The sequence below is a fragment of the Perissodus microlepis genome, chromosome 22, assembly GCF_051167445.1.
Source record: "Perissodus microlepis isolate ML-2025 ecotype Zambia chromosome 22, ASM5116744v1, whole genome shotgun sequence".
In the NCBI taxonomy this organism is placed as follows: Eukaryota; Metazoa; Chordata; class Actinopteri; order Cichliformes; family Cichlidae; genus Perissodus; species Perissodus microlepis.
Window position 1 is genome coordinate 18,856,546 of NC_140481.1, and position 144,179 is coordinate 19,000,724.

General features: G+C 40.0%; 3 protein-coding genes across 10 annotated transcripts; 2 read left to right on the plus strand and 1 right to left on the minus strand.

Moving 5' to 3' along the window:
* Nucleotides 1-279: 279 nt before the first annotated feature.
* On the plus strand, nucleotides 280-61,173 carry LOC146362946 (ras/Rap GTPase-activating protein SynGAP-like). Of its 4 annotated transcripts, none has more exons than XM_084920320.1 (20): nucleotides 280-1,629; nucleotides 6,857-6,963; nucleotides 17,652-17,740; nucleotides 17,900-18,021; nucleotides 22,725-22,878; nucleotides 24,475-24,573; nucleotides 24,693-24,953; nucleotides 25,050-25,385; nucleotides 29,213-29,357; nucleotides 30,167-30,311; nucleotides 30,698-30,934; nucleotides 34,238-34,439; nucleotides 35,270-35,460; nucleotides 37,594-37,798; nucleotides 38,205-38,783; nucleotides 42,045-42,563; nucleotides 42,658-42,819; nucleotides 46,194-46,405; nucleotides 53,120-53,192; nucleotides 56,058-61,173. In XM_084920320.1, the coding sequence occupies exons 2-20, from the start codon at nucleotides 6,861-6,863 to the stop codon at nucleotides 56,082-56,084; spliced, it is 3,861 nt and encodes a 1,286-aa protein (XP_084776446.1). In that variant the 5' UTR covers nucleotides 280-1,629; nucleotides 6,857-6,860; the 3' UTR covers nucleotides 56,085-61,173. The 4 variants fall into 4 exon arrangements, with proteins under 4 accessions (XP_084776446.1, XP_084776449.1, XP_084776447.1 ...); XM_084920321.1 differs by having other exon boundaries at nucleotides 281-1,629; nucleotides 24,714-24,953; XM_084920323.1 differs by lacking the exon at nucleotides 53,120-53,192.
* A 4,291-nt stretch (nucleotides 61,174-65,464) lies between these two features.
* LOC146362947 (relaxin-3 receptor 1-like) lies at nucleotides 65,465-67,626 on the minus strand. The gene has a single exon (XM_084919669.1). The coding sequence runs from the start codon at nucleotides 67,502-67,504 to the stop codon at nucleotides 66,299-66,301; it is 1,206 nt and encodes a 401-aa protein (XP_084775795.1). The 5' UTR covers nucleotides 67,505-67,626; the 3' UTR covers nucleotides 65,465-66,298.
* Nucleotides 67,627-75,819: 8,193 nt separating this feature from the next.
* On the plus strand, nucleotides 75,820-97,473 carry LOC146362948 (zinc finger protein 516-like). Of its 5 annotated transcripts, none has more exons than XM_084919413.1 (6): nucleotides 75,820-76,564; nucleotides 83,819-83,859; nucleotides 88,118-89,636; nucleotides 91,422-92,696; nucleotides 93,102-93,166; nucleotides 94,585-97,473. In XM_084919413.1, the coding sequence occupies exons 3-6, from the start codon at nucleotides 88,298-88,300 to the stop codon at nucleotides 94,633-94,635; spliced, it is 2,730 nt and encodes a 909-aa protein (XP_084775539.1). In that variant the 5' UTR covers nucleotides 75,820-76,564; nucleotides 83,819-83,859; nucleotides 88,118-88,297; the 3' UTR covers nucleotides 94,636-97,473. The 5 variants fall into 5 exon arrangements, with proteins under 5 accessions (XP_084775539.1, XP_084775540.1, XP_084775538.1 ...); XM_084919414.1 differs by having other exon boundaries at nucleotides 75,820-76,223; XM_084919412.1 differs by lacking the exon at nucleotides 83,819-83,859.
* The last annotated feature ends 46,706 nt before the right edge of the window (nucleotides 97,474-144,179 follow it).

Genomic DNA, 144,179 nt, shown 5'->3' on the forward strand with positions numbered 1-144,179 from the left:
TCTTTTTGCCTTCTGAGCTGCACCGATTCAGTAAAATGTTTTTTTACAGGACTCGTCACAGCAGTTATTAAAGCAAAAAAAAAAAAAAAGTTCACTGAAATATTTTCAGATGCAAAAACTTGAAGTGCAGCATCCCTACTCTCGTGTGAGCCCCACTGCAAACACTCACTCTGCATATTCAAGAAGTAACTCCGCTGAACTTTCCAACTCGTACCGTTTTCGTCGATAACAGGCGGAACAGTGGGCTGCCGACCGTCATCGTTTCGTTGCGTTTTGTGGCGATTGCAAACTCCAGAGATGGTGCAGCGCAGGGCGGACTCTGCTGCCTCTGGAGGCGGTGGTTTCGCTGTATGCCTATCTTACGCTCTATCTCCGCCCTCTGGGGAGAGACTCCTCCGTTTACCGAGCACCTTTTTACGCGCACTGGCGTTAAATTACAATTAGGGGCTGACGGACTGCAGGAGCGCAAAGGACACCGCGTCAATTTGGTACCGGATTCCCCCTCATTTTTTCCTCCTCCTCCTCCTCGTAATCAATTTCTGGATTATGGGGACGTCGCTGAGCCACGCAGGGTTAACTACAGACGCTTTCCAAGATTAGCTAGAAACATGGAGCACGCCAGAAACAATGTGCATGAATCAGATTTTGTTCCAGTGCTGCTACACATTTCAATGATCTCGCCTGTAAATACGCCAGGATATTTATTTTAATGCTTCTGTGCGTTTCTTTTTCTTTTAGTGCGCGCAATGTGCAGCACCGTGGTTGTTGCTGCTGCTTAGAGTTGGCATAGCCCCACAGAGATCAACCTTAATAATCATTCTTTTAAATGTAAGTGATGCGCAGACCTCCGTGGCTTTAACCGTAACCAATCCGCCGTTTTTAACGTAAATACAAGCGACAAATGATGAAATAATTGGCTGTGTTGATCGGTAGACACAAATGCGTTAACTGGAGTTCACGTTATCCACAGATTTGAAAAATAAATAAATAAATCAAAATTGAATAAAAGAAAAAACCGCGACGCAGGGGCTGTTTGGAGTCACATGCGCCCGGGACAAACAATTAAGATGACAAAAACGCTCCCCAGGAGAGATTGTCTTTATTGCCGAGGAAGCCGCATTCTTATCACATCACAGTTTCTGGATTGTAATAGAGTTGGAGGACAGGGAGCAGCAGAGGGAGAAGAGAGGGAGGAGAAGCAGATGAGAGCTGCCGAGCCGCACACCGGAGCCGCTGCTGAGGGGCAGGATTTGGCTTCAGTGGTGGACTGAGCTGAAGTTGAAGGGATCCCTATGACAGTCGGCTTCACGTTTCCCCCCGAAGCATTCGCTCTGGACAGAAGCACGTATGGACACATTGCAGCACAGGTGAGGGACAAGAGGAGCTCTGCCAGTTGGCCTCATGATTAAAACACAACTCTCTCTCAAAGAGGACAGCATCGGGCTTTCATTTGGAAACCGTCTCTCAGGTCTGCACAAACTGATTCTACCTTCATCCCAAAAAGAAAGTAAACCTGCAACCTCAGCCTCCCGCTCCCCCACTCCCAAGTGCCCTGGAAAGCCCACCGGATACAGTCTGCATCCACAGATGTAACTAAGATTTCTTCTTAAGGAAGTCCTATAATTTTGGGTAAGTGTTATTCTCAAGTGTGGACAGATGGAAAATGTCATGTTGTGGAACTTGCGTGCATCTGTGTGAATGCACAGTATTTCATTGATCTCCCTGTAAAGTATTCACCTAGTGTTAGTGACAGCTGGTATGGTGATGCTAGCCCACCTCACAGCCTGCATATCTACAGCAAAGACAGGAGGGTCTGCACCAGCTGTTCATACAGAAGTGAAACTCAGCAGACCTGCACACAGCAGGCAGGTGTCCTGGTTCAGCCTGTCTCACTGAACTCGTTTTTAAGGTCATGCTTTACAGGATGCGTGACCTGTGAAGGGTTCAGCCAAGGTGTGACATCAGCACACGCTGATGTAAAACAGTTTTACACAAAACCTGGTGCTGTATATGTGTGTATTTTTGCTTTTTCAGTTTATTGTTAGAAATTATTCTCAAAACATTGAAGCTGTTCAGGTGATTTTAGATCAAACAAAGTAAATGACTGTAAACTCCTCCCCCCCAAAAAACGTGCCACCCTCATCCTCTGGTTTGGATTAGTGAAAATTCACAGAAAATTTTCCTATTTGTGGATTTTTTTCATAGAGCATATCTAAAATATTTGCCAATTATTTTCATTAAGACAGTAGTTTAAGGTATGTTTGGTGTTTTTAAGTGTTTTTGAGGGGAGTCTCTAGTATTTGAGTATTTCAGGTATTCAAGGGCAGTTGTGGTCCCCAACCGCCGGTATTCGCAGCGGTTAGGGACCACTCAAAATATAAGCTAAGGCTAAAGCGCTACATGTAGTACACCACCTTCTAAATTAGCAACATGCTGTCAGTATCCCTAGTACCCACTTATTGTGCCACCACAGACTGTATATAAAAGCTCAGTGTTGCCTCCTGGTTGTTAGTGATCTGTCGCGATGCCTCAGGCTGAGCATTTTTGCCATCACTACCCTGGTGTTATGAACACGAGGAGTGAGCGGTGGATCTGGCTGAGAAATTGGAGAAACGTTCCATGCTAATTTGGTAGCAACTTGTCATTCACAAGCCCTAAAGCATGCGCTGCTTTATCCTCCATTCTAATAGAGGCATTGTTTGGAGCAGAAGAACATCATGTTTATTCATTAATAGGTAAAAGTGCTAACTGAGCCAGTGTGCTCATTGGAAAAATATTTACTGTAGTCAAAGATCAAGAGAGACAAAAGGTTCTATTCCCATTGACTTCTATATAACCAGATGTTCTTGCTGAGTCTCCCCCTGCTGGCTTCACTTCACAGACCCAGAGACTGTGTCCATCTTTTGTATACAGTCTATGGTTTGCACGTACAAACTTCTCAGTGTCTGCTATGTTGCTTGTAGGGAACAAGACTAAATATGACAGTAGTTTTGCCCAGGAAGCCTCCTGATTGGTAGAAAGAAAATCCTTCATAACATGTAATGTAGAAAAAAACCTATTCATAAGTGTTTAAATGTCATAGCTCATGTTTTTAGAGATTTTCCCCTGAGGCACTTTTTATTTTTGTACGTACTAATGCATCTCAGCTGCATTCAACACTTTGTGCCCCACGCTAAGAAAAACAAGATTCATTAATTTACTTTATTTTAAGGGGAACTTCCATCTTAATGAATGCACAAACCTGCTGCTCTCTCTTGGCAGTCAGCTACTTCAGAGTCAGCGAGACTTTGCTTGCACTAATTTCACTGACACCTGTAGTTTCTTAATGAGCTATCTGTGGGTATTGCACATTGAACACCTGCATGGACTGTGGAGAGGATGCAGGTTATCCATAATGATAGTTTAAAGAGCTCAGTCTTTATTTTTTTAAAAGATAGAAAAAAACAAAATCATTAAACTGGGTTATTTTAGCCCTGTCAGGTAGTCAGTTTACTATGACAACAAGAACTTTGGCAAGGTTTCGTTTCGTTACATAACAGCACTGGTGTTAGTGAATATCTATTATTAGGCCAAAATGGCTTTTGCCAGCAAGTGTCCCAGTTTCACTGGACTTTGTACTGGGTTCAGTATGTGTAGTTGGGAGCAATGGATGATTTGCCAAACTACGCATGAGTGATTTCATTTATTGCTGGTATTCCTCCATCTCTACTGGCAACGGATTGATGTTGGGACAGTGAATGACCACCATCTTCATGGTCCATTATGTCACACCATCTCTGCACTTAGTAGGCTCTTTTTAAACCGTTCCCCATCCTAACCAAAAAACATAATGTGGTGGAGACAGCAGTGCTTCAGTTAATGAAATGTCTAAGGCTGCACACTTGATGGAACAAGATAAGTTTGGCTCAGTCTGACTCATTGTCCCTCGCAGGATTTCCTCATCCTCCTCCATATGAAATGGGTATCTTCATAAGAAACGCCTATCTCCTACATCTCCTCCAGAAATTATTTTGTTAGTTTAGCTGAAATAGAAAGGCGTGAATCACGGACGTCTATTAATCTTTCTCAATTTCTCATGAACTGTTGAGAATCTGGACTCCTTGCCACTCTGTCACAGTTGTCAGCTGGGAGCCTGACAGCCGGCAAAGTGCTGATTCTGCTCCAGTACCAAGTTTCCGTCGTAATTCTGCTGTTCTTCAGCCATCTTCAATGCAATGCACAGAGGGGGCTTCTTCTTGCTGCCAAGGACAGCAAGGCTTTGACAGTCTAGCTGAATGTTCTCTGAAAAAAAAAAAGTTGGGAGTCTTGTCAATGAGATCCTGTCCTGCAATTTTCTCAAATTGTTTTCTTTTGCCTCAGGCCATGGATTTATTTCTCATCCTCTTCTTTTTTTCAGCCAGCTAACAGAAAAAAGTGGAGATATTTTTGTGGTTCTGGTAATTCTTTCCTATCCTGAGCCTCTCCTCCAACTTAACACAGTCTGACAACATAATACCTTATACTACTCATCAGTTTGCTCTCGCAGAACTGCCCCTCAACTCTGTCCCCACATTTTTCTCCTCTTAATCTCTTCTCTTACAGCCACTGGAGGCGGGCTATAGTCACACTAGGGGAAACAGTAGTTGGAAACTGCGACACGACAACTTATTGCGACCGTGTGCAATCGCTTGCAATATTGTTGCCTTTGCAATGGTTGCTCTGAAGACGTTGACCAGTCTGCGACCAGGCTTCAAAGTGACTTTGTTACATCAAGGGTGGGAATGAAATAGCAATGAGATGGACTCAGTCTGCTTTCAATTTGCAGTTGAATAAGGTCAAGTTGGCAATTAAATGCAATCTGTTTGTGATAATGGGGTAATTAACTTGGTGAAGATTTGAAACAGACATGTAGAAATTCATGTAGAAACACATAAAGTAGCTGTGAACTGATACAGGTGCTCAGCAACATTGTGTTCTGGATATATTCCTATATAAAAACAATCAGCTGGCAACCAGTTTTGTCCCCTATTGCACAGATGCTCATCGGCTCACACTAACTCACATTGATTGCAACACATTGCCAATCTATTCAAGTCATTTTTATTTATATAGCGCCAAATCACAACAACAGTTGCCCTTAAGTTGTTTTATATTGTGTGGTAGACCCTATAAATAGTACAGAGAAAACAGAGAACCCCAACAATCATATGATCCCCTATAAGCAAGCGCTTTGGCGACAGTGGGAAGGAAAAACTCCTTTTTAACAAGAAGAAAGCTCCAGCAGAACCAGGTTCAGGGAGGGGCGGGGCCATCTGCTGCGACCGGTTGGCGGTGAGGACGTGCTGTGGAAGAGAGCCAGAGATTAATAATAACTGATAATTAAATGCAGAGAGGTGTATAAACACAGTGAGTGAGAAAGGTCTGTGCTTATAGATTAGACGGTGATTATCTGCAAACGTCTGACAATCTGAGAGTGATTGCAGTCAGATCAAAATTATTCAGAAACAGGTTGCCTCACCTTGCAATCCAACGTGGTCACCCAGGGATCGAGGTTGTTGCACGGTGGTCCGTTAGTAACTGCAACTGCATGCAACTGGGTGCCGAATGTAGAAAAAATGCAACGCAATCACTAAAGAACCAGAGATTTATTTTTGGTTGCCATTCTATTTTTGCTCTAGTGTGACTAAAGCCATAACCCACCTCAGATTTCTGTGGGCAGTCTCCCTTGTTAGCATCTCATACAGCTGTATTTTAGGAATCAGTCAGATGCCCTGATTAGGACTCTCCTGATGTCATAGAATATTCATTTAAAACTTTCAAAATGACTGCAAAAATCTCACCTGTAATGTGAGTTTTATTTTAAGAACCAGGAATAAATTTAAAAAAAAAGAGAAAAAAAAAGTGTGCTAACCCCATCCACTCACTTTTTTTTATCTCTTGGATGACAAACTGTCACTGTACAGAAAAGTATAGCCTTCATTTGTTAAATACTGAAAATATGATGTGTTATATCCAGTATTTTTTAACCTTTTAAACAAAACAAAAAAGCACATTAGCATATTCATTGATACTTGATTTTTTTTTTAAGAGGCAGCTACCGTAAATGTCCTTTTAGGGAATTTAAAAGCAGGAAATTGAACTTTTTGTTGGAGAAATCATATCAGAAACAAATCATCATTCAAAGCAGGATATTTTTATACTTCTTCCACCACACCTGGAGGGGATCCATGTCTGTAGGAACGCTTATCAATTAATCATGGAAGCTGCTTGTGGCTCTGCAGCATCGTGACATTTAGCTTGCAGATCTAAAAAAAAAGGGCAGATCTGATGGGGTGGATGAAGAAGAAGCTCATGCCGTGCTTTGCAGCCCAAAAACGGATATCTTTTTAATGACATGGACAAGTTTGTGTGTTCGCATGCTCCACAGCAGCCCCAGATGGTACCTCTCATATTACTGCATTTGAGTCATACAGCTAAACATCTGTTTCTTTTCTTTTTTTCCTGAAAGATAATTTCCCGCTGCTGTTTGTCTACAGCAACATTTTATCTACAGAAACCTCAAAGACATTCATACCATGCAGATGAAGAACGATTCCACCTACTGCACAGTAAAAAGTCATTTCAACTCCACATTCAGCGCTGTTTACTACTATCTATAAAATTACATTTCTCTTTATTTGATTTGTACAGTTTGACACATTCTCTCTATTAACGTTGCTTTACCGTTATTTTCAGGCACAATAATGGGTTCACGTTTTTTCCTCTGGTTGTTTTTAAAACTTTTTGTCATTGTTGTGTTTTTTGGGGTTGGGGGATTGTTAGTTCACTGATGTCAAAAAACTAAAGGGAAAACTCTACTTGTGTCTGTGCCATATAGCTGCATGGACACATCTTCAAAGACGTGGCTGCCCCATCAGAGTCAGTTTGGGTTGGTTGGTCAAGCGGAGGCTTGCTGTGGTGGTGGACCTGGAGTTTTAACCCCAAGTGAGTCAGTTTAGCCGAGACCCAGTCAAAGTCTCCTTTTTTCTCCGTCGTCAGCTTTGCGTATTGTCATTTCTTAGCCTCTTCTCCAGTCTGTCATGGTCCAGTAAGGTTTTTATCTGTTATATATGTTTTTCTATGTCCCCCCTCCTCCCCCTTAGTCTTCTGTTCTTTCTGAAATGCATCAACACTGCTGTTGCTAGTGGTTAATGAAGGGTTTAACATGCACTAGCCTCAGATGTGCCGCCCTGCTTTTTTTTTTTTTTTTCCTTTTCCCTCCTCTGCCATGGTTTCCCAATCCTTTTCAGCATTATAAAGATTTACAAAAGTACCTCAGCACATTGATGATTTCATTTTTTATTTTTTTAACCCACTCGATCCTCCACTGGAGCGTCACTCACCGTCAGAGCCGCGCTCCGAGTTTTATTTTGACATCCTCTAGGTTTGATAGCGCCATTTGCCTTTTTACTCGGCTTTGATTCATTCCTCCTTCCTCCTCACTGTGCTCCCTTTACCTCCCCAGATGAAAGCAGTCATTTCTTCTCCCTTCAGGGACGGGGAGAGAAATAATTTTATTAGTCGGCGCAGTGTGTAAAGCTGTTGTCTTTGCTTTCGACATTAAGGCCTACAAAAAAACATGTTAGAAACAAAACAAACAAGGGGCGGTCAGAGGCGACTGTAGGGGGGATGGTTTTTGAGAATCGCCTCATTTTTGATGTGTGCTTTCACGAAATAATATAATATCTTAGCGGGGTCGATATCAAGAGCGGTATCCACATTGCTTCTTGATCTTCGTTCTCAGCTCTTTAATTTGGATCTGCTCATCTACAAGCATAGCATTAAAGCTTCTAAATACATTAGCAAAAACGGAGGTAGTTGGATAGAGAGCAGTGCACAAGCTGCGAAGATGTTCCTATGGTAACTAGGCCACACTTCCCCTGGCTAGTACACACACACACACACACACACACAGAGGGAGGAACAAGGCAGGAGAGAGACAGAAAACACACGTGATGGAGAGCAACTTTAGATTGTTTATTCGGGTTACTGTTCTTGTGTCTTCCTCCGCTCAGAGGCCATTTTTATACAGTACTGTCTTGGCCTTCAGAAGTAGTGGTTACACTGCAGAATACTCAGTGTTTCTCCAGAAATATCTGCCAGTTTTCAAGCCGAACGCAGGTTCTTCCCCGTGGCTCCCTCGCTCCCACACTGCCCCTGCTTCCTCAACCCCTCCACCCACCTCTCCTCTCTCATCCTGCACCTCTGCTGTGCGTTTTACTTCTCCTTGATTACAGTGCTGCTTCTAAACTTAGAAGCAGAGTGGCTCTGAAGAGTCAGAGGTGTCGCTTTTCTACTTAGAATAAAGCCAGCTGTCCACATTTTTGTGAGGCGTGTTGAATTTAAAGCATCTCGGTCTTTTGGGTGTACGTGCTGGGCTCATGAAACCGAGCTAGTAACACCGTCATCTTTGGGTCTTTGCTCGAAAGGGTTTTTAAGTCTCTTAAACAGCCCTAATGTTTTCTCACTTCAAATTTAAAAGCAGCGGGCACTTCAGGACTTTATACTTAAGTATCTGATTCTCTAAATGCCAGCAGTTTGTACCTCTCTGCGCTCGCCATCTCCCGTGTCATTCTGTGTTTGGTAAATCACTGCTCACACTTAAACCGTGTCAAACCTCCTGGGGCAAGGCTGCCGGGCTGTCAAAGAGCCACGGAGTTGATGCTGCGAGGTTTTGCTTCTGTCAGTCATGCAGGATGATTGTTTGGACAGCTTGCTGTAAATGAATGGCCTTAACTTTCTACACTCATTACACCGTCTGCGTTTGCTTTTCAGCACCTGTGACGCTGCTCAAATTCACAATGGTCGATGAACCATGGGTCGTACTTGGCGTTTAGATGTTAAACACTGGCTCTGAAGAGTCAGTTCATACAAATGAACACAAAATAAATTAAAATACATTAAAATACATTTCTCACTTGTTTCTTGTGTTAATGAGCCGTGCAAGCAGTTTACTTATATTTCTCTATTTCTTATATATTATAGTGAATGCCTTATAATGCCTTTATGCACGTAGCCTATTCAGTTGCCTATTTTTTCTGGAAAAAGCCATAAATACTACTGGAATAAACACTATAGTCTGACACTTGAAACAAGAGTGTAATGAAGTGATTAAAAAAAACAAAGTGAAGTTTTTCTGCCATCATGAACAAAGTTGCGTTTACTTTCATCATACGGGCGCAGAGAGAATCTCAGATACATCAACACTTTGACTCATTCTTAAATTACACACTTTAATGAGGCTGCATGTTTCAAATGTGATTTTAATCCTTTTTAGTTTATATTTTACCAGTTTACTAGTTTGAACAAACAAAAAAAAATTGACATAATTGTATTAGAATGTTGTTTTCTCACTAGAATCACAAACCTTTGCCCTAAACTGTGATGTAGAGGGAGATGCATTTCACCAGTTGAACATTTGAATACATTTTAAAATACAAGTTTGTATTTTTAAAAACATTTCTAAAATCTTTCATAACAAATTTCTAAGCGTTGTGGTATAAAAATTTCTCACGTTATATTTTTAGCATAATTGATGTAACGATATAAGATAATTTTTTAAAAAATGTATAATTTTTATTTATATTAGTGCTATCAGCGTTAATCTCGTTAATATGACGTTAATGCCCCGTGCAGCCCCATGCACGGGGCGATTCCGCGTGAACTCGCTAACGGAGATTTGCCGCGTTAATGCGTCATTTTAACGAGATTAACGCTGACAGCACTAATTTATATATCATACCACCAAAACTGAAATGGAAGAATTATTTTTTTGTGAAGTCAGGTTGGCGATGTTCTAGAGTGCTGTACAAGATCTTGAGCCAACCCTCATTTCTTTATATTTTGCATTTCTTTATTCTTCAACACAGCCTGAACTCTCTCAGGCAGCTTTCCTGTAATTTCTTCAAGTAGACTTCAGAAATAGTTCTTCATGCTTCTTGAAGGACATTCAAAGCTCTTCTTTGTGTGTTGGCTGCCTTTTGTTCTGTTCTTAATCAAGATGGTCCCACACTGCTTCAATAATCCTGAGGTTCAGGCTCTGGGGAGATTTTGATCTGCATGTTGGATCAAAATCTGACAGCACTTTTCTGGGTGCCATCAATTTTAATAAGATCCCCAACACCGCTGGCTTAAATGCAGTCCCAAACCATGACAGAGCCTCCACCTTTTTACACAGGACTGTAGACACTCATTGTTGCGCCTTTTCTGAGCTCTTCTGTTTGTATTGATGTAGATTTGAACCACTCCATCAGACCTGTTCTCGTGGATTTTCAATCCAGTTGTTGTAAAATTTGACACACCTCAGCCTTTTTTCCTGGTTTCCCTTCTTTAAGAATGGCTTCTTCACAGCCATCGTTTCACTGAGACCATGTCCAATGAGGCTTCGGTGAACAGTACATGGCTCAATTGGAAGGTCCAGATCTATGTCTCAGATCTGCTAGAGATTAGGGGTTTTTTTTTTTTAGGCCTGACAGTTCTTCTTTTGTCCTCTTTGTCCAGTTGTCTGAATTGATATATGGACACACTGCACACCATTCTGACACACACCAAGTTTTCAGATAATGGCTCTCTGAGAATCACCTTGTTGGTGAAAATTGATGCTTGTCAAACTTGACATTTTTCTTATATTCGCCTAAGACGTGTTTTTAAAAAAAAAAAAAAAAAAGGCTAATTGTAACAAAGTGCGTAAAGATACAATTTAAAATAGGTTCTTTTAAGTTTTCTTCAACACAACACTGGTTCATTTCTTGAGTTAGGTGCCTTTTTGTGCATGAGTGATTCATAGGTCAGCATTAAGTGGCTTAACAAACAAAAAAATAATTCATCTGAAAATGGTCAGGTGTCAAAAGAAAAACTTTAAAAAAACTACGACAAAGTTAAAATGTAAAGAAATGAGGGATGGCTCAAGACTTATGCACTGTACTGAATATGTTTGTATATGTGCAAATCTCACTGTAACCTGGATTAAAGACGGTTATCACTGATGTAGCTGGAAAATCCAATATGCATATAAATGTACGGGACATGCAACGACATCCAGACTGTTTCTTCCTTGGAGCCTGTCCCAGCTGTCATAGAGCCAGGATACTCCCTGAAGGGCTAACTCAGAATGACAGGCAAGCGCACGCTCTCACATCCCCACCTACGGCCAGTACAGAATCACAAGTTCACCTGTCATGCACGTCTTAGGGAGGAGGCACCCACACAGGCGCAGGGAGAAACGCCACACAGAAAGACCTCAGCCAATCAGCATGCTCACCCTGTAATAAAATACCAGCCAGCTGTTTCACTGAATTATGAAGTTGTGTATCATATTATAGACAATCTGAACCATTTCAGAGCTTATGATAGTGAAAGTCATGACCTGTCTAAAGGGTTAACTGTCAGACATTGTAAAACATATATTTGGTTATTATAAGTTATTAAATGTACAAAACTTCTATTCACTTGAACTTAATAGACAGTGATGAAATCTTAATCCATAGTTTGCTGAGCCTATTGTCACATTACCATTAGGGTAGGATTAACTGCCGCTACCTTGACAGTTTGGCTTACCTTATGGGTACTCGGAGCTGTCATAAAAAGAGCAACTTCCCATGGCATAATCACGGGTTGGTTGTTGACATGGCAGTATTTACTCATTGGAATATGGCAATTACGGAGACTTCCATATGACATGAAAACAACATCTGCCCCAGCAGGCCTGGTCTGTGAGTCACCGGAGCCTCCTTGTTGTCATATGCTTCAGACCACACATAACGAGATTTGGTGCGTGTGAACTGGAAACACTGTCACTCCGGGACAAACCGGACGCCGACATCGTGGAAAGACGTAGGCCTCAAACGCCGTCTAACATAGCAGCATGAATGTGGATTTTTATCCTGCTTGAAAATAGAGATGCAGTAACGAGAGAGAGAGCAACTCTCCCTGAAGGCCAAGAGCTATACTATTTTATGATGTTTTTATTGCAGCATGCTCACCGTGGCCTGTTATGCTGATATTATGACGTTGTAGGGCGTCATATTGAAAAAATAAAAAGTGTGTTGCACAGCTCTCTCCATGCCCTTCCATATGACATATTACTCGATATGGTTTCAAGAAATGCTTTTTTTCAAGGTGACCTTCATTGGGTGCTAACAATGAAGGTCAAGCTTAGCCAACCTAGGTACTCGTGTCCCCTAAGACCTGGTATATTGTTGTGAAGTTAAAAAATTGCGGGGACTGCTAACAAACAAACAAACAGAAGCGATTATGTACTGTACTATGTCAGAGGGAGAAACTATGGAAAGGTGTTAAAAGTAAAAGCACTTTAATTGTCTTAAACTGATTTTTAAAAACTTTTATAACAAAGGGGACGCCGTTTTATAAACCTATTGACTTTATTTAACCTACATAAATCGAGCACAATATGTTTTCTGCATTGTGTTTACATTCGACTAAATAACCCTGAAACCTACATTTTCCTCTGCTATGGTCTGTGGGAATTTGAGCCATACTTTTACTTGTTTATTTATTTCTTTTTGAGTCATAGTTGTGCGCTTCAGAGACACAAACTCTAAAATAACATTATGAACGAATGAAACTGCGAGGGGCTATTAACAGCTTTTATAATATGTGTGAAAACCTGCTCACGTTGAGTCTTAGGACTGTCTTTTTTTTTTCTTTTTTTGTTTGATTACAGCCAAAATCCAAGAACTAATTATGGTATTATTTTAGGTAAAGACTCAGTTTTTTGCTTGATACTGATTGAATACCTCATCTCAGGGTACCTGCAGATCTGATACCAGCCTTCAGCTAACATGCTAGCACTGTGCCTCTCATTACACTGATTGCTGTGAAGATTTGAGCTCCACAGACTGTAATTACTGCAGCTGCCTTTGGTGATCCTCTGAATTTTCTTTTTTCCTCATCTAAGAAAAGTGACTACTAAACTCTGACAGTCCCCTAACTTTTCATGCAGGTATCATCATCAGAAATAGAAAGGTTTATGATCAAATACCTTTAAAACTAACGAGCTTCACTGTATATTGGAGTTAGCTCTAATTAGCAGCGAGTAAGTTGTGTGTGTGTCTGTGTGTATCCCATCCTCTATTTAGGCTAAAAGCAAGAAAACAGATTAAGTGAGGGGAAAACAGTTGTCTAGTGTCTAATTAGAGTGCTCATTATAGCTAATATTATCATCCTAGGATGCAAACATCTGACAAGATAGCATTGTCATTATGAGTGAAAGCGTGCTAATGTTAGTGTGTACCTCAAATCACCTTCTGTGGAGAATTAGAGGCTCTGGCATGGCTGCAGCCCCTCAGTCTTGTTGAGCACCAGTAATGCTACGGTCCAGTGTTTTTTGAAGTGTCCTATTATGTAAGGTGGCATGAGACGCAGGATTAGTGAGGTTGCCTGTTGTGACGGCATCATTGTTTCAGCTAATGCTGATTTGGTAGATTTGGTGAACTGGTGGGTTATTAGTATTTTTTGTAGATTTCACAAGTGTGTTTTCTGGAATCAACAGAGTTTTGATCTTTTTTTTTTTTTTTTTTTTGTAGACATCTGCAGAAAAATCATAATTGTTAAATTGCTGTCGTGATCAGTCAGTTTCAAGGATAACTCATTATTATATACATCAGCTTTCACACCTGATTGAGGGTGGGGGGGGGATTATTACCTGAAAATGATTTTATTCAAATGATTCTATAAAAGCAAAGTTTCCAGATATGTATTAATAGAGATATACATGCTAAAGGTTGAGTATGTTTCTCCAACACCCACTCACAGTCTTCCTCTTTCTGTTTTCTCTCTCTGTATCACAGTTAGCTAGAGGCTGTTGCCACCCACACACTCAGTCCTGACAGCAATTTACATTCAGAATAGCCGATGCGAACGCATCCATGTGTTCTGATATGTCACGTTTCCTTAGATCACTGCATGCTGCAGGTGACTTTCTCAGTGGCAGGTGAAAATACAACCTAAATATTTGTCTGCTTGGTCATTTGATCCATTTGCTCTCGCGCTGAGACAGAGTTGGGATTCGGCCCCACAATGATCGAGGAAGATTTCCGCTCCCGCCCATCCCTCGTGGTCGGGCCGACGGGTCTGAGCATTTTTCTCACGCGTCTGTCGGGAGAAACAGATGCGTTGTGCTGCGTGTTGGTGTGTTTCATCATCTTTACTGTGCAGTTGTGTGCCCGTATCTTCTGCAGTTCAAGTAGAAGCCCTTGGAGTTGTTTCCATGGATACCAAACAATTAGTTGGGATTCAGAATAGAACCTGGAGAGTCGCCTATTTAGAGGCTTTGGGAGTGAGGAAATCATAGGATGACAGAGTGTCTTGATTCTGCATTGCAAAGGGAAGAAAAAAGGGCTCCCGTGGGTAATGGGTAACTTCTAAAGGAAAAATAAATAAATAAATAAATAAATAAAATGCTCCAGCAGATCAATCGGAGACAAAAATAGAACAGCAGAGCGACTGTGAACATGAAACACGATCACGTTTCCTTATGTGCTGTGAAACATATGGACGCTCTGAAGCTAGCTTAAAAGAATGCATGCATATAAAAAGGAATATGACCGTATTGTACAACCTGGGCTCACTTGAGGGCCGTATTGTAGCTTTTGACATGGCTCATTCCCACTCGTGAAAGGCTGAACAGTGTGTAGCTGAAAATGTGATTGCTTTAAAAAAAAAAAACTTTTTAAGAAAAACCTTCATTCTTGGGGACATGAGGAAAGGCTAAATATAGATTGTGCTCCCAAAGGTTTGCACATAAGATAAAGGTACACAAGCAGCCTATTATCTGAAGACTATATATATAAAGTGATATCATATGTATGATGTGATTGTTGCAATAGCCAGGAGGTGATTAGCATCTGCTTGACTCAGAGAGAGGGAAACATGCTAGCTTTATTCTGCCTTAAAATAGCTTTGGAGATGTTAGCAAAGTTGGGGAAGGTACATTTGGGATCAGATTAACAACATATAGATTAAGTAATTTGTTTAGATTTTAAAAACTGAATGTTGTGGTTTCTATTGAGGTTTATGTTCCAGAGTATTTGCTAGCTATGGCCTGTAACCTTTGAATAGAGCGACCTTGTTTTATTTCTTTTAGCTAAAGCTAACCAGTTATAGGCCATTGCCTGATATTTAACTTACAGATAGGGCAGTCAAGACATTAGATTTTCTATGTATGATTACAGTTGCCAATGGAATTAAAGATGGTGACATTATCATGTTAACTATAGAAAATGTGTTACAGGAACAGCTAGGTACTAGCTAGGTTACGCAGCACAGAAAAAGCCAGCTAAGGTCCAAACTGTTTGTTCCTTTACTGGCAAAGACTCTGGTATGCTTGAAGGCTTTGGAAAATGCAAAGAAGTGCATAGATTTTGAACTTTTAATTATTTTCATGTTTTACAGCTTTTTCTGTTGTTAAAGACTCCACCCACACACTAGTGTACTTAGTGCGATCAAAGTGGACTGTATGTGCCCACAATATAAATTGAGTTTGACAATCCTGATCTGGATTAACATGCAAAAAACAGATTTAAGTATTATTAACTCGTAGATGTCAGACTGTGTCCATTCCTTGAATTTTGGTTAGTAATGATGTAAATAGACAGCCACTTATAATACATGTATAAATGATTTGGCCTCTTATTTAAAACCTCTATCACAATCCACACACTGTTATCCTCACAGGCTAAAGATGCAAATTTCACTGGATTGTTGTTTATTTCCAGTTTATGTATCAGAAACTGTTTAATAACCCACTTTTTTCAGACTATAGATGTAATTTGATTGAGATTCTGCAGTCAGTAAAAGAAAGAGCAAATAGAGGAAATATTGGAAAGTCTGGTTGTTATTGATTGCCTCATTGCTTGGCTGTTTTTGTGCACAGCTGGGATTCTCGATCTGTGTCCTTGACTGGCTTTTTTTTAAATGCTGCGTCACATTTTATGGTGGGTGGTAAGGTGTTATATAATTAATTATAATCTCTGGAGAGAGTGCATTTATTTGTGGTGCTGAAACCAATATCATATAGTTCCATATAGTCCTAATGGTAAACTGGTATTAGTTGGACATAAGTAAAGGAAAAAGTTGACGCATCTTAATTTGACCAGTTTAATCTGACTGTGTCAGCAAACACAGAAACATTTTGGCCTTGCGGTCTGATGAAATCCAACAAACTGGTTAATGATTCTGTGTTATGTGAGTGTTATTGTGAGATCAGTGTTCCAGTTTTTCCCACAGTTACTATTTTAACTTGGTGTTTGAGGAAATTGAACAGTTAATGAATACCTCTCTTAGATTTCTGTCGTTCATATTTAAAGATGGGGATAATGTGGGATGGATATATTCGTACTCTGTGACCCTCACGCTCCTCTGCACTGGAATTGCCTTCCAGGTCACCACATAGACACACACACACTCGTGCAGAGAAAGTCTCAAAGATGGATGCATATACTTTTATAGATCCATCACCATGTTTCCTCAGTTGCTACTAGCCTAAAGTCAAACCAAGACCATGGGTTTCAAGATGACTCATCAGAGTGTGGGTCTTCCTCCGAATATAGTTCTCACATCAGGGTTTCTTTTTTTGCGTCATTTTCCACTGGCATTAGATATAAAAAGTTTTCCCTTCTGATGACGAATATCTGTTTGGGCATGCAGTTTTTTTTCAGACACTGTGTTGTTTTTTGTGTTTTTCTCGGGGGGCTGTAGATGTATGTTCTTGTTGCTGGTGTTCTTCAGCTTGAACTTCTCTGTGCTGGTATCTGGCCTGCTAATAATGTGTGTTCTGTCAGTGTTTTCTGATGATGTTTTCCTTTCTTGATGGGACTGAAGTGGCAGCTGCAAGGTAATGACGCAAGCTATGAGTAGGAAGTTTGTTGTGAAAGCAGTAAAACGTTTTTAACTAATGGAAAACTAACTGTATTGTGACCTCAGAGAGAATGAAACAAAATGTAACAATAAAAGGATAAAAATTAGTTTTAAAAAAGGACAAAAAAATCATTAAAATCATAACTGTTTGATTGATTCAAGCATTATGCAGGATTTTACTGATGTTTTGTTGCGTTTTGTTTCTTCTTTCTCATTATTACAGGATCAAAGTCATCATTCCTTTAGTTGCTTTCACGGCATCATGCTGATGCAGAATTTCACTATCGTGCTTGAGTACAGTAGTTTGCCAACACAGTTAATTTCCACTGAGATCTCTTAACTCTTAGCAAATTTCCTCTATTTTGGCAGAGTTGATACATAAAATATTTAAGCCTGGAAAAAAGTAAAAATGTGATAATCCAGCTCTTTATCTCAGAGCTGGCTGCCAGATTGTACTAGCTGGAGTTGCCTTAACATTGGTTGACATAAATATTGAACTGAATGTGTATGTAAATACAACCCAATTTAAAGACACGATAAGTGATACATTTAAATGGCTTGAACTAAGTAGATGTAAGTTTAAAATTACAAAATTCTTACTGGTTTCAATCCCTGATATCCCCACAAAGTCTCAGCGTTTAATAATTATTGTGTTCAAGTTATGCTCCTGCATTTTTTGAAGGTTTCAGTCTTTTCCATTTCTTATTTGTTTAACTCTGTTATTCTTGCTGCTTTTTTTTGGCACTTTTTCTTCATAGACCAATCTCGCAGGGCAAGTTTTGCCTCTGCAAGACAGTCAAGCATGGAAACTCCTCCCAATACGACCCCACAGCCTTTCAGACAGCCGGTAAGTACAATAAAACCATACAATGCACGCTCAAGTATGTGATGTAAGCTTTATGCTTGTGTAGAAAACCCCATAGGGTAGCTAGCTCCTCTGTAAACTTCCCACTTTAAAACCATAACTTATTTTCCTCCTGTTTTTGTTTTTGTTTTTAATCTTTAGAGCTTTCTCAATCGAAGGTTGAAGGGTTCCATCAAGAGGGCAAAAAGTCAGCCCAAACTTGACCGGACCAGCAGCTTCAGACAGATGATTTTGCCCCGGTTTCGTAGTGCTGACCAAGAAAGGTAAGTTATCATAATATATATTTCCAGTTTGTGATCTGTCCATTGCTCTCCATTCCAGATTTTAAATATTATTACCTCAGAGCGACGATGTGCTCACAGTTCATCCAATATTCATAATGAAAAGTCAGAGGAGGCCAAGCCTGCAGTTTGAAAGAGAATTTTTGATACGGTAATGGTCTGTAATCCAGAGACAAAAGGCACTTGCAGTACCTGGAAAGTTACTGCTTTGCCATTTCACTGATTTTATGACAAAAACAAAAGATAAAAAAAAAAAGATTAGAGCATGAATTTGAATGCTGAAGGAAGTTAAAGTATGCAGAAGATACACAGACAAACCACAACTGAATATAAAGAACCAGAGGCTGTAAACATTTACATTGTTTTCTGCTAGCTGATGTAAGCTGGAAAAAAATAGACTGCAGATATCGCCAGCAGGTGTGGAATTAGTAACGTCCTGGTTATAACGAGCTCAATTGTATCATAGCCATCACTAAGATAGTGGATACAGTCCATTTATGCACCGAGCTTGGGAGCTAAACCATCAGCAGTCAGAATCTGTTCTTTCTTGGGTGTCTGACAATCCTGTTTTTGTGCACTGTGTGTTATTTCAGTGGCTACTTTACATCACAATGGCAAAACCTCTTAACTTTTTTCCTGAAAGCTGTGGGGTTTTTTTTTCCCTTCTTTTCGTTGAGTTGCTAATGTCAGTAGAGTAGAGAGGCAATCAGTTAAGATTGCCTGTTACAAGCCGACTGACAAGCTGATTCATTTCAGTAAACTCAGGGATTTTGTTGTTACAGCCCTACTTACTCTGGTATGAATGACCAGTTGCCAAAATGTTAGCAAGCTCTAACCAACAGAAAATACATTTTATTGTCAGGCGCCTGGTCCGAACACTCATCCAGAACCATTCGTCTGTAAATGATTAATCTATACGGGCCTTTTTTGCAGCAAACATCTGACTTATCACAGCTGGAGAAGTCGGTGTTATTTCCAGTAAGATTAACTTTGACTCTCTTCTATTCAAGTGTGCCACTTATTAATTTTCATTTTTTTGTATTTGCACTTTTCCAGCTGTGATGTCTGCTGTGAAAAAGGCCTATGGAGGACAACAGATCAGTAAAAGAAAAAAGTAATGGGTCTGCACGCTGGCTTTAAAGCTTCCAAATATAGCTTAGGCAACATGGGTAAAAAAGGGACTGTTTTAACTTTAATGGTGACAAAAAGCGTATAAACACTGAACTGGCTACATCAATGCTGACATCATTATTTGGCTATTCTATGATAGCTCTCTATGCATGATAATATTAAATCCATTATCACTGATTGAAATGCTCTTTTCTTCTCTTAGGGCGTTTCTTTAAACGGTGTCTTTAAATCAGCCGTACCTGCGCTTTGGATTATTACTCACATGTCATGCTCACATGCAATCATTAAGATTTGTGTTACCCTGATTAGAGATATGCATTAATCCTTTCATCACAAATCTATTTTGTGCTTTTAAAGGGACACGTTTGTCCTCATGTGGCTCAAGCAGAATGTGTATGAATCTCCGAGGAGCTCATGACAGCCTTTGCTCCCACTGTAGCTCCTTATCAGCCACAAAAGCAGAGCCCCGTTGAAAGAAGGACGCTGCCTTTAGCGATACCTTCACAGATGGTTTCAGCCAGTGATGAAAGATCTTCATTTGAGTGATATTAATAGAAGAGCAGTCTATCCAATCATTGCAACGATGCTCTCTGAGCTGCGATTTATTACAGATGAACAGAAAATAAATAGGGGGTGAAGGCTTGTATTATCACAACACGGAAAAGGTTTGTTAGTTCAGTTTGTTTTATGTCTGCACAAAAAGATTAAACAATAGCAGCTTAATTAGATGCACATTTATTTAAATATGTACTCATACTCATGTATTTTTTATTGAGATGTCTCTATGAGAAGCCTGCTCATATATACGATTAGAATCACTGGTTTTCATCAGCACAAAGTCAGGAAAATAGAACTGAAATGAGTGTAGTGTTGAAATCCGTTGGGCATTGCAGTGGAGACACTAGTGTGATTTTTCTTGTCGGGATGCAATAGCTTGCAGCTCTAGAGGCTTTCACCGCAGCTTTTTCTTGTTTTGCATTCTGAACTGAGGTCACATCCCGATGGATTCTCGCTTGCATTGTGATCAAAATTTTATGCAGTCCTCACACAATTCAGTCACGATGCACATATGGGAAGTACAAAGATGTAGAGAGGGAGATGGTAAAAATCTAATGCTGACACTACACTTTGCTCTCACTACAGGAGATGCTGTAACAGACGCATTTAGGGCAGGTGTGGCTGACCGATCCTAGAAGTAATCAGTGTGTCGTTTTTGCAAAGCGCATAGAAATCCTCTGTTGTAAAATTCAGATTGCCGGTTCAGATGTTAAAGCAAGTTTTGCATTAACCCGAGGGTTTCTGTGGGGGCAGCAGTGAAGGAGGAGGTGGTGGAGGGAGCTAAACGGCGATGGGGTTAAAGTCTGCCTTGGTCGATCTGCCTTTCCCCTCTAACCACAGCCGTTCACCGCTGCCTCAGACAGCTGCCTTCACAGCCTGCTCCGCGTTCTGCCCACACACGCTTAATTCACTCAGTAGTGTTAAGTTGACTTTGCAATAAACCCACAGCATTCAACTTCACACTCTAGCTTTCCAACGCAGCTGCTCGGCCTTTGCTGCCAAGTCGGTTTACCATGTCCTGCGTTTTGCGATGGCACCGTCAGCTCCCTTAACATGATGATTCACTCCTCTTCTGATCAGCATTAAAATGCAGCCTTAAATTTCTCTTCTCCTTTTACTGCATCATTATCCATTCAGTCAGGACCAGGATAGTCAGAAGATTGTTACTTCCTGTTGCAATTTATATTTATAGCAGCGTGATTCTGCTCTGGGATCTTCCATAAGGGTATATAATGTGCAGCAAGACTCCTGTATGGACCAGTTACTGCTACTCCAGGCATCAGTTACTACAGATATGACATTGATTAGGCCAGATACAACATGAAAGGAAAAGCTGGGATGTAGGTGGGTTGTAAAGTGGCTTGCAGATGTGTAGTAACTGCAATAACAGCTATCAAATGAAATGTGTGTGACCTGCGTAACTAATGCTGCGCTACGTATGTGCATTCAAAGCACCACTACATGCTGAGTCATACTTTTGGTGCAATTAGACCCCATATTTTTTTGCTAATCGCATTTTAAAGTTAATTTTGAAAAGCTTCCATTGTGAGAAATTTGCTTGATCACTTTCTGAGTAAGGTTTGTTCACAAATACATTATTTTTCCCCATTCTTTTTTAAAAGATCCCTGTCGACATCAAAATGCAAATGCCACAACAACACACTTGATGTGGCGATATAACCTTAGCCGTACAGAAATGTTTATCAGTCAAAAGCCTACAAACAGTGACACAATACTACGATATGTAAGAGGAAAAAAAGGTGATAAAGGCACACACCTTTAAAAATCGCAAGACTAAATCTCAGTTTTCACTAGCTGGTTAACGTTGCTTTGGCCTGCAGCAACATCTAAAGCTCAAAAACATTCAAAATCACTGTATTTTTCTTATTTCTTGCATGGAGTATATAAAGGGTTAATGACCGAGCCTTCGAGGATTTTGTTGGTTAGGAGAGCAGCTAGGTGTTTGCTTAATAAGATTTTATAAACACTGTATTTTACTTTTTTTTTCTTTCACCAAAGCCAGTTTTGGAAAACATTACAGGAATAGACTGACATTTTGGGAAATCTATTTCCATATCTTTGGAATCAGCCGTTAATTCCAGTTCTCGTCAAACTAGAAAGCGAGGAGTGTTATTTTTAATTACAGAATTTAAAAATAAAATGTTTAACCATTCAGTCTAAACTGAGCCTCCAGTCGTGACTATAGAGCAGCCCATAGCCCTCTACATCTCTAATGTCTGTCTGCCAGCAAATCAATTTAATGGTTCTCATTCAGTCTCTGTTTGCTGCAGCCTGAAAAGCTACAGTTAAACCAAAAGGACAGGCGCCCACTCACTAGTTGAGATGGTAACACACACAGCAAGTTAAACAATAGTTTATATTTAGGTTTCCTCCTTTTCCCATTACTGTAAGCAACAAAATCCCTTTCCTTGCTCCATTTTTTTTCCCAGTTCTGTTGCCTGTTAAAGACCGCTTCTTTCACATTTCTGCGTTCAGTTCCACCACTTTTTCTGTTCTTTGACAGAGCTGCCCTCTTCAAAGGTTATTCCATGATCAAGCCATAATCCTCCCTGCGTTTTTATACCTGCACTAGAGTGCACACTGCTGAGCTGCTTCTCAGCACTTGAATTTACATTACTAGACGGTAATATCGACCTTTAAATTCAGTTTTTGTTACTGTAGTTTAGTTAAAGGTATATCTGCATTTTCAGACGACACCACGAGCTGGGCTGGTATAGGCCGTTTCCTAATACACATTATGAGTCACATGAGCAAAGTCAATACACCAAACTGAAAACGCAAGAACTGAAAATCTGGTGTGGTTTACTTTTTCCATAAACTCATTATAAAAGGATCACTTCTAAAATAATTGTGTTGAAATTGCAGGAGTGACACATGAGGATGTTTGAGCTACAGTGACTCATATTGTGTGAAAACACCACCATAATCACATCTGAATTCTGAAAGTAAGTCAATATCTTCCTCTTCTTCTCTAGGACTCGCTTGATGCAGAGCTTCAAAGAATCCCACTCCCATGAGTCCCTCCTTTCTCCTAGCAGTGCCGCAGAGGCTTTGGACCTAGTTTTGGATGAAGACGCCATAATCAAACCCGTCCATTCTAGCATTTTAGGACAAGAGTACTGCTTTGAGGTGCGTTGCGGTTGTTTAACCTTTTCCCTCTCCGTGGTTTCACCTCCCTGCTGCTGGATTTGTTTTATCTCACTGTATTTATGTCGCAATTCAGGTGTCACTACAAAGCCACTTCACACCTCACTTGAAAAATAAATGAGGTGGCCCAGTGGTTTATGGAATTAGTGCTTTAATAATTGAGTTAATTATATAAAATTGGAAACTGAGAATTGATAGAGTTTGGTCTGTTCGGAGTTCCCAAAAAGCACACAAACAAAGAAGTAATTTGAAGACACAGGACCAGATTTACTAACTGGACTAAGTACCTCGAGGCTGCAAAAATGTGTCAATGGAGTGTAAGGTTCTGCAAGTGATCTATAAGCATGGGCAGCAAATACTTTTCACAAGTGACTCGATGCAATATATGATGTAAGAGCAGCACAAATTAGTGAGTCAGAAATGATCAGATCTGCGCAAGTTTTTCTCTCCATCAACAGTATGCCAGTTCAGCTGCAGGAGAATCGATATGTTTTGATACGAGGGCTAATTTTACTATTAGAAACTGATGGAGACTGTGTAAGATGTAGCATCTGTTTATGGATAAATCAGACAGCCTAGATGTTAGACCTCAGCTTAGATAGCAGAACGTACTCAGAGAAAAGATTGCTTTATTATAGACGTATAAACCTGAAATCAGCATATAGCAGCTGACCTTCGTGTAGAACCTGAACACAAATCATTTACCTTATGGTCTTGGCCACTCTAGATGTTTATAAAGCTGCTAATAATGTGCAAGTAAGACCATGTGGGGGTGCAGCTATGTATTAAAAAGCCAAATATAGGCAGTTTTTGCAAAATCCCAAATTAGAATGAGTAAAACCTGATTGACATAGTTGTCTTTATTTCAGTTTGTTATGTAATAAAACTGTTACTAGAGAGAAGTAAAAAAAATAATATAAGAAAATGACACAAAAGTCCATTTGTGATGTTGCAGAGCTCAGTGTGTGCGCATGCAGAGACTTTTATGTACTTTGGGCTAATCTTAGTGTAGAAATGTGGCTAAAAACCTGAAACACTGAGAGGTAACTAGGCAGAATAACACAGCTGGCGTACTCAGGTGTCCCCTGTAGAGGTGGGATGCAGAGGAACTCTGGCCATGAGGTGAGCCACTTTCCTGAAGAGCATGAGGGGGATCAAGGACAGGCCTTCCAACAAGTTATCAAGTCACTCAGAGGCGACTGAGCAAAGCAGCAAAAGGCTTTGGAAGAAGAGGAAGGACTCTAACTGGGCTAAGAAATGTCTGCCATGGGGGGGTAAAAGCAGAACGGGCATATACCTGGGGTGCCAGGTATTGCAGTTGAGCTTTCTGGTGGTGTCATGGCGCTGTCAGTGGAACACCAGTGAAAGAGGGTGCCCAACTGGTGGCCTTGACAATGTTTTTTGCCCCTTTCTCGATGATAAGTACTGTTACAGATTCCAACAAAAAGTCCTATGAACTGAACTAAGTTAATTGAAAAACACTAAAGATGATCAAAAATAAAAATCATTGTTAACTATAGTTTTATAAGGAATCTTTCTTGATCATGAACGCAAAAAAGTGATATGTTTTATCCACAGGTAACGACTAGTTCAGGGACAAAATGTTTTGCCTGCCGTTCAGCTTCAGAAAGAGACAAATGGATCGAAAACCTGCAACGAGCTGTCAAGCCCAACAAGGTAGATTCAGTAGAACAGATTATATTTCATCCTAGTATTACACTCTCACTGAAAAGGATCGACTATATTGCAACATTATGAGACAGTTTTAAGTAAGGACTGTTATAATGCAGTAACAGAACTCCTCGTTTCACTTTCAGGATAACAGCAGACGGGTGGATAATGTCCTCAAGTTGTGGATCATCGAAGCGCGAGACCTTCCAGCTAAGAAACGCTATTATTGTGAGCTGTGTCTGGATGACATGCTGTATGCACGCACCACCAGCAAGCCCCGCACCGACACTGTCTTCTGGGGCGAGCATTTTGAATTTAACAATTTGCCTACCATTCGTAGCCTTCGTTTGCACCTCTACAAGGAAACGGACAAAAAAAGACGCAAGGTAACGGAAGTGTCTCGTGAAGTCATTTTTAATGCTTTTCGCCTAAACATTTGCAATAAATACGTGAAATACACATGTTTTTTCTTAAAAATCTAGGAAAAAAGCACATACATTGGCCTTGTTAGCATCCCCATATCCAGCATCACCGGCAGGCAGTTCGTTGAGCAGTGGTACCCGGTGATTCAGTCCAGCGTTCTGGCCAAAAGTGGCGGTGTTGGAAGTACCAAAGTTATCAACGCCTCACTACGTATCAAGTCTCGCTACCAGACAATGAACATCCTCCCGATGGAGCTGTACAAGGAGTTTGCGGAGTACATTACCAACAACTACCGAACACTGTGTGGGGTTCTGGAGCCTCTGTTGAGTGTGAAGAGCAAAGAGGAGGTGGCATTTGCACTGGTGCACATCCTTCAAAGCACGGGGAAGACAAAGGTAAAGAGAGGTCAAATTATGGCTTGTTGGTGTATCTTAAATAATTTATTTTCTTGTCTCCCTCTTTTCTGTTTGATTTGTATTTTTTAATTTGCAAGAATTTTACAGAAGTACAGTTAGGTCCAAAGGTTTCTGGACAGTGGCACATTTTATTGTGTTTTTTCCTCTTTACACCAGCTCAGTGGATTTTAAATCGATCAACAATCAAGACTTTGAGCTTTAATTCAAGGGATTTTATAAAAAAGATTTAAATGAACGATTTAGGAATTACAGATATTACAGTGTGTTTGTGTGTACAGTGTCTATTTATCTCTGTCTCCACGTTGGGTGAGTGCTGAGTAATTGCATATGAGAGCATGAGGGTGAGACTGGATGTTTGTATCTGTGTGTGCCTGTTGGTTTGTGTCTATGTGTCAGGTCGGGTATCAGACGCCACCTCTCTGGGGACATCTCAGGCCCTCCATGGTATGGAGGCCTATCTCCCTCCACCACTCCCCCTGCCAGTGGCAGACGCCCTCAGACATCGGTGCGTTGGTGGTTCGTTGGGGATGGGTGTCAAGGTACACACCGGCTCACTCCTGGTGGCTGCTTGTCGGGGCCTGGAGCCTGGGGCTCACTCGGGCTCCTTCGGGGGTGGGGTGCCCTCGGCCTCTCGGCCTGGGGCTCGGTCACTCTAGCACAGCTGGCTGCCGGCGGAGCTCACGGGCACGTCATTGCAACCCCCCCTGGCTTCTGCTCCGCAGCTGCTGAGCGACCCCTCATCTGGGGCTCTCCTCAGCTCTTTCCAGGATAGTGGCACAGCTGCCCCTCTGTTGGTCTTCCTTGGTCTCCTTTGCTCTTGGGGCCATCAAGAAATACCATTTCCTTGAAAGAGTGTACATGGTCTGCAACAATCTTGGGGCCCGCAGATCATTACATGAAGGAACCTTTTAGATACAAGCGCGCTCATGCTCACAGGTGTACACACGGGTGCTCACACACACAAACTACACCCTTTTTGGCTGCTACCTCAAAGCACACTGTGCGCTGTCGATCTTACGTGCTGCACAATAATGTTTAATATTTAGTATTTACTGTTATATTCACATAGATCATCGCGATGATGTTGTTTATTATATTGCTCTCTTTTTCTTTGCTTGTTTTCTCTTTTTTCTTTCTCAACAGGTGATCCAGGTGATTGATATATGTATTTTTTGTCTGTTTTGTTTTGTTGATTTTTGCCCTTTATCACCGTCCCTCTTCCCGCTCTTTTTCTTTCTTTCTTTCTCCCTTTTCTTTTCCCCAGTCAAGTCTGTCCCGTTTTCAGCAAATGAAAATAAAATAAACAATAAAAGCAAAGGTGAATCAAATAGACCAATACGGCAAGGCTGGGATGGTCCATTTGGTAAAGTAAATCCGTTGGGCATCTTTCTTTGCCTTTAGATAACAATTCTGATGGCAAAAGAACCAAACGGGACAGGCAAAAAAAAATAATAATAATAAAAAAAAAAGGAATTACAGATATTTTTTCTCATATATTTATACACCAATCATGCATACTGTTATGACCACTGACAGGTGAAATGAATAACACTAATTATGTTTCCGTCATTGCACCCATTAGTGAGTGTGATATATTGGAAAGCAAGTGATTATTTTGTACTTTATGTGTTACTTTTACATTTATTTACTTTAGTTGTTACGTGTGTTAGAATCTGCAAAAATGAGCAAGCATAAGGATTTGAGCAAGTTTGACAAACTGAGGCCAAACTGTTTTGGCTAGATGATTGGGTCAGAGCATTTCCAGAGCTGCAGCACTTGTGAGGTGTTCCTAGTCTGCAGTGGTCAATATCTACAGAAGTGGGCCAAGAAAGAACAGTGATGAACCAGCGGCAGGTTCATGGGCAGCCAAGGGTCAGTTATTTGTAATGTTAATGTTGATGTTGGTTCTGATAATACATTTCTAGGATACACTGTATAACCACAGACCAGTCAGGGTACCCATGCTGACCCCTGTCCACTGTCGAAATGCCAACAATGGGCATGTGAGCATCAGAACTCGACCACGGAGCAATGGAAGAGCGTGCCCTGGTCTGATGAATCATGTGTTCTTTCACCTCATGTGTATGACCAGGTGCGTGTGGTCTTTTACCTGGCCAGCTGAAGCAATGTGATGCTTTAGGCCAGGGGTCAGCAACCTTTAACACCCAAAGAGCCATTTGGGCCCAGTTTCCACGCAAAAGAAAACACTGGGAGCCGCAAATACTTTTTGACATCTAAAATGAAGATAACACTGTATATATTGTTTTTTACCTTTATGCTTTGTGTGAACAACTAAAGAGTGTTGCTTATGAAATCCATGAAGTGCTACAGAGAAAATTACATTTTATTTATGCAATGAACACATTTTGAACTCTTAAAGAAATATAACAATAAGGAAAATGATCCATGTAGCAAAGAAAAACTCTTGTGTACTGGCACCCTTATATCGCCTTTGGGCATAGCAGAGCCTTGACCTGAATTTAAAAAAATAATTGGAATAAAGCACTATGCTACTAAAAAATTGAAAAATAAATATTTGCAAAATTCTTTTTACATGGTAAATGTGTGTGGCGGGGCTTAGTCTGCAGTGCCGCTGCATGGGAGTCGGACGCACCCGAGCGGCACCCGTAATCACGCCTTGCCGCCTTAAAGTCTGTGCTCTCTTTGCTGTTGTGTTGTTGGGCTGTGAGCTGAAAAGCTACAGCCGGCTGTATGCGTACAGCAACCGTGTGTGAAAAGTGGTCAATAAAGAGATGCCGAAAAGCATCTTCATGGAAACATCGTCGGGTCTGCCGTGATATGTTTATAATGGGACTTCTGCTCCTGAACCTCTGCGCACAGTGAAGTCACTTTCATCTTTACGCAGGACTGTAAGCTGTCATATGTGAGGCGTGAGCGGTGTTTGTTTTTAACATAGTTCGCGGTGGAGCTGCTGACATAATGTGGATCCAAAGATCCATAATTGGCCTAGCTGGGGTTGAAAGTCTCAGTAAATGCACAGCGTTTCGGCGGGTACACCGGCTTCCGCGAGTGTGATGCTTATTTTGAACGACGAAAAATAATAACATATAATTTTATTTTTATATTTCAATATCACAATAATCTTCCAATTTTGAACTACAAGTTTAAAAAGAACTAATACAAAAAATACACTTCAGCTAAATACTTGTAATTTATTTTCCCAAACCACGCGAATGTGGATGTACCGCCTACCTAAGCATTGTTGCAGACCATGTACACTCTTTCAAGGAAATGGTATTTCTTGATGGCTCTTTCAGTAGGATGTGCACCCTGCCACAAAGCAACAATGGTTCAGGAATGGTTTGAGGTGTTCATCTAGCCTCAAAAGATCCAAGATCTGTGGGTGTGTGCTGGAGAAACAAGGACAATCCATGGAGGCCCCATCTCGCTACCTAAAGGACTGAAAGGATCTGTTGCTAATATCTTGGTGCCAAATATCACAGCACACCTTTAGGGGTCTAGCGAAATCCATGCTTCAATGGGTTAAGGCAGTTTTGACAGTAAAATGGGGACCAACACAATATTAGGCAGGTGGTCATAATGTTATGCCTGATTGGGATATGAGGCATTTTCAGAGCCTAAAAAGTAATTAGATCATTAATTGACAAGCAATACTTTTGTTAAACTCCTTGAATTAAAGCTTAATGGTCAATGCATGCACAGTATGATTGTTTGATTTCAGATCTGCTGTGGTGGTGTACAGAGGCAAAACTACGAAACAAAAGTGTCTTATAGACTTAACTGTATGTGTACGCAGCTGTACTGTAAGTGTAATCTCTTCTCAGGAGTTCCTGTCAGACATGGCGATGTGTGAGGTGGATCGATTCATGGAGCGAGAGCACTTGATCTTTCGGGAAAACACACTCGCTACAAAGGCCGTGGAAGAGTACCTCAAACTGATAGGTCACAGATACCTCAAGGAGGCTATAGGTAAGGCTGCTTTATCAGTGCCCTGCTGACTGAATGAAGGTATGTGTGCTTGAAGCTCTAAGTAAATACCTTTTTACTTTTTACTAAAATAGGCCAAGTTCATGCATAAGTAGCATCTGGCATTTAGTGTAACCGATTGTGCCATTGTTTGATGTTGTGCTTGTTTTTGTGACATGCACAATTACTCCCGTTTGTCGTGGCTCAATTTCAGAAATGCAGTCTCTATGAAAAATAGTCTGTCACATCAGCAAAGACAAATTATATTTTAATAGGATTTCTGTGGCACAACATTAAATGCAAATGTCTTTTTTGTTAGCTTACATTTCAAAATACAAATGAATGGGCTGTCCGGTGTAAGACAAGTGTAACTAATGCAAGTCTAGTTAGACTAGCTGATTTTCTTTTTATAAAAACTAGCTAAAATCAAACACATTTAGACATCTCCACTTTCATCCTATTTTTGATTATTTAAATGAAGAATGGTGAGAATTTAAGCTGTGCATCTCTGTGTGTGCGTGCAGCACCACTTTTATTAATTCTTGAAATACTCCTCTGCATTTATAAAACAATCTGTAAAGTAAAAACTATGCATATTTTATATTTATGTTTTTAAGATTCAGCCATTATTAAAGCAGTGTTATATTCACAGTTTTACATTTATTTACTTTAGTTGCGCCATTTTCTAGGGAAAAGGAAACAAATGTACAGTATGTGCAGTTGTGTGCAGGTTCAGTTGTCATTGCAGCTTCTTTTTGTATATAGTTTTTTTTTCCTATAAAGGTAAAGACTATGTAATCTACATTTTGTAGGTGACTTTATTCGAGCCTTATATGAGTCTGAGGAGAACTGCGAGGTGGACCCCATGCGTGTCCCACCATCAGTCCTCGCTGACCATCAAGCCAACCTTCGAATGTGCTGCGAGCTCCTACTCTGCAAGATTATCAACTCTCTCTGGTCAGTCTTGTGCCCTCAGAAAGCTCTGTATGTGCAGAACTGTTCTCATTGCATATTAATTGGTGCCTGAAAGTAACAGAGGACTGAAACTTTCATTCTGCCGTCCATTTTGCCCAGACGAGTCATGTTCTCACTTTCCTTGAAAGCTGCAGAATTAAGTAGAAGTCAGTTAAAAGGGATATTAAACATTTATTAAACTGAGGAAAAGAAACTGAATTATTAAAATAAACCCTGAACAAATACATTGTTTTGAGCAAGGAAAACTGCTCTTTTCTGTATGTTTTAAGTCTCCTGACCTTGAATTCCCGAGGGTTTCGCACAAGCTATTGCATTTTGTCTTGCTGTTCTCCCTGACAGTGGGAAATAAAATCATGTTCTTGTTTCAGCATATTTCCCCGGGAGCTGAAAGAAGTTTTTGCCTCATGGAGAGCCAGATGTGCTGAGCGTGGAAGAGAGGATCTCGCTGACAGCCTCATCAGCTCCTCTCTGTTTCTTCGCTTCATGTGCCCAGCCATCATGTCACCCTCCCTGTTCAACTTAATGCAGGAGTATCCCGCTGAACGCACGTCCCGCACGCTCACGCTCATAGCCAAGGTGATGCAGAACCTGGCCAGCTTCAGCAAGTGAGTGTCTGTATTCACCTGCCCTCTTACGCCAGATGTGACGTTACACTCATTTGATTCAGTTCAGTTTTAAATCTGCAGGCGTCTGACACTTGTGCTAGGTGGGATGGGTGTCACAGACTGACATCACGCAAATAGAGATTTGCAGTTTTGACTGCCAGGTTATAAGCTGTTACTCACCGACATTGAACTCTGAGCCACCGCTCTGCACTCAAAGAATTGTCTTGAACATCATAACGAATTCCCCTGGCGTAACTAGGCCCATGTGATTAAGACATCAAAATCGCACATGGTGGTAATTTATTTGATGGCTTTAAAGAACTGTTTAGGATGTGCTCTCAAGGTCACGCCTGTTATACCAAAAATAACTTTTAAGATGAAACTCAGGCTTATTCTTAATTATCCCTTCTAACAGTTACAGACCTGAAACAATTAACTGATTAAACTTAACCTTCTGGATGGGCACGTTACAAGTTACAGGAAAAAAAATCAAAACAACACTCTGATAAAAGGGACTCACTTTGGTGGCACTGAGATAATGAAAGTAATTTCTTCCAGTCATACTCTGAGTTTTTAATTCCACACGTACATATAATAAAACATCAAAAGTAGCCAGTCACATTTTATATAAAAGAGTATCTTTGAAGAGACCTTAGTTATGAACTAATCCAGTACAAATATTTTCAGGTGAACTTGATCAGAAAGGTGCAGTTGAGCTGTCATGCTAGTGTTCCCAAGGCCATTAATTTGGAGTGTCTTAAAGTGCACACTAGGTTTCCTGTTATAAGTTTTTAAGTGTGTGTGCAACATATTCATATAACAATAAAAATCCACCCTTTTCTCCTCCTCACTTGCCTCCATAATTTTCTTCAAAACTGCTTTGATCCTTTGCTCATACCGAGAGTGCTAGCTTGTGGCTGCCTTAGCTAAAGCTAATGCTCTGGATAGCGTTAGCTTTAGCTGCTTTGCCTTCATTAGTGTCTTTAAGATGTCTAAGTTCACCGGGGGTTTGATTAGGTGTGTAATTATGTTTGTTGTTTTGAACATTTTTATGATGATCCCTCGCTGTTTACTTGCTGAACTTTATTTCCTCGCTCAGAGTGAAGAACGTGCTAATGGCTACAGCCAAACTGTAACGACACCTGGCTGCTTATAGCGTGTGGCTGTGAGTGTGTGAGCGACTATTTGCCTGCTGTGCTTTGTTGTGCATCCATGAAACAGGCAGGCTCGTAATACGACATACGTAAGGCTGACCAGTCTGGACCGAGCGTACTGAAAATCAGGCGATTTGCGGCTCAAGCAGAATATCTTCAGTTCTTGTACTTATTAAAATTTGATGCCAGCAACTTGGTTTAAACAAAGCTGGATCAGAATACTTTTGTAATAAGATACAAAGTAAAATCATTTAACAGTAGCGTTTGTTGAGTTAAAATAAGAATTTAGGTATTTAATATATCTACTGTATAAAATGTTTTAAAAGGTTCAGAGAAACGAGGGAAATCTCCTTCTGTGAGGTTTAAGGTTACCAACTAATACAACATTAAAAACTGTGTGATTCGGTCACTACACTCAACAACCAGGGATGTCAAATTCATTTTATATTGTGTGCCACATACAGCGCACTTTCATTCAAGACCAGTAAAACTCCCCTTTCTGTCAGTGTAATGAAGTTTAACTACAGATTTAATCCCTGATATATCTTGATATAAGAACAAGCACTGCAATTTCAACAGCACATCTCAGTTTTTCTACACGATAACGAGATGCTGCTGTAGTAAATAAAAATAAATCAGTATGCCTCTTTGGCCTTAAAATGTAAGAAATAAATATGAAAAATTACAGAAAAAGCTCTAGTAGTTAATTCCCCAGACTGCCCTATAATTATGAAACAGAAAATTTAAAAATCACTTAAAAAAAAAATGTGGACACACTGTAAAATACAAAACAAAACAAAAGACCTCCAGGAAATTTTTTATTTTAATTATTGGACTTTTCTCTCATTTAATTTTTTATCTCTACTAAATCACTCTGGATAGACCCTGGGATGGTCTCTATCAGTGGATAAAGCTGTAAAACCTATTAAAATACATGTAAAAGTCCAGAATTTATGCTTTCCTTGACATTTTCCATAGGTGCCCAGTGGGCTGGATTTCAGTCTTTGCTGGGCCAGTTCTGGCCCTCGGGCCTTATGTTTGATACCCCTGCTCTAAACATCTATGCATCCACAAACACATGTTAGCTCTTTCCCGCTTGGTTGCCTATTAAGGGTAACCCTTTTTTTTCTTTCCTGAAGGGAGGGGTTTCCATCTTGTTTCCGGCCCACTTCCAGAACTTCCAGTTTACTTACTGGAGCTACGCTCGGAAAAACTCGGAACCAATTGCAATGGTCGTTAAACCACATCTTTATTGATACACATGTTGAGGTGTCTTAATCCGTCATTAACTGCACCAATTAAAGGGAAAACATAAATGAGACAAAGAAGAAAACTGTCATGTGGTCTGATTAAAAACTTTTTTTTGGAAACTATGAAAGAAGCCAAAAGAGAGAGTCTTGGTTTTGGTATAAAGTTAAAAAGCCAGCATCCGTGATGGTATGGGGGTGAAATAGTACACTTCTGTAAAAGCTTCCTGAATGCTACATGCAGCTTTTGGGAGCAAACCCATGCTACCATTCAGATATAATCTTTTTAGGGAAGGTCTAGTTTTTGTTTGTTTGAATATTATTCATTTTTTTTTTTTTTTTACAATAAGACAATGACAAAACACATTAAGCATGTATTAGAGCATTAGAGCAGCACGGCTCTGTAGTACAGGAATCCAGTTCCAAAACCGGCAATTGCAGTCCAGACTCGTCACCCACTGACAACATTTGATGCATTTCAAAATGAAAAATGCTACAAAGGAGCTCTGACTTGCTGAGCAGCTGAATTCCTACATCAAGCAAGAATTGGAAAATGGTTAGCAAATGCTCACAGTGTGCCGTTATAAGAAAAAGTGATGCAATGTAGTGGTAAACATACCCCTGTCCTGGCTCTTTTGACACATGTTGCTAACATAAAATACAACATTTGCATTTATTTAAACATTAGAGTTAAGTGATTTGCGCATTATTTGGTGCATCGTGCTGTAACACACTCACTAATATCAGAATTGCAGAACAACAAGAAAGTCAACGAGCCTTTTGAGTGTATTTCATATAAAACTGTAACAGCTCAAACCCTACGCTTTAGATCCGCTAACAGAGTGCGCAGCGTGTTTCCAAATTCACGTGTCCTACAAATGTTGCCTGTGATGTGTGTGCAGATTTGGACCCAAGGAGGAATACATGTATTTCATGAATGAGTTCCTGGAAATGGAGTGGGGCTCCATGCAGCAGTTTCTCTATGAGATTTCCAATTTGGACACTGGAGGAAACGCAGGAGGGTTCGAGGGCTACATTGACCTCGGAAGAGAGTTATCCATGCTCCACAGCTTACTGTGGGAAGTCATGGGCCAGCTTAGCAAGGTAGGTGGAATAACTCGATGAGTTCAAATAAACATTTAGTGTCTGTTTGAAAATTGTTGTTAGTGGAAAGTGAACCATAGTTTTCTGACAAACACAGGAGAGCAATCAGCTTTCTAAATACTGAGATGTAATTGGTTTTATTATTAAACTCCAACTTCCTCCCACAGTCCACAGACATGCATGGGGTTAAGTGAACTGGCCATATGTGTGAATATGAGCATGAATTGTTGTCTATCTTTGTGTGTTAGCCCTACAAGACTTGTCATCTGTCCACATCTCGCCCTATGGTGGCCCTCTGAATCCGTAAACATGTCAGGAATTGTGCAATGCTCAATTTCCTGATAGTTAGCTAGCTGAATGGAGCTGTCAATAAGACCCCTGAGTGAAAAGATGCAAGTTATAAATGAAAGCTGGAACACACGATTAATAAAAACCCAAAAGACTGATGTGATGTGTGGACTGGCTGCATGTTTAATAAAGTAGAATATGAGTCAGTTTCATTGAATCTCTAATAAATATTTATTATAGCTTTAAGATATTTGTATGGCAATTTCCTGTCTCTGGGCCCTTTTTTAAAATCACTCCCTGTCAAGCCTTCACCAGCAGTATAATGAATTAAAACCTAGCTCATCAATACACAAGATAATTCCGTTTACCTTTTTATCTCGTCTTTTTTCCAGTTGGATCTTTCTCCCAGTTGGCAGTGCTGCTAAAACATGGTCAATAAAATAGCCTGCAGCGGGAAAATAAAAAAGAGTGTGGGAACTGCTGTTTGGAACCATTTGAGCTTTTTGTCTATTCTTGATTTTGAAAACCTGTCCGTTCTGCAGGATGCTATACTCAAACTTGGACCCCTGCCTCGACTGCTGAACGACATCAGCGTCGCTCTGAGGAACCCGCAGCTTCACATGCCGACAAATCACCAGCCGGACCGACCGAAGGACAGACTCTTCTCCCGCCCGTCCTTCAATCGTCTTATGTCCTCTGATTTCCAAAGTCTTATGATGCGTGACTTAAACAGGTACCTTCTTGTGTTTGTGTTTTTTCTTGTCAGCGATTCTGGACATGAAAATATATTTGCATACACCCAAAGGGAACAAAGCCACAGTCCCCAATGTGACTCTATCAAGACAATATATATTATGCTCACTCAACCCACATAAAGGCAGTTTCACAAGGGTGTAATTAGCGACAACACATAAAAAGGCCAAGAATACATAATAAGAGAGTTTTTATTAGCTCAGGACAACACGGGTGTATTTCTAAGAGCCTCTAATGCTAATGCTAATGCACTTCTTCAGGCTTTTAAAGTATTTTATCAATCAGTAAATGTGGGCACCATCTGTTCCCAGACTCTCCTGCCTAAGCTTTTTTTCCCTGTGTGCTTTCATTCATGCTAGCGCTGTCAGATTGTCAAGAGACTGTTGTGCCATGACTGCCTGTTTAAATGGCCCTTTAACATGAATAACAGTGATTACATTTTGTGGCGCATATTTTGTGTTTGTTAAACGCAAAGTGCAGTCATGTGAAAAGAACATTTGCAGACGACTCTGTGCAATAAGTACACCCTTACTGCTTACACAGGAGGGTAAGTAGCAGTCAGCTGCTGCTAATCAAAGGGACCTGATTGATTGATTGATTGATTATCAGCAAGTGTGATCAGCTTTATGAAAGTAGACATTTTGACAGTTTGTTGGTCTGGAGCATTCGGGTGTGTGTTAAACGCAATGCTGGAAACTTCTCAGGAGTGGATGTGTTAATAGATTCACCCAAAAGTCAGATTTCTTTTTTTAGTTTCTCTGCACAAAGAACAAAACAAAAAGTTACATCTCAGTCTCTACAGGCCTCAGTTAGCATGTCAAATGTTAAAATTCATGACAGTACAATTAGAAAAAGATTGAACAAGAACAAGAAAATGTCCTTTTGACTGATGAGACCAGAATGAGATGTTTAAATGTAATGCACAGCCCCACATTTGGAGAAAACCAAACACAGCATCTCTGCAAAAAGAACCTCATACCAACTGTTAAGCACGACAGTGGAGTGGTGATGATTTGGGTTTGTCCTGTGGACACATGTCCTGGGCACCTTGCAGTCAGTGAATCAACCATGAAGTCGTCTGTATACCAAAATATTCTAGATTTGAAAACGAGACCATCTGACAGCTAAAGCTTGACTGAAATTGGGTCATGCAACATAACAATGAACACTAAGCAGAGCAGTGAATCTCTAAGAGAGTCCAGACCTTAATCAGACTGAAATGCTGTGATGAGACCTTAAAAGAGCCATGCATGAAGAAATGCCTGCAAACTTCAATGCAACATCGTAAAAAAACAAGAAAAAAAACCCCCAGTGGGTCCAAATTCCTCCACAATGACTGCATTTAAATTCACCTTACCAAACATTTTATTTGTTAGGGACGAGACCAGAACTAAAACTGTAAAAATGAAGCTGTAAACTGTAAAAATTCATTTAAAATCTGCTCATTGCAAATTTAAGAGGACGGTGATGAAACACCTGGAAAGTCAACAAGAGGTATCACACTGACAGAAATCATTCGTCGGATTAGATCAATTTTTTTTTCTATAGTGTATACTGTACTCTCATAGTTGTAATGCATGACTTGCTACAAGGCCTCTAGTGTCTAGTAGGAAAATAAAATCAGTCCGCCAAAATCAAAAACTAAGACTTTTCCCATAAATACTCCCTACGTATACAGTTTTTATTTTATTTTATTTTTTTGTACTTCAGATGGGGTGTGGAAATTTTGGTTCTAGAATTCATTTTGTGTGTCACCCATTTTACCCTGGTGGATCACTGACTACTGAAAAACTCACTTTTATTTAGTTTCAAATGTGAGATTTCAAATTCGACTGCTACACTTTGGAAAAAATTTAAGCTATTTATCTGATTATTCAGATTTATATATATATATCAGTTTAAATCAATACAAGCAATAAACAGGGGTTACAATATTAAAATACCTCCTTTGTATCAAGGAAAAAAATTTGCCAGCTCTGCAGTTGCTGGACTGCTGAACTGCTCTACCACCTGAGCCAAAGCCACATGACAATCAAATGGGATAATCGAAGATAATGAGCAGAAATATCTTGATGGAGCTCTTTGGTAAGGTGTCTGTTTATTTTTTCTTTAGTTCAATAGACATCTCTCGCCTGCCGTCCCCCACTACTGGAGTGTCAGCTGTAGAATCCCTCACGTCTAACCTGAACATGAGGCGGCACGCTGAACGCGACCTTCGATCGTCGAGGGAAGTGTTCTATGTGACCCGCCCACCCCTGGCTCGATCAAGCCCTGCGTACTGCACGAGCAGCTCGGACATCACAGAACCTGATCCGAAGGTACTGTGGGTCAGTCACCTTGCATGTGTGATAAATTTCAAAAATCTTTTTTTTTCATGGATGCCAGACTGCCACACTTGTTCATACCACCCAGGAGAAACAACAAACCGCTAATGACTCTATTAGAGTCTGAGAAATTCAGACCCTGTTAACAGTCAGTGGCGTCCCATGTCGGACAACAAATTGGTTGGTTGTTCGTTATTTAAAAGGGACAGTCCACATTAGTAACCATATCTATGAGCTTCAGATTGGTCCCAGAGCTGTTTTTCCCATCTATAGGTCTTGACAGATGGTCATCCTAAAAACAACATATAGGCATATATTTTCTTTGCCATGAGACAAAAAAAGCTATTTATTAGTATCTATGCTTCTCTTTGGTGCTGTATTGTTTTCTTCTGTCTCTCAGGTCCACAGTGTAAACAAAAGTGTGTCCATGATGGACCTTCAGGACTCTCGTATGAACAGCATTTCCAACCTGAACTCTGTGGGAGACATGCTCACCTCCTCTCAGGCCTCCATCGCAGGTCTCGGCCACAGCTTTGGGAACCTCGGCGGTCCTCTTCGTATGGGCGGGCATTTGCCGAGTGGTTCAGCGGGCTCTGGTCTGAGAATAAGCCAGATGGGTCATGTAGGGGGCCCGACCGAATCCATCTCTCAGCAACAGCAGCAGGCGGCAGCAGCTATGCACTTCCCCCTGTCTTTCCAGAACCCACTATTCCATCTGGCCGCCCAGAACTCCCCGGCTCAGTCGGCCCAGCCTCCCCCTCCTCTTCTCCTCGCCCCTGAGCCTGAGAATGGCCATCACGACTACCCACCGGCCTTTGGCAACAGTGCTTTCTCTCGCAGCGAGGACTTGTCCGCCCTGCGGTCACAGAGCAGTCTGGTACAGCCGAGCATCGTCCACTCACACAGCTACAGTGATGATTTCACCCGGCAGAATCAGAGCAATGACTATGCCTGGCACCAGCTGTCGCTGCAGGTTCAGGTAGGAGTCTAATTTTTCCTGACACATAGAATAAGAAAGTTTGATGTTTCTTTGGCTTTCATAAATAACAGCAAAACATATACAGTTAGGCTCATAAGTATAGGGACAGTGACTACATTTTTGCAGTTTGCTTCTGAAGACAGCTACAGTGGATTTTAAATTAAATAATCCATAATACGTGATTTAAGTCCAGAGTTTGGGCTTTAATTCAAGGGATTTAACAAATGTATGTCATTAACTGTTTAGGAATTTGCAGCCATTTCTATACATCAAAAAAATTAGACTGGAAAATTTTTAAATATGAGGATTTCAAAGATTATATGGTGGCTCATCTGATGCTTTTTGATTTTTCTGATCTCATATGAAGCAAATCTCTTAGAGGACTTACTATTTAAGCTGCTTTAGCCTGACAACAGTTGTATCTGCAAGCCACTTTGCAACCTCCTCCTTTCATGCCATCTTTATCTGTTGTCATCAGTGTTTTCATTGTTTTACATGCATGTTTTGCGTCTGCTCTCCTTGGAGATGTCAGAGTAGATTTAAAGCATTAAATAGTACTGCACCCCTTTGTTTCTTAAAAGAATATATTAATTTAAAAAAATATATTATAAAAGTTATATAAACAATGCATTTGTGCTGGCTATTTTTGTTAAAACGGGTATCATTTTGTGTTGTAATACAGCAATGTGCAAATGTCTGGAGTAACACTTTGTTTCTTTATATTTTTGCTTCCAAGGAGCCAGACTTTCATTTTTTTTTCACTTTTTCTCAAAAATGGTCTTGAACGGTACTTCACCAGGCTTTCTTTGGACTTTGAAAATGGTCAGGTACAAGGACTGAACTGAAAATGAGTGAAAAAGAAACCGGAGGAGTGTTTTGTTTGGTTTTTGTGATTCACTTAACTCTAAACTATGAATCATTAAGGCATAAAAAGGCACCTTACTCAAGGGATAAACCAGTGTTTTCTACACACAACATATAACTTAGCAAAAAAATAATTTAAATGTTATATTTTGCCATTTTGTTACTTTGTTTTTATAGACACATCATTTGTTCCCTGTATTTAAATCAGTGAAAAATGCCAAAGATAACGCAATTTGTCAGGCCCAAAAGCAAAATATTTTTGCAACAACAAGGTGATTCCCAAAGACTGATTAGCTGTAACCTTGGCATATCTTAGCTTGGTGTGCAGTGCGTCCTTAAAAAATCTGAGGAAACTGAACAAGAGGACAACAGAAAAAGAAGCGGTAGGCCTAAAAAATTATTTGCAAAAAATGAACAGTATCTGAAGAAACGGGGAAAATATCCAGCAGAGAGCTAACACAGGACCTGAAGGAAGTATCTGGGCCTTCAGTTTAACTACTGTTCATCAGAAATAGTTTCGGTGGAAGGGTGACTGTGAAGAAGCCATTATTAAAGAAAGGAAACATGGAGAAAAGACTTCGGTATGCCAGATTACACAACTGGACTGAAAATCAATGACAACAGGTCCGATTGAGTAAAAAATTTGTAATTTTTTGGTTCAAGTTATCGTCATTATATATGGACAAGCTCAGGGGAGTGACAACCATGAGGGTCTACAGTCATCTGTAAAACATGGTTTGAGGCTATATTTCTGCCACTGGTGTTGCAGATTTGGGTAAAATTGATAGACATGCAATGTTATCTGGAAACCAGCCTTATTTTTCAGCATGATCCCAAATGCACTGCCAATGCAGTAAAAGCATACCTGGATAGAAAAACTCACAATGGCACACTGTCAGTCATGGATCTTGGCATAAAACAGAATAAAAGGCAGCAGATATCCAAAAAGAGCCGTGAATGTCCATCAAGAAACCTGGAGAACTATTCATGCCGATTACTTAAAGAAATTATAATAAAGCTTTGTCAATTAGTTAAGGCTGCATTGAAGAATAACCATGGTCATACCGAACACTGACTTTTAAGCTCATTAGAATTATATAGCAGTTTTTACCTCATATATTGCATTTCCATGTATTTCCATGTTTGAATAAATGCTTCGCCAATTTCCCACTTTCTTAGCAAATATAGAGCAACAGGAGGTGATTCAGAACAGTTGCACAAGGTTTTTGTTTTTTTTTAATTCCCTAAATATATGATTTAAAATATCACTACTGCGTCTTTTGCATGTTGTGATGAGGACGGCCACAGCCAAGCTCTGTTAAAAAAGATCTGTATTGTTTTGGTTGTTTTTTTTGTAATTCCCAGCCAAATTGCCTAACATACTTAGAGGCTTGCCATTTATTCTTAGTGTGAGTTTAACACCTCGACTGAGTCACTGAATTCAGATTAGCAGTTGGAGTCCATTAGGTCCTCCTTGCACTTTCGTTTTCGCTGTGTTGAGACTGGTTGTCAGATTGCATATAAAGCTCAAATGTTTTTTTGTTTTGTTTTTTTAAATGGCCCTTTCCTGAGCTGCATGATATGCAAATGCGACAGAAACCTAAGGGTACTTGACAGGCTACAGACAACGCACTGAAGTATCATTCACTCGCCTGCTCTGCTGAACTTTATAGAGCGCTTGACATCCATCACACACTGTGTCCTCATTTTGACGGAGCTGGATACTCGCGATCGGTCAATAGGGCAGGAAAAAGTGTTGAAATGCAGATACTACGCGGGTAGTTATTAATCAGTCTGTGTCGTAAGATTGAAAACTTGAGTTAAAGCAATTAAGTTAAACTGCCATTTGTTTAATAGAGTTTAGAGATTCTCGCATTTTACAAAAAATGTAAATGAAACGGTTTGTAGTGAACTTTTTGGCTTTTTGGGGCTGTTGATCCATCACAGTGACAAGTTTACTATGACATCTGTGTAAAATGATAGTGTTTAATGACGGTGTCATGTAGTTGAGCTATTTCTGTCCTGATGCGTGGGTTTTAATGGAACAAACATCACAAGCCTCCTGCGTATTAATGCAGATGGTGTAATCAGGAGAGTGCTTTATGAATTCATTACCTTTCGTTCTATCCATCTATCTGTTTATTCATATGCATACGTCTGATGTTTTAACACTAAATGGCTATTCATGACCATCCACACCTCTCGGTTTAACTGGGGCGGGTGTGTTTATGTCTCCAGTGTCAGAACGAAACATCAGCTTTTGGTGGTTATATACTCACCTGAAGGCCGATGTCCAATCAGCTGCTTTTGTGTTTTCACATGCACCTCTGTTCAATAAGTCAGAAAGGTTGAGTGAGTATTATTAATTATTTGCCTTTATTTCTCCTCTTCTCTTAGGAGTCTCTTCAGCAGCAGCACCTGATGGGCGTCACATCTCAGACACCCACAGGCACAGGCACGCCTGCATCTTTGGCCACGCCTCCCACCACAGTCCATCCTGTCCGCCAGACATCCATCGCCGCCCAGCACCTCAAGTCCCAGCGGTCCATTAACACCCCGGCCACTTCCACGCCTCCAAAGGTCCGTCCTCAGAGCAGAAACCTCCTCCTTAACTCTTCTGAAACAAACTCGAGCGGCAGTCAGCCAAAATCCCGGCAGGCTCAGCAGCAGCCACAACAGCAGCAGCAGCAGACGCAGCAGCCGACGGTGCAGACGCAGCAGGACGGGCAGCTGTCGGTGACAGACAGTCCGGCTCCTGGGCTCCCGTACCAGACGAGCTCCGCCAAAGAGAACCAAGTCCCGCCGGCAGGCGCAGAGGAGGCAACGGACACGCCCACAAAAAGCACCAAGAAGCCTCAGCAGTCACAGCTGCAGCCGCCACAGCAGCATCTGCTCAAGCCAGTCGTCAATAAGCAGGTGAGTTTCAAAACAAAAAAAATATACACAAGAATCACTGTTAAATGTCATGGGACAGAATCTAACTACTTAGACCAATACGTGCTTGTTTCAGGGTTCTCAGTCCACTTTGAACACCCCATCCCTGAATGAGCGGACGGTTGCCTGGGTGTCCAACATGCCACATCTCTCTGCTGACATCGAGAGCCTGCGGCCAGACCGTGAGGGCCAACTCAAAGAGTACTCAAAGAGTATGGATGAGTCACGGCTGGAAAGGGTTAGCAATTTTTTCCCCCCTACACCTCTTCAAATAATATACATAACTCACATGTTCTGATTACTGGAAGCTAAAAGTGTGAAACTGGGGTCATCATAGTTTTGTGTGAAGTGTTGGGTGTTTGTTAATCTTCATTTCCATTTGGTAAATAAAGAAAATTTAAGGTGTTGTGGAGTTTAATAAGGATAGATTGATAGAGTTTGATCTAATATCATTGACAAAACCAGTGCTTGTCCAGGTTTGACATTGCAAGTGACCGATCACATTGTAGTGATGTCATAGTTTTGCGATGTGGAAGCACCGTCACACCAAATTGTGCCTCTAACCCCATAACCCTAACCTTACCTATAGCCCCGTAACCCTGTTTTTCATTTTTTTTTATAGTACACATCTAGCTCAATGTGTGGCTTATGGGAATAAAAGCTTAGTTTTAAGGTTGTTTGAACAACCGGTGTATACTGTTTCATAACACATTTTCTAAAGGACTCAGAAGGACTTCCAGATCCTGAAAACAACATTTTGGCCTTGAAAACCACTTCAGCTTTTATGCACAACAAATAAAATGCTGGTCACTGTGTCCCCAGTGCTTGGTGTTGTCCCCAACACCAAGCACACTCATATGCTCACTGTAGTCATTTATTGAAATTTCAGTCATTTGACACATTTTAAGATTGTTTGTTTCTTTACAGCATTGCTTCAGTTGATTCAGCTTGACAAACCTGGATTCTTCCATTTTTTGGCTGTTGGTTCTGTTGTAGATTTGCTGTGTTTGGGATCATTGTCCTGCTGCATGACCCAATGTGGGGCAAGCTGTAGCTGTCAGATAGATAACCTCATACGTGACTCCAGAATACTTTGGTGTACAGAGGAGTTCATGGTTGACACAGGCTACGTCCACACGTACCCGGGTATTTTTGAAAACGCAGATTTTTCTATGCGTTTGCACCTTTCGTCCACATGTAAACGGCGTTTTCGGTCACTGAAAACGGAGATTTTTAAAAACTCCGGCCAGGGTGGATATTTTTGAAAACTCAGTTTTTGCATTTACGTGTGGATGAGAAAAACAGAAAACGCAGCGTCAAAGGTGTGCGCCTTTTTTGACGTCACACTGTGCGCCACGTTATTGTTTCGGTGAAATGAATTTCTACAATACTGTTACTGTTAATTGTACTCTCTGCAGTGTTTAAATGCTTACATATACACACATAGTTACTGTCCCTCCACACATACGACTCGGTTCTGCTTCTATGCTCCATCCTTGTTTACTATTTCCCACCGAGGCTTCTAGACTTCTGATTGGCCAACATTTCTACACGGTTAGGAATATATCGCCACCTGTTGCTTTGGCATGTTCCTAGCAGTGTTTTCCTTCATTTCTGCGTTTACGTGTGGACGGGATTATTTTTTAAAACGAAAACGGAAAATCTCCGTTTTCAAAAATACCTGTGTACGTAGCCTCAGTTAATGCAATGTGTTTAGGCTCTGTGGCTGCAAACCAGCACAAATTATCACCCTTCCACCACCATACTTGACAGCTGGTATGAGGTGTTTTGTGCTGGTGTTTGGTTCCTGCAAAACGTGGTGCTGGTCATTATGGCCAGACATCTGCACTTTGGTCTGGTCTGTCCAAAGGGTTTTGTTGTGAAAGTATTGTGGTTTATTCTTTCTAGAGAAAACAGGCTTTCTTCTGGCAACCCTTCCAAACAAACCGTACTTGTTCAGTCGTTTTCAAATTTTATTGTCATAAACTTTAACATCTAACAGGATAACCGAGGCCTGTAAAGTCTGAGATGTATCTCTCGGGTTTTTGTCATTTCACTGAGCATTTTGCCATGTGACCTTGGGATGAAATAGCTGGGACGTCCACTCGGAGGAAGATTGTGGCATTGTGTTAACTAATACCTGAATGCACCAGACCAGCAAACTGCCAGAACTTCTGCTTTTCTAGAAGAGCTCACAGTTGTTGAAGATCAGTGAATCAAGTGCATTTGATTAGCAGCACCTGCCCTCTGCTTACCCTCTTAGTTCATATAGAAGCTTTAAAAATGTACTTAGTTTTTTATAGGGCTGTAAAGGTGTCATCCTTGTGTAGCCATGAATCACTTTGATCACTGCTGTCACATTCTGACCACTTGTGCATCTGCGATGTGTGTTGGATCTCCTTCATTGTGTCTGATCAGGATTCTTTAACTGAAGTTTAATTTAGAAGAAGCAGCTGTGCAGATTCAAATTTCTTATAAAGAAATTTTGGGGCGACCGTGGCTCAGGGGGTTGGGAAGCGCATCTGTAACCGGAAGGTCGCCGGGCTCTCTGTCCTGGTCGTTGTGTCCTTGGGCAAGACGCTTTACCCTACTGCCTACTGGTGTTGGCCAGAGGGGCCGATGGCGCGATATGGCAGCCTCGCTTCTGTTAGTCTGCCCCAGGGCAGCTGTGGCTACAACCGTAGCTTGCCTCCACCAGTGTGTGAATGCAAGAGTGAATGAATAGTGGCATTGTAAAACGCTTTGGGTGCCTTGAAAAGCGCTATCCAATCCATTATTATTATTATTATTATTATTATTATCATTATAAAGCATGGTGATGACTGAATATTGTGTTGCTGTGTTTAAAAAATAAAACAAACACAAAAAATGCAATTTTTTTTTAAAGTCAATGCATGCAGGAGGACTGTCGTATGCTGGCACCTGTCACAGCTGAGGTCGTCGACCAAATGTTCTCCCTCAGATGCCTCATAATGTTTAGGATACTGCGCTGACAGATTGGCCCTGAGGGTACAAATTGTACAACACAGTGAAAATCAACAAAAAGACAAACTGGTGTGTGAGGATCTTTCATTTCTGTGTGGATCAGTTGAATCAGACTGATGCAGAATTTGATATTTGCTCTGTGCACAAGTTTGAGTTCCCTTGTGAAATCACACATATGCACAAATGGTCAGAACAGGACTTGTAAAAATAGCAGCCACGCTGGAAGCAGCCCAGAGGTGCACAAGGAGATGACCTCAAATGGAAGATTGGCTAAATATAAAAAGAGTGCAGTTGATTTTTATACATATGCATGCTTCTCTTGCCTCCAGATTGGAGCTTTAACACAATTATGCAGGGGTATTGGCAGAAAGCATTTTGTATAATGAATAACTCCCACACTTGCGCCTATTTTAGAAACAATGCAGTGCTTAAGAGATTGAAACTGGTGCACATTAAAGCCCAACACTACTCCACTTCACATTTATCCCACTTGTTGCTCAGCATAAAAGAGAACTGAACAACAAAGTGTCGTCTCCATGGATAAAATCACTCATCATTCAGGATTTTTTTTTTCTGAATACCAATAATGACATGAGTGAAGTGCAATTATTTCATTCATTCTTTCAGGTTAGAGAATACGAAGAAGAAATTCACTCGTTAAAGGAGCGACTGAAGATGTCTCATCGCAAACTTGAAGAATACGAGCAGCGACTTCTGTCGCAGGAACAACAGACCAACAAGATCCTGCAGCAGTATCAGAACCGCCTGGAAGACAGCGAGCGCCGCCTGAAGCAGCAGCAAATGGAGAAGGACTCTCAAATCAAAGGCATCATCAACAGGTGATTAGTGTGGCGTTCAAGCTCAGGCTGGCAGACATGAGGCTGTGCCAGTTACTGCCGGGCTTCATCGCGCTAATGAGATTTATCACACTGATATACATTTTTTAAGTTGGCTCGCACACGTTGTTATTAAATTCATGAAATAACCAAAACTTTAAGTCAACACTAAGTTTCAAAAATAATGCCTAACATCACAATAAAATATCTAACTGTAAAGTGGAGTGCGATGAAACAGAAATGGTGCTTTTAGCATGGGTTACACTCAACACTCATGGGACCTGGTCAGATAAAGACTTCTGTCATTAGCAGTTCATTTTGTTTAAAAGCACTGCGAGCTGTAGACTGAAGCTCTAAAAGGTGGTTAAAAGATGGTCACCAGCTTCTCTAGGTTTCCAGAAATTGCCTCTAGCTGTTCTGAAGCTCAGAATAACACCGCTCGGCTGAGTGGAGGAAGCAGCATTAAATGCCATTCGAAACTAAACTCAAAGACCTTCACAAACTATGACTAAACATTAAGTACTGAAATGCAGCTTGCGTCATGCCACATGTATCATTGTTCAGCATTTTGGGAAACATGTTCTCTTTCTTTCTTGCAGAGAGTTTAGAGAGAAGATTGGAGACAGTTAGCATTAGCTTAACCGTAGCGTTAGCATTAGTTTTTAGATTTCTGTTGGGTTTTTTTTTTTATAGGATTCAGAGGATTTCACTATGTATTTCTTACTTACTTACCTTTGAAAACTCTTTACGCCAAACGCCCCCTGCTTTGACTCTGTGGAATTTTTGTGTAAAATCAACTGATCGTCACCTTTTGTGTATTCATCCACCTATTTTTACGCATGTTACACAGCACATACAGTGGATACTGCACTGTGCAAATGTTTTGAGGCGCTGCTCATTTCTTTATATTTTGCCTGGAAAAATGGTAAATAGATGTAGCAATTAACAGAGTTAATACAATTTTACCCCCCCCCCCCCCGCCCCTTTATTCTTCAACACAGCCTGAACCCCTTGATGCAGCTTTCATGTCATTCCTTTAAGTAGTCTTCATGAATAGTTCTACAGTCTTCTTGAAGGACATTCAGAGCTCTTCTTTGGATGTTGGCTGCTTTTTTTGTTCTGTTTTCTGTCAACATGATCCCACACTGCTTTATAATGTTAAGGTCCAGGCTCTGGGGAGGCCCATCCATGACTGATAGCATTCCACTGTGTGTTTTTCTATCCAGGTATGCTTTTACTGCATTGGCAGTGTGTTTGGGATCATTGTCATGCTAATAAATGAAGCTGTTGCTGTTATGATGTCCAGATAGTATTGCATGGCACCTCAAAACTAATATTACGTATCTCAGTTTTCATGCGATCTCTAATAACGCTATCTTAAATTCTGAATATTTATAGATGGCTGTAGACATTTATCTCAAATTTGAAATTTACATTCATCACTCCTTAAGACCTGTTGCCATACCTCAGCCTTTTCTTCTTGCTTACCTTCCTTAAGAATGGCTTCTTGACAGCCACTCTTCTATTCAGATTATTTCTGACGAGGCTTGAGTGAACAAAAGATAGACTGACCAAAGGTCCAGATGCATATCACTTCCTGTGTCAGTTTTTTGCTGGATTTTTTTCGTATGTCTTAAGGATGAGACTTTCAGATACTGTTCATCTGCTGTAGATTTTTTTTTTCTTTGTTTTTTTTTTAGGCCTGATGTCTCTTTTTTTTTTTGTCAATGAGATATCAAGGAGAGATTTTCCTCAAAGCTCTTTTTGGAATCACCATTGTGGTTCAACGATAATATTCTATGCCTCTCAAACGGTGCAATCTTTGGCATTTTTCATAGATTCAACAGAAAAAAATGAGAACACACTGCTAGTAACAACGTTCCTGAAGAAACCATTTCAAATTGGTTCTTTGATAAGTTGTCTATGATGTGTAGACACAACACTCATTCATCCCTTGAGTTTCTATGTTTCAGTTATGCTTGAATAAAGATCACTTTTAAAAAAATCACTTTAAAAAAAAGAAAAAAAGAAAAAAAGACAAAGTCGGCCTCCTTCAAAGCGAAAGATAAAGAAATGAGGGTTCACTCAAGCCTTATGCACAGTATGGTATAATCACAAGTATTCTTCTTTTAGCTGCTCCCATTAGGATTAGCCACAGTGGATCATCTGCCTCCATCTCATCCCAGCACTCTGCATGTCCTCCTCAGCTACATCCATGAACTTCCTCTGTGGTCTTCCTCTTTTCCTCCTGCCTGGCATCTCCATATTCAGCGTCTCTTATCCGATGGATCTACAATCCTCCCTCTGCACATGTTCAACCATGTCAGTCTTGCCTCTTTGGAAAGCTCAACCCGAGCTATCCTTCTGAAGTAGTCATTTCCAATCTTGTCCATTCTGGTCCTTTCCAATGAAAATCTTATCTTCAGCTGTTCCACCTCCACCACCTGTCTTATAGTTAGTGCCACCAACTCCAAGCCTCCTCTCAGCCTAGCTTCAACAACTCTTTACCATATCTTCATGGTATGGCTCATGAGCTTTATTCCACCCCCTGTAGTTATTACATCTCTTCACATCGCCCTTGTTCTTTAAAACTGGTTCTAGTGCATGTCTTCTACATTCCTTAGACATCTCATGTGCTAAAATTGAGTTAACCACTCTGGTCAATAAATGCTCTGCCCTCTCTCCTAGATATCTCCACATCAAATATGTCAACCACTTTTGTACTCTTCATCCAACACTGTGCAGGATTCTTCCTTCTTCAACTTCCATCACTTAATCTTTGTCTTTACTCACTTCCTCTTCTCAATTGTGTGTCAACCTACACACTGCCATCCGATGCTCCCCTGACACCACCTTGCAGAGTCGTATCTGTTTCAGATTGCACCTTCTGCATAAGATGTAGTCCACCTATGTGCACTCCACTCTTATACATACATGCTGTATATTCACAAGTATGCAAGGCTGAAATTTTGGGAACACTGCATGAAACAAAATGCATTAAAGAACGAAGGAAACAGATTTATTATAGATGTGCCACTAGTGCATTAGACTAAAACATCCCATCTGTGCGAGTGGTTAGACTTTAATGGTCCGTTCCCACCTAATGTGTCATTCTTCACAAAAACTGCAGGAAAATTAAAAAAACTAACAGCGAGGGAGACCGTTCATACAGGGAGTGCAGAATTATTAGGCAAATGAGTATTTTGTCCACATCATCCTCTTCATGCATGTTGTCTTACTCCAAGCTGTATAGGCTCGAAAGCCTACTACCAATTAAGCATATTAGGTGATGTGCAACTCTGTAATGAGAAGGGGTGTGGTCTAATGACATCAACACCCTATATCAGGTGTGCATAATTATTAGGTAACGTCCTTTCCTTTGGCAAAATGGGTCAAAAGAAGGACTTGACAGGCTCAGAAAAGTCAAAAATAGTGAGATATCTTGCAGAGGGATGCAGCAGTCTCAAAATTGCAAAGCTTCTGAAGCGTGATCATCGAACAATCAAGCGTTTCATTCAAAATAGTCAACAGGGTCGCAAGAAGTGTGTGGAAAAACCAAGGCGCAAAATAACTGCCCATGAACTGAGAAAAGTCAAGCGTGCAGCTGCCAAGATGCCACTTGCCACCAGTTTGGCCATATTTCAGAGCTGCAACATCACTGGAGTGCCCAAAAGCACAAGGTGTGCAATACTCAGAGACATGGCCAAGGTAAGAAAGGCTGAAAGACGACCACCACTGAACAAGACACACAAGCTGAAACGTCAAGACTGGGCCAAGAAATATCTCAAGACTGATTTTTCTAAGGTTTTATGGACTGATGAAATGAGAGTGAGTCTTGATGGGCCAGATGGATGGGCCCGTGGCTGGATTGGTAAAGGGCAGAGAGCTCCAGTCCGACTCAGACGCCAGCAAGGTGGAGGTGGAGTACTGGTTTGGGCTGGTATCATCAAAGATGAGCTTGTGGGGCCTTTTTTTCGGGTTGAGGATGGAGTCAAGCTCAACTCCCAGTCCTACTGCCAGTTTCTGGAAGACACCTTCTTCAAGCAGCGGTACAGGAAGAAGTCTGCATCCTTCAAGAAAAAAATTATTTTCATGCAGGACAATGCTCCATCACACGCGTCCAAGTACTCCACAGCGTGGCTGGCAAGAAAGGGTATAAAAGAAGAAAAACTAATGACATGGCCTCCTTGTTCACCTGATCTGAACCCCATTGAGAACCTGTGGTCCATCATCAAATGTGAGATTTACAAGGAGGGAAAACAGTACACCTCTCTGAACAGTGTCTGGGAGGCTGTGGTTGCTGCTGCACGCAATGTTGATGGTGAACAGAACAAAACACTGACAAAATCCATGGATGGCAGGCTTTTGAGTGTCCTTGCAAAGAAAGAATCAGAATCAGAATCAGAATACTTTATTAATCCCTGGGGGAAATTATTTTTTGTTACAGTGCTCCATTATAAACCAACATTAAGACAAGACAGACAATACGCTAACTAAGAATAGTACAATATATACATATATATACATACATAAGTCACTCATAAATAAATAGCTGGAAAAGAAACATGTGTAGTTGTAGCAGTAACCAGTGTGTTAAGTGGATGCGTTGTACAGGGAGATGGCCACAGGCAGGAAAGATTTCCTGTGTCGTTCAGTGGTGCTTTTCGGTAATCTCAGTCTCTCACTGAACGTGCTCCTGTGACTGACCAGCATGTCATGGAGTGGGTGGGAGGTGTTATCCAACATTGTCTTTATCTTGGACAGCATCCGCCTCTCCGACACCACCTTGAGGGAGTCCAGCTCCATCCCCACAACATTACTGGCCTTACGGATTAGGTGGCTATATTGGTCGCTGATTTGTTTTTGTTTTGTTTTTGAATGTCAGAAATGTATATTTGTGAATGTGGAGATGTTATATTGGTTTCACTGGTAAAAATAAATAATTGAAATGGGTATATATTTGTTTTTTGTTAAGTTGCCTAATAATTATGCACAGTAATAGTCACCTGCACACACAGATATCCCCCTAAAATAGCTAAAACTAAAAACAAACTAAAAACTACTTCCAAAAACATTCAGCTTTGATATTAATGAGTTTTTTGGGTTCATTGAGAACATGGTTGTTGTTCAATAATAAAATTATTCCTCAAAAATACAACTTGCCTAATAATTCTGCACTCCCTGTATTGGCTGTGCATAACCTGTAATCGGAGGTTTATTCACCAATCAGCAGCTGGCTCTGTTTAATAAGTCCAAGAAAGGGTATGAAGAGTGTAGTACTTAAAAAAGAAAAAAAAATATATGTATATATGTAAAAATTACACACTTGTCCTGTGGGTGGTCTTTATCTTTCAAGCTTTTATCCTCTACCAGAGGCCTGCGCAGTATCTTAGCTGTTCCTAGGACTGCGCTCTTCTGGACAGAGATCTCGGATGTTGTTCCTGGGATCTGCTGGAGCCACTCGCCCAGTTTGGGAGTCACTACACCGAGTGCTCCGATTACTACTAGGACCACTGTTACTTTCACCCTCCACATCTTCTCAAGCTCCTCTCTCAGCCCTTGGTATTTCTCAGGCTTCTCATGTTCCTTCTTCCTGATGTTGCTAACACTTAGTATGACTACATCTATCCGGCTGCTATATATCAGCAGTAAAAGACTGATGGGGTATTGGTGAATGCCATAACTACAGAACGAGGTGACATTAGAGTTTAAAACTGATACCATAGGTGCATCTACTAAAACTCATTATTATTCTGAGTTTGATTCTCAGTGTTCTCAAATTTAAGGACAGAGGTCAAGTTTTCTAATAATCTTGTGAGTTTGATGAAGAAAAAGGTAGGATTTTGAAATTGATATCATAATTGCATCTACCAAGGGGCTGAGGAGAAGCACTGGGAGCTGCCAGTATTTTCTTTAATTTTGCTTTTGCAGTTTTCCACCATTTGAGATGTGACTCGCATACAAAGCACCATTATTGTTCTTGTTTTATTTTTGTTTTTCTCCTTTCTCCACATTGGTTAAATGGCATCAGACTTTTGTTTCCACAGGGTACCGTTTACTTGCTGAGTAGAGTCGAGATAATCTCAAACCTTTGAACAGAAAGCAAATTAGGCATAATTCCCAAATGTGGTACATTTAAATATAACTAATGCCAGAAACTTCACACCCATTAAACTAGAATATCAATGTAAACACCTCTGGTGTGGTTATGTGTCAAGTTATTTAACACTCATTGATTTTACTGTAGTAAGTATTAAAAGGAGGAGGAAACCAGGCCAGAATAACAAAGATGATAGCTTTGGGGCAAATACTACTTGGAATGAAGTTGAGTTTACAACTAATGAGATGCTGGTGTACCACAATAAATTCCTTTCTGAAAGCTACATTTTTACAAAATGCACAAAGCTAACATGTCATCTCATTGGGTTGAAACCATATGAAAAGATGGGTGTACACTTAACCGTCTTAAACACACTCATTTCACAAATTCTCTGACTCCGCAGTTGAATGTGAACTTCCTCAGTAGCTGAATCAAAGCCTCGGGAGGCTCTGATTCAGCTTCAGGCAGCTCTGAGGATGGCTGAATGTGCCCACAAACATGTCAAGACCTTAATATCATCATATGGCCGCATAATCCTACAGTAAAACTGAAGAACACCGGCTTCATTATTCTATTTTTGTCAACCGGTATGTTTGTTTCTATTTCCCTGTTGTCAGACTCATGGCTGTGGAAGATGAGCTGAGAGGGGGTGCCATTCCTGATATTAAGCCTCGAATCCTCACAGACCAGGTTTGTGCCTGTGTCTACCTCTTTTATCATCCCTATTCGCTAATCCAGTCATGTCCTAAAACACTTTTGCTTCATTCTTGCATCACATCCAGAGCATTTGCCGCAAAGCCAGTGCAGGGGAAAAGTTTGCAGCTGTCATACACGCCGCTTATCCCCATCTTTCAAAAGTACATATGTCACATCTGAAATCACATCTTACCATTTACTGCACACGCCTGAAGGGGGAATGGCGCTGATTCTCAAAATCAACACCTGGGGTTTATGTACTGAGTGTGTCTATGTGAAGGAATAGCACGTCTTCAACACAGAAACCGAATGTTATTTACCACAAAAACACGCATTCATCATTAGAAAACCTTAACTGTGACTCACCAGCAGCATCACAGTAATCCTTCAGGGCTTGGTTTCATGAATGCACCATGTGGGCTGAATGGTGACGCAGGTGAAGAGGCTGCGCGCGGCTGCTGAGTTAGTGCCGAAATGTGCTGTACTTAAAAATATACTGTCACCTTCTTTTGAAGCTCTCGGTGTCAGGAGCAAACAGTAAAAATAGCCTCTGGAAAATACAGACCACACATAGAAATCTTCAATGGGCCTGCTGTGAGATTGTAAATGTTTTTACACCAGACTTCTCAAACAAATGTGAGTGAGTGATGAGGAAAAACAATCAAACCTTGCAACCAAATTTAGACCCTAGTAAAACAGTTTCATTTGGGCTAAGCGCTAAGTAGGATTAGTCTTTTAGCTCAAAGTGCTGTCATGGGATAAATACTCGCTGAAGAAGAATAAATGTGTTGAGAAATGTTATTCCTTCAGATCGGGGGAGTTGTGCTAATTACGATGAGCCTCCTCATGACCGAAACTGAAATTTAAACAAATGGTTTAAGACATGTTTGTCTGCCTTCTTCAAAGGAATTAGATGGAAAAAAAATCTTTATAGGAGATTTGAAACTGCTGCTAGCAAACGTTAGCTTAGCTTAACACCAAGACTGGAAACTGGGGGAAAAACAGCTACTCTGGCGTTTTCCAAGGTGTCTTTCATGCACCTCAGAGGCCTCATCATTGATGTATTAACAGCAGATTTGGATTAAAGCTAATATCAAACTAAAAAAATCTATGAAACTGACCCTGCATTGTTTTGGTTTACTCTAGATTAAAAGTGAAGGGTAGGTTATGTGTTGGTCTGGAACCTCTGCTGGTTGTTTTGCAATAGTTGCTTTCAGTCCAAACCTCTCTGGTGGCTACAGTCTTGTGCAAAATCTTGAGTCACCCCTCAGTTCTTTATGGGGTTGTTTTTTACATACACAATTTGTGCCAATTTCTTTAGTTAAATCTACAAAAAATGCCAATGAAAACACAGTTTGATGGGCATAAAAAGTATTTTTATACCAAAAAGGTGATTGCAAAAGAGCTATTAGCTGAAATCTTGGCATGATGTGTAGTGTGGAAGGGGAAAAAAACAAGTGTCAGGCCTAAAAAAAAAAAACTACCTACAGCAGATGAACAGTAAGTCATGTCTTGAAGAAACAGGAAAAATCCAGCAAAGACCTGACAAGACCTGAGAGATGCATCTGGCCCTTCAGCTGATTCATCAGGCATTTGAAGCCTTATCAGAAATGATGTCTTTGGAAGGATGGCCACCCAAGAGGCCATTCTTAAGGAAGGGAAATGGGTAGAAAAGGCTGAGGTATGCTAAATTACACAAGAACTGGACTGAAAGTAATCATCAATGTTTACAGAGGCGGTCAGAAGAGAGGTACAACAGTCTGCGTCTACAGCTAGTTGTGTTGGGGATCTTTTCAAATTTGATGGAATCATTAGTGCAGAAAAATACTAATTTTGATCTACCGTGCAATATCATCTGGAAGTCATCTGATTGGCAGCGGCTTTATTTTTCAGCACTGCCAATGCAGTAAATTCATACCTGGATAGAACAACAATAAAACACCCTCAGTCACTGATTGGCCTCCACAGAGCTTGAACCTCAACATCACTGAAGCAATGTGGGATCATCTTGAAGATGAACAGAACAAAAGTCAGCCAACATCCCAAAAAGATCTTTGAATGTCCTTCACGCAGGCTGGAGAACAGTTCCTGAAGACTACTTAAGAAACTACAAGATAGCTGCCTACAAGAGTTCAGGCTGTGCTGAAAAATGAAGGCGGTCATTACCAAGTGTTGACTCTAAAGATCATTAGAACTGTACATTCTGTTTTTGGTTTGTGTCCATTTAATAAGTTTAAGTTTGCACCTTTTCTCAATTTTTCTAGCAAAATATAAAGAAATGAATGGTGGCTCAAGACGTGTTTGCACAGTACTGCACCTGACTGTGACTGCCAACTGTGGAGTGCAACCTGTGAACTAAATAGCCTGGAAGTCTTTTTCCCTGTATTTGCATTCTCATCACTAATAGGAGGTCTGAAGTGCTGTAATGACCTGAGAGCAGCTGATACCATAACATAACCTCTTGTTATAGCAGATGGCCAGTAGCAAGTTAGGGGTAATTGCTAACCAACATTTTATATTTTGCTTTGGCAACTCTTGTGCATTAAATATAAGTACTTACTTTGTGGTAACGACCTAATAATAATCGAGTACACTGAGTTATAAAGACTGACAGTGACTCTGAAAAAGTCTCTGCACTCTGAAAGCACCTACTGCCTACCAGCTAACAGATTTTGACAGAACCACACTAGCTGTTACCAGTCTTTGTGCTAAACAAAGCTAACCAGCTTTTTATATGCTATACAAACATGTGTGGTATCAGTTTTGTCATCTAACTCTCAGCTGGAAATCCTATTTCCTACCCTCATGAAGATTTAAATGAAGAAAAGTAGTAATTTGACCCTTTTTCTCTCCCTTTAGTCTATCAGCCAGGGATATGGATCCTGACTGCCAGTTCCAAAGTGACCAGAGTTCATGATGGTCACTTCAGTGTAAGAAGACTGACTCAGACCCTTCTCTAACAACCCCCATCAAGACAAAGCTCTGCAGTGGATCCAGCAGGACTACTGGAGGCGTCAACTCACATTCTTAAAGAAATAATGACAAAAAAAAAATCTTGCACATATTCAAACTTAGCCTGTACCAGAACTTGACAATCAGCTTAGCACGAGGACCAATGTGGGAAGTGAATCTTCTTATGAGCCAGTGCCACAACAATGGCAATACTATACCTACTGAGTTTCTTTATTTAATCGGGAAAAAAGTAAGAAGAGGTGTGCAAAACTCTGGGGGATAAAGATGTACTCACGGTGTTCCCTCCTACGCGCAGCACGGTTTCTTCTCGCTAAGGTGGCTGCAGACAAAATGTAAAATAGGCTTTTTATAAGCACAATATCCCTTCATGGTGACGCCTGTGACGAGCGACAGGCATAGAATCATTTGCCAGCTGTTATCCTCTGATGCAGGGCCCAAGCAAAGACATATTTTACTATTTGGCTCTGGTGAAATCATATAGTAACATATTGTCATTGCAAAAGTATTTTCACTAAAAAAAAAAGGTGGTTATCATGATTTTTTGCATCCTTTTTAGTACATGCATTCCATCTAAAAAGATGCCATACAAGTCCTACGGTCACCTTAAGTGTTTAAGTACAATCTGAATCTTCTCGTTGGTTTACTTTGTCCTGGCACACAGTGTAAAGCCTTGACTTTCAGTGTACAGAAAATTTTTTTCGTAAAGCTACTAAAATCTTTGCAATAACGGAGAATACTTTACAAAAATAAGCTTAAATTAACTTTATAGTATTATTAATAGTGATAATTGTGTAAATCTAACATTTCAAAGCAGTGCTACAAAGTGTTTCAACGCAGCATTAAAGAAAAATTATGGGAGAAATGTTTAAGATGCACTTCACCAGTTTTATACAGTGTGAAAGAACTAGTTAGCCTTCTTGGTGTGTCTGGAGGGGCTTTGGCTGATCAGAGAAAGTGATCCTGTCAGTGATGCCATCTGTGCTTGAACCAAGTCCTGTGCTACGGAGCAAGTTAAGCATACCCAGGATATCTGGCTTCACTTACCCTAACATTTGCAGTCAGGCTCAGCGGTCACATCAAGGTGGTTATCAACTTAATAAGTTCACCCAGAGTTTATCCGTCTAGCTACGTTTACGTTAAAGGGGTGGCATTAGCATCTGACCAATCGCAGTCATGAGACCACTAACAGCAGAGCGACTGATTTTACAAAAGTAAGCAAAACTATAATATTAGAAAAATATGAAGAGCTAAACACAATATAGATGTAAAGCAACAGAGCTGCTGCAGACAAAACAGTAGAAAGGCGCTGTAGAGTAGTGCTAAAAGCGGTGCATGAATGTGTGTACGCTTTAAGTGCTTTTTTCAGTGAGGCTGGAAAGACCTGCTGTATTTAGAAAGTTGAACCTATCTGAAGCAGTATCAGTGCTCTGTCACTGAGTCACAGGGAAATCTGATAGTTACGCCATTAAATCAATATTGTTGCTTACAGGATGGTTTTAGCTTTTATTCCTGCAGCTGGTGTTCAAGGGACTAAGAGCAACAAATATTAAAATATAATTTGGTATAAAGTCCACAAGTACAAATAGGTGCTCTGAGGGATCTTCCAGGAATAGTGAATTGGTTGATACTTTACTAATTTTGTATTTGTTGATCTCTGATCTCAAAGATAACCTGCTCTGGACTGCAGGTCAGCAGCAGAAGTTGCCAAGGTGATGTACATGGGTTAAAAGTCTAGCGCCTTTTGTAATAATGAAATCCAGGGCAAAGCGTCAAGTTACCTGGATGAGGCTAAATCCTGCTTTGAAACACAGGTCTTTGAAGACTCCCAGGGTTTGTGCTACAAACTGGGACTGTGGAGTTTTGGAGACATGACAGTTTTTCCTTCCTAATAACTACCTAACTCCCCTGGCCAAGGCCGATGCCTTAGTTTACCATTTTAAAGAAAGTGATCTATATCTTTATGGTCCAAAGGTTAACTTCTCCCCACGTTTAATAAAGACGGAAACAGCCTAAAGGTCTGGGACGTTTGTTGTGCTAACTTCCAGCAGATCCTAATTCATGTTACTACTTAATTTCTTGTTGTTTATGATATGTTTTCAGAAATGTCTTGAAAAGATAACACTAACACAGCTCACAGTTTTCCTGACCCCATAGGAGCTTAATTGGTTACCTTAATTGCCTGTGTGCTCTTTTCAAGTAGAACTGCAATAATGAGCAATTCAGTGAACTAACAAAATTAACCAGCAACCGTTTTCATGATGAGATTATCAAACAGTGTTAGGCTGATGCTTCTCTTACAAAGTAAACTGGATTTATTTTGGGTTTTTCTTTTTGCTCTTAGCGATGCAAAATGTCCATTTGAAAGCATCACCTTAGGCTTTAGGAATATTTCATTGAGCGTAGTGGTTCTAACTTGGCCTAAACCAGCGTATCACGCCTGGTATTTTTTTATGTGTATCTTTTTTTTAATGTGGTTTTTTTTTGTGTTGATTTTGCTGCTTGACACTTTGTAACCCTGGTTTGAAAAGTGAAATATAAATAAAGAAAATTTAACAAACATGGTCTTAAAACGAGACGTGCACCTGGACACAAATCTTATATAACAAGTAGTGAGTTACTCATCTGTTGTGTTTAATGTCTCTGAAGCATAGGTGTGCAACAGTTCTGCATGTGCTTTTTAAATGCAAGGACGAGCAAGTCGGTTTGCTGTCAGATATACTGATGTACAAAAAAAAAATTACAAAAAAAGTAAACTACTTTGACACGGCTTTCTAATTGGAAGGCATCTTTTTTAATCCAACCTGCTGACTCTTCTGCTTTTTTCCAGAAGAGTGTGGCATTCAGCCTTTTGCATTATACAACATGGGAGTATAGTGAGAAATGGTCAGAAATCCGAGAAACGAGAGAGGACACAGTGAAACCAACTGAACAATAAGACGTTTACAAGCAGGGATATGTAGTATATGTGCATAGGATTTGACTGCCTTACAGTCTGTGCCACAGGGCCCAACATAACAATGCCAATACAAAAAGCTGTAAACTTTGTATATTAAATGTCTTTTTCTTTTTGTAGTCAGGTGATGAATTAATAAGCAGTGTGTTGGTTAACTCTGTATGTTAGAAACATTTACATTACAAATTTCATGGTTGATATCATTTATCCTAACCTCTTTGCCTTTAAAAAGACATTTTATTTCAAGATAAATATCAATGATACAAAGTTAAATGTTTATGTTACCAGAACTGTATAAAATAGCTTCATGTATATCTATTCTTATATGTAAAATGTATTCGAATCAAGGGTAGGCCTTCAGGCATGTTGAAGTTGTGGTTTAAAAAAAGAATATGATTCTTATATTATTCTAACTCTTAATGCTGCAATCCAGAAACTGCAGCGCTGCGGCTGCGTTCGTGGGACGACAGCTGATTAAGTTCATTTTTGCTCCAGATGAAATACGACAAGAGATTCGTCTTAATAGCTCGCCTACTTTGTGTAACCAAACTAGCAGTGGTGCTTTCAACAAATGCTGGATTGCAGTTTTAAGCAGTCTTCTTTTGGAAATATACGTTTATTTATCTGGCCTGCATTGCAATACAGTATTTTGAAATGTTATACTGCACTTCTGTTTTCACTTTACAAGAAGCTGCAATCCATAATCTGCGAAAAATGTTTTTAAAGAATATATATATATATATATATATATATATATATAATGGTATACCCATGTATTATTGAAAACTTTCTCTGTATTAGCTGCAGTGGTACAGTGTGCTACCTCTGAAATCCTCCCCTCATCTCCCTTTGAAATTTAAGGTTGTTTTTCTGTTTCGTAACGTTACCTGAGAGGGTACTTTATTCCATTAAGCTAAAAAATCCTCCTTTTATTTTAAAGCTACTGTTAACAAACTAGTTATAATTTTGCTTGTTTAATTGCTTAATTCTATTTTTGGATTTCCTGTATGAAACCGTTGCCATCGCAGGACCGTTTCTAAAGTCTGTCCTGTTTGCTATTGTATTTAAGTGCCATTAGCATTGCAGTCATACTAATGTTTTTTGAATCGTGGGATGAGATTGAGCGTGTTCCAGGTATTTGACTCTCAGGTGTTATGAGGAACACAGAGATTTGACGCACAGAATAGCGAACCACAAATTTCAACACCGAAGCAACACAAAGTTCAAAGAGCGCATTAAATGAGGGGTTTGTGCTAACGCTAAAGCAACCACTCTGCTTTTATCTGGGCTGGCTCTCTGCTCTCATCTCATTCTTACAAATAGTTTAATTTACACCTTCCCTTTTAGCGTTTGTTACATAAGAGGAAGAGGAGTTTATTTTCTTGGTCCAAATAAAAAAAAATGTGACAAATGCCCCACTGTAACAAGACTTGATGAGGAATATTATATAAGATGCTACTGAAGAAGTGCTTTATCTTTACATAATCATGACATATTTTAGACGTCGTATGAACCTTTGTTGACCCAGGGGAGAATAACTGCCGCTTTGCTGCAGCTACACAAGATAATAAATGATAATAAATGAGATTATATATGTTGTATATTTTAAATAAGGGTACTTAACATCAACATATTTATGTTTCTAAAATGGATGTATAGCATTTTAGAATGAAGCAAAATATTTTTCTTGGCAGCTATTATTCTGCACAATTGACCTAATGTGTCACAAATATAGAGTCAGTGGGATTTCTGACTTGAATTAGGCCTAGTGGATGTAATACCTTAATTTACTTGACATTTCTTTTGAAATAAGCCATGCCCCATTGATAAGCCATACCCTCCAGTCCCCTGATGTTGTGTGGTGGATGTTTAATGTTGGTAGTTTTATTTATAATGGTAGTTATTGTAGGTATGATTGCGCTTGTAATTATTATTATCATTAGTGTAAGTATACTTGATTGATATGATTTGTTTTGTTTGAACAAAGGGAATGTATTCATTTTTCAGGTGATTTTTCTGAGTGATTTAAATAAATTATTAAATCCCTAATCAAGAATCTGTTATTTAAAGTACTTGAGAAAGTTACTTTTAAACTGAACTGTAACACGATTGATCCCAACCACCTTAATGGGGAATCTTCTTAACACATGAAAGTTGCCCATGGAGTTCCACATGGTTCTATGCTGGGACCACTCCTTTTTACATTATGCATACTTTCCTTAGGCAGTATTATCTGAAATGTTGCATATATTTTCTTTGCTAGCCAGATGATACCCAATTTTATTTATCTGTTAAGGCAGATAACACAAATTGGTTAATTAAATTATGGTGTCTTGAAAATGTAAAGGCCTGGATGGCCACTAATTTCCTACTTCTAAATTTAGACAAAAACGAGGTTATGGTATTTGACCCTAAAAACTTCATAAACATGGTGGTGGTTTATATACCACTGCTGCATGTCATTAAGCGGTATCTTCTCTGTGTGTGTTTTATTCAGTCTCCCCATGCTCTTTTTTCTCTCTTCTCTTTTCCCTGAACCTGTTTCTACCAGAAGTTTCTTTCTGTTGATGAGGTTTTCTTTCCCACTGTCACCAAGTGTTTCTCAGAGGAGATTGTCTGATTTTTGGAGTTTTTACTTTAGAAAATTTATTGAGGCAACTGTTGTTGTTGTTTGGTGCTACATAAAAAAACCTGAATTCACATCTGATATGTATACTGAAATTGACTGTGTGCTCAGTTTGGAGAATTGTAAGATTCAATATTTAAGAACCATAAAAGCACATTTGAAAAGACAGAAAAGTCACTGTGAGACTTTTATGGGGACAGCCTGGGGTACATTTTCTGAGCTTTTCAGTAAAGCAGTTGATTAAAAATCCACACGCACAGCCCCAGATCATTCTTAGTCTCCCACTCATTGTGGAGGAGGTGCCAGTCCCGTCTGAATCCATTTCTTGTCTTAAATAAGCAAAATTAAGATTCAGTAAATGAACTTGACAGCTGTACCAATCAATATTTCATAGTAAAAACAGGCGAAATGTCTAAGTGAAATGTGAAAGAGGTCATCCAGAAGGACAAACCCACAGAGAATATCAACCAACAGCTCTACTCTATTGAACAGCTTTACTGTTTTGGTTCACTCTCAGCAGCCGTGTTGCTTCTAAAAAGAGCCAAATATTTCACCAGGAGAGTCCAAACACAGAGTTAAATAGAGAATTAATATAAACATAAGAAAAACGATATCAAACCCCTGATAATTTTGGATGCTGCTGAATGTGTGTGCTAAACATGTTTTTTGTGGCATCTTTAGAGGGCGATAAATTTCCAGATGGTTTCATCTTGTTTTGATGCCCTAAAGTAGTCAAGTAAGGAGCTAAATGAATAAACAAATACTTATTTTAAAGAAAAAGTGTTACAAATTAGGAAGCGCACTTATTCAGTTATTGGGAAAACTGGTTGCTTTTATACAACACAAAGACTGGTGCTGCCAGGCAATCAATGAAGTTCTAAAAAAATAAAAAATAGTATTTTACAAATGAATTTTTGTATGAATTAAACAAATATAACATATCAATTAGCTTTTCAGCTGAAGGAGGTAATAGGCAGACCCAGCTGCTGCTTTTTATTTTCAGTCTTTGTGCTAAGCCAACTGCCTGCAGCTGTGGTATGACACAGTATAAGATAATTACAATGAGAGTTCAGTGTTTTATTTGGTGAAATACCACAATAACAACATTTTAGTTTCGCATTCAGCACAGTCATAAAATCTTCCAATGTTGACAAGCTTGGCCTCAAAGTCGATCTATATTTACTGATGCTACTCAAGCTGCTATAATACCTCCCAAATGTATACCTCTTAATGCTTTAAACTTTCAGATATACTGCCAGAAGCTTCGACAGCTTCTTTGTCATTACAAAGGAATAAAGACCAAACTATTTTCAGTCAAAATGCACTACAACAGAACTTGTCCTCTGCAAACTCGCAGATTCCTTGTGTCACAACTAGGCTAATCATAATCCATCCCCTCAAGTAACAACCTGGCTTAGCATTTTCCCTTGTCATTTCAATGGCTGAGTGGGTAATGGGATGTCAGCTGCTCTCCATCAGAGATCTGCATGATGCCAAAGGACTGCAGATAACCAAATGTCTGGTACCCTGCAAGAAAATGAAGGTGAATCAGTTTCACAGCTTCTGCTGCTCTTTCGGTTTCCTCTCAGCAACTCCTTCACAAGTCCCGTAGGCTTGTAATATATTTATGCTAATTATTGCCACACTTATATGTCTGCAGAAGCCCACACCTTCATGGTGAATTGAGTCATGTTTTTCAATGTCAATAAAGCTCATTTAAATGTGAAAACACAGAGAGATCTCCTTTTTTTATGATGACTTCTCTATGCATCGTTAAAAACTGACAGAAATAATTCGTGCATAAGCTACTTACCAGGGTAACTTGCTTTATAAAATACAATTAAAACCATGAGGATTTCTGAGGCCATTCTTGAGGATTAGCTAAATGCAGAGGGTAATAGACTCAATGTAGCATCTTAAGGGAATAGCTCAATATTTCAGTATTCTCCTGCTTTCTTGTCCTCACATTAAAATCACTCTCGTGTCTGTGTGTTAAACGTAAATCAGGAGAAAGTGGACAATTAGGAGGAGGAGAAATGCAGCTAGCCAGGCCCAGTCTGAAAGAAATAAAATCCACACCTCTAATGCCTCAGTCACATTAAAGTAAAAAAAGGATGGTAACTTCCTCGCAACTGAGAGAAAAAATAAAGTGTTGGTTGCCTAGCGATTGCACATTTCACCTGGTGTCAGGCAACTTGTTTCCAAGGAATCGTGAAGTGAGGCCATGGTCCAACTCAGACTGACCAAAATCACTGTCAGACAGATTGACAAAGGTTTTCCAATAACTTCAATTCAGTTCAATTTTATTTATATAGCACCAAATCCCAACAACAGTTGCCCCAAGGCATCTAAACAGGGTGCTCAACTCAGCTAGTTGCAGACTGATGGTTTTCTGGTTATACTCCTATATAACAGCAAGGTTTCCCAGTGCCTATGCCATTTTGCTCTTAAATTGCCATCCTGTAACAACTAAGTCACTATTTGTGGAGGACATGTCTGTGCAGGTTCTCTGTCATCCAGGTCATAGTACTCTAAGGAGCTTGCGAAGACTTCTTTAACTTAAACAAGTCCAGTCACTTTCAATCCAAGCTCCCCTTTTGAGCTTGAGGGTCTGGCTCTGAGTGGCAGCAGTTAATGTGAATTTCTGTTAAAGGTAGATTTCGCTATGTAGACATCGACAGATGGCAACAGATTTCTGGTTTTTGCAGATTTATCTCACTTAATCACCGCATTATCACAAACAGATTGCACGTAGATGCCAACTTGACCCCATTTGGCCCATTTAATTGCAAAGTGATATCAGACATGAGTCGGTCTTACTACCCCCTTTATCAACATGTTGAACACCAAAGTTGCTTTAAAGAGCCAACTGTCTGCAACTGGTCATGCACTTAGTCCCCATCTTTGAAAGCAAGTACACTGCACATGGTTGCAAACATTGTTGTCATGCTGCATTGTTCAACTGATGTCTTCCACAGAGTGACTGTAACACTATTACTGCATTATTCCTTACTTGTTTAATCAACACTTTTTATTCATTAGTAAAACAGGCCGTTACTTTTATTAAGCTAACCTGTTACATGTTAAAGAGACACGTGTGTGAGTGGTGGCAAGACAGTAAATTAGCATATTTTCCTATCTTTGAAAAAAGTATTTTTTAACAGCGTCCTCTGAAACGTGAATGTTAGTCTGCTGTGAGTTTGGGCCTCATCTGGTTTTAAAGATAAAACAATAGTGCCATCTAGTGGCGTACTCCAGTGTCAGACTGCTTTATGACCACTAATCACATATATTCATCTTTATCCTTCTTTCAAGAGAGTGAGGAGGTGAGACACAGAAATCAGCCATATTTGACGGGTGAACTGAAAAACAACAGAGCAAATTTCTCCTGGGATATACACATTTCACCCAGAAACAAATCACAAAATGTGCAAAAATGGCCAAGATGATTGGCCTACAAATTCCCCCACACTACAGTCAGTAGTGTGTCAGTTTATGAGTATAGGATGTGCTGGAAAAACAAGCCTGCTCCCATCACCTTACAAGATCTGCCATGTGTGATTTCTTTGCATGTGTGGAATGGATGGGTTGTTACTGACATCTGGTGTGAATTTGATGTAAATCTCATATTTAGAAATATATTAGAAAACCTAGAAAACTGGTGATGTGCTCAATATTTCGTTTCCCCACCTCATCATTTGGACCACTTGAGTGAAGAGCAAACACACAATACAAACTCATGAGTTTAAGATTAAGATGGATTTTATTTTTTATTTGTATTCAAACAAATGACTCGCACAGTGTAAAACCAACACAATCACAATTTTGACTAACTGTTCCAAATACATGTACACATAAGATTTAAACTATTGTATAGTGTTTTAAGAAATAGTACAAGCAACTGGAAGATGCAAGTGAAAAGAAATTGGACAAGACACTAGAAAGAGCCATTCTTAGAGCAATTACCGTGTGATTGCTGAAAGCTGTTGCAGGTGGCGGTTTTACATGCTAAAAAAGGGCAAGAGTTGCTTGACATTTTAAGCGTGGAATCACATCTCAACCCTTTAGTATATGAGAGTGTAGTTGCATATACAGCTGAGCAGTTTTCATTTTAGTATATTAAGCAATCAACCTGGCAAAGCAATGTAGGCAGTGGAAGGATCTCTTCCCTTTTTGCCTTAATTACATAGTGATAGTTACATGACAGGAAAGTGGGGAGACAGTACACAGGTTACAGGCTGCAAATGGTCTGGTGGCGGAAGCCGGGAAGGACCCAGCCCCCACACATGGGGCGTGCACTCTACCAGGACCTCTTTTAATTAGATTTATACTGAATTAGTGAATACATTTTTACAAAGTGTTACAGACTACAGCACAAAGCTTCATGCAGACACAAAAGCTTCGGTGCAGCTTTAGTATCACAGCATATCACAAATATGTATCTTGCACAATCTTAGATGGGAAACCTTCGTATTGCACTCTGAAACCTCGGAAAGCATCCATCCTTGTTCCATCGTGTTTCATAAAGGTGTAAGTGTTTCTGTGACCTCACAGCGTGGAGTTTACAGTTGGCAGTGTTGACAGAGGGACGTATCTCCTCGTGTCAGTTTGGGACGTGTGGCTGAAAATGCTGTTGACTGGAATACCCAGCTGGCCTGCTTGCCCTGACCCCGCCTCAGAATTTATACCATAGGGCACCTTGGACGTAATGGCTAAACTTAATTTGAAAAGCACATTAAGGAGAGCCGCACGGTACTCTTTTCTAACCAGGCAGTAGATGATGGGGTTGAAGCAGCTGCTGGTGAAAGCCAGACAGTTGGCCAGAGGGAAGAAGTACGCTTGAGCCGAGTAGAACGAGGGGCTGATATCAACCACGTCAAAATGAATCAGGGCTCTCCAAACCGTGAGGATGTTGTATGGGAACCAGCAGGCCCAGAAGGAGAACACCACCACTGCCACCGACTTTGAAATATCAGTCTTTCGCCGAGAGTTGCCGCCTTTCAGTTTATGCCGACAGAGGAAGCGCATCAGAAGCAGGTAGGAGAGGATGATAATGGTGTAGGGCAGCAGAAATCCCAGCACAACTCGCAGGAGGTGGTTTACTTCAAGCCATGTTGTAACAGGGAAACGGAGCAGGCATATTGTGTCGTTGCCAAGGCCCACATTTTTCAGTTCTGCAAACACAGCTCGGGGTACGGCCAAAATGAGCGCTCCGGCCCAAATAAAAGCTGTGGCCAGCGGGAAAGTCCAGGATCTGCTGCAGAAGGAAGCGCCTGGTTTGAGAGCAGTTGCCACATAGCAGTAACGAGTCAAACTCATAGCTGTGAGGAAAAAGCAACTAGCAAACACATTCAGCCCAGTGAATAGGGACACGGCCTTACATGTGCCCAAGCCAAAGGGCCAGCTATAGTCCAGCGCAGTATCAACAGCCCAAAATGGTAACGCCAGCGAAAACATTAGCTGAGCCACAGCTAAGTTAAAAACAAAGAAATTGATATTGCCTGTGGTGATGGTGTGAGTAGAGTAGAGGAGGAACATTACTAACAAGTTCCCCAGTATTCCAGCTGTAGCCACAATAAAGTAGACCACAGAGATGACAATCCTTAGCCAGTGGGGAGGATTAGGAAACTCCAGCCAGTTGTAAATACTCATATTTTGAAAAATCAGCTCAGAGTTGTTACAGAATGTGCCTGAACCGCAACTGCTCATGATGCTTTTGTAGAGCTCAAGTCTGTGCAAGTCAATGTTTGACATTTTGTCAAAGTGAAGGTGAAGTTTGTCCTGAAGATGGCGAGATGTGTCCGCTTGTCCTCTTTTTAACTACAATAAATTAAAAATGTAAGTCTTGGCAGTCTGTTTATTAGATGACAATCATCTGTCCCTGCAAGGAAAGAGGAAGTTATTACTGCATAATAGGCGCTGGAGTTTATGAGCAAATAAGTAGATTAGCTCTGTCAGATAAACAAATTACACTAAAGTGTTAGCCACAGAGTTCAGAAAAGCCCCAGAATTAGTTTGTAATGGCGCAGTTATTCTTGTATGAAATAAAAGTTCTTTTTGACAACAGCCAAATAGATTCACATTGCTTATATTCCCGATAAGTGCTCGATTTATTAGTAAATCACTTATCAGTTATCTTGGAGATAACAGATGTGTTGCAAGTGTTGCTTGATGAAGAAATATTCCTTTTGAATTTTACAAGTTTTAAGCTGCAGCATGAGATGACCTCAATATGTGAATATACTGGGACCCTGAGACGGTCAAAGCCGGAAAAGCCCCTCGGATGAACAAGGATTTCTTTTTAAACAAAAATAAGTTCTTATTTTTTTAATAAAATTTCTTTTCAACTTTTCAAGCGCAGTAATTTTTTTTTCATTTCATTATGTAACAGATCAACAGATCTCCTGGAGACCTGTTATTTGTGAGCGAAAAGGAAAAAAGTCTTTCAAACATAAGAATCAAAATGTTTTTTTAAATTAAAATACACTCCTGGATTTAATTTTTTGTTGTTGTTTAGTTTTAGAGTGAATTTCTTATAGCTTTAGAGGAATTAATTGTTCGAGTACTTTAATTACATAGACATATATACGAGTACATTATCATCTAAAAACATTTTCACTTGAAAAATCATGGCATCAACCTGCAGAGGTAAACTGTCTCGCATGCACAGGGTTTTTTCCAAGTTCAGAAAAGTACGTTCTGTGTAGCTTGATTTCACACTAATCTATAGGCTGTAGTGATCTGTGTTGGCAAACATTACAAAGCATCGCTATCAGTGTTATACGGGGTAAAATAAACATTTTCACATTTGCATTTAAACATTTTAAAAACGTAAGTTTTTTTTTTTAGTTTTCTTGATAACCAGAACATTTTTCACCACAGGGGACTTTAAAAACAAAAACATCTGCCATCTTTTAAACTGTCTCCTTTACAAGCTGCGGGGCGAACACAACGTGTTTCTATGCTTTTTAAAACATTATCCTTTTTTTGTAATGTGTGTATTGCTACACGACATCTCTTCATTCTCCTCTTTCCATTTTTTGTCTGCCAACACCTGATTTCCAATCTTTCTATGTGTTTCATTCGATCTAATATGTTATATCAGGGTAGATAATCATATTGGTAAATAGTGTGAAGAATTAATGAAAGTGTTCGCTATATATATACAAAAACTTATTTTACTTACATTATAATCAACTTGGGTTTGTTTTTTGTCGATTAAAATATGATTATTGAACTGTGAGTTTTAGTTGCTACAGTTTCTGTCGCCCTCTTGGCTAAATCTGTCTTTAAAAAGAAACTTAATGTCAGTGAGACTTTTGATGGATACATAAATAATATCTAACAGCCACTTTGCCCAGAAAAACCTTTCACTTTTTGATAGGAATGGTCCTTCTTGCTCAAAATGACACGATATCATTCATAAGAGATTTGTTTGAAAGATTTTCGTTCAATCAAGCGTTTAAATTCATTAAGTTTTGGGGGGAAATGCCGGGAAATACTTTTTGGCACAACACTGGAAGGTTGTCAAGTCGAAAACGAGGAAAAGTTAGTTACCTTACCGATAACTAACGTTTAACAGTGTGACTGTAGCTTCGGTCTTTCTCCATGAGTGTTGGTTTTACATGTGAACATAGCCGAAGCCACAGCACAGCCGTCCGTTAACGTGTGTGAACGGGGATTTATAATCAGCTGGCTGATGTGAGTAAGCAGGAGAGAAGCAGACAGATGTAACGCGTTTCCCTGTTCTTGTGAGGACTTTACTTTTAAATAAAAGTTAGAAACACTGGCACAGTGCCAAGCTTACATTTATATCCCAGCTTGCAACTGAAAAGGGTATAATAAAACACAAAGACTGTGTCTTTGATTACGGTAATAATCCAGTTTAGCTTGTTATAAAGTTTTTTACCCACAACTTCATACATAGAAATAAAATTTACATAAACATACCTTACCCGACTATCAAAAGGTGGCAGGTCTTCAGCAGGTTTTTGTAGCCTCTGTTGCATCGTGCCAGACAACAGCAAGAATGTCCATGCAACCCACTCTGAGTGCATGCAGCTCCACCCCATTCTGTTTTTCAGTTTGCATATTCAGAATCAGCTAAAAAGTTCGAAACACTAAGAAACTTCCCTTCCACGCGAAGTCACACTGCAGAAGCTCCACATATACCTAAATGGACATAAATGACCCTGATCCTAGGTGCTAATTTGGAGCAAGGAATATTCTTTAAGATGATAGGATAAACCACTGAGTCTTCGCCAACTTGCATATATATGCAAGTGTATCATAGTAGATACACTTACACTTTAGTAGTATTTATAGTACTTACTTATTGAGTAATTGTTCTTTGACTGGTTTCAAAAGACATTGATTGTAAAGTAAAGAAGCAAGAACTGAGACATACTTATAAACTTGAATTCTTTTTTTCTTACACTGTCTTTTAATTTGTACATTGATTTATTAATTTTACTACAAAAACTTCTGAAAAACAGACTTTATAAAACATAAAATCCACATTTAGATTTCTTGAGAAAAAAAAGTAATAACATTTCAATTATTCAGTTCTTGCTTTACTACATTTTAGCATTTAGACATTTCTTACTTGCTATTCTTTTCTAAAGCAACAGTATATAGACCATACGGTAGTTCTTGATTTAGCTCCAAAGGCTACAATTTTCCTGTAAATTTCTCCCACAGAATCCTATAATTTTGAATGATTAATCTTCCTCTAAGGATCTTTGCCAGGCGGCTACAGGTAACAATGTGTTTGACATATTGATTATGAGCACAAGATTATGAACACAAAAGTACAACAGCACCAATTTGTATTCTTGTTTTTTCTTCTATTTATATCCGAGTCATTGCTTGGAGATTAGATTGAGCAGCCGAGATGACTCTTTGGTACAAATTGTTGATAGTGGAAGGAACATCAGCAGTGACCTACGAAATGAGATTAGGTGGGAAAAAGCGGAAGAGTGGTGAAATTGATTTATGCTGCTCTGTCTAAGCTGAGGCATCGCCATAAACTGGCTGAACAAAACAAGCAGCTCTCAGTGTTCCTGTTTTTACTGCCAGCAACAGGTTTTCAGGAACTGCATGCTAATTCCAGCCTGTGTACTTTCCTCAGTGACCGGTCTTTATCTTAATAGTGCGACAATAGAAGAGGAGCTGTGTGAGAACCTTGCAAACAATATTTTGAAAAAACTAAAATAGCAGATTAGTTATTGTCCAGGGCTTGTCTATAATAATCTCCAAAGCTGTGCAGTTATTATGTTCTGTGTTCTTATTAAACTGCATTAAACACAAATGTTGAAAACATTGGGTTATGGTTCTGTGAAAGATTATATGCTGTGCTATCATTTGAGCTTTAGCTGTTAGATGGACTTTGTTAACATTTACCAGAGCCAGGCTAAAGGTTTCATCCTGTTTGCAGACATTGCACTAAGCTAAGCTTAAGCAATCCCCTGAAATTTCCTGATAATTTCCTGCAGATCTTGTATCATCGGAAGAATGTGAGTATTTCCAAATCTGAAAATATTTATCTAACTGAGTGTTTCAAGCGGGCCTCCAAAGCAGTAACTAAACATGGTAATAAATCACTCTTCCCAGTGTCAAACAAACAAAACAGATACCCAGATGTGATAAATACACTTAAATGTAGTTCAACGGGATTTGCTTATTAATTCCCACAGTTGCCTCAGTGGTGCCATAAATCTAGGACTATTTAAGTGTATGGATCCCACCTACACCACAATGGTGTGTCCCTCTCTGAGCGTGCCAGCTGAGTTGCCTCAGGGAGCACAAAGATCTGTGGGCAGAATGAGACATGGCTTTGTCGCCACCCTGTGTAAAAATGAGAAAACAGCAGATAACTTGAGTCTAAATGTAAATGAGAGCGTGATTGAGTGAGTCCCCTAGTGTCAAATGCCTGAGCCAGCAACATGCAGCCTGACCACATTTACTTTGAGGCTTCAATAGCCTGCAGATTTTGCAGATTATTACTTTTACTTGAGGTTGTTTTTCTGTTTCTTTAGTATTTAATGAGATATAGTAATCCTATTGATGGCAATAAATGCAAAGTATATCAAGAAAAAAAAATCAAATTTAAAAACTAAACTTGAGGTATTGTAGTGACCATAAAAGGTTGTTTTAGTGATCAAATAGTAGGAGAAAAAAAGGAAGTGTGGTTTATTAACATTCAGTTATAATTCAGTGATACTAAATTAATATGTTTGAAAATGAAAGCAATGGGCAGCTTGGAGATTCTTACATAATTAAAATGAAATGCACACGGTATTCACTAAATTGTTGCTGTTCTACTAGGACCAGTGCATGTGGCTAAAACCTACAAAACAGCCCCAAAATAACTGCTTGTAAACAGTGGCGGTCCTAGCCTATTTGGCGTCCTGGCCGAACACTCCCTCTGGCGCCCCTCCATCACCACCACCACACACACACATAAAACATATTAAGGATTGTACATTAACATAAAACTGTTGTCGGAACCATACTGAATTTCACCAGAGAAACACACACACACACACACACACACACACACACACATGAAGAGAGAGAGAGAGTATGCATAGTATGCAAACAGCTACCAAACAGCCATCATAATTCGTCACACAATGAGAACAGAACAAATCAACAATTGACACTGACTAATTAATATTAAAATCTGTAACATAATGTATTGTTTGGAGTTTAGTCTTTTACTGTTACTATTTTTACCATTTCTTCTTGGAGCAACTGTAACCCACATAATTTCCTTAGGGATTAATAAAGTATCCTGATTCTGATTGTTTCAGGATACATACATTATCCAATGACACATCTGCTTACCTGTATCTTTTGCTCGTTTCTCCTCCTCTTCTTTTCTCTTTTTTCTAAACTGAAGACATGATGGCTTTGAACTTTTCTTGTCCATCTTCCATTGGTTTTAATTTTGCACTCCAGTATGAGCACCCATCCCCCAACTCAGGGATCACCACAACATAACCTAATAAACCTACACCTTACTTAGTCCATAGATTCACTTTGTCTAGGGTTTATTTCTGGGATTTCGTACAACCCAGGATTCAAATCATGAATACATAATGGGCTTGGATTTACATCATTATAAATGAAATGTGCTCTACTTGGAAGCAGCAGGGCTCTCCTCCCCTTTCGACGGGTTGTGTGTGAGACTTTAAATCATCAAACTGTAAACTATGAATTTTAAATTGTTATTGATCCCTTTACCCCTAGTCCTAAAGTGTATATTTATTTTCTTACTCTTCTTGTATATATTGTTTGTTTACTTGCACTGCTGTCACTGGAGCCTCGTTCTGTCGTCTCTCTATATACTTTACTGTATGTAGCGGAGATGACAATATAGTTTACTTTGACTTCAGCAGCAAGCAGGCGCACCGAGGGCTCTCGCGCTCACTTTTCGCGTATAGAATTTCGAAAAAACATCGGTGCAAATTACAAGTCTGTATCATAATGTCTGGTGTTTTCGTGTTTGTTAGTTTGTTTTTATTTAGTTTTATTTTGGTTGGTTATTAGATGCTGCTCCAGCCAGCCAGAGAATCCCCCGCCGCCCCGCCCTCTCCTCCCTGTGCCGCGAGCAGCAGGCGCACCTCGCAAACGGAGGGCGCCCTTACTCCCAGCAAATGGGCGGCAGAACCGATTGGTGCCTGTACCATTCCCAATATGCGCTGGCATGACATCGGGGCAGCATGGGTCCGAGCAATTTTTTTATTTTTATTTTTTGCCGATGCACGTGATGCCGCCCCCCACCACGATGCCGCCCCGGGCAACCGCCCCTGTCGCCCGTATCAAAAACCGCTACTGCTTGTAAAGTTATGTTTCTGTTAAAACTGTTCGAAAAAGAGAAATGTTTGCAGTTGTATGTTGTGGTGACTATAACTCAGATAGTCTAGCCTATCACTGGGGAGCCTAGACTATGAGAAATGCCTCTGATATAGTGTGAACAAAGTTGTGGAAAGACACATTATAGCATAAAAAACAAACTGAATATTTTACACCTTCCCATAGCTTAAGTTTTCATTTTTCATGTCTGTCAGTCACTCATATGAGCCATCCATTAATAATTAATGCCTATGTTAACATATATAGGTGTACATATACTGTATAGTAGATTTACACAATATTAAATAAGTAGCAGTAGTAGTACTTTAAGCAACTTGATGACTGGAAATAAAAGCAGTCTTTTTGCACCCCCAAGTGGCCAAATGAAATAAGGTTAGGATGAAAACATCAAGGAGTTACTGAAATATGTCCTCACTTTCAGTATGACAGATATGCTGCAGAATATGGCCTCTGAAAATATGCTTCACTGCCATAGATCCCAATACTGCTGGAACTGGCATGACAGAGAGTTTGTTTCTTACGTCATCTATTTAAAGGATTTCAAAAGGTAACTCATTTTTGAAAATCTCTGACATTTGGCCCACATGTTCTAAACAAGCTGCTGTGCTGTACAGTCAAGGCATGGTAAAAATTTAGCAGACTTTCACTAAACAGTATGTTCTTTTTAGCTGAAAAACATTACCCCCAGGCAACCTGGGTGTAAAAAAAACGTGTTTTCCGGCGATGTTTGCTACCCTACAATCCGTCCTACACTGTAGTAAAATCAGCGACATTTGACCGTCCTGTTGCTCCCATTGAAATGTATGCAGCCTATTTAAAACCTAAAACTTAAAATTGTCCGTAGCCTGCTGTTGTTACCACTGTCCTGTTTTAAATGGATACTAACTAGCTAACTGACCGAATGCCCATTGACCTTAGAACTCCTGTTGTGTGTGTGTGTGTGTGTGTGTGTGTGTGTGTGTGTGTGTGTGTGTGTGTGTGTGTGTGGCTACAATGTAGCTTGCCATCACCAGTGTGTGAATGTGTGTGTGAATGGGTGGATGACTGGATGTGTATTTATATCTTTTATTAGATGTTCATGTGGTTTGGTTATTTTCCTTTTGGTTGAAAGTAAACTGAGAGATGACTTTTTGTTAGTGATGGTAATAGTATTTTTTCATATTAATGTAATTTTTCATCTAATTGAATACAATCTATTTGTGTATGATTGTCAGTCCAAAGAGGAAGAGGGGAAAGAGGTGAATGTGAGGAGAAAGTACAAGGTCAGGAAGAACCAGGTAAGAAAACAGACAGGGAACAGTGACAGGCAAAACAGAAACTATTAAACTGACAAAGAGAAAAAAACTTATTTTACTCATACAGTCTGGAAGTTGTGTTCTCCCTATATTAAAGCTGCTATACAGAATCTGCGAAACAAACTGGTTTGAAACATTTTTGACCCTCTTTAACAACATTCCAACATAACATTATAATTGATTGGGGAGATTAAAATTAATAATATATTTTTATGTGGTTCAGCCACAACTATACTAAAACCATACACATTAAAAGTGAATCTCTGTCCAAAAATGCACTCAGTTTGCTTTTTACTCACTATGAGCATAATTCATTATTCTCCCCCCAGTAATTAAGGTTAGGATATGTATTTTTTTTTTATTCCAATCCATTCTTCTTTTGCAGCATTTAAATAACCTTTATCAGATTTGATGGTTTTGTTACAGACTTTTCAAAAAAGTGTTTTTCTTTTCTTTCACAAATGTGGGGATTAAATTGTGTTAAAATGTACAAAACAGTGATGCCATGTTTTGAGACGAGGACCCAGGGACAGAGAGACTTGATGAATTTAAGAATCATATGATTTATCTTGCCTGGCTGGGCAGCTCTCTGGGTGCTCAGCACCCCCAAAGCTCTAATCCTAGAATCGCCCCTGCTTTAAATCATATAACGTGTGAACTAATAAGCCATTAAAGTAGGATTTAAAGTTTTTTGCTTATATGAAAAGTCTATATATTATTTATTATTATTATTGTTGCAACTATTGTTGCAAAACATCGCAAAACAATAATCCAAACCGTAAACTCCTCGTTTCTACTCAAGGTGGCATTAGTGAAGTGGCGGTGTGGGCACACTTTTACCTCCATTTGGGCCGCAAACACGAGCTCGACCTCACTCAATGTTCCGCACGCGCGCGCACCGGTCACCTCTCAGCAGTCAGGCTCAGCTGCAGTGAATGGAGGCGAGGCGCGCGCACGCAGAGATCACTCGCTCTTGCTTGTTATTAACGTTAATAACGTTATCTCTCGCGTCACTCATGTCCCCGGCGACGACGACGGCCGCCGCAGCAGCCGAGGAGCGGAACGGGAACCGCGGTTCAGGTGCACCGCTGTGATTGAAATACGCGGAAGTTTTGACGCCACCGAGCAGAAAGGAGATGAGCACACCGCTCAAAGGATAGCCCCCCTCCGCCTCCCTCCTCCTCCGCTCCCCTCCCTTCGGTTTGTGGACAAGTGTTTATCCGCTGCGAGGCGAGAGCTCGGTCCGTGTTGGGATTCCTTCAGGAGCGACCTGCCGCCTATCGTTAACCCCTCTGGAGGTAAGGAGTGAAGCCAAACGACGGTTAACTAACAAAAGAGACCCGGTGGGGTGTCGGACGGGAGCAGCTTATACGAGAAGTGATCCGTTTTGAGTTTGTGCTGGCGAAAGTTGACTACAACATCCCCGTCGGTTAGTTGGCAACTAAATATGGATGTCAGTTATTTGTAACGCACTCGGGAGAAGTCGTGTGTCCCGTGAAGCGAGGCTGTTTCCTACATGTAGCGACTTGACACCCCCCTCCCTGCCAGCTCCACACATTATCGCTTCTTTAACCATTACCATCATCTCCGGTGCTGTTCGGGCACAGCTGTGAAGGCGGTCGACGCACGCAAACTTGTGGTGAGTAAGTGAGCGCAAACGGGACAGACAACAAGGCTGCCATTGTACCGGATCAGCGGCGGATTAACGGAATTCCTTTTCTCTGCTCTGCACTGTCTGAATGGCCTCCAGCCTCTCTCTCAGCCTGCCCGCCTGCCTTCGTGTCACAGTGGGTCTAACATCTTGATTTCTAACCACCCTCACCCCTTGCACTTGTTAGAAACAGTGAGCTAAAACACCCACCGAGCCTCCACACCACAGAGGCCTCAGTGAAACATGTGGATGGGCCACTTAAACTGTATTGTTATCAGGAGAGGACTGATGAGTAGGGTCCAAAAGTCAAAAAATGGTGTGTGTTTTGCTTCTTTTGTCTGACCAGTAGTACCAAACAAAGCAAAAGAAACAAAAAATAGTGCATATTAATCTGTAACAAAATATAATTGAAACTTAACCTTTTATAAAGATTGAGGCTGATTTAGCACTCAAACTGGATTTCAACTGGGCTAAGCAGGAGGAGCGGTCCCAATTTTTGTCAGAAAGGGCCTTGGGGGGTGTTGTTTGTCTACCCCTGCCTCAAAAAGCTCTTGTCTTATGACTGATCATGCACAGCATAGCACTGAATGATAAAGATTGTTATGTGGGTGCTTAAAAGTCTTAATTACATCCCACAGAGAGTAATATTGGTTTGTCTTTTATAGTACTCACAGGCAACAAACAAATCCAGGTCTAGATTTTAATTTTAATTTTTTAATATGTTTTACTCCCCCCCTCCCTCTTTGCACTTGCACATCATGCACCATCTCCAGCCCTCCCCTCCTCCCCTAGAGTAACCAACCAACATGTGGGGAGGTAATCCCAGCTATTAGGGTAATCTCCTCAGCATGGCGATCAATAGGGGAGGGTGTGCGACAACTACCAGACAAGACTAGTGGGGGGACAAAATTTGTGCTAAAGAAAAATGATTTAATCATCTAGATTAGGTCAGGAGGCCGGGGGTCTGGACAGAGGCTTGTTGCTGGAAGGGGGAGGGGTGCAGACAGCGCAGGCAGGAGGATGTGAGGGGTCAGGCCATCTCCACTTTGGGCAGCACCCATTGTGACAGTGGGCTGAAAGTAGGGATGCAGTGATTGGGAAATTCTGTGTGGAAAATTGTGTTGAAAATAAGACACTTGTTAAATAAGCAGTGCCCATGCTAATGTTTTTATGTAATAACCTGTTTTGTGGTTGCAAAACAAAGGCAATTGTTATTGTAAGTGAAAACAAGCACAAACACAAGTTTTAAAATGGGTGGCAATAATCATTTCAATTTCCTTTCTTTTTAGTGGGCAGCACTTTAATCTGGGGTGAATGTCAATGACCTCATCAAATGAAAATGAAGCTTCTTAGTCTTTAAATTATTTTTACAAACCTCAGTTTACAATAAAAAAAAATCCCTGAAACCATTAAACTGTTGTTCCCTGTGAATCCAGCATGAAGCTGTAAATACTCAGCATGTTTTCATGTTTCTGCTTTGTGTCTCAGTGACACCAAAAGAGAAATAAGATGACAACCTCCTTGAATCTACAAAAAAACAAACAACAAACTTCAGTTGTAGTTTTTGTTTGATTGGTTTTTTTGCATTCAGCGACTGATTGAAGTGGCTGCGTTACCAGTTGGTCGCCCACAGGCTGAGTGTGCAACATCCTCAACCTCTGGGTGGCCACTTTCGATCATAAGGCTATTCCTGGAGACAGGCAACCTGTCTTCAATAATTTGCCGTCTAATTGCCAACACTGATGAGGGAAACTCCCATTCAACACGTGTCTTTGCAATAGGGGACCCGATGCAACTAGTTGTATTCAGGTTATAATTGTATATAAAAGCAAGGCGTCATTATGTCATTTTGCAGTTGAATGGCTGTCCTGCAACAGATATGTCACTGTTGTCGATGGATTTCCGAATGCTTTTCAAATCTCTGAGGTTCTGGATGAATTTCTGTTTATGTAGACGAGAGCAGGTTTGCAATTTTTCAGACTGATAACAAACTGCCTACCTAACCCAGTCTTTGAAACAGCCATTTCAAAGGCAGTAAAATTCCAAGTTCACTGCACCTGGTCTCAGTACTTTTGGTCGTGCGGCAAACACTTCAACCAGTTTCCTGTAGCGTTGTTAAAAAAAGTCATATTAACACAAATGGCCAAACATGAGCTGCAGTGCTGCTGTTGATCACAACTTCTGTTATCACTTACTGTTTTCATACAGACACTCTCCGCCCCAAATGTTTTAAGCAATCCAGATCATGCAATCATGTAACTTTAAACCATCTTTGAAAGATTTCCTCGTCCCTGAGGGAAAAGTGGCTTTAGTCAATTTATTTCTCAGTGTAACATCTATAGTAGGTGTAACAATCTTTCAGTTATGTTTAACATACATCCAAATCACAGTGGAGTTCGTTTTTTCAGAATGAAACAACTAAAAACCCCTAAAAAAGAAAACAAGTTCTGAGTGGGCTAAACACAGAAAACTGAGCTTTACACTTAGACGTAAAAACATCTGCACTGTTCAGTGGGCCAAATGTCTGCAGCAGGTGAATCTGTGGCTAAAAGGCGTACGCGTTCTTGCTGAGTGTGCATCCTCTCTTTTGATGTGATTACCTGACAGCACATCATACAGATGGATCACATGCTGCATTCAGAGCATGTGGTGGTGGTCACATTACCTGGGCCTTATGTAAACAGATGAGAAATATCATCCTACAGAAAATCTTTAGGGACAAGCGTGCTAAAGCTTAAGCATTTAAAATTTAAGCAAGTAAATCTACTCAAATTGCTATTTTTTCCTAAACAAAAAAAGAGAATTATAAATTTTTAAACATGCTTTTTGTTTCTTTTCTAAAGTTCAAAGTTTTAACTTTTATAACGTGTTTGCTAATTTTTCGACACCAAATTATTAATCAGGAAATTTGTCTTCTAATTACAAATGAAAAAATTCATATTTATGTTTTAAAAAATTCTGAAAATGTAAATGTAAAACAAATTGAATTTTCTTTAGGAGCTTATTACCATCAGTATTGTTGTTTGGGCAACACTGATCTACCTACTGCGTCATTTTTTACAAAACCACAAAGCAGCGTTTCTTTATTTTAGCACAATTAAGAATTGAATGGGCAGAGAACATTTATAGTTTTTGATGATTCATATAGGTTCCTCAATAAAGAAAAGAAAGAAGAACATGGCCTTTAAGTCTCCGGTGGAGGAACTGGAGTGCAGACACTGGCAGATGGAAGATGGGAGGGATGAGTAAGGCGTTCACAGATCCCTTCTGTTTGGTCCCATTGAGACCAATGAGACGAGATTGGATGGGTCTGGAGGAATCAGGTTACTATCGGCTCATTCTATTCCAAAGAAGTGGTGGTGTAAAAGATGCAATACCCCTATGGGAAACCTAATCCAGACCCTCCTGCCAGCTGTCATTCTTTTGCTCCAGGGTAAAATCGCTAAGCAGGTATCCCCTTACGCTTTTTCAATCCTTACCTTAATCATCAGGAAATGGGAAATTACACACACATGTCGTTACAAATCATTATCTACTATGTAACTTGAGAATTATGATCTTTTACGCAGATAGAGATCAACATTAGATGTCAGGAAAAAGCAAAACCAAAGCAACTTCAAGTATGTTTGATTAGAAATATCAGCTTTAGCATTTTGTATTTATTTTAGTTAAAATTATGTCAAATTTCTTTCTGATTTGCAGGGGAGTGATTCAGCCTCCTCAGCCTCTGATGCACTTTTTGCATGCAGACATTAATTCTGACTGCAAACCTGTCATAAAAATAATATTTACTGTACAGTTAAAGTGGCTGTGTCCATTATTTGGGCTCAATCTTCATTAGTCTGAGGATCAACTCAAGCTAAAGTTTATCTCCAATTTAAGATGCATAAGATTACAGTGACAGCCTCCTTTTTGATGAACCTATTAGTCAGTCACCACAAAAATAACTAGAAAATGATGATAATCATAATTAGGCTTAACAAAACAATAATACTTTTACATAATTTAAATCAACAAAACATTTTCTAATAAGTGTTCTGATTTACTGCTTCTCTTGGCCTTATTCTGTAGGCTTAATCTCCTTTAATCTGCTGTCATTTCTTTTACTTAGTGGCTTGACTCGTATTTAGGTGACAGTGAAATCAGTGTCTTCGAATTTACACCTATGGACAGGAGGCCGAACGATGAGAGGAAGGCCGATAAAGTAAAACCAGAGTGATAGAGACATAAAGGGAGACAGTCGGAGTGAGTTTGAGTTGACCTTGCCATGATAATCTAATCCCTGTCGAGAGTGCTTTTTTTAGAGAGCAAGTTAATGCCAGCAGATTATACTCCAGTGTCTCCCACACTAGCCAATCCGAACCGAAAAGAGAGTGGGTACACAGTGGATCCTCAGGCCTACCATGGAGGATAAATCAACAGTAATAATAACCTATAGTAATTGAAAATAGCCCTAAAAATGACAACTCTTCATCTTTGCTTTTCTGCTCCTTAGTGGAGCTGCTCAGGTAGTTTCTGATGTCTGCATGAGACCACTGTGTATTTCTGCAGCAGGTAAAACCGCTGCCGTCTTTTCTCTGTCATGCCACGGATGCCCCCTTCTGTGCACAAAGGGGCATCCATGATAAAAGCCACTCATTGAGCAGCTCATCTCATGCAATGAAGAGTAATCCCTGTATATGTTGTGTAACCAAGTGGAGAGTTGCCCAAGGAGGGGGATGGGCACGAATGTGCGCAAGTTTGTCCGTGCTTGTGACTGTTGAGCTCATGGCTGTCTAATCTTTTAGGTACATTAGGCTGGTTGCCCACAGCGCCGTGCGGCCTCACTGTTTTTGTGCAATTAAGTCAATCTAGGAACGCCATAGGCCCTGAATAATAACAGGAGTTGCTTGTGAGCTGTAAAAGGATAATCCAGCTGTGGTGGGATGGAGAGTTGTCTGGAAGGACTGAGCTGTGTAATTTTATCACTGTGTGTTGATCTTGTTTTGCCAGTTTTTTCAAGACTTCACTCTAATGAGGTTGTTCTGTGGTCACTAGGTTATTCTAAGACCTCTACTGCTGCATTCAGGCCACGCTGGCAGGATGGGAAGAAGGATGCCTGTATTACTCTGAGAAAGTCATTGTTAGCTCTGCAGTCACACCACGCAAGTGGAAAAATATCTTGACATTTAACATTTTTATGATGACACATATTTCTTTATATTTTTTATAGAAGGTATTTGACTGAAGGATAGAAGGAAAGCTTCTTCTTTTTTTTTTAAACACACTGATATTTCTTTTGTTAACTGGACGAGTTTGTATTCAAGGCAATATATCTGATGTCCAGTTGCTGACTTGTATTGGATAGTTGCTACACATGAAGTCATGCTTGCACTTAGAGTTTGTGTTGAGCCCACAAAACCTGTAAGAAATTATCTTGAACTAACCAGAGAAAAACAAATTGGCGAATTGACGAGTCTAAAAGACAGAAGACACCCTGACACAAAACTGACATACACCTGCTTGTTTCATACATCAGAGTACTGCACAACAGCGCCGGTTAGCATGGCTATCATCTGTTTACTTGTTCCCCTTCTCAGAGAGAGAGAGAGAGAGAGAAACGGGTAGTGAACTGGGACCTGCTGTTGAACATTAATAAAATAAATAATACATTTAATCCACTAGTATTTCTGGCATTAACTTGGAAGGGCAGCAATATTTAAATGTCTACTCAACTATTTATTGTTTTTTAACATTGACATTCAAAGTAAAAAATTATTATATCAATTAACCAGAAGCTGGCCATTTTTGCTTTGAAGAGTAGGTAATCATAAAAGATCGATAAAAGATGGGCGTAGCTGCTGTGACATCACCTGTTGTCCTGATCTAAAGCCTTGAGTGTTTCTGCTGTCGCCTTCTTGGTTGCAAAGACTAAGATGGCTCAAGAAGGGGCGGGTCTGACTGTGAAACCACATGCTCAATGACTTGTGATTGACAGCTGCGAGTGTGTGAGTGTGTGGTTTCATACTTCCATTTTGAACCATCGTATGATCAAGATCTACAAATTTTCTTAATTTGATTATTCAGTATATCCGACAGTGAATGACTTGAGTGCAAAAAAAGGCAGGAAAGTGTCTACAGAGGTCAAGTAAGAAATCCCCTTTCACGTAGATTTCTATGGGATTGAAGGCCATTAATTAAAAGTAAAGTGAGTAAAGTAATTAATCTTTACAGATCATTGAGTTTCAGTTGTACCTACTATAGATATACCTATGCCAGAAATGTAGAAGTCAGTAGCAATACCAGTAGAATTACATGATTCCCGATACCCAACTCCTTTATTAAAAAAACACTTGAACATTACAAAATTACATTATCTGTAAATAAAAGCAGTACAGAACAAGAAATGTTAAGATTTTACTTTGATAACAGGAAATGGACTGAAATGTGAGTAGCTTAACTTTAAAAGGTAAAATTAGTTAAAACATTAGCCATTATAGTTAATTTCACAACAGCAGTTCTTGCTTTTAAAAACAAAATAATGTGTATTTCAGGAGAACATGATACTTTGCATATTTAAATGCTGAACTGAAACTCGGCCGCCTTTCATTCTGTGAACTGGTCTAGATCTCGGGCGTTTAGGTTCTTCTCTTAACTATTTTCTTGCTTGTTCTAAAAATCACAGTAGCATCATTGAACATTGGCTTTTGTGAATCAATAATCACTCCCCAATCATCCTCCTTGCAAATGCAAAGTATTTCCATATCTGACTCTTGCTGCCTTTCTTATCATCGGGTTGGGGTGCAGCTATTACAGCAGCTGCACGAGTCACCATCTTCCACATGTAGTGTTTGCTATGCTTGTGGGCGTCCTCCTTCTTCTTCAGCATGTAAGAATAGAACTTTGTAGGTTTAAACTGCCCCACACTTTCAGAATTTTTGTAATGAAAGATGTGATAATTATCAGTTCTGAGGATATCTCTGGTCCACTAGGACTTGATGTGGCAAGCTCGACTTTGCTTTTAATTTGTTGTGAAATATCCCTTGTGCAACACTGTATTTCCTGTAATCCGCTAACAACTGACACAAGATTAATCATACTGTCAGGAATGACTGATGGGCAGAAAGGTTTTTCTTAAATTTATTGTACTGTCCATCTGGATAAGTTAAAGATGGGAACAATATGATAGAAAATATCCTGAATATAGACTCAGACTATATTTGCAGCAAAGATAACGTGTAATATTTTCATTTGTGTTTGCAGTTGGTGGACAGGATTACTGGACACAAAACGGTAGATGCGAGGTGAGGCTTAGCGAGTCACTGTGGCTTTGAACACTAGCATAAGGACAGTCACATGCCATCTCCAGTCAGGGGTATGTTGGCACAGGTTTGTGGATGTGAATATTTGGATGACTTCAGCACATGCACACACACACTTGCACTGTGTGCACATATGCATGCACACAGTCATGGGGTATACACACAGCAATGATTTTTCACATCTCTCACTAGTTTGCAAATACAGAAATGCGCAGACGTCAGCTGTTGTGGACACTTCTTTATTGCAAAAGGAAAAATTGGTATTTGAGGCTTTTTTAGGTGTTTTTAAAGATTAGACGGGAGACTTCCAGTCCACAGCAGCAACCGGGCACACAATCAGTGCGCAAACATGCAACGCTGTGGATATTTTCATGCGAGTACACACGCACATCGCAGAACGCAGGCTCTCAGCATCAGTGCCCTGACCATAGGGAGTTTGTGCTGAGCTGGTTGGGACGTCAGGATGAATCAGTGTGCGGACAGCTGACTGGACGTGCCTATTCATCAGCCAGAGAAAAGAGAGTGAAAAATGGAGCGAGGGATTCTAAAAGAAATGAGTTAAGCCCCAGAGCAACATGTTTGGCTATCTGCATTACTTTACAGATCCTCCAATGGGCTTTGACTGTTGTATGGGATAAAGGCTGAAGAGGTGGAAAAGATAGCCGAGTACAGGAAGGAGAGGAGGGGGGTAAGACAAGGGGAGTTTTCACGATTATTTTTGTTGTGTACACATGCAGTAGTAGGACACTGCAGATGCAAATATTAACACTCACTAAGCAGATAGGCTGCTTTGACAAAGGCATAAGCTCATACTGTAGAGGCGGCTACCTCCATTCTGATGGCCCGTTTATTCCCATCTGTTGCCCTCAGCTCTCTGACTTTATCCCCATTGTGTTAACTCATTACATTCGCCTTAACCATAACCCCTTAATTGCCACCTTCCAGTTTCTCTCCCATATCCTCCCCCCTCTTGGAGACAGTGTGCCACATTGCCCGTGCGTTAATCTGATAGCGTCTGCCTACCAAACACCTGCCATGTCCAGAAAAAACCCTCCTAAACTCCTCCAGATTCTGGGTTCAGCACCCATTGTAGCGTGAGCGGATCAGCACACATGATAGCAAGCAGGCAGGCACGCATTTAGACAGATGCAGATGCACATACAGCAGATAATTAGACGAACAACCTCACCGCCTGAAAATCATGCTGGAGTCAGTGTTTTTGCTTTAGCCTTTATGAGTATGTGTACCTATTTTTCCCCCTTGCATTCAAAGAAAGACGAGACAAACAAAAGTTGTCTTTTGTCTCGCCTCTTCGGCCATTTGAAGACAGTGATGGGTAGGCCCAGGCCTCTTTGGTTTAACAATAACTCTCTCGACCCCCTAATGAGGGGTGGAGGGCCAGACATGAGGCGATGTGACAGTTCTGGTGCGGCTGACACAATAGCAGGTTTTTCTTTTGACTGCCTGGCTGAGCTAGAGTACCTTCTTTCACTAAAAACAGCCAAACAAATGGTCGTCCTTGCCTGAGGAACATGTTTAGCTACATCAGGCTGCCTCTGCCATGCACTGTTCGTTATGTAGAGCACCACAGCTGCTTGTATGGTTGCCATTTTTTGAGGTCTTGATAAGAAGTCTCTAAAGGAGCTTCTCACGTCAAACTCATTTTTCTGGCAGACAAGATAATTTATCTCTAAAATGATGAAGGATTTATCGCGAGATTCCAATTTTCTTTAACCGATTCTGATTTTTCCCTAAGCTTGACCTGCCGATAGAGACTTTTGTCAATTTGGTGTTTCTTTCTAAGAATTGTCAGCATATACAAGCAAAAATCAGGTTTTCTTCAATGCAGAATATCATTTTTGTAGTAAAATAAGACTGAATAAGGCTGAGATGGAGCTAGCAGAGTTAAAGATGCACAAATTGCTTTTATAGGCAAAGTTAGAGAGGAAAGGTTGAGATGGTTTGAACTTGAACCTCTCCAATAAACAACAGAAAGAGATACAAATAATTAAATGAGAATGAGTGGCTTTACAGCCACCTTTACCTGACATGTTTTACCCTACCAGCCAAAGCAGGTGCAGCAGATATATATATATAACAAAACAAATATTAGGTACATCATTTCCCAGTATCTTTATAACTTCACCAGATGACACAAAAGGGCGGATGTCCTGTTTTTTACCCATCTCCATAATTTTCCTGGTAACTACTTTGATCCTTGCTTTGGTGAACTTGATGACTATGATGAAATATATTTGCCTACATGTGCATTATGGAAAAAAAACACTGAAGTTGTTCGAAAGTTTATGAGGTCAATTCATAGAACAACAAACGTGATCATGTTTTGTTTTTTTTTAAAAAAGGGAAAATTTTGTATCTCCTGAGTCGGTCGTTCCAATAAAAAAGGAAAAAAAAAGTTCCCTATATGAGTCGAAAAAAGAAACATGTTGCAAACATGAGCAGCTGACCTGTTCAAGATGAGTCTCAAAGCATATATTGGACAGGCATCCATAAGAGGGACAGGCTGTTCCAAGAAAATGTGCTGCAAACATAAAAGGTTCAATTTTATGGTTATTTTATGTATTATATGATAATATTTAGCTAATGTGTTAAATTAACCCTTTTAAATACCATTTCCTATAACTTCACGGTCACCAACATTTTTATCTGCTACTGAATCTTGTTTGATTCACCACTAAATATGTGATTATGAATCAGCGTCGCAGGCCATGCAAAAATGACCCAGTATGTGCTGATTAGCCTTGTGTTCATGTTGCCAAAGTTTTTTAGCTATGTGGAGTTTTGATAAAACATTACTGTCCAAGGCAAGCTATTTTAAGATTTAAAAAAAAAAAATCATCATCCTTGAAAAAAAAGCCAAAAATGTAGGTATAAACCAGGTCAGGGATCTGGACAAATGCTACATCACTATACCTGCAGTCTCAACAATGATTTAGATTATTTTGATACTAAAAGTTACAAATATACATTCTTACCTTTTTACTTACAATCTTGCATCAGCACTCAGCCCAGAATCCGTGCTCTGTATGTGCTAGTAAGTGAGTTTCTAAAATGAAGTTTGTTGATAATGGATTATTGATCGTGAATTAGAGTGGATGGCCCCTGGGGGCTCATCCTGGCTGGCCAGGAATGAATACATCTCTTCATGCTTCACCTCACACACTCAATTTTGGCATAAGCAACCAAAGGTCTGACAGACACACGCATGTTGAGACACTGACCCGTGGTCTAATAGGTACAGACAGCCGTCGTTCATCCAGTAAAGGACAAAGGTTATTCCAAAATCTCCGTGATGCAAATTGCCTCAGTGAGCTCTCACCCTCTCTTAGCACAGAGTAAAACAACCTTAATGTGAATCAACAACTGCTTGATCTTAAACAGTTTTTGAACCAAAATATTATTCAATTATTCAGTCATCAGTTTATTCTATTTAAGAATTTTATATATATATATATATATATATATATATATATATATATATATATATATATATATATTTATATCTTGTTGGTATAGATTGTTATACAATCTGGTTTCTAAGATAGTGAGTCACAAATGCTGTGGCCACTGTCACATTCACTTTTAAGCTTTAATAGTTTTTCTGTGTGGCTTCTCAGTTCTGAAGAATTGAAGTTTTCCTTTTTTTCTTTTTGGACATCAGCTGCTTTTTCACTCATTTTCAGTCCTTGTATCTGACCATGTTCACTGGAATGTTGTTCATCTGTTAGGTCACTTAACACTGAGTTCACATAAAAACCAATGTTGTGTGCACTTGGACAAAAAAGCAACTATTGCATTAAATTGTATCTTTAGACACTTTGTTACCAGCAGCCTGTCATGGAAACATATGAAGTGTTCCTACTTCTTTAGTTGAATTTATGAAAAAAATACATAAAACGCTATTTTTGCACCATTTTGGTGATTTTGGAACGGCTATTACCCGAAAACCTGGCATGTCTCAGCATGCTGTGCAGTGCAGACCTCGAAAACTATCTACAGCAGAAGAATACTAAAGAATTAAGGTGGTCATACCAAGAATTGACTTTCAAGCTCGTTGTCTTTGTGCAATCTCTGTTTTTTCCTTAAATACTGTATTTTCATTTATGTTTTCATATTATTTTAAAGCCATTTGGACAGACTTTTTTTTAACTGGCTTTCTTCTGAATTTTGGTAGTTAATTTAATTATCATGGGACTCATTTGAGTTTCTTTTTTTCCAGGTATCATAAAAACAGCATGCCACTTGATGAAGGAACTTCTCTTCAGAGATCGGGATTGGATACTAAAGCTGTGATGTTTGGCAAGTTTTTGTTGCCTGTGCTGAGAACTCAATAAGTTTTGGAAGAATAACTTTTCTAGAGTTTCACAGAGGATTTATTAAACAGCTGTGGTGATTCTTGATGACTGGTGGTCTTGGAAAAGTGATGGAGACAGAAGAAAGGGAGGATGTTTCACAAAAACACACAGCTAAGGTGGAGGCAGAGGATGAGGTAACCCCATGCCACACCTGCGGGGTGTGTGGCCGCAGTTTTCCACTTCTAAGCTCTCTATCTCAGCACATGAGAAGACACACTCGGGAGAAGCCTTACAAGTGTCCCTACTGTGAGCACAGGACAGCTCAGAAGGGCAGCCTAAAGGCCCATATTAGAAGCCATAAATTGGGCCTTTTGAGCCAAAACCTCAGTGACAGGGAGGGGGATGGAGATGAAGGGCAGAAAGAGGATGCTGATATAACTGACCCTCCTGAGCTCAGCAGCCCACCTGATAAAGCTCATAACATTAATGGAAAAGTCAAGAAGAAAACAACCAAGAAAAAAGTTAAGGGTAAAGATGGTGTCGAGGTTAGCGATGGAGGTGATGACGGACCTTTTTCCTGCACCATTTGTGGCCAGGTTTTCCCTCAGGTATTACTCCTCAAGTCCCACATGAAAAGGCACCGTGGCTCTCAGGATCACGGTTGCCGGATATGTGGACGACGCTTTCGCCAAGCGTGGTTCCTCCAAAGTCACATGCGCATTCATCGAGTGAAAGCCCAGCTAAGGGGCAGCAAAAGCAACGAACCGCCTGCCACCATCAACGGGGTTCCTCAGGACCCAGCATTACTGACGAATGAAGAGTGCCTCTATGAGCTCTGTGCAGGCTGCGGTAACTTCTTCAATGACCGCAGGACACTGCAGATACATGAAAAGTTGCATAAACTGAACCACACTCGCACTCAGATGCAGAACCCAACACAAGGAAATGTGGAGTCCCCCGAGGTGCAAGATGCTAAGAGGCAGTTTTTGGAAAGCCTGAACCTCATTTCTGCTGGACCCAGGGAAAGCCCTGCGGAAGTGAAGCCGGGCAGTCGAATTCCTGAGCTGGATCCAATTTGTAGTTACCAGTCATGGCAGTTAGCTACAAGAGGACGGCTAGTGGAGGCTACAGAAAAATGTCTGGGATGGGAGGAGAGATTAGCTGATGCGGAAGTGGCATATGACATAGAAAAAGGCGAGTACGTCCCCTTGAAGCAAGAGAAGAAGAGAAAGCCAAATGACACAGCCGGCTCCAATCTTAAGAAGAGGAAGGGTGACGCAGGCCTTGATCACAAAGGTGGTGACAAAAAGATTAGCCAGAAGGACTCTATTCTGCTGAATGGACTTGGTCAAGCATTTTATGAGGCACTACAGACTAAAAACGTTAAAGATGTTCACTCCTCATCTAAACAGACGAAGAACATCAAGAGCCTAGACCAGGAAGGTGAGCCGAATACACCACAACACACCATAATACATTATCCACGACAGAGCTTAGACAAGAGTTTATATTCGTTGATCAGACTGATTCATTTATAAGCATCAAAGCATCAATTAAGGGCTGTATTTTATACAAATTGATTTCTGGAAGGTAAATGAAACTACAACTCTAGTACAAAAATGAGTTAAATTGGCAATATATTGTGTAAAGGAGAGATCACTAGCGAATTTCTAAATGAATTACAGCAGCAGTAATTGCCCTTTTTTACACAAGAATGTCTGTAAACATACAAACACAGTAAGGTTACCTTACCTAATATTTTTAAGGGACTCCTAATATATAAATCTCAGCATTAATAATTGTTTTATTGGCTTAACAAATCTTAAAAAAACTGTTTTGGTTGGATTTGTAGATTCAGATTTAGATTTATTAATTGTGTGTCAGGGGTGGGACAAAATATCAATATGGAAAATTTTATGTAACAGCTTCTATTTGTGTACAATATCTTTAGACTAATGACAAATTTCTTTATTACTATTAAAACGTGCTGATGCTATGTTCTTCCAGTCTGACTTACCACAATGACTGTCAATACTCATCATGGCAGCACCAATAATCATGAAATAAAGCTAATAGGGCCAATATTAGCTGTTTGCTAATATTTTGGCATCTGCATTTATAATGGCCATTAACCCTTTAAAACCGGTCAGAGCGGGCACGCTCCGTTTTGCGTAACTATTTTTAAATCCCGGTAGCACTGCAACCACGTAAGCTAGCGCAATAATTTTTTTTGCATATGAAACCGGAGAAGTTGTACTTACATCTTATGCCATCAGCTTGTCCTCGGTCACAGTTTCCTTCCACATATAGCTTTGCAAAAACTGCATAAAAAGCACTTGCAGCAACAAAAACATAATATTCCAGAAACACGCTTTGCCGATCCGATCAGCTGTTCATAACACTTCCTGCGTGCATCAGCACAAACTATCGCATGTCCGCCATGACCGCCCGAAACCGGAAGTGACGTCATTTTCGCGGAAATGTAGTTTTTTACCATCAAGGCCTCATGAGCTTATGCTGGTGTTTTTAAAAGTTATGTTTGACTTTATGACTTTCTGTGTCGTTTCTGGGATGCTTAGGACTCATATTGCACTGCTGGAAATAGTTTATTTTGATGCACATGCTGCTTTTTTGCAAATTTGCACTATAATATTTATTTTCGTTTTTCCTGCAGTGTATAGAAATTGGTGTATTTCAAAAATAAAACTATGAAGACACTCAAAATAAATTTCCTGTGGTGGGAAACTATTTTGTGCAACTTTTTTGTATTTACAGTTTTGAGGGATAAGCCTCTTAAATTTCTCTAACTAGAAATATATGTTAAAAAACAAAAACGATTTTCAATTTTTTTGTAGTCTATTGCACTTTTTTGCAATTTATGTAATTACTATGCATTTAATGCATACATATTATTAAAATTTAGGCTGTAGTGGTTGTATTGATGTATAGCAACTTGAAATGCTCCCAAAAATGGCTCTACAACATGTAAAAATATAATATAAGCTCTGGCGGACTTGGTTCTATGGTAGGTCTTAAAGGGTTAAATAAACACAATTTACATTTAATAATAGCACAATACATAATTCTTGCTTTTTGTCTAATTAGAGGTGTTTTTTCCTTCCTTAGCTAGATGTGTGATCCTTCTATCTTTATTATACAGTCTTTTTGTATATGTAAAAAAAACTGACCTCATCTGTTATGAATGTCCCCTTCTGTTTTTACCTGCAGATAAAAAAAAATATTTCTGCGAGCACTGTGATTTCCACACTGTTGACACCGCGCTACTCAGGTCTCACCTGCACACGCAGCACCAGGACTTCCTGAGTTCCTACAGCAAACAGAGCACCAATTTGGACATAAGCAGAAGTGGTTCCAAAGCCTCAAGATACATGGACTACCTCAGAAGCAGGAGCATCCTGCTCAGTCAGCCATATTGGAATCCATATTCATGTTCTCCAAGCCAGGAGTTAGTAGAGTCAAACATTAAAATGGAAAAGACAAATGGCTCAGAGGTGAAAGAGCAGGGACATGCTACTGGCGATGCTAGCAGCCTCCTCAATCTTTCTTCTTTACCCATAACTGATGTTAGTATTTCAGTAAAAACACAGGGCCTGGTGAGACATCAGTGCCCATACTGCTCCCACACCACCAACTACCCAGAAGTACTGTGGATCCATCAGCGTGTTGCCCACAGGGTGGATGGCAGCAGCACCATGGCACCCAAGTGGGCACCTAGCATTAATAGTCTCAAGAGTTTAAAGGCAGGTGCTTCTCAGTGGAGACGCACAGGGCCGCCACCCTTCCTCGAAGGCAAGGACTGTCCAGCTTTGCCTACTCCAAGAACTCAGCGCACACAGCCTCCCGGGGTCACAAACCATGGCAGCAGCAGCAGCAATAAGCAGTCGTCCCACAAGAATCAATCAAGCACCCTGAAGTCCAAGCATCAGTCAAAGGACTCACGACCTTCAGATGCGACACAGTCTAGTGGCAAGGTTGGACTCCAAAATCAAAAGAAGGAGCATAACCGAACAGTGGGGGGTGGATCTAAAGGCTCCAGCACCCAAGCTACTTCGTCAAACAGCATTGTGAACAGCAAGAGTCTCCAGACCTTGCAGCCTACAAGCAGCCCAAAACAAAGAGGCAACAGAGCTACTGTGGAGGGGAACTTCCCACAGGAGGGTTTGGGTTTTATGCTGGCAAGAAATCGCAGTGGGAATTCTTCTTCTTCTTCTAACACAGATAAGCTCCACTCTCGCAGGCATTCAAGTGACTTTTCTTCAGGTCCCAAAGGTTCTGATCTCTGGGCTGCCATGAATATGTGGGGGCTACACGGAAGCAAAGCATATTTAGATACACTCCGAATATCTCAGGGAAAGAGTGAATCAACAGGAGAAACACCAACGGACATCGATATTTTAAGTCTCCTGAAAAACTACAGTCCACATGATCTGGCAGCTCTCTATCAGCACTGGGGCTTTGTTGATCCCAGGCTTGTTTCACAGGGTAAGGAGGAAGCTTTGCTTTCTGCTTTATTTGCTGTAAATGATCAAAGAACTGAGTACTGTTTAGATCAGGGGTGGGGAGCTCCAGGCCGCAAGGGCCGGTGTCCTGCAGGTTTTAGATGTGTCCTTGATCCAACAGAGCTAATTTAAATGGTTAGATTACCTCCTCAGTATGTCTTCATGTTCTCCAGAGGCCTGGTAATGAACTAATGATTTGATTCAGGTGATATCTAAAACCTGCAGGACACTGGCCCTTGAGGCCTGGAGTTCCCCCACCCCTGGTTTAGATGGAGGCCTAACGTTTTTCAATGGTTGATGTATAGTTGCCAACTATTATAAAAATCTACTGCTTTCAGAATGAGAAACAGATGTTTCAATGCTCTTTCACTACTTTCTACTTTCACAGCAACGATGCAGTTAAATGGAAACTTTGGAAATGAAGTCCATTCCTCGTCTGAAGCTTCCAAACAGGTATGTTTTTGATTTTACTGATAATTTCTAGATTTGTATTTCAGGCAAAAAGAATTGTGAATTAAAATAATCTTTGCATCCTTCATTTTAAAATCTTTAAGACTTTTCGAATCATTGATGATCATAATTGGTTATTCGACTAGGTTGGTGGATATATACTTATAAAGTATATAAATATGGTTTAAAAATGGAAAAAATAACATTTTGTGCTCCAAACCAATTATATCTGAAAACACAAGCCTAACTTTACATCATTATTGATTAACTTTACATAGAACATGTTTTTAAAATCCTGTCAGTTTCTCTTTATATTTGTATCACAGTTCAAACCTTAACTACAGTTTCATCTAAAAGGTAACTCAAGCCAGTTAACCGTAGATCTGCAAATCAGTTATTTCACTTTCCAGAGTGAAGTACAGCATAAAGTCCCTGCTCACCTCGTGTACAGTATGTCTTTACCAACTGCGTGTTCCTGCTCTGTGTCTGTACCTCGTCTGTGTCTGAGCACAGTCTGTCATTTCTGCGCACACGTGCGTCTGCGTATTGTCTTGTATCTACGTGCGTGGCTGTCAGCTCCCACAACCTGGCTGTCTCTTCCTTCTCGTTTCCGTAACAGAAGCTGACAGGGATGAGGCAAACAAATAATAAAAAAACATTGTCGTCCCCCTCAGGGTAAAATTCGCACAGCATCTCCATATGGTGTGTCATCAGCCTGTCAGTCAGGCCTACCCTGATGCTACCTACAACTGTTCTTGCTTTCTCCTATTCCCCCTAGAGTAATGTGTGGGCAACTTTTTGAACACGAGTGATGGGCACTGTCTGTCTTCAGGGTTGAGGATTTCTAAGCCAGACAACAGTTGTATGTGAGGTCTAAAACAATACTGGAGAAACATGACTTTGTGAAAGATTTTTTAAAAATTTCTATTTCTCCATATCTTATACAGCATTTGTGCATCGCTCATTTCCATCTTTGTGAGGACACTCATAGACCTTTGTCTTAACTAAAGGGCTAAACCCAACCCACCGGTTCTCAAACTGTGGGTAAAGCTACTGCAGGGGTGAGGGGTGTGGGCAGAATTTAATGAAAATGAAGTTGAGATAATGAATGATTTATTGCAGGGACTATGGACTGGTTCCTATATAAAGCTTTTCTACTCTACCTGAGCATTTAAAGTGCTTTATACAACTTGCTTCATTCATTCAGGCACTTTTTTCCATGCTTAAGTGCTTTTTTACTAACATTCACACACATTCATACTCCATTGGAGGCATCAGAGTAACTTGGACCAGTCGCACCACCAACCTTCTGATCAGTAGTTGACCTGCTCTACCTCCTGAGCTACAGCCACCCTCAAAAACGAACGAGTTGAAAACCTGTGCTAGTGCTAACTAGTGTTACTCACACTTGTCTTCTGCAGATGAACAGCCACTCCACTTCATCCTCAGGGTCTCTGCATAAAGGAACGTAACGAAACATTGTGCTTGTCTTGGTTGCAAAGTTCTAACTGCTGAAAAAAAGAGAGGCCTGCTGTTCTTCAAAGGAACTAGCCATAACTCCTGGAGAGCACAGAGGCTCTGGAATATGCACAATATATGCAAAGCAATGCGGTGGACTTGTTTGATTTTGTATTATGACTGTTTGATTTGAAGTGTTAAGCATGTTACGAGTGTAGATATGATAGTTAAATAAACACACATGATGTGTTTTTGATTATTTTATTTGGTGAAAATGAGGCAAATGTTCAGGATTATTGTACAAAACAACAGGAAAGCATTGTAGAAGTACCACAGCCAGGTGGAAATTAAACGTAGAGCCACAACTATGTGGCTTAACAGATGTTCTCTTGGCTTTAGGCCCAGATATCTGCTTGTTTTTGGTTACAAAAAGTAGATCCTTGCAGAGCAATACAACATACCAAATCTTACAACTCATAATTCCACTAAAACAGCTGTGATGCAAATACATGTTTTTAACTGCTGTATATCAGTGTCGAGTTTAAGTTTGTTGTTTTGTTTCATGTACAAATGTCTTCTTTTTTAAGTTTTTAATTTCCTTGGTTGAGTATGTGATTTTTGTTGCAGATAACATGGTGTCACTTGTGTTTTCAGCCCACAATTTAAATAATAATAATAATTTAAAAACTGCGAACAGCTTTTGAGTCAACGTTTTGAGTTTGCCAGTTTTCATTTGGTCAAAAGTTATTTGTCACTATGCACCATCTCAAGAGTAGTCTGGGCAAATTCAGAGGACTCTCCTTTAAAATGCAAGTGTTGACCCAAGGCCTTAGTCACACAGGCCTAGAGACCCTTTTGCAAACCCCTGGCAGACTTTCGGTACCCTAACAGCTGGTGAGTCGTTCCTGGAGGTTGCTGAGTGAGATGTGTCACAAGGAGGGTGCTGCACCAAAAATCTTCTTGTCATTGCTTTAGCATTAGCATATTAATGCTATCACTCATTGTTTACACTGAAAATGTTGATTTGTATGCTAGCACTTGTCAACTTGTGACTTTAACCAATGCATTTCAGAAGGCACAACTCTTACTTTAAAGGTAAATGTTCTACATTGTCCAGTTTGCACTTTTTCCACTTCTCTTTTTTAAATATTTTTTGGCCTTTTTACAGCTTTCTTTGAAAGGGTACAGTGAAGAATGACAGGAAAGCAGTGGAGCGAGAGCAGGGAAGGCACAGGTCACAGGTCAGATTCAAACCCAGGCTGGCTGCTCTCAGCCATGCGGCATATGGGCACCTCACTACTCCCACTTTTCATTGTTTGACTGACACTCGACAAGTAGTTGGCGACTGTTTGCAACATCTTCTGTATAAACTGCAGGGGATCACAGCAATCGAGAGACCAAAGCAATAACAAGGTTTTTGTTGCGGCACCTTTTTGATGACCAATATCAACAAGCAGCCATCTGCCTGGTGACGTGGACACCAGTAAATGCGATACCTCGTATGTGGCCCACGGTGTAAAAAGACTTTGACATCCCTGCTCTAAGGTTTTAGCAGATGTTTTCACAGAACAACAAGCAACCCATTTTCCCCTAGCAACTGATGGTTGAAAGGTGGTTGCCAAACGGTCGCTATCCCTGTGTGACCAGGGCCTAAGACAGAAATAGTGCTTTTTTTTCCTGTCAGTTTGGAATCAGTATTTTTCCTAAGGTCAGATATGTAATTCAGTTGCTTCGAGCACAGCAATGCCATCGAGTCCTCTAGCTCTGCTTCAGGTTAATAAACTGCTCCGTTGTAGTTTACAGTAACTTCAGCAGACCAGTGAAACAGCACAACCAGAAACGGTGCCCTAGTGTTTATCTTGTATTTTGTTAATGAAAAGTCGTTGGCCATTTTCCAAACTTTAGGTCCAGGATTGATGTGAAAAATGAATCTAGACTCACGCTCATCATTGAAGCCAGTCTTCAAAAAGGGTCTCAGAACAACCAGTGAACAATGAAAAGTGCTGCCATGTTTTTATTTTTATTTTAAATCCAAGTTTAAAATTTAAATGCAACAATTTGCCCTTATGTTTTCAATTAGAGCGGAGACATCTGCACTTCTTTTGGCATTATTCTAGTGATGTAGCCATTTAATGCTGTGATTTATTTCTTTTAGAAGTAGAACTTTTAGCAATGAGCATTTCTACTGATCCAAAACTCACCTCAGTCTCCAGTTGTTTTCATGTGTTTCATTGTTTGCAGATTTTAGTATGTTTACATTTCAATTCCTCCTTCTCAGTGTATTCATATCCCATAGAGACATAGTCTATGCATTTAACTAAAAGCCATCAACTTATGGATTCTTGGGCGATCTTAAGAATCCATAATTATGAAAGCACTGACTTTAATCTGTGTGGAGAGATTTTTCTTCTTTTTGATAAATATTGTAAATGATAGTTTTATTTAATGGTCTTTGTTTGTTTGCTATGAGTTGGATTTCAACAATTAAAAGTATTTGATATTTGTAGTAGCAGAACATGTTAAAAACATGTTGAATTTTCGTCACCTTTGAGGTCAGGGTCAGCGGGGTGTGATGCTCCCACAGCAGGTATCACTGAGCCTGTGTTTTGCAACGACCCTGTAACTGTAACTCCTGTTTGGCATGAAGAGACAGGAAGCACTGAGAGAGGGATATTTACGCAAGTCTGAACTCTTATGCAAACCTCCAGCTTACAGTTGAGCTCTCGCTGGGTTCATTTTTGTGACTATGTAAACATGTTTCATAGTTATTATGTTGGTTCAGAATTTATATTTTCGACAGATCAACAATTTTTGTCTGACTGTAAAATTCAAATAAAGTTGGTTGATGCCGATCTGCGATGGCGTTGGATTTTTTTTCTCCATCACACATCATCTTCATTCAGAAGCCTCACGTCACTGTGTCACGTTCCTTCTCAGCAGTTTAACAGACTCAGCTCTCTTCTTCTAGTTTGCACAATATATATTCGAATAAAGTACAAAGCATTTCTTCTGCTCTAATAAACAAAATGACAAAACTAAATAAAAATTGGGGTCATTCTTGCTGCAGTGTAACACTTCTACCAGCAGGTGGCAGACAATGTCAACAAATGAAGGAGTTGAAAGCCGCTTTTGTTTACTCATGGCTCTTGGATAAGTGGCTTTATACCTTATTTCTTCTACACTGTTTAACAAGTAACTCTTTCTCCTATTTGCAGTGAGACTTCCTTTATATGCTGTCTGTGTGTACAACTCACAGCAAAGAAATCACGACGACTGCTGATGAATTAAACCTTTCTCCCCATCATCCACCTTTGTGATGGTCTTATAAAAACACAGTTACAGCAGATCTTGTAGATTTAAACTCAAACTCCTCGTGCAACTTTCAGCAGCTCTTCCTTTTTTTGTGTGTCAATTATAAAAATTCACAAACGTACATCAAAGCATAATTTTTAAGTCGGGGCGTGTGTGCCGCTGACCTGATCTGACAAAGGAGAAAATAACAGCTGAATAAAGGCATTACTTGCACTGACTCTTGTGCAGCATATTGACGAGACATGAGCACAACTGTGCGTCTGCGTGTACACTGTGTGTGCCTGTGTGTCCTTGTCACAATGTGTTTGTCAGCGGGTCGTGTTGAATCTTGGTGCAGTGACAGCATCAGTTTGCTGCCTGAGAGACATCAGAGATCATGTTCGCAGAGCCACCAGCAAGAGGGCTGAGAGCTGGTGCTGGCCACAGGGACTGGGAGTAGATAATGTCAGGCAGCTCGGAGCAGGAGAAATGCAGTGGCATATGTTGTCTGACAGGGAAACGCCTGGATGTTGTCGGGCAGAGAAGGGGAGACGGTTTGGTGGCCAATGGGAATGACAGCTGTCAGGAAGTGCTTTCTGTGTGTGTGAGAGCTACTGCTAAGAGAACCTAAGAGCTTTAGTCCTTCTAACTGAGTGTTTTCATTATGGGAAGTGCCTAAAAATGCTCTTTTGGGTGGATTAAAGGTCAGAATTTGAGTTTAGGGCTCACTTGAATTTGGTTAGTTTGAAATTAAAGCTTGAAATCAGACTTGACGTCAGCTCTGTAGAAAAACATCACAATCTTGATATCATACGAAAGTTATGAGGCTTTGAGTTCTCTGATTTCATGAAGAAAAGTCTCACACATTATAATACATGAAAATAATTAAAACAATGATAAGGACGTTAGTCTGCTGTGTCACCAAGCCACTGGGAGATTAGAGAAAATATTCCTCTTCTTTAAAATTGTAAAATTGGTAAGCAGCTAATAAATACTGTCGTGAACTCCGCTGGCAAATGCTCTGCTTAAGGATAATAAAAGGTAAGATTTAATTAGTGTGTGAAAGGTGACAGCTGGGTGTGATTATTTAAACAATCAAAGTTTGATTTTAGGGTTTAAATTAAGTGCAATCAGTGTAAGCACAGAAGCAAGATGTTTCTTAAACATGCTGCTTTTTTTGGTTAGAAAATCTCAACCCTATACACACAAAGCCATAACCGGCTATTTTCAGTGATTGGACTTTAGGTCGCTAAACAGAAATTACAAACGTAATATAAGGGGGTCACAAGATAATGTAGGACTTTAGGACTAATCCTTGGTCCCAAAATCTCCTGAAAGAGAAAATTAGGAAAGAAAGTTAGAGATGTAAAGCTAAGATGGTGTGGTGTGATGTGCAAGAGGAGGGATAGTGGACGTTGAAGATGGAGCTGTGAGGCAGGAGGAAGATCACAGAGAAGATTCACCTTTTCCTTTAACAGTAGTAAGTATAAAGTGTTACACAGAAATTTAGCAAGCATTTTTAAAACTGTTATTTCAACTTTATTTTGTATTTAACAAAACCAAACCACAGTTTTACCTGTTCAGGCCTCTTAAATCACTAAAATTAAACAGCCACAGTTTTCTATTCATGCCACGGAAAATAAATAAATGAATGAGCAAAAAAATAAATAACATTTACAACCGCTGATCTCGGCCTTATGTCGCAAACGACAGACATGTTGCATTAATATTTCAACGCATTTTACACAGTTTTTGTCACATCTTCTTCCATCTATTTGATTTTGAAACCTTTGCATGCGCTTCATGAAGCTCTGCGTTGGCTTTCTGGTTGTGGATGTCACCATATTTCCATATAAAAGCAGGTTTTAATTTGGCCTTACAGTGCATTGCTGTGCCTCAGTTTTACATACTGAGACCCCACTGTGACAGTAATGACTAGGCAGCGGGCTAAAATACTGAGCGCTGCCTCAGACAGGTGGACACTACCGATAAGGAGATTTCCCAGCAGCCTCAGCAGGTGGTTGTAAATGTTGTTCTGTACACACTGATTGTTAGATCATGTGACCCGGGTCAGATATGTGATTCCTACCTGAATGCGTGAGGTCCTACTCGGTTGACGAGAAGCAGCCACTAAATTGTAATAAGAAAAAAAGAAATTAATAACACAGTTCTTTGTAAACTTCTTTCACGTATTAAACATGTCCCAAATATTCAGAGAGAATCCAGTTCAGTCAATGAAAAAAAAAAAAAATTGTAAATAGGGAAAAAAAGGTGCATCAATTTCCATTAAGCTGGAAAGTGTTTTAAGGTAATCTACACCTTTATGAGTTTAGATTTGCAGATATGCATATGAGAAAAACTGCTTATAAGATGTAAGCTTGAAGTGAGGAGTGTAGAAGCTGCTCAGTTATATATATATATATATATATACACACATATATATACATATACATATATATTTTTTATTTTATTTTATTTTTTAAAGTGAAGCGTAATGGCTAAACCAAAAGAAATCAATGAAGCAGTTAATATCTCAGTCTAGCATAAGCAAGTTGTGATGCATCGATGCAAAGGATGGCAGGACACACCAAGAAGAAAGCTGTGTTGGGGCTGGCTGCTTTCTTTGTGCCTCCCAAGTTGGTATCTTACAGGATAATACAGAGGAGACTCAGTAATGACCCTGGTATTGGAGGTAAATCCACTACAGAATGACTTCAAACAAAGAAAATCTGCCTTTCAGTGTGGCCCAGTCAGAGCTAAGCACTTTAACCCAATAATGATGCTGTGCAGTGACCTCAAGATGTAGCTGTTTCCCCTGGAAGTCCTAAAATTATGGCTAAGCTCGAGCAGTTTGGTAAAGGAGGGTCTAAATCGGAGGGTTGGTTTTTTTTGCCACATAAGCTTTTAAATAAATACATATTACTATAATTTTTGGCTTGTTATTAGCTTAATTCTGTTGTGTTTCTTTCTTCATGACACTGACAAAGATTAGGTCATATGTTATGACCGTTTCATGCAGGAATCCTGGTGATTTTAAGTGGTTTGTTTACATCAGGAGGTTTTTACAGGAGTATGAACTTTAAGTTTACAGTGTTCTTAATCAACGAGGAAATCCTCAACTGTCTGCAAACACAAGACCTCAAATACAGTGAAATGCAAGTTATTTGGGCCATGATATGAAGCTATTCTATATGTAGTAAAGACAGAGTGTGACAGGCCAGGTAGAGACACACAGGACAGAAGAAGGCATATCCATCAGATTAACACACAGTAATGTCTTCCTGGTCTGGCTCCCAGCATCAGTGATTTATCAATGCAAAGCTAATAGCATCAATATGAATCTAACTAAAAATCAATATTTCATTATCTAATTGTTAGTGGGAATGAAGAAGGATGATTGCAGGAGATGGCGTTTGAGAGCATCTGGAGTTCACAGAGACATCTGGAGGACAAACTCCAGCAGTAACTGCACACTTAGTTATGACACACTTCCAAAGGGTAGGGGGTGAAAAAAAATGAATGTATGTGCCTTTAATGTAGTAAAACACTAACAACAAACAGGGAAAAATCCAATGATTTGTTGCAAAATGCTACCGCAAGGTTAAAACAGAGTCACCACCTTACATTTCATCAAACAGATCCCCGCCTCATCCCCACACATACACCCACAAACTGCAGTCTGAACCATCCATTAAAAATACTGAAATCAAACCAACACAATCATCTCGGACCTCCTACATCCATCACTCCTGGCAAATGGGGGTGTGCTGGCAAAAGTCAATATGATGCAATTTGGTAACAAAGATGCATAAAATGAATCAGCTTAATCCTTTCAGTCACTCTGACACAAGGACGTCACATCTTTAAGACCACTGTTTCACTAACCTCATTAATTGCTTAAAATTGTTTCTGCTTGTTTCCACTAATCAGGTTCAATTTGCATCTGGAATACAAAGTGAGCACTGCAGTTATTGTCTCAGAGGATAAAGAGCATCCCAGCACCTTTAACTTACGATTACTGGAATTACACTTTTTCCACATTGTCACCTAATTTCATAAAAAAAAAGAAAATAAAGAAAAACCCAAACATCAACAGACACAAAATATAAATAGCTATTCTAGAACTGTTTGGAGGGTGCACGCATGCATAGGAGGTGCCCACTATAAGGGCACCCCCTATGCATGCACGCACAACGCCTCAGAGTGTACACAAATGTCTCGGACCCTCGCATATTTGCCACTGGAGAAAGTAGACCACTGGCATAAGGCTGTCAGTTCCAGACCCCCAACACAGAGCAGTACCTCCTTACATGGTCCTGTTTTACTTTGAAAAAATAAACCTAACTCTTATGTGGTCCGGTGTACAAGCCTTTGTCAGGGAGTTTAGTGTTTAACTCTCTGTACATATACATTAATACACATTTTCGTGTTGTCTGATGGGGAATCATTTGTAAGCAGGTACGTCATCTGTTGTTTTGCAGATCTTTAAACGATTCTCTTAAACGAAAAACATCCCTGAGTTTCTGGTTTTTGCCCTCCAGCTTCTCTTTTCATTTTTATTTCTCTGTGTCAACACGGGAAAAATAAAGAGAAACATTATCTAACCTGTGGCAGCGCTTTTGGGTTTTACCCATCAGAGCTACAGTCATTCGTCTGCAACTATTTAGCTGCAGAGAAAGCGCGGCTAAAGATGAAACCCGGCAATGTATTTACTCTAAAGACGGGAACGAAAAAGAATCGGAGAAAAGGAAACAAATATGCATTTTTCTCTTCACCCTGTCCACAACCATGTAGTAAATGTAAGTGGTGCATTCGTGTGCTGTGAAACTGCTTTGGAAATTAATTCCATCGTGTTCTTGAACCGCAGTGCCATGTAATCCAGCATCTCGCAGTACATTTATGAATGTGCTTTCTTCAGCAGTAACTGCAAAAGTATGAGGGTAAGATGCACTTTAAAGTCAGGGCCAAAAGAAAATTAAGGCAGAGTTGAGTGTTATGTGAGATACTGAAAGGAAGGAAGATTTCACATCTTCGCCCACACATACCAGAGATACAAATAAATAAATAGGAATTTAGGTTTGTGACAATATGTTGTTATTTTAGGGCAAAATGTCTGTAAGCTTCTTTTCATATTTTGCATAAAGAGCTAGGTTTAATAGCAGGACTTAGTGGTGGGCATATCGATCCAAATTATCGACAGTATCGATAACAATGCTGGTATTGGTATCGATTCAATCCCCGCTCGATAGCATCCACCCAAACATGCACAACATAATAAACATAAAAAATGTCTGGATTTTTTTTTTGTGTTGACTGTCACATCCACTTTATTTATAGCATACAGCACATTTAAACAACAGAAGCAGACCCAAAATGCTTTAGATAAAGGCATAGTTACATTCCAGCTCCCCTGTTTGAAAATGCATGAGAAGCTGACACGTGTGTTTTGTTGTGTTGACTAAGAAATTTGGAAAGAAAAAAAATCAGTGAGTTAGTGGTCATCAAAATGTAGACAGAATTTGGCAAATTGATGATGATAAATAATGACACACTGCTATCCCCTACATAAGCTGCCTTTATGAGTTAAAGGTATCAGTACTGGTATTGTATTGTATTTACAGTATTTACAAATTTGCAGTATTGCACAGCATTAGCAGAAATACCAGAAAATTAAAAAGGTCATGATTACAATTCAGAGCGCGCACACAAACTTTCACTGGTCACATCCTTTAATGTTTCAGAACAGCAGACTATGGATTTCTCATACAACTTGGATGTGAAGATATTGTCAGGCTTTCTTTGGTTTTTCTCTTTTATGGATAATATTTACTACATCTGAGGTTTCTTTTTGAAAATGCCTAGTAAAGCTGCTCTGCCATCTCTGTCACCTCAAGAAATCCTGGAACAGTGCTGCATTGGCTGTGCATCATTTGGCCCCTTAAAGGAACAGTAGGAGGAGCAATAGCATCTGTCGCCAAATAAAGAGTAACCTGACTGTGTTATGAATATGAGAGCTGCATTATGCAAGACCTTGAAGATATCACAGCCATATACTGCAGTTGTTAAAAAGACTGAGAGGATATTATCTCCACGGTGCCAAAATAAATCTCTGAGCTAAAGGTATTATTTGTTATGTCAAAGAGCTCGCCGTGCGGCGACACTTGTTAATGCTTTGTAATTTATGAAATGGTTATTTACAGGCTTTGAATCTGTAGAGCAGAGTGAAAAGAGGGGTTTTGGTTTAATTGCTGTGGAGCGGAGTACATGACAAGGCCCAGGAACTGGAAAGAAGCCAGACCCCTCCACTGCCGGGCACTAATAACACATCACGATGACAGAGATGCGCCTCCTCTCTACCTTGCTGTATCGATCTCCCATCTTGCTGTTAATAGTCCTGTTAAACACCAGCTCCCGGCTCTTTACTGTGTCCAAGCCCACTTAACAATGAAATTCCCCTTCTCCTTTTAAAATGCCTCAAAGGCAGAGAAACAGCTGGGGGACAGAACTGTTGGATTAGATGCAGAAAAACCTCCTTTTTATTTTTATTTTTAAATTAATCTGCATGATACAGATCAAGGAATAAAGAGCTGATGTGTCAATCAAACAGTTAAGAGGCTGACCATAGTACTCAGAACTGAAAGGCAAATAGGCAGCACAACAGTGGATTGACAATGTCAGGTCGTGAGATGGTTGGTTGCTCATCCACTTTAATCCAGACTGAAAATTAGACTGAAAACTATATATCTTAATGCCTTTACTGACTCTTTGACACCTAATTTAAATTTCTTGATTTCTTCATTTGGTTACTTGAGACTGACTCCAGAAGTCCACATTTTTGCACAGCACTGTGCTTTGTTGGCGATAGCTCCCTTTTTAAATACTAAATCTGACACGTGGCTCTGAAAGATGCCCAGGCTTGTCTTGTTGTTGTTCACAGGGGGGAAAAAAACAACAACAAAAAAAAAAAAACAGAAACACACAGCGTTGCTATAGCAATGTGATATTACACTTTTATATCACATAAAAAATTTATATTGTGGACAATATGATACGACAGAGCCCTACAGACCACGGTGACAGTCGTTAAGATGCTCTTCTAGGTCTGTTGTGCTACCATTTATGCGTTCAGCTGCTAGTGAGGGGAGGGGTCGAATGTCTGCAGTGACACTGAAGTTTTGTGCCAAGAGGAGGCAAAGATAGCACACTGTTTTATTATTGCAAGTAGGTCTCTCATCAGATTTTAGACTCTTGTCATCAATTTTAGTTTTTTTGACAATGCTAATATTCACTCTTTAAATGTTATTAAAGCTTAACATTCTGCATTAATAGAGGTTTAGCTGCTAGCTGTCTTCTATGCCTCCCTTTGGTTAATTTGACTGACCTAACTGGACCATTTTATGAGGTGCTGGTGCCTTTTGGAGCGTTTCTAATGCAACAAAGTAACTCAAGATTGCATTAACAACCTGTTCGAGGAATTTGTGCATCCGTTTTACTTTGTGAAAACTACTAATACTCTACCTCCAACAAACCAAGGTGATGATGGTCATGGGTTCAAAAGCAGCCTTTCATTTTCCAAACAGCATTAACTCTTTATTTAGCACCATCTAGCATGTTTCTCTGAGCTTACAGTTGCCTCCTTGTTATAAATATTCAGAAAAAAAGAGGAAGTAATGGACCCTGATACTGTGCCAAGTGGAGCTTTAAATAAGTATCGCTACAGTTCTCTTATGGTAGGATTAAAAAAAGAAAAATCATCCAGGCAAGAATCTCTAATGTATGGCAAACGAACATGTTTAAGCAGTAAACAATGCATTAGGTAATTGCAAATGTGGGAAGAGATGGAGGAGTGAGTCAAGGCAAACAATTGCTCCCCATGTAGAGCAGACGTCCAGAGGGAGCCCGAGTCTTTAGTCAAGGACTTGTGTTTTATTAGTTGAATGATATAAAACATGACAAAATGCCTACTCAAAGACTATCAAAGATTTTCCACCCTTCCCTTGGGGACCATGTATATAGGGCAAGAGCTCCACGCATCTCTTTCAGTTTGCCTCTCTCGCTCACGCGTAGGCATCTTCGGAAACCTCTCCCATCGACAACCAACATTCGCATTTGTAACAACGCGTGTGAGAAAACAACATTTTACAAAAGCTCATTCAGCAGGAGTCTGTTTAGTTTGTGGAAATGAGCTTTTTTGTAATATTACCTTAAAATTCTGTCCTTTTAAATGCAGTTATATTAATAACTCACTTTAATCTCACTTTAACTAAACTATGCAAATAGCTCAGATCGTAATTCAAACTCAGTCACGATGGTGCCAACCACCAAAGAAGAGGTAAAAGCAATTTGTCACAATTTGCCAACCCTTTGTCACAAACCCACATTAGACAAAAAAAAGGGAAAAAAAAAAGAAAAACACAGTCTGCTCGTGTCTGCGGTGAACATGCTGAGATAAGAAAGACAAAAACTGATACAGTGAGCATACGTGTGTTTGAACTTTGAAACTTTCTTGATGGTTTGTTCTCTCTCCTGCTGTAGCACAACTCCAGTTTAGCAGAAGAAACAACATTTGAGTAACTAAACAGGAGCATAAGTGCGGTGTTTGTTGTTTTTGATTTCACTGATGCCTCAGGAAGGAATTTCTAGCTTTGGTGGTGAAGCTTTGAAGAAGAGTTTTCTTAAAGGTGTGCAATGTTTTTCTTGTCTCCAAACAGCATTTGATTTTTATTTATCCTGCTAATGTCACGTATCCAAGACACACACACGCAAAATTTACCGCACACACTCACAGACATAGTTAGACATCAGAGAAATATTACGTTTACTGGGCCAGGCTGTGGGATTATAAATGTTCGTATATTCATATAAAACAGATGGAAAAGTCGACTAAAACTGCTCTTTGGTGTATGTGTTTATCCTTTCATATCCGTCAATATCTCAAAAAAACCTGGTACATGATTTTAATGGTGATCATGAACAGAGACATCCTTGGTTTGAGTGTGGTCTCATTTCTCTGCTGTCAGTTGTGGAATAAAAGGAAATGCCCAAGAGAATTAAAAAATGCTGTGTATACCAGCTGGATTATAATATTCAGATCTATTTAGTCGTCCGGGCTGATTTTAATTATATAATTTTCCTCAGAGGATGAGCATCTAGCAAACTTTCCACTGACCACAACCAAGAGACTCATTTTTAGTTAATGAAAACTCATTAAGTAAATTCTGATTTAAGATCATTTTCTGATTGACTGGACCGAATCAGGAGCTTTTTAGAAATGGAGCTAGTGAATAGTTTGCGAAACGCATTAACACCCATCCCATATATCAGAAGGCCGGGTATATTAGCCAATATTAGCTATTTATCGATATCTGAGATTAAAAACGGGCTGATAAATGGAAACTTTTAAGAAGTAGAGATGGGAGGATTGCCCTTCAACCATGATATGAGTGTTGATGCTGCATCGTTTGTCTACAAGAAGCCAGTTAGGAACTGGAGCGGCACAAACACAGCAATCAGCTGACCCAAGCAGAGTTGGGACTCGTGACATTAAAACCAGATATTTTTAAACTGTACTACAATATTATGCTTATAACGATCCACACCTACACTAACAAACTATAGGGCAAATGGTCTTTGGTCGGTTAAATTCAGTTTGTTACGTGTTAGTTGTGTGCGTTTCCTGTTTGCCATGATGGTACAGCTTAGTCAAAGGAGCTTGTAAAGAAAAGCGTCTGGACTTCTTTAAGTTGCTTGAAGACGTTTCACCTCTCATCCGAGAAGCTTCTTCAGTTCTAAGGTCAAATGGTGGGGAGTCCCAGATTTAAACCTAGTGGGAGTATCCCCCCACAGAGGGACAAAAGGACCCCCTGAGCCAAGGTGTGAAACTGGGTGTGGGTCCCAATCAGCCAGAGTTTCGGGTGAGCTCATTGTGAAACCTGGCCCCACCTTATCATGCGAATTCCTGAGGTCAGATGGCCCAGGATGTGAGTGGGCGTTAAGGCGTCTGGGGAGGGAACTCAAAACTGGATTATAGATGGCAGAGAGTTGGTGTCGTAAACCACCGCCTCTGTTCAAAGATGGTCGCTCACAGTGGACATAGATGGCTTCTTTCACTCCTCTTTCAAACCATCTGTCCTCTCTGTCCAAAATGTGAACATTGGCATCCTCGAAAGAGTGACCTTTATCCTTAAGATGCAGATGGACTGCTGAGTCTTGTCCTGTGGAGGTGGCTCTTCTGTGTTGTGCCATGCGCTTGTGAAGTGGCTGTTTAGTCTCTCCAATGTAGAGGTCTGGACATTCCTCGCTGCATTGTACAGCATACACCACATTGTTAAGTCTGTGTTTTGGAGTTTTGTCTTTCGGGTGAACCAGTTTTTGTCTGAGTGTGTTGCTGGGTCTGAAATGCACTACAATGACCTGGATGACTGAGAACCTTCACAGACACGGTATAGCTTAGTTTGTGACAAACTTGATTTTACTTCTGATACAGACCTAGTTTTACCAGAGCCACAGTCAGTCATTTAGGTGTACGTAGCCCCTGCGATGTGTTGATTATGAAGCCTTTAACTTTGAGTTTTTACTCTTGCCATCTTAGAACTTTTTCAGACTCTTAGAAAAACAATAACATAGAGAATGAATTGAAATATTTTGTTTAGTTTGACTTTAAACAAGTGATTGAGCCCGTAAAACATTAGGAAAGTGATTAATGAGGTCTTTTTCCCTCTGACTTTAAGAACTGGAAGTCTTGTGGCAGCCCCCTGGTGGCAAGAAAAAGAATGCAGCTTTAAGCTACTTCTGCACTGGCCGCACTGACATCTTTGATATACAGGGTGTGGATTAAAAATACAAGTGAACTGAGGAAAGTCTTAATCATTAATATTTGTTGTGGTATAAAAAGTGGTGCAATCATTTATTAATGCATCACGCAAGTTAAACAGATAAAAAAATATATAGACTAAAACAAATCATTATATAACTCTAAATGATTCTATTAAAAAAAAACCTAGAAGCAATTTGTAATGTCCATAATACAGAAAAACAAGCTTGTTTGGGAATTAAATTATAAATATGACTGTTAAAAAAAAAAAAGAGTCCACATATTGTGTGTGTTTACTACGTCGCCCGCAAAGGCAGCCTCTTGACTTTGCTATAAAAATGGTGCTGAACTTACCTTTTCAGAGTATTGCACAATAAAATGACATTTTTCCCGCCGATGTGCGTTATTCATCACCGAGGTGATTTCTGGCTGTAAAACTGGTGCTCTGACTCCGTTCATGTCGTGTTGCCAAATGATTCATAAACTGTGCTGAGCCTGCAATTTGCTGAAATGTGAACATTTTTCCTGCTGAAATGTTCAACATCATAGCTCCGTTCTGAATTATAGCATTCCTGAAGGTGGCAATCATGTTGTGACATTAGTCATCCTAATTTGACCACAAAAAAAAAAAAAGAGAAAAAAGTGGGGGGAAAAGGAGAAAGGACAGAGAATGACGACACAAGTCTCTTACAAACATGAAGAAAAATTGTATTGTAGTTCCTGCAAACTTCTTTACAAATTCACTTGCACTTTAAGCAAATAAAACACACATTTTTCTGCTTGTCTCATAAAAAGTAAACTCTCCCTGACTGCAACAAAAAAATCAATATCTTTGGAGTAAAACTGCATTTCAATCAGTACCAAAGCTGCAGCAGGTGTAGATGATCTTTGTTTCTTTATTGAGTTATTTGAAAATACTCAACGGAGAGATGAAAGATAAAGTGAAAAGAAGTGTTTCTCCCAGTGAGGGCCCCTGAGGCTCAGCACTTGGATCCCTCACCGCTACACAGGACTCGTCATGCTTGTCATATCAATGTTCCTGAAGGTCGCTTCATCTAAAAGGCTGGGAGGGACTGAGGTGAAGAAATATTCACATGTGGAGCCCTCGCTGTAAGCTAGAGCCTTTCTCGTGCAGTCCTTATTTTGATCTTTTATATAAACATTTGATTAGATGAGAGTGCGAGAACATGTTCCAAACATTACCAAATGAAGGCCGCTTCATCTAAACGCACAGGTCACTTCGGCAGCAAAAGCTGCAAATGTTGTCTCAGGTTGCCTTAACTGTAACTGTGACATTTTTAATTCACAGTTAGATTTCTTCATGTTGTCTGTAACTCTCCTTCAGGGCCATAAATACCAGAGTGGCAGAGACACCCTCTGGTGTGTCTATGGATGCTTCTATAAGTTTGTGTTTGGGAGAGAATGACAAGGAAAGAAGATGATTTTTAGTGATGTTTAGTGACCCATCCACACAAGTTTTTTGACCGGTTCTTCCACAGATACGGTGGCTGTGAGAGATCAAACAGCAAACTGAAAAATGCAGCAAAAAGCACAACAAACACAACAAAATGTGAATAAAATCCATTTCCATTTTCTATTCCTTACGGAGCCCCGGAGGGGACATGGGAGAAAAAAAAAATTAAGACGGACTTTTGCGAGCTCTCGCAAAACTAACTCGGGATCTCGCAAAACTTTTGCGAGCTCTCGCAAAACTAACTCGGGATCTCGCAAAACTTTTGCGAGCTCTCGCAAAACAAACTCGGGATCTCGCAAAACTTTTGCGAGCTCTCGCAAAACAAACTCGGGATCTCGCAAAACTTTTGCGAGCTCTCGCAAAACAAACTCGGGATCTCGCAAAACTTTTGCGAGCTCTCGCAAAACAAACTCGGGATCTCGCAAAACTTTTGCGAGCTCTCGCAAAACAAACTCGGGATCTCGCAAAACTTTTGCGAGCTCTCGCAAAACAAACTCGGGATCTCGCAAAACTTTTGCGAGCTCTCGCAAAACAAACTCGGGATCTCGCAAAACTTTTGCGAGCTCTCGCAAAACAAACTCGGGATCTCGCAAAACTTTTGCGAGCTCTCGCAAAACAAACTCGGGATCTCGCAAAACTTTTGCGAGCTCTCGCAAAACAAACTCGGGATCTCGCAAAACTTTTGCGAGCTCTCGCAAAACAAACTCGGGATCTCGCAAAACTTTTGCGAGCTCTCGCAAAACAAACTCGGGATCTCGCAAAACTTTTGCGGGATCTCGCAAAACAAACTCGGGATCTCGCAAAACTTTTGCGGGATCTCGCAAAACAAACTCGGGATCTCGCAAAACTTTTGCGGGATCTCGCAAAACTTTTGCGGGATCTCGCAAAACAAACTCGGGATCTCGCAAAACTCGAGTTAGTTTTGCGAGATCCCGAGTTAGTTTTGCGAGATCCCGAGTTAGTTTTGCGAGATCCCGAGTTAGTTTTGCGAGATCCCGAGTTAGTTTTGCGAGATCCCGAGTTAGTTTTGCGAGATCCCGAGTTAGTTTTGCGAGATCCCGAGTTAGTTTTGCGAGATCCCGAGTTAGTTTTGCGAGATCTCGCAAAACTTTTGCGGGATCCCGAGTTAGTTTTGCGAGATCTCGCAAAACTTTTGCGGGATCTCGCAAAACTAACTCGGGATCCCGCAAAACTAACTCGGGATCCCGCAAAAGTTTTGCGAGATCCCGAGTTAGTTTTGCGAGATCTCGCAAAAGTCCGTCTTAATTTTTTTTTTCTCCCATGTCCCCTGCGGGGCTCCGTAATTCCTGTTGTATTTCATTCAAAGTTTCTTGTTTCTAAGCATTTTCTATTTCCTTTCTTAAGTGGCAGCGCATTTGACCTCTCAGGGCCACCGTACATCGAAACAATTTGCACACAATCAGACTATATGCACACATTTCAAATAATACATTAAAAAAAATGTACCCTACAGAGCTCTATGACTCAGTACAGAAGCAACAAATACCAATTAGCACATTTATTCAGTCAAGAAAACATCAAAACATTAAAGGTACAGTTACACTAAAGGGTGTTCAGTGTGGTCAACTTTAACTGTAATCAAGCTAAAAGAAAAGTCAAACAGTAAAATGTGTTTTTGCTACTGTGGTATCAGAAGTTCCACAACCCATAGTGTTTTCATTAAAGTAGTTTACCAGAGCGTCAGGTTAGTAAGAACAGGTAAATCAGCTACTGTCTCTGTCACAGTGCTGCAAAAAAAGATTATTTTTAAAATAATGTGTTAAGATATTGGCTTTATTGCAGATGTGTGTTTTGGGTTAACATATCCAAAACAAAGCAGTGTTTTGTGTTTTCCTTCTGCGTGATAATTCCATTTAGATATGCTCATCTCTCTTTGGAATAATTCACATGGATCTAACACTGAAGGAAACGTGTTCTCACATTGTTGCAGTTCCTGCTGGTCACCAACAGAGGCTGATAAAGGTCACGGGTGGCTGAATGCCCTTCAGAACACATACTGATACTGTTGAGCATATTAAGGTAATGTGATATTTACAGTCTGTTGTGTGTCCTGTGCTGGTTCCAGTCTCTCTTCATCTTTCCTTCAATTGTTTCCAAATTAATTGCTTTCCTGCCCCCTGAATACCCTTCTCTCTAGTCTGCCTCTCTGGCCTGTCTCTCTTTTCTTTTTCTTCTCAACCCCCCTACCCCGCCTTCTTCCCCATACGCATTTCCTCTGGCCCCGAGTCAGGCAGGGCAGCTGCAAAAGGCCTCACCAATGCAGGCTGATGAGAAGTGACAGCTCTCTGTATCACTCCCTGGCATTGACAACTGACAGATGGATACCACTCACACACACTGCAGGGGAAAAGAAAGAGAAAGACAGAGAGAGGGAGAGAGAACACAGAGGTCGAGGAAGAGGAAAGCACCAAGAAGGATGATTCTCCAACATTATTCTCTTTTCATGGAGCTGCTGTGTGATTGAGTGCTGGGTAGAATAACAAGCTTGTGCCATGCCAACCTGAAGCTCTTTTCCCCTTCTGGGCACAAACATAAACATGTCCACATGCATTCTCACACATGCAGTGAAATCATTAGAATAAAACTAAATAGACAATTTACTTCTACTGTACTTAAAAAAAATATATACATTGATTTACGATTTGAAAATTGTGAGAATGCTACTAAATGGAGGCGTTCCTGCGGTGCAGTCCTGCTATTTTATATTTATTCTGTTTGCTTCAGTTAAAAGAAGAAAAAAAAAGAAACCCTTTGTTTTCTCGATCGCTCGCATACCAGATGTTTAACATGTTGCTTGATTGACGCCAACACATTGTGAATGTGAATATATACAGTTTCCCTTCCTGACACACTGAGGGAACTGTATGCATCCATCACAGCGTCGTACGTATCTGATGCCACAAACAAAAACAAGTTGCATGATGAGATGTTGAGCTGTTTGACACAAAACCCAGACAGAATTTTTATCCTCTGCATTGATGTTTCTTCAATTACAAACAAGAGTACAGAAAAAAAAGTGTTAGAAATTTGTGTGAATTATTATGTGCCAGAATGTAAGACACTGCAAATTAGCAGAATCAGCTTCTGTGCATACTGCATGGATGTCCTTTACATATTTAAATACAAGGAATTTAATATTTTATGTGTTCAGTGTATGTGTGGTATCAGTGAGAAATGTGTTGAGTATTCCATAGTTTTCATATAATTTTTACACTAAATGTTTCCACACTATATTATTATTTTTTATGTATACTATATGACTGTGAAGACAAAATGAGCTTCAGCAGCTTTAGAAGTAGAGTGAGGAGCTCATTCAGGAGAGGCTTAAAGAAGAGCTGCTACTCCTCCAAACAGAAAGGAGCTAGCTGAGGGGGATTCAGCTTTCCCAGCATGTCCAACTGGGAGGAGGCCCCGGGATAAATCCCGGACACTCAGGAGAGATTACAGCTCTTGGCTCGCTTGGGAACACCCTCGGTGTGCTTAGATTGCTGCCCCCTCGACCCAGACTGGGATAAGCATCAGAGGACGGGTGGATGGATGCTCATCTGTGACTATTTGCTGACCTTCTCTGCCTTACTTTTTACAAATCTCTTTTAAATTTTTCACTGTGGGTTTAAAGAGGGAGAGTAGACTGTACATAAAAGATGGAGGAAGCCTCTGGGTCTGAAAGGGCCTGTTTTAACTACTTTCTGACCCAATTGTCGCTTGATAACTCGCAAAATTAAAAAGCAAATTGATCAACAGTTGAATTTTTAAAAAATATGTTATTGAATTTCCTTTCCTTAAAAAAGGATTTTAGTGATTTTAAGGGCAGTTGTACCTACGTGTCTGATTAGTGGCTGAATTTTTTTAAAAGAAGTCATACAGTCAAGTATAAACAGGATACCTGCTGTAAATAATGCTGCATGTGTTCAGTATGAAAATGTGAAAGTGGTATGTCCACTGCTGGGACGTAAACAAATAATCCTTTTCACAGTTTTCATGAAAAAAAGGCCGCGTGCTAGCAAAAGTTGCAAAACAAATCTATTTTCACCTCAGCTGTTGGGCTTGGTCCTATTCACAGGAGAATCAATAGCCAGGAAGTCGCCATGCTCGTGACTGACTCCACTGTGCAGAAAAGTAGAGAGTGAGAAAAGGATATGTTGCAGGAAAGGAAATCCCAGGGGAATTAAGCTAAGTAGGCACGCATCAAAATGGACAATAAAACTAGAAAATAACACATGCTCGGCTGTATTTCCCGTGTCTGCTCTCGGCGACACGGTTTACCTTAAAAATCCAGCACGTTTCCTCAAACACCAGAGAGGCCTCCTCTCAGACGTGTCACTGCCGTAAATCACCTTCTTCTCTAAAATCAAATTTTACACTTGACTATAAGAGCCACACGGGGAGATTTGGCGAAGTTGGGATTCAGCGTGCCCAGATTTGATTTTAAGTTGGCACATACTAAGCATCCGCTCTGAGTCTGATTGAACTAATAAGCTTGTGCCTGAAACCTTAAGTGACACTCTAAAATAGCAACAGTGTCAAAGTCTCAAACGGGCGACGCCACACCAAGGCAATGATGACACGAGCATTGTGTATAGGAGGTGAAGAGTATGGTAATGTTGTCAGTGCACCCCAAGGCTTCAGAGCCATCACGGAGCAAAACAAGAACCTCAGCGATACGCTGTCTCGTTACTGGCTGGCACATATTCTGTCAGTCTTCCTAACGCCAGACTGCTGCTCTGATTACTTCCTCTCCACTTCCTACATCTCTTGCAGGCTGCTTGACCTTTTGTAATTACGTAAAATGATATTTATTTTGCTTCTTCTGGAGGGTAAAATCTCCCGTACACGAAAGCTTGTGATCATGATAGCTTGAGTCTCATGTGATCACCGTAACTGCAGTCTCCCATGAGCATGATTGCTAGTCTGTTGATAGCTGAAGGCAGCTTGTTTTCTTGGAAAGAGCGAGGCCTGATGAGTTTGATTCTCAGCCAGTAGAAGGACTTAAGAGCCAGGGGACTCTTTGGCTGTCTGGAAACCCCAAAAACATTCAAACAATATGCAGTCAGATTACTGCTTGTGTTTTTTTGCTCTTGTGTCGATGACAGAATTGTGCTCTTTCAGAGAATATTTTTTACATCCTGTCTGCCACATTGTAAAGTGGAGAGCTCCACAAATAACAGCCAAAAAAACTTTAAAAGCAAAGCACGATGTACAAGAACTGGAATAATAACGTGAACACATGGATGCTCTGTAGCCAACAGCAGCTTGTGAAACACCGTATTGTGTCAGAATAATGCATCAATCCAGCAACTTTGAAACCACAGTTGTTCTTCTCTTTTAATTATTTGACAATACAGCAGGAGGTTGTGTTGTCACAGCATTAAAACCACCGACAGGAGAAGCGGATAATGCCGATCGTCTTCAAGAATTCAGTTCTTGCAGGGAACCCTTTGGGTCTTGGCTTTCATGCGGACGTTCCTATGACATGTTGCACACTAAGGCGCATCCCCTATGGCCTTGGATGCCCACGTCTCCGTGCCAGACACTACAAGCAACCCAAGAGGTCCTGTGTTCATGCAGCAATAGAGGCAGAGCTGTTCTGGCTGTGCGGAGGCATCTATACGATATTAAGCAGCTAGCTTTTAAACACTCGTGTGTCACGCTTTTCTGGTTAAACGTTATTTAGTGGCAGCATCAGAATAATCCCAATCAGAATAAAAAGAAATCAACCCCTCCAGTAGATATCACAAGACCAAATGCAACTGCTGCCAGAAAGATTCTGTTTTTTTTTCAGAATAGAGTTGGAGCTATGCTAAATTGTGTTTAAGCTGCAACCACATCTGTATTTGCCATCCAACTTGTAGCTACTCATGGGATATTTTCTCTTTTTCAGACATTCTCAGTAAACCCTAGAGGAGATGGTTGTGTGAGAAAATCTCAGTAAATCAGCAGCTCACCATGACCCTGTCTAAGAGTTGAAATTAGCCAATCAGATTGATCGGCTAATTAGATATTTGCTTAAGAAGCAGTTGAACAGATGTACCTAATAAAGTGGCCAGTGACCATAGTCGCCCAGTGCTGCCTAATAAAAATGGCCACGTCCTTGCAAGAGTTATTGCATCAAGCCTGTAAGTTTTTCAAGAAGATTATGCATGCATAGAAACAAAGGAATCGAAATAAAGGTGTACAAGATTGCGCGGCGAGTCTGCTTTTTGATTTATGTACACTCGGTGAGTCAGAAAAAAATAATAATGCAAACCCTACTTTATATCTTGACATTTTTAGTCTCTCCCATACATTCACGCATACGTGTGAGAACAATGAAAAAAAAAAAAATCTGCCATTAACTTAATCACAAAAGGTCATGTTGTTGAATGAGAAACAGATTAAATTAGCATAGTGTTAGATGTGGAAAATGATTTCCGGCAAATAAAACTGCAGCACAATTATAATATGTTAATTACTTATTTCATTAAGGAAGTTGATTGCAGTGCACAGAAGAAATCATGCGGGCAGAGACACCTGGAAAGAGGTGATGAAGCTTGAAACCAGCCTCTCTCGCTGCCTTGTCCCTCCACTCTGACTCCTCTCGTTTCCTGCCGCCATCCTTGTCATCAGCTCTCATCTATCCTCGCTTTGGCTTTTTACGCACGCATTAATTGCCTGAATGTGCCACACAAAAATGCTTCAAAGGGCACAGGACTTCTCATTTGTTCATCAAAGGGAAGATGATGAGTAGTGTGAGATCATATGACCTACCCACAATGCTCCTCAAGGGAAGCGGGCGGCAGATGCAGTGTGTGAGCCAGTGAAAACACGGGGAAAAAGGAAAGCAAGGGAAACATTTAGCAATCAGCCTTATAATGACAAGGAATTGTTTGTAGTAGCAGAGAATATGATCTGTGGCTTTGTGAGTATTGTCTAAACTTAAAATGGGAAAATCAGAGCTGTAATTGAAGCCTTACTGAATTTTTGTGTTGTAAAAACTGTTTAATCTTGTAATCTAATTAGGGATTTATTACTGCTGCAACAACCTTCGTGCGAATTTAACGGGCGGCTGTCAGTGTTTGTTTTAAAAATACAGATAACAATATAGATTGTACTTGAAAGGGGCTTGTTGATGTCTACATATGTTGTAATAAATGAGGATTTCCGTTTTTGAGAGCAGTTCTCTATGATTGTTTCCTGGTACAGCTCAGCATAAGCACAGTAAAGTAAAGTTGGTGCAGACTGAAGACTAGCCATAACAAAGCATTAGATGAAACATCAAGCCCCGGCATGTATTTTCTTTCTTTAATACCCCAAATTTGGTAAACAAACCTACAAATGTAAGGCTAGCAAAAAAAAAATCTTTTTCTAAAGAAATTCAACTGAAATTCCAACAAATTTGATTAAAATCAAACCGTTCAGTTAGTTTAGTTTTGCCTCAACACCACAGTGGATTTGAAATCGAACAGTCGTGATGCTCACAGGCTCAAAAATAATATACATTTACATCACAGACAGACAAAGACAAGTGAAATTGAGGGAGAACATCGGGGTGGCAAAACTTTAAGAATGGCCAAATCAACAATCTTATAAAGAAGGAAAGCAGGGGCCAGCTCAGCAACATAAAAAGGACTGAAAGACCACAGAAGACGACTCAAGAACTGGACAGAATTATTTCTCTGGTAACAAAAAAAACTTAACAGCACCTAACCAAGTCAAGAACACTTTCAAGGAGGTAGGTGTGTCATTGACAATGTCAAGGTCAGACTGGACAGATGAAACCAAGGTGAACGTGTGGCCAAATGAAATGAAAGAAAAAAGTATGGAGAAGGACAAACAGCTCATGATATAAAGCAGAGTGCATTAACATAGTGGAGGTAAGGTAATGGCCAGTCTTCCTGTTAAAAGGGAGTTTATAAATCATAAAGCTCATAGGGGGTCATATGATTGCTGGTTTTTCTCTGTATGTATTATTGTAGGGTCTACATTAAAATATAAAGCACCTTGAGGCGACTGTTGTTGGGATTTGGTGCTGTACGAATAAAACTGAATTGAATTGAAGTGTGGCATGGGCATGTATGACTGTCAGTGGAACAAAGCCACAACTGTTTATCAATGATATGATGATAAAAGTGGGAGGATCAATTATGAAGTGTACAGGGCTATACTCTCTGTTCAGACAGAAATCGGCTAAATCAGATCAGATGGCACTTCAGTGCAAATGGATAATGACCCAAAGCATGCAAAAGTTTCTCAAAGCAAAGAAATGGGACTTAATGGCCAAGTCAGTCACGTGATCTCACCTCAGTACCTCAGCTTTTCAGTTAATGATGATAAAACTGAAAGCAGAGAAACCCACAAACAAGCAACAACTGAAGGTGGCGGCAGTAAAGGCTAGCAGAGCCTCTCACGGGAGGAAACGCAGCATCTGGTGATGTCTCTGGGTTCCAGACTTCAGGCAGTCACTGACTGCAAACAGTTTTTACTTAAGTATTAAAAACAGTCCTGATCATTAGAATTAGGATGGCTTGTCCACTAATTGGGCATCGTAAAAAGGAGTGTGTATAAAAATGACTGTAAGATTTTGTTAAAACCCTTGAAACTGAAAACTAAGCTGAAAGTCTGAACTTGGATCGCATGTTGATTGTTTGATTGTAAATCTACTGTAATGGTGTACAAAACAAAAAAGAAAAAAAGTACAAAGTTGTGTAATTGTCCAACAAACTATGGACCCTACTGTACATCTATTAGTACCTGTAGTACTACTTCAAATAATTGGCAACAGTTGTGTGTTTCTAACAAATATGGTCTGGTCCTTGGACATTGCCCCACTATAGTTACCATACATACCAATGAAGGGAAATCATTATTGATAATCGTAATTGATATTGTACACATCAGAAAGTCAGACACATTAGTAAGCAGAAGATGACTAAAAGCTTGATGAGCTCTAAATAAGCAGCAGATGACCATAAGTACTTATAAAACTGAAGACAGCTGCAGCAGCAGTCTGAAGGATAAAACAGCTTGTCTGTTAGTTATTATGAATAATAAACAAACTGACTCATGACCTGTGTTTTGAGAATACTTTGCTAACTTCCCAGGAAACAAATACTAATGGAACATGATCACATACAGTTGTCTGCAATATTCATGTTCACATCCCCAAAGCTAGTATGCACTAAAAAGCCACATAAAATAAAGAAAAAGTTCCAAACAGCAGGGACAGATAACTGTGTGCGCCACAAGAACATAATACAAACGCAAATATTACACACAGCGCGCAGACATCAAAGACAAACACATCCCATGTGCAGATCTTAAAGAGTGTACCGTACCTTTGTCACCAGCCCCAAAGCTTTATGTTACTGCAAACATGCGCTATGTGACCGAGGCCTAGACATGACGTCACCAAGCAACAAACACGTACCTTGATGAGGAGAAGCAGTGCAGTAAAACCTGCAAGGTGATCTGACAAGATGAGATATCCCAATTTGCAGTAAAACTCTACATCCGGCATGAAGTGCTCACTGAGGCCATTGGGTGATTTCATAAATAGAAACCCAGAATAAACCTTAAGGGATGTCATCCTGTTTGGTGGTAGATTTGTTTAAGAGTGCTACATTTCAGATTCAGCACACACAGCAGTTTAGAAAGTGCACAAGGCAAAGGAGTGGGCGGAGCTTTGACATGGCAGCCAAAGGTGCGTTCAATATATGTTACAGCCTGGAGACATTGTCAGGTGATCAATCTAGTTGTCTACCTAACTGCACCGTAGCATTGATATGCTAATTTTTTCACGTTTCAACTAAATTCTTGTTGATGCTTCAATGTGAGCAGAAATGTTCAAATGTGGTCGGGTGTAAAGTAACAGCGAATTCTCAACTGCATCTTTGTTCTTGTTTGAATCTTTATCACCAACATTTCAGCTTGAATGTGACGTGAGTGAGCAGCACAGGGTTGATTATGCGATGGCCACCAGTGTTGGTCAAGTTACTTCAAGGAAGTTATTAGTTACTAATTACTGATTACTACTCCAAGAAAGTAATCCCGTTACTTTACTGATTTCTTATTTTCAAAAGTAATTAGTTACTTTATTACTTAGTTTATTTTAAAAAAAACATGGTACACAACCTGAATACGTAATAAAGTAATAGACCTTTCAGCCCACTTCTATTTTTCTGCATAATCCATCATATAAAACTGAATCAAATGGAAAAGTCTCTTTTTAAAATTTGTTTTATTAGTTTGACTCTTTTAACTTTATTCACATTGCATCAAGCAAAAATTAAATTATATGCAACTGTCTTTAACTTGAAGAAATTTGTTTAACATTTAAACCTATTTTCTGCATATTCCAACACATAAAATAAAATAATTTTTTGTGTTTACACTCACTTTAACAAATAGATGCAAGTAAAACACAGCAAAAAATAAATAAAATTGATAAGATTCAGCAGTCCTGTCGCTCTTAAGTCTATTTTCACCTATTTAGCAGGAGTGGGGCCGGTGGAGGTTCGCTCGGTGCCGCAGCGGTCATGTCAGTGGGGGGATCCGGGGGTTTCTCTGTGAATTTCACATTCCTGTGGCAGCGTGCTAGGCGCTTGCTCAGATTTGAAGCGTAATTTTTCACTGTAGAAAGAAGTTTTCTTCCCACGCAGAGTGTACAGCGGACGCTAATGTTTTTGTCACTTTTTACGGAATCAAACTCAAAGTAACGTCAGCACTTCCAAGCTTTAAACGCTGTATAGTTGTACTCTCTCCTGCACTCCATATTATCCATTGTTGCTGCCACGGACGTTGCATGCGCTTAAGTCATTGTCATGAGACACTCTCACAAACAAAATCACAGTTTAGTAACGCAGCATGCTTACGGGAAAGCAAGGGTAATCTAATTACTTTTTTGCAATAGTAATCCCTTACTTTACTCGTGACTTAAAAAAAGTAATCGGATTATGATGGCCACATAGTGGTTGGAGACTGTGGCACAACCAAAATTATTGCAACGATGCGCAATGAAGTTGTAATCCTGTTGCTGGGATAAAGTTTACAACCATGCGTCGTCAGATATTTAGTGCATCAAGATGGTGAAAAAATGGCAGCTGGATGAAGTCAGTCTGCTAACAGTTTGTATGGTTGAATAAATTAAATCTATCTGAGGTGTGACAGGAACTGTAATAAATCTTTGTGCAAATCTGTCACTGTCTACATGCACAGAAATTCCTATTTACAGCTTACATTCACAGTCCAGCTTGAAGGTTGTAGATTTGAAACAGAAATTAAGAAATTCCTCCACAAAAATTGACGTAGTTGCTGCAGGATCGGAATTTAACTGCAAACCTTGCTTTAACACAGGAATATAACCAGAGTATAACCAGTCGGCAACCAGGAGAGTTGAGCCTTCTGAAAATAGATGTACTGCAATGCGTTTATAAATTAGACAGTAATTATTCACTTTTGCCAATTTCTGGTCGCCTCCAACCAGGCAACCAGTGATCAAAAGTGGTGCTCAGAGGTTGCGTGTGGGCAATTGGTTGCCATGACTACTTGCAGTTGGCCTATGGCAGCAAAAAATTCACTGCAATCACTGGAAAACCACAGATTTTTACTGCTTGCAAGTACGTTGCTGTGCAATTTTTTTAAAAAAAAATTTAAGTGAAATATCTGAAAACCACACAATGCAATTTTAAAAAGCAGTATCTGTGGTTGTGTTACAAATCCACGCCGCATTGCTTGCAGTTTTAGATACCAAACTAACAGTAATGCAACTCTACAGCAGTCATGAGGTATAGGAAGCAGGGTGTAGAGTTTCATGGCTCCATCTGCCTTGTAGCCTGTAGCTGCTTATGATGTTTGGTCTTGGTTCTATACTTAATGCTGGGTGGACACATCCGCTGCTTCCACATAGCCCCTGGTCTATAAATCATTCTACAAAGCGCTTAAATTTTGCTAAATTGGATACATTTCTCGCATAATTTATTATCTAATCAGTGGCTAGAAAAGTTTAAGCTGATCTCAAAGCCCTTTGCTTGATTGAGAGACTGACACATCTTGTGTGAGTTACAGAAAGACTGGGAGACGATGGCGACGCTAAAAGACACTTGCCTCTGACAAGTGGCAAATGGAGAGGATTAACATAAGCCAATGAGCTACAGAATGAATATATGTTCAAACCTCATTTGAAGTGGCATCTGTGACATTGGCATGCCAATTTAGAGAGAATTCAATCTTCTGGCATCAACTCTCCAAAAGTGTGATTGGACTTGTGAAGAGCCCAATTTGTTTCTAAATATGTGCAGTCAGGCCTCTTTGTGATTACGATACCATATCTGTATCTATTCTTGAGCTTCAGCTGTATTCTCAACTCCATCAGCACTCAAATTAGCCTTTCTTATCAAGTATTTGAGGGAAGATTAGAACATAATACAGTCTATCATTTTGAGAGGCAGGGTTAATGTTTGCCGGGATGTTTGAGAGGTTATCAGCTGTCAGTACAAATTGCTAGAAAGTTGATGAAGTCTGTGTTTCATTTGTGACCAGCAGCTAATCCAATGTACCAGACTTGTATTCTGGGATGAATTATTTTTGATGAGGCTGCCATTCCTTTTTTTTGTCAATTTCATGCATGTTTATACAGTCCATAATGTAACTGTCACTGCGCAAGTTTTTCCGACTTGTCCTGAAGGGTTCTGCTTGAGAGTTTTCTTCCAAAGGTTTACAGCACGTTATCCTCATCATTGATGCTAAACACCATCGTGATTTTGTTACACGTTTGATTTGGTAATCTCCTTTTTCTTGCCAGGAGTTTGTTTAAATAAATTTATACTTACAATTTATTAGGTACACTTGTTTACAGTAACTGCACGTTTAATGCAAATTTCTAATCGGTTGATCGTTTACTAGCAACTCATTTAAGTATGTAGATTTAACCAAACTATGATGAAATATAGCATCATCCTTCCCATTAATGGTCAAAATGAATGGGGAAGAAAGGTGATTTAAGTGGCTGCGGTTTCTGGATGGTGCCAATATTTCAGAAACTGATGATGTTCTGGAATTTTCCTTCCCTCTCGAGGTTTTTCCAAAACTGACAAACAGAAAATATCCAGGGAGCGGCAAAGGGCCTTGTTGATCTCAGAGGTCATGGGTGAATGGTCAGATTGCTTCATGCTCAAAGGAGTAACAGTAACTCTAATAACCATGACTTTGAAACAGATGGTCTCCAGCAGCAGAAGACCACACCAGGACCACACCTCTGCCATCGGCTAAGAACAGGAAGCTGAGGCTAAAATTCACAAAGTTGGACAAGAGAAGACTTGAATCATTTTACCTGGTCTGATCTGATTACAATGGTAGTCAGAATTTGCTGTGAAGAACATGAATATATGGATCCATCCTGCCTTATATCAATACTTCTGGCTGCTGCTGGGGGTGGAATAGTGTGGCCATATTCACTTGGCACAAATTTCCACCTTTGGGATGTGGTGAAACGGAAGATTCAAATCATGAATGTGTAGCTGACAAATCTGCAGCAACGGTGTGATGCTATCATGCCAATATGCACCAAAATCTCAGAGGAATGTTTCCAGCACCTTGCTGAATCTATGCCACAAAGTTTTGAGGCAGTTCTGAAGGCAAAACCGGATTCAACTGAGTAAGCAATAAAACAACTGCCTCCACTGGCCTAGAGGTAACAAAATGTGTTTCCCATTATTTCTAACTATAGTCTTTATGTGATCTGCATAAATAGAATTTAACCACATGCTGGGGTTTTACAAGATGTTCAAGACTATTGGAAGCTCTTGGACGGTTTCTGCTTATGCCTTAGAAATCATATGCACATTTTTAGTCACCTTTACCAGTTTTTACCCAGTATTTCAAAAAGCAAAATGACAGTCTTTTATGAGACAGATCTTCAGCATCCCCTAATTTTAAGCAAGAAAGTAAATAAGTCTACATCCCAGAAAGTCAGACTGCTCCTTCAACAAATATGGCTTTACACTGGTTCTTAAAGGCACCTCTCAAAAAAGAATAATATCAGTTAAACAAAAAACAGAAAACATAATAAATAATATTTCTTTAGAACTATAATTAAAAATCCGTGTGGTGCTATTAAGGTTTATTGCATTATAATGTGAGGTGTTTCTATTATTTAGCCTTTTCTCATTAATACATAAATGGTGCTCAATATGCTCAAAAGAAGAAAAACCTCACAGGCGATATCGTCTATTCGAAAGCATTTTCTAATTAGGGGAATGAGTTAAAATCGTATAAATCACTTCATTTCAAATTCTCTAACCGGCCATCTGCTGTTTGCCTGAACCTTCTCCTGTTTCAAAGCACCAGTTTTACGATTCAGATATTTTAGGAAGCCGCTGAAGATCCTGCGCGTGCCTCACGGTTTGATTATTGTGATGAACGATTATCATCTGTCTTGTTCTCACAGGGCAGCAGAGTATAGGAATGACCAGTTTCTTAGACTATTATCTTTCATCTGTTTGTGCAAATGGTCCTTTAATGCTTCAGAGATGTGTCTGAATAAAATTAGAATAACTGGATGTGAAAGAGGAGGTTCACTCTGGTGGGGCCTGCTGCTTAAAACAAATTGCGTGTGTGTGTGACTGTAGACGGGACTCATGTCTGCGTGTGTGTGTGTTATGTGTGCAGGGGAGCTTGTGTATGCCCTGTCGCATGATAAATGTTCTCTCTCTTATAATCTATGTGCTTCAAAATATGATGTATGTGAGGATGAACTTTGAATTATAACCTAAAGAGTGACTCATTAATCTTCTGACTTTGGTGGGGAGTGGACCAGAGGAATCCATTTTGCGTGTTTATGTTTTATGAATAATGCAATATTGCAGCTGGCCAGTTGGATCTAGGCAATGACGTTCAGACACATAGAAGTCGACGTGGAGGCAAACAGCTCTGTTTGCTGGAATGAAAAGGAGGTGAGTGCACGTTAGCATTCAGGAGGAAGGTCAACAGATCCTGTTGGGGTTTTACTCTGTGTGATACATGATCCACGTCTCCTGGAGATATAGTTACAACCAGCCTGCCCATTCTATCCGCGTCTACTTTCATCTAATTTGTTTTGTTACGTTTTTAATCTTTTTCTAGTTTATTTCCACTTTTTTGCTCTTTTGGTGGTTTTCATATATGAAGGCACTGTTGAACTTGAAGTAAACAGCTTGTAATTCTCAGTATCTTCCTCCAAAGAGACTCCACTAAAGCAGCACTGCAGGAAAACGACTAGAGTTTGATGAGAATAAGTGAGGATTGTGGATCAGAAGTACCTGGCTGAGAGCCTTAACATTAACATTTCCAGGATGGGCATGTCCAGTAAGTTTTAAATCAGTTAAAATTATGGGATTTATAAACGTCGGGGAATTTCAGCTTATAACCGGCCTTAGGGTTAAATCAGATCCAAAAGGCTTGTCTACAAGCCACATCACATCTTTTAAAACAGACTTTAGCATTTTCATCATATTTTTCTTAAATGTACATACATGCATAAACATATTAATAATGAATAGTAAACTTTAAACGAGAAATCAAGATGAAAGGAACAAAGAATCAGTCAATGAGAAAAAAGTGAATTTGGTAGTTGGGAAAAATTATGACTCAAGAGTCTAGCAGCGGTTTCCACATGCTTTTAAATGCTGCTGCTGTCCTTTAGATCATGTAGGTTTTTCCAGTGTAACTCAAGTTTTGCTATGTCACTTTTTTCCATCATACCATCTTCCTGGCCTGCAGGAGTTCAAGTCAAGTAGAGCGAAAGGTTTAAGCTAACAGTTAAAATTCACACTTACAGTTTTAGAGGTAATCTGAACAAAAGGCTTCCATTATTTCACCAGTTTTCGAGCAGCACCTTTACCTTTAAAGATTCAGTTTTACTGCAGTGAAAAGGTTGCTGTTAGCTACTTGTATTGTAACAGCTTTATTTATCTGTAATTTCGTGGATTTAAGTAAAAAAAACAAAAACATTACGTGATCTGAAGATTGAAAGGATCAAGATTGAAGCATAGAGCTTCCTTCATTTTTTTCCTTCCCACAGCTACTGATTTGTCATTTAGCTTGACGTGCACGATGGCTGATCTCCACCTTTGTCAATAATCTGTTCTTCACTTATCACCAGAAACTCCTCAGACTTATTCACACAACGAGACAGGAAAAGGAACCTGTGGAAAAAACAATAACAATTTAAGAAATGTATTAAATCTGATTAAGATCAGTTGAAATTTGCAACCTAGATATTTTTAAGTCAATCAAAATAATTATTTAATGTGTCAGATTTGAGAAAATAGTGAAAAATGGGGGTGATTATATTAAAGGATGCTCAGTTTACTGATATTTGACAAGTCCTAAGAACTCGGAGGTTGTCAGTGTCGCATATTTTATAATTTTTGATTTAAAATGTTAAATAATGATTAGTACAGCCACGACACTTTGGCACAGGCGGTAACTGCGATTTTGCAGATTTTTTTTCAGTGAGCACTTCCAGCCAAACTGTACAATGAAATAGTACTCTGCTGAGATCATTTTTAACAGAAATACGCCTTGTTAGAATTTCCACAGCCATTTATGCATCTTCTGGGTCAATTATTGTTTTCCATAGGGATGCAGGATTGTCCGTGCTGCTATTCCAGATAGTCATTTAGGTCCCGAGTCCCTCGTGGTGTTCTCAACCGCAGTGACAAAATCCTTTTCACAAGGAAATGTAAAAACCCAACAACTTATCAGGTGAACCCAGACACAATGTAAGAGGTGATTTAGTCTGAGCAGGCTACATGTCACCAGGGCTTTCTTTGTTTCCCTGAGGTCTGATTTGAACTTAAATTGCTTCTGTGAAGACCTGGCTTGGCTTCTCATTACGTTGCCCCTCCTACTGCTCTAACATTAGGGAGCCCCATGTGCTGCGGTGTACTGTGTTCTCAAATGGTAATGCCCTCATTCTTTACCGCCATTACTACTGCATAACCATCTGTCAAACTGCTGTGGAGGGTTTTTAAAGTCTTGTTTTCCAAGTAACAAACACACAAGAAAGAAGAGAGAAACTCAATTCTTTATAACTGAAAACATGTTATTGCATATGTTAGAAACATTTTACACAATTAAAAATAAGAATAAGCTAAATGTAATGTAGGTCATTTTCCCCACCCTATAATAAGGACCTATCCACAGACACGGTCGAACGCTGCCTCTTAGGATAAAAAAATATATTTAGATTTTTAATAATTAAATATTACAGTTTAAATGTCAAATATTAAAATATGATGCCTATATTAATATTATATTTAAAAATATTAAAAAAATATTTAATTTAATATATAACATTTTGATAAATATGCTTATACCATTTACAGTTTCTTCCCATGAATTTGATCAGATCAATATCATTCATATCTGTCTGCTTAATATGTTGATTAATTAAAAATCAACATCTGGAGAAAACTGATAAACACCCTGACTCTGTCCAAAGCTAATAAAATCACCTACCAGAAATTAATACTGAAAAGACTATAATTATATTATATAATTTTTGTGTTTTCTGCAAACGATTCCTCAGAATGATGCTACTGACCCAAGTGACACAGGCTAATAAAATAATTAGGACTACTATTTTGGATGAAAATTGCAGTAATATGGTGTTTTTCAGCTGCTGTAGGCATGGCTGATGAAAGTTAATGGACGCTCTAAAATTCGTTGGTTTTCCGAAATTTGAACAGCTACGAAGCTTGCACAAATAAAAAAGTTGCTGCCCGGCTGGAGCAGCAGTGCACACTATGCAATATCATAGCATAAAACATGGATGTGGTTTCTGGGTTGGAAAAACTGAGCCAATATGGAAGCACCTTAAATTTGCATTCTGTCTGAAGGCCAACAGACGTCGATAGCTACAGTTGCAAAATGACTTACACTCCTGTGTAGACTTCTACAAACACTTTTGTGCTGAATTTATGTGTTCAGTCACTTATTTGGGGTCATAAACAACAACAACAAAATTAAGTATATGTTGTAAATCTTCAATTCAATATTTATATAGCGCCAAATCACAACAACAGTCATCTCAAGGCGCTTTATATTATAAGATAGACCTTACAAAAATACATACAGAGAAAAACCCCCAAAATCAAATGACCCCCTATGAGCAAGTACTTTGGCGACAGTGGGAAGGAAAAACTCCCTTTTAACAGGAAGAAACCTCCAGCAGAACCAGGCTCAGGGAGGGGCGGGGCCATCTGCTGCGACCGGTTGGGGTGAGAGACACGGATAAAAGACATGCTGTGGAAATCTTGGTCCTACTATGTAATAAAATTCTCCAGTCATCTTGTAATTGACAAGGTGGTTAGCCAATGAGCACAGGTTTTCACCTTCAGACCCGTCCAAATGCCAATCTCAATGCTCATTGAAAATAAAACCAGCGAGCTTCTATCAGCATTATCCATATATAAGTGAACACAAACATGTAACTGTAACATAATCATATAATCATTTTACATTACATTGTTTAACTTTGTTAAACTTTGGAATATTTATTTTACCGTATTACAGTTCATTCTTCTAAATTTCACATTCATACTGTATTGCTTTTTAAAAGTCATATTTATACTTTTTTGTATTTTTGTATTAATAATGTACTCTGAATCTGACTCTGAAAAGTTTTAAATGAACACATTTTCCATGTGCTGGACTTTTCCTTGGATAGAAACGGAAGTTGGTCCACCTGAAAAGCATATAAACCACTATGTTAAATATTGTATTTAATAAAATGTAATGGAGCTCTGGGAGTGCATCCTCTGCCCATTAACCACACCCGCGGTTACATTTAATGTTGTTTTTTCTTTGCTTAGGCTCTGCCAAGTTTCATAAAACCCAGCCTGCTATTTCCTCTTTAGTCTTGCTGACAGACAAACAGCACCTATCACATATCTCCACCTTGGTTCGTGCCTTGGGGAAGGAAAAAAGAAAGCAAATAGTCTTAAGTACGTATCCAAGGGAAATCATTTAATGCATGCATGTTAACTTTTCTCTGGACTTGATTCTCTGCCTCTCATTTGTCTGTGAAAAGAATGACCACTGCTCCTATTATAGAGCTTAAATTCTTTTTGTGTGCCTGTGATAATATCCGCACACCTGTACACACATATGATGAAGAGCTGTGCAGCTAGCTGACCCATCACAGCCATCTGAAACAAGATAGAGAAGGATATAGCAGGCAGAGGAGCATACAGTAACAAACTCGTAACTGCTGGCAGAGTGCCTCTCACCCTTCTTGTGAGCAGCCAGGCAGCAATAACCAGATGCATCAAGCACACATTACATCCCTGTACCCTGTGTATTTACTCTGCCATCCAGCCAGAAAGATTAGTTTAGCTGGAGAGTTGATTTATGGACGACAGAAAGTAATCCCTTCTCGTCCTGCGCGCTATAGTCGTGCCTCCTTCTTTGCCTCTGCGCTGAGCTTACACAGTCTGAAAGCCCTTGATACCGTGTTCGCCCTAAGGTGTAATGTTTGATAATATAACTACTGCTTCTGTCACCCAGAACCCCCCCAACCCCATCCACACCCACAGCAGAGCCTCCACCCCCCACAAATATATTACAGCCCCACAATGCTTTGAGATTTATGAGGGAGTTGTGGCACAGGAGCGAGAGAGAGGGAGATAGAGAAAGAGAAAGGAGGAGGAGAGAGAATATGCATTGATTGAAAGCCCGAGATAGTCCCATCCAATCCTGCCCCAAAGAACATCAGTTATTTTGCATCCTGACACAGCGATTGATAACTCGTAAATGTGTGTGGGGATGACAAATGCAGATGGAAACTGACTCTGACAAAAATGATAACAGCATTGGTCTCGAGGGGGTGACGGAGGTGGAGGTGGGATGCTTCTTAAAATATTTAATAATTGATACGGAGACAGTGAGATGCTGTTTGACCCTGGAGGAGTGTGAATGTCATCAAAAAATTGCCAAGACTTTGAAGTGAAATACATTAATGATACATGTGTGTGTGTGTGTGTGTGTGTGTGTGTGTGTGTTTCCATGATGTGCATTTGTATCTGTATGCATTTACAGAAGAGGGTTACAGGTTTAGGCCTGTATGGCCACTGAACTGTATAATATTTGTACATGAAGCAATAATATTTCCCCTGAATCTGACTAAATCCACAGACTCTTTCTCATGTAGAAAATTTTACTTTTCCACTTTAAAAAAAGGAAAAAAAGGCCGTGAACATAACACAGGTACTGTTTAGCCATCCATCCAAGCCATCTTATCCAGTCCAGGGTCTCTGGAGGACTAAAGGCTATCCCAGCTGTCATAGGGCAACAGGCAGGGTACACCTTAGGCTTAACCTGAGGGCTAACATAACAAGCCAGACAACCATCCACTCTCACAGCCACACCTATGGTCAACTGTGAATCACCACTTAACCTAAACCCATGCATGTCTTTGGACTGTGGGAGGCACAGATTATGTTCCTCATTAAAAAATAATTAAGAAAACCACTCAATAGCGATGTACAGTCATGATAAAGGGAAAATACAGTCTTTTAATTCTAAGGTAATAAAAAAATCTTATGAGGAACAAAACGTAAACCAAAGGAGGAGTGTGTAAAAAATTAAGTACACCCTATAATTCGATAGCATGTAGAACCATCTTCAGGAGCAATAACTTCCTCGTTACTGCTGTAATGGTTTTCTCTATATCTTCGTCAGTCTCTCACACCATTACGGAGGAATTTTGGACACTATTCTTTACAATGGCCTCATATGTGACTCTACTCTGGTGTACAGAGGAGTTAATGGTTGACACGGTGACTACAAGGTGCCCAGGTAAAAAAAAAAGCCAGTCCAAATCATCACTCCTCCTGGTAATCCTTTCAAACAAGCCATACTTGTTCAGTCTTTTTCTAATTGTTCTGTCATGAACTGGAACATTTAACATGATAACTCAGGTCTGTGGAGTCTGAGAAGTAGCTCTTGGGCTGGTTTTCGCAATATTCCATTGCACGGTCTGACCTTGGGTTGGATTTGCTGGGACGTCCACTCCTGGGAAGATCGGTAACTGACTTGAATGTCCCACTTGTGAATAATCTTTCTCACTGTAGAATAATGGACTTCAAATGATTTGGAAATGACCAGATAACCCTTCTTTGACTGACAGACAGCAATGATTTCTTTTCTCAGATTATTCCAAATGTTCCTGCTTGGCATTTTCTTAACACACACATGAATACTCCAGACCAGGAAAGAAACAACACTGACGATCAGGTTATCGAGTACATTTGATTAGCAGCTACTTACCATCTCAACTCCTGTGGAAGCAGTAAGGGCGTTTTTTACACAATGCTTCCACGTTTTGACTTAATTTTTGTCCATGTAAGAACCAGATGATTCTTTTCTAATATGTTAAACCTTACGTATAATTGAAAGAGGGTTTATGGCCTTGTTTATGATTTCAGCGTTGCCTAATTTTCGAGGTATTTTAAAATTAAGGGCCTTTAAATTACTGACTCTTAGAGGAGGAGCACTTTATGGTCAGCATAAAATTAAAACTCACACAGCTCAGAGTAATTGGTGAAAAAAAAACACGATCTACTGCTTGCGGCTATGGATTCTTTTATTACAACATATATTACGATATAAAAAATGTACCATGCTTTGGATCAGAGCCAAATCTGAATGTCTCAGGACCATATGGTAAGTGGCGAACCCCTGTGGTGGACACAGTGGGAAGCAGAGCGGTTTCGTCAACATCAACCCTCGTTCCCACTGTACTAAACAAGCCTAAAAATCTTTCTCATGTCTCATTTGGTATTAAGACAAATCAGTCTCAAAGGAAGAGTATGTGAAGCATTTCAATCCTCTTACACTAGTCTGATGTCTGAAAAGAAACAGACAGTTAAGAGGTTCCAATTAACAAAGTGCATGAGATTAAGGATCGCTCTTGGTAAAGTCTCTTATACAGACTCGGTGATGAAAGAGACATGGATAAATAACATCATAGGTTTATTTATTTTAGCTTATTAATGCAAGAGAAGATACCTGAAAAGAGAAAACGAATGTGGCTGTTTAGGCTTCATTTAGAACTTTCAGCCAGATTGATGAACTGCTAAGCGGGCCCACTGGGAAAGGCCAAAGGACCCAAGTAGTCAAAACCCATTTGCAAAATCACACAGTAAGAGACTGCAAACAAAATTACCACAAAGAAATGTAAGACATAGATCCATCCATCCATGGACAAGAAAAAGATAAATGGTAGCAATAGGCAGGCAATAAAGCCAGAGAGGACACAAAAAAGCCACATCTTTGCATCGGTTTTACACCAGTATGAGTGGTGCGATCTATCCGTGCACAGCATCTAGCCTAGTTTAGGGGATGTTAGTGGGGTTCATGCAATATTGTACACACCAGCCACTAATGGACGAGAAGTGACTGGATCTGTCCCCCCCCCCCCGGGAATGCAGGTGTTGAGCACTTTCCTCCAAATGCCATCACTTTATTAAATGAACTTCTCTAAAAAGCCGCACTAACATTCTGATTAAGGTTGGACTGATGTTCCTCAGAAGTTAGTTCAAGCTCCCTCTTTTTTTTTTTTTTTTTTTTTAAATACGTTTGACAACGCCTACCTCCTGAAAGAGGGGCGAGGAGCCCGGAGAAGCAAAGGAGAGGGAGACGACAGGAGCAGAATGTGAAGAGACATTAAAACATTTCAAATGAAAGGTGCGTCAGAAGAGCTTGTCAGTGCATTACCTCCAAGATTAAAGAGGTCTCGGTGTCTTCTGTCGGGTTCAAGGGAGACTGCATAAGGATTTGGCTCAGACTCTTAAATACCTCTGTCGACTAAGATTCAAACAAACACTTCCACAATAATTACATGTTGACTTTTCTTCGTTTCCAGCAGAGAAGGTAAAACATTTTAAAATGAAACTCCTACATTGTCAGCATAAGCACTCGCTGGTGTTTATTCAAGCTGAGAATTTTTAACGCTATTATTCACTGATTAGGGCACATGGCAGAGAAAATCGTAAAATAATGCCATCACAGTTAGAAGCCTTTTGAGAGTTCAGGAGGAATAAGTCATTTAGTTCAGGTATTAGTTAGGAAATGAATGTGCCATTGGTTGTCATCAGGAAACAGGCAGCCATGCCAAAACTCTTTCTTGACGGTATCCTCGAGGGTTGACATTTTGCGCTCATATTGCATTTTTTTTTAGCTCTTTTATGGTTTAATACATGCACAAATGTCCCAGAAGTTACTTATACTGAACTATACACCCGAAGAAGCTGTCACGCTGCTGTTTCTTGCCTCTTGTCTCAAACCACAGCCTTCATCTGGCCATTACCTCCGACATTCAGCTGGAAATTAGTAAATGAACACTTTAAAATCTGTGGCATTTTAAAGCAAAACACATTCACCCTGTGTTCTCTAAACCAGCGAGGAGCCCGGCTGGAAGCCGTGGACTGCTGGTGTTCTTAATAGCAGTAGCTGTCAACACAGACAGGGTGGCTGAACTCTAGATGTGCCTGTCAGACATTCAAGCAGCTGTGACCGGTGCTGCTGAATGCAAACATGAGTGGCCATTTGTATGAATTTGGCAGGCTGAGATGTGACTGTCAAAACTGTGTGTAGACACATGTGGTACCTGTCTTACCAGTGGAGGAAAGTTCTTTGTAAAGAAATGCTAAGAAATCCTGATTGAATGTCAAAATATTTTGACAGTGTCTCGACCCTCGAAACAGGAGTTTGACAAAGCGGTATGAACCCGGTGTCCATTTGCTCGCTTGATCTAGAGCCTTCAACCACATTACATCCTGAGCAAACTGAATACAACTATGCGACGCCACTGAAGCTTCGAAACACGTTAATGAGCAGATGTTTGTTTCTGAGGCAAGCCTCTCTCGAAAATACATTTGTAGTGTTTTTATGCACAGCTAAATTCTTTCTCAGCTATGATTCCATAGTAAAATATTGACTTGCTGGATTTTTTTAACCAATTTTAGAGTGTCACATTTATGACAGTCAGTAAACAAAGCACAGAGCAAGGTTTACATCCAGAATCTGTGACTGTAACAGCACTTTAGGAAAGCTTCAAGAAACCTGGCTTTGAGTCGGTATTGAGTATTAAGTTCATGCTTTGTGGACTGTATCCGACTAAACTGCACGATACTCCCCCTCCAACCATTCGGTTCAGTTTGAATCCATTTTATTTATATCGCACCCATTCATAAGAACAACTAGCTCAAGGCGCTAAACATTGCAAGGTATAATCTCTGCAATATTAAAAGAAGAAAAAAAGAAAATCTGAAGATCCCCTTTGAGCAAGTAGTTGGCGATGGTAGTGAAGAAAAACTCCCTTTTACCAGGAGGAGGCCTCCAGCAGCTCTCTGGAAAGGGGAAAGAGAAAACAAGACAGAGGAGGAAACACAAACTATGTGAGATAAAGGGAAAATTTGCTGTTGTCATTATAAGCACATAGGGGAAGAAAAGAACATTTCATAGGAAGTCCTGCAGCAGACTGAACTTATTCAGGGCCATCTGATCCAGCTGTAACTACAAGTTTTATCAAAAAGGAAAGCTTCTTAAAAGCAGAGACTGTCTCCCAGTGTAAACTGGGAGCTGGTTTCACAGGAAAAAAGCTGAAGTCTTGTAAGCTACCAAACATCACCCAAAAAGCAAAACATGCAGCATAGCCAACGCACAGCCTTTGCAGACAGTGGCGTCGATTAAGAAAAAACTGGTAGGAAAATAAATTCTTACGAATGTTAGTTCAGTATTTATTTGGAAAGCCAGACTTAAAAGAATGCAGTTCTGACTTGCAGTGACTTACATCTGATTTCGAAAACACGTTCCTCTTTCTTTGAGCAAATATCCACTGCCTAGATTGTTGCTATGGCGATCATAAAGTGCATATTGGGCAGCTTTTACCACTGCCTGCCTCAACACAAAGTCTCCTCTTTCATGTAACTTTCTTGCACACAATAATTTGTTGTAATCTTACGCTTCCAATACTATAATTCAAATTCTTCTGACACATCTGGAACAGAGCTGCTATGTGGCCTCGGCAGATCACTCACAGCCCATGCAGGTTTAAAAACAATTACTCAACCTCTAATGCAGATGGCACATTGCTGCCTGCAATGCCTAGCTGTGAGAAGCCGTTGAATTATATTTGCTTTGACTTTCTTGTCAGCCACAAGTACAAACACACTCCTGTTGTGTTTGAGGTTAATAAAACAGAGTGCTCTATGCGAATAAAGCCCCAAAACAATTCACAGGAGACATTAATTTAAATGCTTTAATAAGAAAGACAACAGAATATTCCAAATGTCAAGGTTTTGGAAAAACCTTCCAGAACAAATGGACATATCTCTCCTACAGTAATGAAAAATGGCAGCATATAACCCAGAGTAAAGCTAAGCTACTTAATGTAAATTCTGCCCTGGAGAAGGAAACAGTGCTCTCTCTAGTTGACCGCTGCAAGGACGTACGTACACGCATCACAATGAAGACAAAGAGAAAGGCAGAATTAGTATGAAAAACTGTGAAGACTGAAAGAGAAATGGCTGAAAATTGATTTCAAGTTCTGTCAGTGACGGCGAAGAAAACCGCGCGCGGAAAAAACAACATCTCTCACCAACTGCCTTGAGAAAACAAAACTGTGCCATTAAAAATATAATAGGATTATCGTTTCTGTTTGTTTGTCACGGTGGATCAGGAAAATTAGAGTTAAGAGAAGAGCTTAGAGCCACATTGTTATCACCACTTCAGAAAACGAGGCGCAGACACAGACCATTTGCATATTCATTTACTGCTTTTGAAATTCACCTTTTTAATTAGTCTGTGTGTAACAATCACTTAATATCTGCAAACACCTTGACATGGAGAGCCACCGCAAACAACGTCCTCAGCTGCCGAGCGCTTAACGCGGGATCATCAAACAGCGGGCTGGTGTCTGTTCGAGTGATGCCTGAGTGGGAGGAAAAGAAATGAACAAGAGAGGAAAAAATAAAAGTCAATGAGATGAAGGCTAACAGTCACTCTCAAGGTTGTGGGAGCTGTGCTTGTTTGTTTTGCTGTTTAACTTTAAAAAAAAGAAAAAAAGAAGAAGGAGTGAGAGAAAAAGCTTCTGAACACAAAGTTGTACCGAGAGCACCGAGTCAAATCAGCCGAGTGTGTTGTCTTGTTGGTTGTTATTTTTGTTGGTTTTCCAGCAGGCAGGGTCTTCAGAGGATGACACGGAGGACCTTCTTATGCGTGCGCCTGCCACACCGCTGCTGTCTTTGGTTCCCTCTTGTCATAATTACCTGGAGAACAATAGGGGTGCGACTCTGAGAACTGACCATTGTGTGCAGATATTTCTAATTATGTGAAGATGACATGAAGAATTTTTTATTTTATTTTTTTCCATCACGATGCTCGATCACAGCTAAAGGAAAAAACAAGCAAGAAAAATGTGTGAGACTGAACAATCGTATGATGCCTTCAAATGGCAAAGTGAAAATGTAAAAAAAAGTTATTTTTTAAAGATCTGAGCTTTCAAATATCTCTTAAGTAATGCTAAGAGGTATGAGAGGGTCAAGTTTCCCTTTAAGAAGCATATTAATGTCTGCATGCATTCATGTATTCTTTCCCTTGCTTCTTGAATGTGTCTGTTGGATTAAAGCAGACACATTAACTCTTCACTCTGCACCTGTTCTTCTTATAGAAAATTCAGTCACACTTTGATTTTTATGCAAAAGCCCAATGCAAGCTCTTAAACAAATCTACTTACATTAAAAAAAAAAAACTTGAATAGCAAACTCATTATTGCTATTTGCTTCCATTTGTTCTCATTTACTTTTAAAACTGTTAACCTCTGCGTAAAATTTATTCTCTATTTAATCTCACTTTTATCCTTCATTGAATGAAGACTTGGAAGAAGAGGCAGAGGTCAAAAGAGATACTATAATAACATTTAAATCTATAAAAAGATCAAAAACTGTAAGATTATTGAAGCCTTCATAGTTATTGAACTTTATTAGCAACAAAGATCAGGTGAGAACGTGAGCATAAATGGTTGTTTGTCTCAATGTGTTAGCAACAGATTGGTGATCTGTCCAGGTACCCTTCCTCTCACCCGATGACTGTTGGGATAGGCTTCAACCCCAATGAGACCCTGAATTGGATAAGTGGAAGACGATGATCGATGTTGTAATCGTATCATCAGATCTGTCATCTGGACAGCTGGGTGAAAAGAGGTACTGAGCTGTCAACTGATCACCACCTGGTGGAACGCCTGGCAGAGGCCCCAGTCCGCAAGATCTTCAACTCCTACCATCAGTAGAGTTTCAACAGCATTTCGAAGGAAACTTGGACATTGTTGCATGGATATCAGGGCCTCTGGACTGGCAGACCGTGGTGGTGGTTCCCATCTTCAAGAAGAGGGACCGGAGGGTGTTCTTTCTAATATCCCACTGTTGGCTAGTTCAAAGTTCTAGGTTTACTTATTACCTCAGTAAAACAATTATTAAGTGTAAGATTTAACACTTTTCAACACAGGAGGATTTATTTATTGTTTTGTTTTTTTCCACATTTACCCAAACCCTAAGTGCTTACTCAGCAAGCTTATGAGCACACAGTGTCCTCAGTGAGATCCACCTCTCACTTGTTCAATATTCTGTTGTACTTAAAGGAGACAGCTGTTCGGTGTTTCTGCTAAGGCCTTAGCCTTTAGTTTGCACAGAAGACCAAATAGCTTTGAGAAAAATGAGACAAACCAGAGAATGCAAAAGTTGTGTAATGTAAATTGTGTTTGTTGTACGCTGAAGATGCATTTTTTCACATTTCACCATCACTCGGTGAGCAGTTGGTTAATGCGGCAGACAAGTTGGTGTCGTCCATACAAACTGCAGGCGGCCACACCAAACTGGTGGTGACCTAAACAATCACAGAGGTTTCCGGAGCAGAATAGAGCCTCCAACAGGGTGGCTGACAAGTCTCAGGACCTGCCACATTTTGTTTTGATTCTGTTTTTAACCAGTCAGAAGTAGCATCAGTAATAGATGCACTTTGGAGATAAGATAAACTAACTTATCTGCTCTACCCTTGTGTCCAAATATGGTCATGTGTGAGTAAAAAAACCCAGTCAGAATCAGAAAACAACAGCTGATATCCAGGTGAATACACATGTAATTTAGCAACATAATCATTTTGACTGTTGGCTCAATCAATGAATAAATAAAATTATAAAGGTAAAAGATTTACACACTAAATCTAGTGCATCATCATCATCATCATCATCATCAGTGAATCCACTGCACTGTAGAAGAAGCGTTAACACAAGAATCCAGAATCATTTACTTTCAGTCATTGTGAAGCTGACAGCTGCCAGTCAAGCCTCTCTGATGTCTCTCAGTACTGCAGCTTTAGTGGCTGTTGGTGTTCTGCTGATCATAAGCAGTAACAGATGTACAGCTAATGAATGGGATGTTCGGACAGACTCTCCCTTGATGTTAAACAAAGCTCTGTAATGTGATGCCGGACTCGTTGCAAATTGATACCCGCCGCTAAACTGGCAAAGAAAGGCAAGTTAGGCAGGCTTACAGCCAAATGCAGCTGGGCAGCGACTGTGTTCAAAACGAATCTTTAAGGCACTTCCTTCATTCTCAGTTGCGGCAAACTTTCCTCCCAAAGGCAAAAAAACTTTTTGATCTTTAAGAAACAACATATAATCAAGAGTAGCTCCCATGCTGTATATGCACTATTACACCTCTTAGCATCATTGTGGTTAGCTCATATTTCAGTCTGGGTTCTGCATTTTTCAGAGAGGTTTAGGAACAAATAAGTAAGAATCCAGTTAGATTGTCTTTTGGTCCATATTTAATTCTTTACAAACAAAAACACATTACATTCGTATTAAATATTTGAAATCTTAGATAAAACGATCTCTGACTAAAACTTAAAAATATATCTGGGACAATAGTGAACAGAAATCCAAAATCACATTTCCTTAAAACAAGCGAGACATTGTCCTCCCACTTTGTGTCTTTAAATAATTCAAAATGAAAAATGAAAAACGATTTGAGATCACTTTCCTTTCCCATCACTCACACAGATGGCAGCCTGGCTTCCCTGACTGGCAGATGACATGACAGATGTTATTTCATTTCTCTGTTTCTGTTTGGACAGAGAATAATAATTGGATCTGTTTAATGGCACTCTCTCAATTTTTCTCCGTTATAGCTCCATTTTGTTTTCAAACTGCTGCCGATTTCTTGCTTTTCAGCAGTAAACAGTACGCCGCTGGCAGGAGGCGGACTACTTTAACAAGCGATTTAAATGTTTCAATGTAATTTACTCTCACTTTAATATTTCTACAGCAGGACGACGCAGCTAAAAAGATGGATAGGGCCCGAGTGTTTGTCAGAATTTTACCTGTGCGCCGTTCAGTGCTGAAATTATTTAACTAGCTGAGGAAGGAAAAAAAAGGCAACAAAAAAAACCTTTTCCTTCCCCAGATGTCACTGTGGAAAGACACAGTGTGGCATCACGTTGGGTTTTCTGGACATCCCTGCGGCACTGGCAGAGCGCAGCCACTTCACTCTACGCTCGGTAACCAAACCTGTTTTATTCTTAGGGTACCTAGCACTTTCTGACACATTTGATGTGTTTGCATGTCTCTGTATGATGTGTGTGTACATAAATAACACAACTCTGAATATCTGTGTGCAGTAAGGAGGGCTGTGGGGAGGAGGTGGTGTGGTGGGGGGCATGTGGATGTTCCTTCTGCAGTGCTGTCTTGTTGCCGCATTTCTTGCTGACAGGTCTGATCAGAACGTGATGACAGCCTATGATTGTCAAAACGCCTGTCGCTGAGTGGCAGATCGGCTTTGGCTCTGCCTTATTTCCCACTTCCCTTTCCCCTGGTTTTGTCACATCTCTTTCCCAGCACTGGGGTTGGCTTAACTCAGAGTGAAGGTAAGAAGAGTTGCGTACAGGCAGCATGAGGAACTCAATCTCTGCGTGTTGTGTTAGGGCCATTGCAGATGTCATACGTTAATACTCCCACGGCGGTGGAGAAGGAAGCCAGATACCTGACAGTGTGGGAGTTAAACCAGGAGTTGGAGAGCAGAGTTTGGTGAGTATCTTGACAAACAAAGCAGAGCTGCTCCGTGCATTGTGTCTTGGACAGGTGTGACAAGAGCAATAACTGTAGTTTCCCCAAGAAGAATGCTTGAAACCGCACTCTTCAAATTATGCACCAGCAGATACAATTTTTAATAACCTTCATATTTTAGTTAGAAGATAAGACAAGATGAATCTCCAAAATGAAAACCCACAAAAGTAACAGGACTTTATCTTGCGTGCAGCAAGACATTGATTTCGTTTTAAGAACAAGAATTTGTTTGTCTGTGTTACACAGAGCGTATTTCCTGAACACTGAATTGAAATAATATTTGCATTATGCATAAAGGCAAAGTTCAAGTGAGAATCGATCAGTTTCAAAAAAGTGTGGGTCTCGTATTAGATCAAAAAGCTTTGAATTAAGCTTTTTGGTAAATCTACTAATTTTCATTCATCAAAATGACATTTTCCACAGCGCATGAGGCTGAGCAGGAGTCATGTTTGAGAAGCTGAGTGAAATAAAAAAGAACGGCTCATGACTGCAGCTGACTTGACTGGAAGCAACAATACACAACAGTCCTATTATACCAACAAATTATTAAAAAAATTTTTAAAAAAAGATTTGTTCACAGGTAAGTATACAGATAGCGCATCAGTTACACCTGCATTCATTTTGATAAAAGTGCAAGATTCACTTTTTATTGTATTAACTGAGCACTGATCATTAAATGTGTTAAAATTATAATTAAAAATATATATATATATTCTGTATCAGGAGCAGTGTTGGTCAAGTTACTTGAAAAAAGTAATCAGTAACTAATTACTGATTACTTCCCCCCCAAAAGTAATCCCGTTACTTTACTGATGACTTATTTTCAGAAGTAATTAGTTACTTAGTTACTTTTTAAAACATGATTTATCCCCTAAATTTGTTTAGCATTTAAACCTATTTTCTGCACATTCCAGCACATAAAATAAAACAGCTTTTTGTGTTTACACTCAGTCTTTCAAATAAATGCAAGTGAAACACAGCAGAAAATAAATAAAATCAAAGATTCAGCGTTCCTGTTAATATTTTCACCTGTATAGCAGGAGTGTGGCAGGCGGAGGTGTACCCTGGTGCAGGTGTGCCGCAGCGGTCAGTGGAAGAATCCGCGAGTTTCTCTCGGTGCTTGCTCGGAAGTTTTGGGGGTTTTTTCCGCTGTAAAAAGAAGTTTTCTTCCCACGCACTGCACAGCGGACGCTGATGTTTTTGTCACTTTTTATGGAATCAAACTCAAAGTAAGGTCAGTACTTCCACACATTAAACGCTGCACAGTCATACTATCTCCGGCACTTGATATATTATCCATTGTTTATCTGCACACAGCTGTTGCCATGAACGTGGCACTCGCTTACCTCATAGTAACGCAGTAACACAGTGTGCTTACGGTAAAGTAACAGTAATCTAATTACCTTTTTTGCAATAGTAATCCCTTACTTTACTCTTTACTTGAAAAAAGTAATCGGATTACAGTAAAGCGTTACTTGTAATATAAAATCTGTAATAATTTGGCAATTATTTGTGATGAAAAAAATGCAAATGTGCTGATGTGTATGTGCACATAAATTCACATTTATACTTACATTCAGAGTCCGGCCAGAACCTCATAGAAATTACTCCACAAATAGTGACGTAGTTGCTGCAAAACAGCTCCAGCAAATAAACCTTGCTTTTATATAGGAATATAAATGGTAAATTGACTACGACTTTTCTACTATAACTGACCACTCAGAGGACTTTTTAACTACAAACCTCATTCCTCATTCACACACACTTTTGTGCGAGCACTTTATTCTACATATAAACACTTTGACTAACATTCGCTCGCTTGCACTCTGATGGATGCTTTGGGAGGAACTCGGGGTTCAGTATCTTACCCCCGTTCAGTATCTGACCTTCCGATTGGTGGATGACCCACTCTACCGCCTGAGCCACAGCTTCCCCAAATAAAGCAGAAAACAACAAGTTGAGAGGAGTCCGCTATTGCAAAGACACGCACTGTAGAAGATTGGTGCTCGGCACTGCCTGAATGTGATGTGTTGGCTGTCTGTCTCCATTAATAATTGGAAGTTTTTGCAATAATTTGCAAACCTTCGCCAATCTGTCTGATTGTGATAACAGTCAATCAGAGCACGATTGTGTGGAGACATCCCGCCAGATGACCAGTGCAAGCACCTTGTAAATAGTGGTCACAAAAAGGTTGAGGGTGAGGCAAGCTCAACCTCAACCAACTAGTTAGTCACCTCGACTACTTGTAGCTGGTCCCTGAATGCAAGAAATTGAATAAAATTGCAGAGCTATCACTGATTTGTAATAGCTGTGAGGAGGTTGCCATCCTGTTCATTTTCTATTGTGACAACTCCACAGATCTTATTATATTATTTATCTCTGTCTCTCTTCTACAGCGTGTCTTTCGTTCTGTCTTCCTTCTCTCACACCCAACTGGCCGCAGCAGATGGCTGCCCCTCCCTAAGCCTGGTTTCTTCCTGTTATAAGAAAGTTTTTCCTTCCCACTGTTGCCAAGTGCTTGCTTAAAGGGGTCTGTTTGATTGTTGGGGTTTTCTCTGTAGTGTTGTAGGACATTTACCTTAAATTATAAAGGCCTTGAGGTGACTGCTGTTGTGATTAGGTGCTATATAAATAAAGCAGAATTAAACCAAATGTAAAATGAAATTGCGAGGCATTTATATTGTCCTTCTCTACTAGCTACTTAAAGTGCTTCCCTCTCCAGGCCAAATTCACCCACTCACAGCACTTTATCCAGTAAAAAAAAATAAATAGAAAAAACAAGGTGGTGATGGCTGAAATGCCAAACACACGTCTTTAGTCCACAAACCAATAGGTGATGTTACAATGGTTGCATCTTGTGGAGGCTATTGTTGCATAGAAACCACTAAAAAATAAAAAGCAAAAATAAGTGGTGTGAGAGTCAAACACATCAACAGTTAAGCCAATCACTTAATTTGATTTAAACGAGGTAAAAGCAAGCCATGAAACTGCAAACTCGCTTAAAAATGGAAACCACACTGATATGTTTACAGTCACAGTGTCCCCAGATTGCAGCAGTGCTGTTTATAGAGTTCATATCACATGATAGACATCTCAAATTCGATCTCTCGTTTGACTTGTAATGGCCTCAGATTAAATCTGCCCTTATGCAGCCAGTCCTCTTTGCTAAAACAGCTATGTGGGTGTGCTCAGCTCACCAAACTAGCTCATCGTATAATTCAGTTTAGTGCAATGTCCACGCTCGTCACCGCTCTTCCACCGCTCTTCCACCGCCCACCCCCTCCCTTCAGTTCCCTGTCACTCTCATTTCTGCTGCGATCATGGTTGTTGGATAACTGTTAATTAAAGAGATGTCAAACACTTGCCAGTGATAGCAACTTAATTTGGGGCTAGAAAATAAAAACAGAGATATAACATATGTAGTGCCTTTAAAAAAGTAAAAGAGAGAATGGGGGAGGCCTGGTGTGACTTTGCAGGAAGTCGGTTGTGTTGCGGATCCAGGACATGAGTTACCCTCGGTGGAGATGTTAGGCAAGGCAAAAGTGACAGGCCAACATCCATCCGCCTCCTCAACTTGTCTATTTATATGTATATTCATATTCATGAGCTATTGGACCATGCGCTGTTGGCGATGCATTTAGCTTTATTGGAAAAACTGAATCTCAGTCCTTCCCCCTGGCAACTGACAGAGAAAGATTGCAGTGCCCAAGTGACAAAGGACTGGCAGGGCCTGGTACTAAATCATGATATTGACGTGGGCAATGAAAGCAGAATCTCAACTGTGGACTTGCAAAAATGCCTCAATATCACTTTGGGCATT

What these genes read in the sequence shown, in the direction of transcription:
- LOC146362947 (XM_084919669.1), bottom strand. Translation starts at nt 67,504, where the DNA reads ATGTCAAACATTGACTTGCACAGACTTGAGCTCTACAAAAGCATCATG.
- LOC146362946 (XM_084920320.1), top strand. Translation starts at nt 6,861, where the DNA reads ATGGACACATCTTCAAAGACGTGGCTGCCCCATCAGAGTCAGTTTGGG. An exon ending in CGTAGTGCTGACCAAGAAAG is followed by an intron (nt 18,022 to 22,724) that starts GTAAGTTATCAT and finishes CTTCTTCTCTAG; the next exon opens with GACTCGCTTGATGCAGAGCT. An exon ending in AACCTGGCCAGCTTCAGCAA is followed by an intron (nt 30,935 to 34,237) that starts GTGAGTGTCTGT and finishes ATGTGTGTGCAG; the next exon opens with ATTTGGACCCAAGGAGGAAT.
- LOC146362948 (XM_084919413.1), top strand. Translation starts at nt 88,298, where the DNA reads ATGACTGGTGGTCTTGGAAAAGTGATGGAGACAGAAGAAAGGGAGGAT. An exon ending in CAAGAGCCTAGACCAGGAAG is followed by an intron (nt 89,637 to 91,421) that starts GTGAGCCGAATA and finishes TTTTACCTGCAG; the next exon opens with ATAAAAAAAAATATTTCTGC. An exon ending in TCCCAGGCTTGTTTCACAGG is followed by an intron (nt 92,697 to 93,101) that starts GTAAGGAGGAAG and finishes CTACTTTCACAG; the next exon opens with CAACGATGCAGTTAAATGGA.